This window comes from Pelophylax lessonae (genome assembly GCF_965119305.1).
Source record: "Pelophylax lessonae genome assembly, chromosome: 4".
NCBI classification, from domain to species: Eukaryota; Metazoa; Chordata; class Amphibia; order Anura; family Ranidae; genus Pelophylax; species Pelophylax lessonae.
The window spans coordinates 238,993,791-239,115,686 of record NC_138771.1 but is presented as its reverse complement, the minus strand read 5'-3'; the positions used below and the strand labels follow the sequence as shown (position 1 = coordinate 239,115,686).

Here is a 121,896-nt window from a genome sequence, read left to right as displayed (position 1 = left end):
GTACAGCTTGGCAGCACTTGTGGGAACTGTTGGGTTGCACTAATGATCAGTGCCCTGATTCTCAGTGTAGATATCCCCATTGTAGATTTGCCGGTTATTGACTCTACTCACGTGCTGTCAGCATGATGAGGACTGCCGATAACTGGCAAACCTGTTTACACTGATCAGCTGTGATTGGACACAGCTGGTCACATGGTAAAGGGCCACTCACGATTGGCTCTTTACCCCGATCTGTGATCAGCTGTGTCCGAAAGACACAGCAATCAAAGATCCCTGCTGATGTGCGCCGCAGAGGTGCGCAAGCAGCATCTTCCCGGCAATGCGAGCCTGTGCTGTAGCTGTCTTTCGGCTATAGCGTGGGCCGGAAGAGGTTAATTGACTGCAATATGTACAAAATTCTGCAGCCAGAATCCTCACTAGGTCTGGTACAAGGATCCTTGGAGTATTACCCGTATCCTGGAGTCCTTGCACTAGCTACCTGTCAGGTTTTGCATAGACTTTAAGATCCTCTTGCTCACATTTAGGGCTCTTCGTGGCTTGGCACCCAATTATCTGTCTGAACTTTTATTCGCTTACTTAGAGTCATCTTTTCTAAACTCATTTAAAGCAAATCTAAAACCTTTTATGTTTAGACAAGTTTTCACATAATTGTCCCTTTTTCTGTCCTGTGTATTTCTTGTGTTTTGGTTTCTTGTCTTTATTGAGCGCTTCGAGAAGCTACCTTTAAAGGTGCTATATAAAATAAAGTTTATTATTATTATAACTATTACAAGGTATGAAAATGTGATTCTTTTAACCACTTGAGCGCCAGAAGATTTTACCCTCTTCCTAACCAGGCCATTTTTTTGTTATTCGGCACCTCGCTAATTTAACTGGTAACTGTGCGGGCGGTCATGCAACGCTGTACTCAAACAAAAATGATATAATTTTTTCACACTTATAGAGCTTTTTTTTTGTGGTATTTGATCACCACTGTTTTTTTTTTTTTTTTTTTTTTTGCTCTCTCTCCCTCTTTATATATATATATAGACTAAAAATTTTGAAAAAAAAAAAAAAAAAAACAGTAATTCAAAACAAAACATACCTAATACAAAATGTAAAAGACAAAAAAAATAAAGAAAAAAAAAAAGAGAAATTTCTTTATAAATTTTGGACGAGTTGTATTCTGCTACATCTTTGATATATTGATTGGTTTGTGTCAAAGTTATAGCACCTACAAACTATGATGTATATAAACCCAGCAGTAGGCAGCGACGTACAGGAACGTCGCTTTGTCTGCACCAGCCACTCGACCACAGTATATTGTGGGTGGGCATTCGCCAAGTGCTTTAAACATGTGCAATTCAAAACACAACTAGAAAGAAAAACACAAACAACAAAACAAAAAGTAATTCTTAAAACAAACATACACACATAAAAATATAACTTTAAACAACGCGCGAGACGCATCTAGTAAAACATCTTGCATTTTATTTAACACATGGACAATATTTCATATTAAGAATATACACTGCCATAGAAATATGTCATTGGCAACCAGCAACAAAGCCAGGGCAAATCCTGTCAATAAAAGTTGAAGATTTATTCCATTGTATTACTGTTAGTTGTGAATTTAAAGTGGTATTAAACCCAAAAACACTAAAAAAAAAAAAATTGGTGATCCTGCCATTAGGTCTGTTATTTTCCAATTCCCTTTTTAACAGACCGACCTGTCCAGCAAAATAGTCAGAGGGTTGAGACACATCATTTAATACTGACAAAGGAGCTTAGAATGGTCAGCTTTTATTCATTCATAAAAATAATCCAAAAAAGGAAAAAAAATTGTTGCTGTAACAGCTTGAAAAGTGTTAGCTGGGGTTTGGCTTTCATTTTTTGTTAAGTCCATTCTAACACTACCCTCTGCCCAGATTGGCCATGATGCTGATAAAAGGTGTCTCGTGATCTCTTTCATCCAAAGTGGAGACACCTTAAAGTGTTACTAAACCCAGGAGCCTGCATTCACTATATCTGGTCTCCCACAGTACACAGAACATAGAGATGCAATTATTTTAGTAAATATAAACTGCTAAATACCTTTTCTCATCAGCAGCATATATCATAGTCTTGTGACTTCTATCAGTGTCTGGTTAAAGCTTGTAGGAGGAGTTTTCATTCCCCTCTGACTGTCCTATGAGGCTGCAGGACCCCTGACACACCAACCTGAGCATGTGCAGAGTGCCCCCAAGGCTCTGTACTGTCAGGAGATGAATTGGGGACCGTGGAAGGGGAGGATCAGAGAAGACAGGACCAAACAGCCCTTTTACACAATGCACATGATTAACCGCTTAGGTTCCACAGGGAGTACAATAAGCATGCTTTACTGCATATACAGACTGATTTTACTCTTGTGGGTTTAGTAATATGTTACTACCCAGATCAACAGGTGAAAATAAGAGGGAAAAAAGCCTAAAAAAGAAGACTAATGCTGCCACGACATTGAAAGATTGGTTAACTGAAATATATTACATTTTCCTTTTGGGTTTAATACCACTTAAAGGGAAGCATATACATCGGGTGAACAGATTATTGGGTGGGAGGCTGGGGAAGACCCAGCTGTCATGGTACACGTGGGTACCAATGACATAGGCAGAGGAAGATGGAGAGTCCTAAACGATTTCAGGGACTTAGGCGCTAAGTTGAGGACTAGGACCTCCAAGGTAGTATTTTCGGAAATACTACCTGTACCTCGAGCCACACCAGAGAGGCAGCGGGACATAAGGGAAGTTAACGAGTGGCTGAGGAGCTGGTGTAGTAAGGAGGGTTTCGGGTTCCTGGAGAACTGGGCCGACTTCTCAGTCGGCCACCGGCTCTTTGATAGGGACGGATTGCACCTAAATGGGGAGGGTGCAGCCGTACTGGGTGCGAGGATGGCCAAAAAGTTAGAGGGGCTTTTAAACTAGGTGACGGGGGGAGGGTACAGATGTAGAATTAGCCAGTGGAAAGCAAGTTTCAGAGGGCAGAAATGGGGGCATTAGCGGTAGGGTGTTCGGAGCTCCTATACCCAGGGTGGGTATGGGGAAAAAATCAAGAGAGCAGCCTAAAAACATCAAATGAGGATATATGTAAGCGATCAAAATTAAGAGGTTTGTATACCAATGCCAGAAGCCTGGCCAACAAGATGGGAGTGCTGGAGCTGCTGATGTTTGAGGAGGACTTAGATTTTGTGGGGATAACTGAGACTTGGTTTGACAGCTCTCATGACTGGATGGCGGCCATTCAGGGGTATTCCCTTTATCGCAGAGATAGAGAAGGTAAAAAAGGGGGAGGGGTATGTCTGTATATTAAGAACAGTATACAGGTAAATATGAGGGATGATATTAATAATGGAGCTAAGGACGAGGCAGAATCCCTATTGGTAGAGCTTCAAAGGGAAGGCACGGTGGGGAAGGTAATATTGGGCGTATGCTATAGGCCCCCCAACCAGAGGGAGGAGGGTGAGGCGGACCTCATGTTGCAGATAGGATTGGCAGCAAGGATGGGAAATGTCATTATAATGGGGGACTTTAATTATCCTGATATAGACTGGGCAGAAGGAACCGCGCACTCAGCCAAGGCTAGGCAGTTCCTAAATATTTTGCAGGACAATTTCATGGGTCAGATGGTGAATGCACCGACAAGAAACAATGCGGTACTTGACCTACTGATTACCAACAATACAGACCTGCTCACGGATATAGAAATACGGGACAACTTAGGAAACAGTGACCATAGGTCAATAAGTTTCAGTATTAATTACAGTTATAGGAAACACAAGGGTAATATAAGGACACTGAATTTCAAAAGAGCCAATTTCCCTAAACTGCGCTCTCTGCTAGAAAATATCAAATGGGATAGAACCCTGGGAACAAAGAACACGGAGGAAAAATGGGAGTGCTTCAAGAGCATACTTAACAGGGGGATTGGCCAGTGCATTCCAAACGGAAATAAAATTTAAAAGAGCAAAACTAAACCCTGGGTGGCTAAACTCCAACATAAAAATGTATATTAGTGCTAAAGAAAAGGCCTTCAAAAAATACAAGACTGAGGGGTCATTGGCAGCATTTAAGCATTACAAAGAGTGTAATAAGAAATGTAAAAACAAAATCAGGGCGGCTAAAATAGAACACGAGAGACATATAGCGGAGGAGAGTAAAAAAAACCCCAAGAAGTTCTTTAAGTATATAAACAGTAGGAAAGCGAGGCCAGAACACATTGGCCCCATAAAAGATGATAAAGGAAATATGGCCACTGAGGACAGAGAAAAGGCGGAAGTGTTAAATCATTTCTTCTCTTCAGTCTTCACAAAAGAATCGGGGGGCTACACTAACCCAGCTTGTAAGGCCGAACTAAATAATACACCCCAGGAAGTGCCGCCATGGCTAACAGAAGATAGACTTAGAGCAAAATTAGAGAAACTTAACATAAATAAATCCCCGGGACCGGATGGCTTGCACCCGAGGGTTCTTAATGAGCTCAGCCAGGTGATTGCCAGACCATTATTCTTGATCTTTAAGGATAGTTTACAGACGGGTATGGTGCCAGCTGATTGGAAAAAAGCCAACGTGGTACCAATATTTAAAAAGGGGCCGAGATATATCCCGGGTAACTATAGGCCGGTCAGCCTAACTTCAGTAGTATGCAAAATTTTGGTGGAGGGGATGTTAAGGGACCACATACAAGACTTTAGTAATGAAAATGATATTATTAGTAGTAATCAGCATGGATTCATGAAAAATCGTTCTTGCCAAACCAATCTATTAACCTTCTACGACGAAGTAAGCTGCCATCTAGATAAAGGTAAGCCTGTGGATGTGGTGTATCTGGACTTTGCAAAGGCCTTTGACACTGTTCCCCACAAACGCTTACTGTACAAACTAAGGAAGGTAGGTATGGACCATAAGGTGAGTACCTGGATAGAGAACTGGCTCCAGGGGAGAGTACAGAGGGTGGTGATTAATGGGGAGTACTCGGAATCGGGCGGGGGTGGAAAGTGGGGTCCCCCAGGGTTCTGTCCTGGGACCAATCCTGTTTAATTTATTCATAAATGATCTAGAGGAGGGGATATCTAGTACAATCTCAGTATTTGTGGACGATACTAAACTAAGCATGCCAAGATCTTCTATGCAGGATGTGGAAACCTTACAAGCGGACCTGAACAAAATAACGGGGTGGGCAACTACATGGCAGATGAGGTTTAATGTTGAAAAATGTAAAGTAATGCACTTGGGCGTCAGAAACACGAAAGCAAGCTACTCACTAGGGGGGGAACCTCTGGGTGAGTCTAGGATGGAAAAGGACTTGGGGGTACTGGTAGACAACAGGCTTGGCAGTGGCATGCAATGCCAAGCCGCTGCAAGCAAAGCCAACAGAATACTGGGATGTATAAAAAAGGGGATTCACTCCAGAAATAAAGAGATTATTCTTCCACTCTACAAGACTCTGGTCCGGCCACATCTGGAGTATGCTGTCCAGTTCTGGGCACCGGTCCTCAGGAAGGATGTGCTGGAACTGGAGAAAGTCCAGAGAAGGGCAACAAAAATAATTAGGGGAATGGAGGACATCAGCTATGAGGAAAGACTACAAGCACTGAACTTATTCTCTCTGGAGAAGAGACGATTGAGGGGGGATATGATATCAATGTACAAATACTGTACTGGTGACCCTAGCATAAGGAACAAACTATTCAGAGAAAGGAGATACAATAAGACACGTGGCCACTCACTAAAACTAGAGGAAAGGCGTTCTTCACTGTAAGAGCGGTAAGGATGTGGAATTCTCTTCCACAAGCAGTCGTATCAGCAGGGAGCATTGATAGTTTCAAAAAACTATTAGATGGACACCTTAAAGACCACAACATACAGGGGTATACAATGTACGGTTAAAAGCGGACACACATACACATCATAGGTTGAACTGGATGGACTGATGTCTTTTTTCAACCTCACTATGTAACTATATGGTGATTGTCACACAGTGAGCAGCAGATGGTGATCCCTCCTGTCTACAGCTACCTTCAAAGGGAGAACCCAGCTGATAGATTTCCAGGAAAACTGATAACAATGCTGGAAAATGTGAGATTTGATTGATTTTTGTCTTCCCCAATGTAAGTTAGTACTGGAGGTATCTGTTTTTTTTTATTTTTGTACCCCTTCTGTTTCACTAGGCATCAACAAACACGCTCATGTGATCTCAGAGCTCATATGAACACAATAGTTAGTGGGGAAAACAGACCTTTCTCATAGGTTTAAAAAGTCTAACTCCGTGTTTAATGCTCCTTTCAATAGCTCATTGGGGCCAAAATGGCCAAAACAAATTATTAAATGCACAAAGAGGTGTGCGTGTTTGAGCACCTCCGCTACATACAGTATACAGCACTGTGTCTTGCAGTGGGACGAGAACTTCCAGTTTCACTCCAAGAACAAAATAGAGTCAGACGGAAGGGTGCTTAGCTCTTCATGGGAAGCTTTGTATTCTAGGAATGAATACAAAGCTTCCTCTGATTGGTTGAGGCAGAGAGGCAGGTGGATGATGTCACAAACTCTGCTTCAGCCAATCAGAAGAAGCTTTAAATTCATTAGGATACAAAGCTCCCTGTGAATGGCAGGAGCGGGACAGCAATGGATATTAAATGGCTTTTTTTTTTTTTTTTTTAATTCTTTATTTAACTACTTGCCTTCTGTGCACTTAAACACCCTTCCCATCCAGGCCAATTTTCAGCTTTCAGCGCTCTTACACTTTGACTGACAATTGCGCGGTCATGCTACACTGTACCCATATGAAATTTTTATCATTTTTTTCACACAAACAGAGCTTTCTTTTGGTGGTATGTAATCACCTCTGGGTTTTTTATTTTTTACAAAAAAAAGAATAAAGACAGAAAATTAAAAAAAAAAAAAAAAAAGTTTTTCTTATTTTCTGCGAGTAAATTTTGAAAATAAAATTTTCTCCTTCACTGATGTGCGCTGATGAGGCGGCACTGATGGGCACTGATAGGCTGCACTGATGGGCACTAATGAGATGGCACTTATGGGCACTGATGAGGTGGCACTTATGGGCACTGATGAGGAGGTACTAATATGCCGCACTGATGAGCACTGATAGGCGGCACTGATGAGCACTGATAGGCGGCACTGATGAGCACTGAGAGGTGGCACTGCTGGGCACTGACAGGTGGCACTGCTGGGCACTGACAGGTGGCACTGCTGGGCACTGAGAGGCGGCACTGAGAGGCGGCACTGACGGGAGGCACTGATAGGCGGCACTGGACACTGATGGGTGGCACTGATGGGCAGCACCATCAGTGCCCACACTCAGTGCCCATAGTGCTGCCAGTCAGTGCTCATCAGTGCCTAGATGAGCAGGCACTGACTAGCTGCACTATGGGCACTGATTGTGGGCATTGATGGGGGGCACTGATGGCGGGCACTGATGGGGGGGCACTGTGTGTGTATTTTTACCTTTAGTAATCAGGGCACTGGTGATCGGTGCCCTGATTACATTCTCCTGTGTCCCCGGCGCTGTGAGGCTCCCCCTCCTTCCTCACACTGCAGGCTCCGTGTGAGGAAGGAGCGCCGGCGATGAGAGATGATCTCATATGTTTACATATGAGATCATCGCTCATTGGATGGCCCGATCACGTGGTGAATGGCCGCTGTGATTGGCCATTCACCACGATTTGTGATCGGCCGTGTCCAAGGGACACGGCCGACACAGATTTTCCCCACAGCGCGCTCGCGGGAGCGCGCTGGGGGCGTGTCAATGGGAGGCCGTTTAAAAACAGCCTCCCGAAAATTCAAGTCCGCGCTGCAGCCGTATATAGGCTGTAGCGCGGATGGGGGGTGGTTAAAAGGTATGCCATGAAAAATAAGGAACAACCATACTACAAACAGTCGTAAGATAGCGACAGAAATTCTGACTACATAGTACAGGTAACAACCTGGTGTAAGACAGACGATCACAAAGCATAGACATATAGTGTAACCTGGGCTCGTATGTCGTCTTGTCTTCAATACTTAGTCATTCATGTGCAGTATTGTTGTAAACAAGAGTTTGTGTGGAAGGTAGTCCAGCGCCACCCACCCAAGTGGAGAGGGATAGGAATCCCCGCCGGCATCTACCACTTGGCCGGCAAGGGGGCCCACCAAATCCCCCACCCGAAGTGGGGAATTAAATGGCTTTAAGGGTTCCGCCTGCTTGTGAAAAGCTTAGCAAGCAATATAATCCTCTGTTGATAACGGTTTCAACTGAAGTCGAAGAATTCCAAATAAAGCAACCCTCAACCAGGAATGAAATCTCCGGCTCACAAGTAACCATCAAATGGGCCAAACAGCTTGATAAACCAAGAAAATAGCATTTACACCATAGGAAATGAAGCTTAATATGGTTCCTTTATTTTTTTCCCACATATCAGTGAAACAGTCAGACCAAGAAAGTCATAATTGTTTCTTACAAACTGAACCAGAAAATAATACAGGGTAAAATTTGGAGAAAAAAAGCTGACAATTATTGGGATACATGGTTTGGTGGCAAATTTATAAAACACAGTACATAATTTGAGAGAATCTGAAATAAACACTTTGCCAAAAATACCTAAAGCTGAACTCCGGGCAAACAGCCAAAAAAAAGTGATATACAGTACATTTTTTTACAGTATGTGCCATATGAATTATGAATTATATTTCTGTCTATCTGAGCCTGACATTTATAGCGATTTACCCCACAGCACAGCCTTGTCAAGCAGGAAGGGGACCTGATGTTTTCTGCTGCAGTTTCACTTTTACTTGCCCTCTCTACTTATACCCTGTGACTGGACAACAAAAGGAGAAGCAGCAAATGAATTGGCTCATCTTTCTGCCCTTTCTTACTTCCCTGCAGTGGAGCATACCCAATTAGTTCCTCTTACTGCTTCTCCCTCTCGGAGCTCTGCTGTATAGACTACAGTAGACTGCAAGAAGCTAAGGCAAATTCAAATTAAGGTTCTAACACTGCTTGCATTACAATAACAATGTAATAATGTATTGATTGTTAGCTTCATTATTTAGTGTCCTACATCTGCCTGGAGTTCAGTATTCTAAAAGTTGGGTCTGAACAGATATGTGTGCTGCTCCTGGCAGCCAAAACAAAAAAAAAAAAGTTTTCTGTAAATAGAATTTTTTTTTCAACAGTTCAGGGCTGACACCTATTGGGGTGGGACTTGAGCCTGGCGTGGGGCTTTTAAAGCAAATCTCTGAGCCATTTTAAACCTTAAAAAAAAAAAAAAACACCTTTATTAGCCAAGTAATTTCTTTACTATCTGAAACTATTTCCTCTAAAACGGTCTTCCCTTTGTTACAAAGGGTTTGAGTTCCCCAACTGCTAGGCTAAACATCCCAAGTGAAGCCACACTCAACCACCACCCTTTGTCCAGTTAGAGCACTTCAGCGGATAGTAAAGATGCCTGGTAGCATCTATTTTAAGCAGGATCTTTATATTTATGTCTGGCAGGTTTATATAAACTGTTCTGCTATCTAAAATTACTGCCAATGATACCTGTACCTTGTGACACTGTGGTGTGTCGGCTTAGTCAATACTGGGTTGCTTTAGAAAGAACATTTATCAAAATATATATTAAAAGTTATAACAGGAAATTAGGCAGGCTAGTTTCTAGGAATAGATAATATTTTACAAGTTCAACATCCACAATCATTACCTTAGGAAGACTAGCACACGTGTATGTTAGGAGTCGCAGTCTTTGGATTATTCATCAAAACAAAGGATATATAGCACAAAAATATCATTTTAATTTTAGACAATAGTCTAGTTTATTAACTATATAGTTGGGCAGTGAAATACAGGGATATTTGTTTCTCCAGTACACGGAGAGATTGCAAAATTCATCAAAAGAAAATGTTATTACCTATAATTTTCCTAACAAAAAAAAAAAAATCAAAAGGGCACTTAGGTAACTTAATTATTTTAGTACTTAAAGTAGAATTCTAGGATAAAGCCAACTAATCTTTAAAATGCTCCCTCCTAACATCTATTCTGACTAACATGTGCATGAAAGATCTGTATATTTCCCTATTTTCTGGCCCCTCTAGTCCGGGTCAAGTGATCTCCCTTGTTGGCTTCAGGGAAGAGGAGAGAGCGCTTGACAACGGCTGGCAACAAAACCCATAGGCTTACTATTGCGCATCTATTGTTGGCACTCCCTGCTCTCTTCTGCAGTTCCTGCTAGCCAACACAGGGGGAGCTGTATTACATGACTTGAGCAGGCTGAAAATAGGCAAGGATACAGATCTTTCTTATACAGGTTAGTCAGCATAACTATTGGAGGGGGAGGTAGTATTTTTTAGGATTAGTTAGGTTTAGCCTTGAATTCTACATTAAAGGTGAAAACATAGCACTACTTGGCAAAAAAAAAAAAAAGCCATCTCATCTATAGTAAATATAGTAGTGTGCATTAAAGTGATTACAACTTTTTTTTTTTTTTAAATAACAAACATGCTATACTTACCTGCCCTGATCCTTCTCTTATGGGGTCCCCCGCTGGCGCTCCTCCTCTTCTCTGTGTGCCACCATGGTGACACACTTGTGGGCTCGATCTCAAGCCATGCTGCCTGTATCCATAGACAAAGACAGCATGGATTGGCTCAGACCCCTGTTTCTATGTCACAAAATTTGACTGTGAGAGCTGGGAGAGACGCTACAAATGGGCACAGTGCTGGATTGAGTGAGGGCTCAGGTAAGTATAGGGGGGATGAGGGGGGGGGGGGTGATGTTACCACCTAGACATTTTTTACCTTAATAAAGGGTAAAAAGTGTTTAAGCTTTATAACCACTTTAACTTGAACCTTTGCAGCTGGATTTTATCAAAATTTAACACACATTCAATTTTCAAGGTAAAACTGTATAAAAATGCTGCCCTACCACCTGTCAAAGCCTTTTTTACTAGAAAGAGGCAGGTTTATTTAAAAGGCGAATATACAATGCATTAAGAGCTGTATTCCGCATCAACTACTCAGATTTTATCTGTCAGTAATCTGTCTGCGTTATTGCATGCAGATTTTTTTTTTTTTTTTTGGAGGGGTGGAACGAGGGGTTACTATGTTCCTGCAGATACCTCGGGTCAATACTCTCATCCAGGAAGCCAAGAACAAATGTAGATACACCTCCCACAAAATCTGTTCATGTGCTTCCACATGCTGTCTTGAAACATCAGCAAGCAGTAGATTTTAAAAAACAGTTTGAGCGTACATAGAAAATATGCATTGGTATATAAACAAAGCATTACAATGTCCAGTGGTTTACATAAGTGCCAGCTATTTCCCTAAGCAGACTATAGGTGGCAGAAACTTTCTGATGGGTAGACTGGATGCCTTCCCAAACCCCCCCCCCCCCCCCCCTTGTAAATTTCTAATTCAGACTGATTAACAAAAGGAATGATCTGGAAATGAAGCTGCATTTTATACAACATTTTGTATAATAAAAAAAAACAACGGTTCTTTTTAGTAGGTGAAAAGTCTGTATTAGGATGGAGTCTTCAATGCTTCTTTCCCCACTTTGGGCTCAGAAAAGTAGTACTAAAAGTGAGGACGGAAATTCCAAGAATATGCCGTGCTGGGTAATTATTCACAACACACATAAAGGGAATCAATAACAGGTTTTCAATAAATAATCATGTATTAAGCTGCATGAGTCCAATGAATCAATAAAAATATAATAAAAGTCAGCTAGTCAGTATTTACAATTTATACACCTATTTTCTCTGAAATAGTGTCCACCAATGGAAAATGTGCTTTAAATGAAGTAATGATATCCTGTCTTTACCTTCCAATTATATCTAGACATCAGTCAATATAGTATTCTGCTCAGTGATCCCTTTACCTTCTGGCTAACAGAGATTATGTAAACAGCACCCTGATAATATGGTATATATATTACAGCCCCCATCAGTTGGTGCTGTTAAGCATGGATAGGAAACTAGAGATCAGCTCTTGGAAAACATCTTTGTTATGGATGAAGGTTTACAGTTTAGAAAAGAGTGGCAGGCCTTCATACATGACTGATTTTAATTTAGCCCAGTCACAAATATACTGAAATGTTGTTCTTTCTTGTTTCAGCACCTTGGCAGCTTTTTTAAGTTTCTCTTCATTGCGATCTAGATATAGCTGGCTGTCTGACTGTAGTTGGTTAAGCTTTTCCTTGCGATTTTCGTCCAGTGGTACGTCTTCATTCATAACTGGGTTGAAACGGAAGTAGGTGTCTGGTGGCAGCAGAGCATCCAGCATTTTGTGAACCTCTGTGTTTATTGAGAAACAAAATATTAACATCAGAATGAGTTCTTACACTTATCATTTAGAATACATAACTCAGAAATAGGCAACATTCAAGAACATTGTACAGTGAACAGACACAACCCAGTAAATCACAGGTAGCTGCCATTTTACTGTCACAGGTCAGAAAAAAGAAGAAAACACCTCACTATGAACAAAAATATATATTCCTCCAGTTCTTTTAATACACAGAGCCCAATAAGGACCAATTAAATATTAAAGTAAACCCTCCTATCGCTTCTGCTAAGGAAGCTGCCTTCTTGGCCTCTGGTTAATCTTCAACTACCATGATGCTGCACATGTGATCAGTTATGACACCAGCCATTGGATGGTTTGACAGTTTGGTTGAGAGCACAACCAATGTGATAGTTACATTCCTGGCATGTGCCGGAAATTTAACAGTTTTTTTAACTGTTAAATCAAAGGGTTTACTTCCGATTTGATGCCAATAAACCACGACCTAATTTTATCACAGAGTTACATAGCAGGTAAGGTTGAATAAAGACAATAGCCCATCCAGTTCAACCTGTGTAGGTGTATTTTTGTCAGTGTCAATAATTATTTCCCATATCCCTTTATGTTATGTTCTTTAAAGTGGAGTTCCACATAAAACAAAAAAAAAATACATAAAAATACCCCCGGGACAGTCAGGGCTAGTGCATTCCACAATGGATAGCCTCTTAACTGTCCCGGGTTGCACTTACCTGTAAGAAGAAATACTTGCCTTGAAAATGTATTGTCCAGCGCTGCCATCTCAGGTGTGGGCAGCTTGAAGCCAGCGCGATTCTCTTCTGTGTCCTCTTCGGTCCCACGATGCACTGCACCGGCCCCGCCGTCACTTCCAGGGCTGCAGCGTCATCCCTGCACAGCTTCTGGGCATGCCCAGATGTTTAGCAAGGTATGACGGCGCCTGCACCGGAACTGACGTCCGGGCCGTTTAAGGCACATTGATTCCTGGGAGCGATGACGTTCAGCTCCCAGGAATCATTGCAAGCTAGGAAGTGATGACTCGCCGTGGCCGCCGAGGGAGGAAGAGGAAGTAAGGTAAGTATACTATCTTCTAAAACAAGGTAAGTAAAAAAAAAAAAAATGCGATAATCCATTTGTTTTTCAGGTGACCCGGAGCAAGAAGATGGACGGAAGTTACATTTTAGGGTGGAACTCCACTTTAAGATGCATGTCAAAGGAGTCTTCAAAATATCAATTGCTTAAAAAAATTTGGCGAAGGCGCCTAGCCCTAATAAAAAGATATTAAAACCTGCTGCCCTTTTAATTGTTAAAAACAATAAATAGGTATAGATGATTGGTAAAAAGGCACCGGTGATCTTTTTGTGATGTTAAAGAATATTAAAAATTATTTTCCATACAAAACATAAATAGTGTATATATAAATAATCAATAGTAAAGTGCCGGTGCTATCCTCTACTTATGTAGAAAAATTAAATTATTCAAGTGCTTGCTAGTGTATTCACATAATACATTAATATACCATAATAGTGCATATAAAATCAATAAATCCGATTAGTAAAGTGCAAGTGCACACAAGCAAAGGATAGCACTTGCACTTTACTAATCGGATTTATTGATTTTATATGCACTATTATGGTATATTAATGTATTATGTGAATACACTAGCAAGCACTTGAATAATTTAATTTTTCTACATAAGTAGAGGATAGCACCGGCACTTTACTATTGATTATTTATATATACACTATTTATGTTTTGTATGGAAAATAATTTTTAATATTCTTTAACATCACAAAAAGATCACCAGCGCCTTTTTACCAATCATCTATACCTATTCAAAATATCAATACTCCCTGCTGACAGCACCAATTGTGGAAGAGAGTTCCATATCCTTATCGCCCTGATAGTGAAAACCCCCCTGCACAGCTTAAGGTTAAACCGCTTCTCCTCCAATCTCATTGTGTGGTCCCGTGTCCTCTTACACTCTCTGGGACTGAAACGTTTTTTCTACGCTGGGATTACCATTGAGGTATTGGCCATTATGTCCCCCCTCAAGCTTCTGTTCTCCAGCGAGAAAAAAAATGTAGCGCTTGTAGTCGTTCCTCGTACTTAAGGTTCTCTAGTCCGCTTATTAATTTCTCTTTGTTCATTGAGAGACACAGCTCCTAATGTTCTTATCTCTTGGGTTATACTGCCCTCTACAGGAGTAGGACACTAGGCAGAAAAAAAGCTTGACTACGCCCATGGGCAGTCCTGGGGGGTATACTCCCACTCTCAGCTATAGGCACTCAGTTTTTTTCTGCCTAGTCAGGAGTAAGGACATAGTTCCTTGCTGGGATCTTGGTCCTGGCAATTTTTTCCTTTTCTAATCAGATTTTTTTTTTATTTTTCCTGTGAGAATTTACAATCAAGTCCCGGACTGGGCGACGGGCTGGATATTTTTAAAAAAGTGGTCACCCCAGTCTGGCCAGCGCACGCAGACCAGAGCTCCGTTACAGGCTCCATCCTGGACTGGGGTGGCCAGCGAGCTAGACACCTTGTGGGGACACATATGACCGGGTGCCGATAGTCAGTGTTACCCTGGCCGACAGACGCCCCCCCCCCCCCCCAATTTGGTGGCGAGGAGGTTCTATCTTGGGAGTGTTACCCGCACGCACACTGGACTAGTAAGTAGATGGCCTCCTTCCCGGATAGTGAGTGGGGCGCGGGTACTCCCTGGGGTGGTCGGTCCCTCCGGTGTTCACCTCCAACCCCCCCCCCATGTGGGGGCTCATGGGCTGGCATTCTACATGCCCTGTGTCCCATCTGGCAGGTGCGCTGTTCCCCCTCTACTCTCGGGGGTTGTTTGTACTGGGGGGTCTCCCTTGGGCTGTATGTAAGGCCAGGGGAGCGGGTGATCGGACTTCCACGTAGTCGGACCTGCTGGTAATTTAGGCAGTGGCTTTGCGGCCTACTGGTCGGATGCTTTGTGGGGCAGCTTTGGTGAGGGCAGCTGAAGCCCCTGCTCTCTGCTCAGGCACCCGTCCTCCCCTCCACTGCCTCGGTTGGTCCTGGTTCCTTTGGAGCCACACACTGGCAGCTAGATGGCTAAAAATTTGGGCTGCGGCTTACTAGCCGAGAGCTCCGTGGGGCAGGTCTAGTGCGAGCGGCTGAACCTCCCGCTTTCAGTCCAGGCATCCACCCTCCCCTCCGCTACCTCGGCCCATCCCTTCTTTCCTTCGGATCCACGCACTTGCGGCCGGGCGTCCAAAAATTTGGATGGGCATCGCTATGGCGGTGGTCCTGGTCTCTGCAAGTAAGCGCCGCCATTATTCTACCGTTCCCAGTGGTACTGTTGGGCCCTAGGGGATTTTCTGCTTGTGGGACTACTTGCATCAGTGAGGCGATGGGTCCTCTGTGGGCCTTGGAGGGGGCATAAGCGGTTGGTGCCCCCTATGCGGGGCCTTAGTCGGTGCTTTTCTGTGTGGGGCCTCAATAGCACCCACTCGGGGTCTTTTTTGTGTTTCCCGGTAGCGCCCTTGTATCCTCCCCTGCCTCATCAATTGCCAGACCTGGATTCTGGCTCCATCGCAGCAGACGTGCCCACCCTGTGGGGTTAGTCCATGTCTCTGACCTGTCTGATAGTGAGGATATTCCCTCCTCAGCTGTAGCTGTACTCGAGAGGCACTGGTTGAGCACGGATTGCAATCCGTGTGGGAGACTTTGCAGATGGAGGGTGTAGCTGAGGCGGCTGCGTAGGTTGTCGTTCCCCTTTTTTGACATTCACTAGCCATCTCGCACGGCAACAGTGTTGCCTTCTCCCTCCTATTTTGACGAAAATGCCCAGATTGAATGGGAGCGTCCAAAACGTTCCCTTGTGGTTCCTAAACACCTTCCTCTGAGGTACCCCTTGCGGAGTCGCTACTCCAGAAATGTACTTTTCTACCAGTGGTGGACTCCCCTGTCCCCAGGTTGGATAGGGCAACCATGATTCGTGTAGAGGAATCTCTGATCTTAAGGATGCGGCTGACAGGAAGGCGGAGGCTGTGGCTGCAATATATTCTCTATTGCTGACTCAGCGCACAGGCCAGTACTGGCCATTGCCCTGGTGTTACAAACACTGACTGACTGACTGACGTTTGCACTATGACCTAGAGGGTAAGCAGGTTTCCCTGCCTTGGCTGAGTTGGCGGACCAGTTGGTCCAGGGACGGCAGCTTGTCTGCAGACCAGCCTCCTAAGAAGCTCTGACTGCCTTCCTCCTTCAACGAATTGGGATTGCCCTGGGTGAATGAAAATAGCTCCTCATAGCAGACGTGGTCCTGCTTTTACGGAGTTTTAAGTCCTCCTTGGGAGGTACCAAGCGGCCCTGGCCTGGCTTGCCGAGAGCAGGTTTTTTTTTTTTTTCACTAGACCTGCAGACAAGGCATCTTTAGCCTGGAGGTGTGCCTTCACCCGTGCCTGGGGTGGGGGGGACGGGGAAGTTTTCGCTGGTTTCTGGGCCCGTGGACCTTCTTGGTGAACATCCAATGGGTCCACACAGTGCTACTGTCCGATTACAATTCAGAGTTTTCGTTCTTGCCCTACGAAAGGGAGGGCTTGGTTTGTCCAATTCTGGACCTTAGGGCTCTGAGCCGCTTTATGCGGGTACGGAAGTTCAGAATGGAGTCCATTTGCACGAGATGCCATCCCTTCCTTAGATGGACTTCCTTGCTTGTATCAGCATCGAGGATGCTTCCATGCACATTCCAATGGGTGCCCGACTCTAGCGCTTCCTCCGTTTTGCTGCGGAGAGGAGTATTACCAATTGTGGCGTTGCCCTTGGGTCTCGCCTCCGCCCCCTGGGTCTTTGCAAATGTGTTGGCCCCAATGCTGGTATTGTTACGTCAGTGGGGGATTGTAGTACTGGGCTATTTGGACGACCTTCTTCTTCCCCTACGGCTCTGGTGGACAACTTAGAGATCACTATACGAATTCTGAGGGAGTTCAGCTGGATTCTGAATTTTCTGCGCTGGTTCCTTCCCCAAAACTGGACGATCTGGGTCTTACTTTTGTTCCTCCAGTGCAGTCCTCATTGCCACCTTTGGACCTCAATTTGGTGTGGTCAGTCCTTCAGAAACCTCCCTTTGAAAATCTTAGGGAGATTCCCCTGATTCCGCTGTCCCTGGAAGTGGCCCTTTTTGGTGGCAATCACTTCTGCATGCAGAGTATCGGAACTGGCGGCGTTGTTTTGTCGTTCACCTTCCTTGGTGCTTCACAGTAAAAAGGTGGTTCTTCGCCCCTGTCTGTCGTTCCTTCCAAAGGTCATCTCTGACTTCCATTTGAATGAAGACATTGTATTGCCTTCCCTGTGTTTCTCCTTTCCCTGTTAAGATGTTCTCTCCTCGGGCACTTAGTGCCTCCTAGGCTTTCCGTCATCAGTTGTCAGTGCCGCAGGTTTGCAAGGCGGCTAGTGTAACCCCAGAGTCTCACCACCCGAGCTGGAAAGTGCCAAAATGATCTGCCACAGAGCTGGAAAGCGGAAGAGGAAATGCTGATCTGACACTACAGGCCCCCAAAGCCTTCAGCATTGTCTCAGACTATAGGAAAATGGCCGCCAATGCAAGTTTATGGGGAAACAAAAAACACAGCCGCTGAACTGCAGAAACATGGCCGCCGAACCGGGAATCACAGAGACCACAGAAAAATGACAGCACCATGTGACACTGCACAGACCCTGGACCCCAGGGAAGAAATTACAGACCCCAGGAGGGGACTCTCTAGGGACCCCCCACAGCACTCAGGTACGGGCACCCCTAACAGGGACCGACAGGGACATCACCCACCGCTCCTCCAGCCCAGCACCATGTAGCCCCCTCTACCCAGTGTTACTCCTGCCCCCAAACATGGGCCAGATGAGGGCATCCAAATTTAGGGGGAACCCCGCAGGGAGGAGGGGGGAAGCACAAGGGGGGGAGGAAGGACACAGGTGGGCCTACCATCCCCAGAGGGAATTCAGCAGGAAAGGAGGGGGCACACTACTCACCACACCACGGTCACCAGGTGGGTGCCACTCCCAGAAGTCCACCGCACCATCTTGGAATGGGGGTGCTGCGGCCTGAGGTATGCTGCGACTCTGGTCATGACCAGGGCTATGTGACCTCAAGAGGTGTTTCACTCGCCTGTCAGCCCCGTCCAGTGGGGCTAAGTCGCAGCCAACTTAGCGCGGAGCTAGTAGTTGGGTCGCACTCGTAGGCCAGACTGGGAAGACTGTAAGGATCTAGAATATCCAGCGTGTCGCCTAGTCCGGCTGTTGATTGCAGTTCTCACAAGAACAAATATAATAAAGAAAAAGTATAAAATTCCATTTGAATAGGAAAAAATGCCAGGACCGCAGATCCAGCAGAGAGCCAGGTCCTTACTCTTGACTAGGCAAAAAAAAAACCTGGAAGTCCTACAGCAGGAAATGATGGTATACCCTCTGGGACTGCCCCAGGGGCGTAACCAAAAAGGTTTCTGCCTAGTCCTACTCCTGAAGAGTGACAGTATGATACCCAATGGTCTGAAGAATTGAAGCTCTGTCTGTCAGTGAACGAAAGAGAAAATGGGATTTTTGACTTACCATAAAAATCTATTTCTCTGATGTTCATTGACGGACACAGCACCCTCCCCAGTTGGATTTCTTCTGACACTGCTTGTAACAAAACTGAGTGCCTATAGCTGAGAGTGGGAGTATACCCCCTGGGATTGCCCATAGGTGTAGTCAGGCTTTTTTCTACCTACTGTCCTACTCCTGTAGGGGGCAGTATAGCCCAATGGTTAAGAAGATCAGGAGATGTGTCCAATAATGAACATCAGAGAAATAGATTTTACGGTAAATCAAAAATCCCATTTTTGTTGCCCTTCTTTGGACTCTCTCCAGCACATCCCTTCTGAGGACTGGTGACCAGAACTAGATGGAATACTCCAGATATGGCCTGACCAGAGTGGCAGGATTATAGTTTCATCCCTGGAGTATATCCCCTTTTTTAGGCATGCTAAAATTCTGCCGGCTTTGGTACCTGCAGCTTGACATTGCATGATATTGCTCAGTCAGTACTAGATCCTTGATTCCCCAAGAGGTTCTCCCCCTAGTGAGTAGTTTGCGTTTATGTTTTAGCCCCCAAGAGCATTACCTTACATTTCTGCACATTAAACCTCATTTGCCATGTAGTTGCCCACCCCATTTTTATGTTCAGGCCTTTCTGTAAAATTTGTCCGGATGTGAAGTTATTGCTCTGCATATTTTGGTGTCGTCTGCCAAAACTGAGATTGAGCTATTAGTCCCATCCTCTATATCATTTATGAACAAATTAAACCCCCACTTACCACTCAAGACCAATCAATCAGAGTACACATTATTTATCACCACCCTTTTGGACACACCCCTGTAAACAGTTTTCTATCCAAGAACAAACCTTATGGTCCATATCCCAGATTACTTATGTGATCTATGAATGGAAGGGGAAGACCTTTCAATCATCTGCCCCTCCTCCATTCACAGATCATATTTCATTCACAGAAACTGTAGCATGGCTTCTATGAATGGGGGAGCTGAAAGGAAAGAGTAGGCATAGTTGGGCACTTTCGATGAGCACCTATCCCGGCTTCGCCAGTTCCATTAACCACTGGGGTGGTAACCGAAGAAAAAAGATTGCTACTAAAGGAGTAGACAGCAGCACACGGAGTATCGATCATAAATAAATGTCCCTTGCGCAGATTTGTTTTGGAGTAAACTTAGGCTTTAACATACACTTTAAATAAATCACACCGCACTCCTGAAGAACACATGTGAAAAATGCAGGTTTTACCTTTAAGCATTTAAAGTATAACTAAAGGCAAACTTTTTTTTTTTTTTTGTTCTGGATGGAAGGGAAATGGATTAGAACACTTTTCAGTTTTTATTGCAGGCAATGTTCCTGTTGTGGAGATACGCCCTCTCTATTAGCCCTGTTTACCATTATCGTTAAAAGTGAAAGTATATCCCAGATTTTGGGTTGTTCCCAGAAAAGTAATAGAGGGGAAATCTTCCAATGGGGACACAAGTTTTGGTGCCCTGAGGGTCCCCAAGAGATTCCTCTAATTTGCAGGGATTTCCTCTAAATTCCTGTTTTGGGACAAGAAGTAAAGTTAAGTCTTCCCGATGGGACAATGATGGCAAAATAAACCTTACAGAGGTTATAGCCCTCCCTTACTCTATCAAAAGTGAAAATAAAAATTGCCTATAGGTCTACTTTAAAGTGATACGGAACACACACTGTTTTGTCCATTCTATTTTTGTATGTGGATGACGGCACTGTAATTATTTTGATAAAAAAAAAAAAAAACACATCTAAGCACCATTTTCCTAATCAATATACTGCTATCTCATGACCCAGCTCATTCCCAGCCTGTCTGCAAGGAAACATGGGCAGGAGATGCTTCTAGTCCTCTGCTGCTGGACACATGTAAAAAAAAAAAAAAAAAAAAAAAAAAAAAAAACAGCCTTTGGAATAAGGAGTAAAAATAAATAAGATCAAAAAACAGTTTTAAATTGTTATACAAGTAAATATTTAATCAAAATATTTTAATATTTTTTTGGCAAGAACATGGTGTGGGCAGATTTCTGACAGGCTGTGTCACGCCCCTCCAGCCTGTGTCTTAGACTAAGATTAGAATAAGAGGGAGGTGAAGCTTCCATTAATCTACATGTAAGATCTGGCCCCCATTGTGTTTAGCTGGTTAGTGGGCATAAAGAAGGAGGGAGGGAGTGGGCTGTTATTTACCACTGTGTATACACCCACATGTGTAACTCTATAGTCACATGGGCTGCTCAGATGTGATAAGGAGGAAATGCTCAGCATAGATACTCACTGAAAACTGATCATGTGCAGAGCTGCCACCACAGCTGAAAAATCCCTAGCTGAATTGGGGACATGAACAGAAGGTGGCGATAGAGAGCAGCAGGATCAACCAGGAGTTTTTTCAGAATACAGAAAACAAATCTCATCAACAGCATGTAATAACGGAATTTTTGTAAAATCTTACCTGTAAAATTCCTTTCTCTGAGTCCTCCGACAGTCGCCGCCTCTTCATATTCGTCACATATGGGGTATTAGACTTTGCTCCGAAGGAGTAGCTAGGCAACAGAATATGTTAACAATAAAGCTTTAACATATCCCACCCTCAAGGGGTGGTCCCCTCAGTCAATACCCTCCTACTTCCTGCAACCATATCTCAGTTTTAGTGGAATAGCAGTAGAGTATACATTCAAACCCCAAAAGAGGGGCGGGGGCGGCGACTGTCGGAGGACTCAGAGAAAGGAATTTTACAGGTAAGATTTTACAAAAATTCCGTTTTCTCTTACGTCCTCCGACAGTCGCCGCCTCTTCATATTCGTCACATATGGGGACGTCCCAAAGCAGTGCAAACATGAGGGGTGGGAAACGCATCCGCGCCGAAAGGCAACGCAGTCTCCACATCAAAGAAAGGAACCTTACCAAAGGAAGGAAACCAGCTGGGCAACAGCAAAAATAAGTGCTCACCAGGAGCAACAACCCAGGAAAAGACAAAAAACCAGGGGATACAAAACTTATCCCAACAGCCAGGAGTCCCCAACAAGGGACCCTAGGGAACAGCCGCACTAAGAACCTTGCGGCCAAAGGAAGCATCCGCCGATGCCTGAACATCTACTTTTTAGAATTTTGTGAAAGTGTGTACGGTCGACCAAGTCGCCGCCTTACACACCTGGGCTACAGAAGCCCCATGACGACAGGCCCAAGACGTACTCAGAGATCTAGTAGAGTGCGCCTTCACAGGCACAGGGGGAACCTTCCCCTGCAAGGCATAGGCCTGTTCAATGGTCTGCCTGATCCATTTGGCAATGGTAGAGGCGGAAGCCGCCATGCCCTTCCGAGGACCCTCTGGAAGAACAAACAAGGAGTCCGTCTTTCGAAAAGACTCAGTCGATTTAAGGTAAACCCTAATCGCCCGAACAACATCCAGAGAATGCAATCTCACCTCCTTTGGATGTTTAGGCTTCGTGCACAACGAAGGCAAAACAATATCCTCGTTAAGATGGAATTCCGAAACTCGTTTCGGCAGAAAAGAAGGATTAGGTCGCAAGACCACCTTATCCAAATGAACAACCAGGTACGGAGACTTGCAGGACAAAGCCGCCAGTTCCGACACTCTGCGAGCCGAAGTGATCGCCACCAAAAAGGCGACCTTTTTGGACAACATAGACAACGAGATCTCCCTGATCTGTTCAAAAGGAGCACGTTGTAACACAGATAGGACTAGATTCAAGTCCCAAGGGGGCAAAGGATCCCTCCTAGGAGGAACCAGATGCCGCACACCCTGAATAAAAGTGCCAACTAAGGAGTTGGAAGCCACGGGACGTTGAAACAGAACGGCCAGCGCAGACACCTGACCCTTTATCGTAGCCAGCGCCAAACGCTGATCGACACCCGTCTGAAGGAAAGACAGCACACGGGAAACCGAGTACGTGCGGGGTGAAAACCCCCTGGACTCACACCAGGCAAAATAGGCCTTCCAAGTACGGTAATAAACCTTTCCCGAGGAAGACTTCCTCGCGTTGATCAAGGTATGAACAACCTCTGGAGAGAGACCCTTCTCCTTCAGGACCTCGGTCTCAACAGCCAGGCCGTCAAAGCCAGCGACTGTAAAGCAGGATGGTAAATCGGTCCTTGAGACAGTAGATCGTCCCGAAGAGGCAGACGCCAGGGGGCGTCGACCGCCAGATTCACGAGGTCTGCGTACCAGGACCGGCGAGGCCAGTCCGGTGCCACAAGAATCACCGTGCTGCGTTCCGAGTGTAACCTGCGAAGGAACCGGGACAGCAACTGAATCGGTGGAAACGCGTACATCAGCCTGTACTGATGCCACGGGGCCACTAACGCGTCCGACGCGTCTGCCCGAGGGTCGCGCATCCTTGCCACGAACCTCTTCACCTTGTAGTTGAGGCGAGACGCGAACAGGTCCACATCTGGAAGACCCCACTTCGCGCACAACATCTGGAAGACAGCCGGATGGAGAGACCATTCCCCCTGATCCAGGGTCTGGCGACTCAGATAGTCCGCCTGCCAGTTCTCCACTCCCGGAATGTGAACCGCCGTTATCGCCGGGACATGAGTCTCGGCCCAAGACAGAATGTCGGCCACTTCTCGAGCCGCTCGGGCACTCCTGGTGCCCCCTTGGTGGTTGATGTAGGCCACCGCCGTGGCATTGTCCGTCTGCACCCGAACCGGGCAGCCCTGCAGCCGGTCCGTCCAGCGATGAAGACAGAGCCTTATCGCACGCAATTCCAGAATGTTGATCGGGAGGGAAGACTCCCCCTCCGACCAGGTCCCCTGGGCGGACAGAACGCCCAGAACACCACCCCAGCCCGACAGGCTGGCATCCGTGGTGATTATCGTCCACGAGATCGGACGAAACGACTTGCCCCCGGACACCAACGGGGACTGGAGCCACCACAGAAGGTTTTCCCTGGTGCGATGACTCAACGAGATCTGAAGATCCAGAGATTGAGGTCGCCCGTCCCACTTGGACAAGATCTCCGCCTGGAGACCCCGCGTGTGAAACTGCGCGAAAGGAATCGCCTCGAAAGCCGAGACCATCAATCCCAGACATCTCATACACGTCCGCAGAGACGAGTTCGGAACGTCCCTGAGGGACCTGACTTCCTCCTGAAGAGTCCTGAGTTTGTCTTCCGGCAGGAAGACCTTCGCCTGCACCGAGTCCAGTATCATTCCCAGATAGGGAAGACGAACCGACGGACTCAGTGTCGACTTTGGAACATTTATCGTCCAACCGAACTCCTGCAGAGTTTGCATCGTGACAGACAGGTCCTTCTCCAGACCCTGACTGGTCGCAGACCGAATCAGAATGTCGTCCAGATACCCCAGGACAGAAATGCCCTGGGCCCTCAATAATGCCAGAACCGGTGCAAGCACCTTGGTGAAGACCCGCGGAGCCGAGGCGAGCCCAAAGGGCAACGCCACGAACTGGTAGTGATCCTCCGCAATGGCAAATCGAAGGTATCTCTGATGACCCTCGAATATGGGGATGTGAAGATACGCATCCTTCAAATCGATGGAGGCCATGAATTCCCCCGGAACCAGGGCAGCCACCACCGAGCGCAGGGATTCCATGCGGAACTTGCGAACCCGCACAGAGCGGTTCAGAGCTTTCAAGTCCAGAATTGGATGAACCTTGCCCTCCTTTCTGGGCACGGTGAACAGATTGGAATAAAACCCCCGAAATCTGTCCCGATGAGGCACCGGAACCACCACTCCCTGAGCCCTCAGGTCCCGCACCGCCAGGTGCAGATCCCGCAGGCGCTCTGGAGACAGTTGTAGATTTGAGGGAAAAAATCTGCTCGCTGGCCGAGAGAGAAACTCGATCTTGTAACCAGATCGAACGATTTCCAGAACCCATCTGTCCCGCACACGGGCCAACCAGGGCTGAAGAAAACCGAGCAAGCGTCCCCCCACCCCAAAACTGGGTGAGGGCGCCCCTTCAGGCCGAACTGTTATGGGCCGCAGGTCCGGATTGGCCGGACTTCTGTTTCCCAGACCAGGGTTTCTTCTGAGAGCCCTGGCCTTTGAACGGTTTGCCCTTGTAGTGCGGCCGAAAGGCACGAAAGGACCCCTGAGGGGGCCGAAAATTCGCATGCTTCTTCCCAGAAGCCCCCTTAGCCTTGGGGAAATGGGGCAAGAGAGTGCTCTTACCCCCGGTGATCCCCTTAATCAACACATCCAGGGACTCCCCAAAAAGGCGAGACCCATCATAAGGCAGATTGGCTAAGGTTTTACGTGAAGATTGGTCCACCGACCAACATTTCAACCAAACCAGGCGGCGAGACAACACCGCCACGCTATGCACACGTGCAGCCAACGGAGTCAGGTCCAGGTCCGCATCACACAGATACATGACACCCTGGTGGATCTGATCCACCATGTCCAGGGTCGCCGCCGAGGCCGAATCGGCCACTAGGACGCGCCTAAGCATCTGCGTCCAACTTGCGATCGCCTGGGCCGCCATGAGAGAAGCAAATAGAGCCTTAAGCATAGAACCCGTAACAGAATAAGTATGACGGGCAAGAGACTCCAGTCTCCTATCCGTGGCATCACGGAAAACAGGGGATCCCTCTGCAGGAATCGCAGTGGCTTTGTTCAAAACCGCAATTGCATGATCCACTGGTGGAGGCACACACCACCGTTCATCAGTGGCAGGGGAGAAAGGATAACGCAGCTTGAATTTACTTGGTACCGCAAAAGGTTTGCGCAGATCGCGCCATTGATCCTTTACAGCGCGCTGAAAATCAGCATTGCAGGGAAAAACCTGCGGCGTCCTGCGTTTTCTCTGCGTCCCATAAGCCGCCAAGGCAGCGGGGGGACACACTTCGTCCTGCAAACGTAGCGTCTGCTTAATGGAAGCAATCAACTCATCCATGATTGCAAGCTCTTCAGGCGAGCCAGGGGGAGAATTATCAACCCCCTCAACCTCAGCCTCTACCTCAGACCCCACTAGATCAAGAGAGGAGCGGGACCCCGATAGGGGGGTCCCTGCCAGAACAGCCCCATCACCTTCACCCTCAGAATCGGAGGACAGAGTAACTCTGGGCCGTTTAGTAGATTGAGCAGCCACCAGCATTTGCACCTGGGCAGCAAGGCCAGCCACAATAGTGGCTAAATCCCCCCCTGGGGGGGAAACAGCGGTCCCCTGGCTTTCCACCAATACTGTGGGAAACTTGCCCTCCTGAGAATCCATTGCCCCTGTACGCCAGACAACCAAGGGTTAACTGCCCCCTTTCAGCAAGCGCGGTAAGCGCAGCCCACCGCACACACTCAGGCACAATGAGACCCCCACAGGGAATATACAGACTGAATACAGGCAATGGACAACAGGAATAGAAGGATAAAACCTGAGGAGACCCCGCTGCTGCTGCTGCCTCGACCGGTGTTCCAGGAAAAAGGAAGTGATGCTGCCAGGGCGCTCTATGTAAGCCTATGGAGGCTACAAGAAAATGGCCGCCGTGCATGTAAACCATGCGGCCGGAGCGGGCGCCGGTAAAATGGCGTCGTTTGGCGCCGAAACCGCCGCTCCACAGTGCATAAAAACACACACAAATTCATCCCATTATATGGATACATGTTAGATCGCTGCAGCGATCGCTGTATATGCCCCAACATGCCATTAAAAACATGCCCCACAGCACACAGCTTCCCACACTGCCCAGCCTGACACACACAGTGTCATACAGCTCCCCCCCCCCCTTGCAGCCCACAGCATGCAGCCGAGAGATAGGGAGACAAGCAGTGTGATTTAAAGGCAGGTTACACAGTCCCAGACTGAGACCCCCCCCAGACAGACAGGTCCCCACATAGACACACTTACCTCATATGGCGTGGGGAACCCGCACAGGCGAACAAGCCGCTGCACATGAGGCAGGGAGAGTCGCAATTCAAGACGCACACAATGGCGGTTAAGAAACCGCACAGCGTCCGGTGAGGTAGCCACCTCACCAAACATCCCTGCACCGAACAGGGATGGGTCGTTCACCGTGCCAGGAGCGTTACCTGGCTGAACGCTCGATGGCAGACTGGGAAGCCACTGACCCACGACCTGCGATCAGGGGGATCAGCCCGAGACCCAGTCCGCATGATCCTCTTCGTCCGAAGAACTAACTAATGCTGACAAAAACAACAGCTAAGTAAAGGTAGAGAAAAAACTCAAATAAAATATTAAAAAGAAGAAAGAGTCTGGGACAAAAAGTCCCAGCACAGAGAGAGCCAGCCACTCCTGACAAGCTAGACATTAAAACTGAGATATGGTTGCAGGAAGTAGGAGGGTATTGACTGAGGGGACCACCCCTTGAGGGTGGGATATGTTAAAGCTTTATTGTTAACATATTCTGTTGCCTAGCTACTCCTTCGGAGCAAAGTCTAATACCCCATATGTGACGAATATGAAGAGGCGGCGACTGTCGGAGGACGTAAGAGAAACACAATTTATTGATTGTTTTTATGATGTGGGTTTAATGACACTTTAAAGGTTTTGTTCACCCAAAACTGCTCAGCTTGGCCTGAAACACTTGGCAGACTCTTTTCTGTCTGTCAGGTAGAGCTTTCACCTAGATTTCACCTTTCCACCCATCATCTGCCATTTGTTTTGTCTGATTTGGGTCCAGCCCACATTGAATTAAGAACATTTCAGTGCATCAATTATTACTTGTTTTCTGTTTGCACTTAATGCATAAAACATGTGCATTATTTATTCTATATGCTCCCCCGATGCTATGCTGTTTACAGCACAGACAATATTAAGAAAAAAAAAAAAAACCCCACTTATAATAGCCAATGTGCTGAGTCCTGAATCAGCTCTGCAATGCGTACTAGAGTAAGGTTTCAGACGAATTAAATATTGGCCATGCTCAGAACTGCAATCCACTCAACTTCTGAATATGCTGAGCCGGCAGGACAGGACAACATCAGCAGATTAAAAATAGCTTCAACATCACTCTTATTGTTAGCCTGAAACACTGAAACAGTCACAATGGAATCCACTGAAAAAAAACTATGCCTGGATATTAACATGCTCATTATATGACATCATTTAAATGTCAGGGATTTTCTGTACAAAATACAACACATTTTTCTATGTAAATCATGCGATTTGCTACACTGATATTACCTGATTTTTGGGGTGATAAAATATTATAGCAATATTAAAGTTGTATGTGCTTACAAAAAAAAAAAAGACATTTGATTGGTTCAAGGTTACTTTTCCTAAACAGAACATACATAATTATTGATCATAACATGCATCTCAATCTCAAATCTCAATGTGATAGGACAGGATACAAACGTATACTGGTTGCAGTCAGGATTCATTTAAATAGGGTTAGACAGTGTACCAATGACCCAAAGGTTATTAAAGGAGAGGCACAATCTAGATGTTAATCTTTACAGGACCATAACCAAAAAGTTAATATATGAATATTCAAATAACGGTCTCCCACATCCTGAGAGATTTAGGGGAGAATTTATGAAAGATTGGTGGCCAATTTACCAAACATTCACCCTAAAATTCTTCGGGCAACATTCCCCTTTCAAAGCACTAGAGCCCCGATGCGGACAGGTATTGGGATCTTTAGTATCCCTGATGCCCTGGAGGGAGTGCTGGCAGGTTAGATCTCTCAGCCCATATTTGGTACTAGTCCAAATATGGGCAATGCACTTGTCCATATTTGGACTGAGCCCCAATATTGCCACTGATGTCCAAGCAGTAACTCCAGGGAGATACTTCCTCATAGTTCCCTGCAGAGGTTAACACCAGGGAGTCTAAAATGTAAGGAGGTGGGACACACACTCCCCTTTTGGGAACCCAGTACTGAAGGAGACCTGCTGTGGGGCACTTTTCAACATTGCTGGAACTTGAAAAGTATATATCAATCACTTTTACATGAAGTCACAGGAAGTTACTTTTACATTTTTTAAAGACGTGTTGGTTTTCCATTAATTTATATTTCATACCGATTCAGAATGAACTGGTTAGGGGTACAAAGGGCCCCTTAAAAGAGAAGTATGGGTTGCTCACTGGAGCAATGGGCTGTGGAGGGGACTGGAGTAGCTGGCTCAGGCTCTCAACAGCTGGCTGAGAGGCTGACCTGGGTGCCAGTCCAGGCATGTGGGCTGATCCCAACTCCATTGTTGCGATCTTGCCTGAGCCTGGACCGGCTTTGTGACGTCAGCAGATAGACTTCAGCCCACTGTCTGCTGAAAATGGGTCACATGAGCGCAGAACGATCTGCACTCCTGCGATACACAGGAGCAGAACAGCCAAATTAGCTTTGGCTGTACTTCTCCTTTAAACCAGTTCACCAGGGAAAGGGAGACCATCTAATTGCCCTCAATGCAAGGGGCAACTAGATGACATAACTCCTTCCTGTTGTCAACACCCCTTCTTGTCCCTTGGAGTGCCGAAGAGCCTGGTGCCTCTTGTTTTTTGGGGGAATCCTTCTAACAGCAGCCTCCAATGCTGAAAAATATGAAATCTGGCACCAGCAGAGCAGGTGAACTGCATGCTTACTGCCCCCTTCCTACAGGGATACTTGCCCAAATGTCCACTTTCAGGATTATGGAGCACCCCAGTCTGCACTTTCACTAGCAGGCTTAAACGCGGTTTGATAGCTTACTGTACTTGTGTCATGGCTCCCCAGATCATCACTGACTGTGGAAACTTTACACTGGACCTCATGCAACTTGGGATTATGTGCCTCTTCCTCCAGACACTGGGACCGTGATTTCCAAATAAAATGCAAAATTTTCCACAGTCAGTGATGATTTGGGGAGCCATGTCATCTGTTGGTGTTGGTCCACTGTGTTTTACCAAGTCCAAAGTCAGCGCAGCCCTATATCAGGAAATTCTAGAGCACTTCATGCTTCCCTCTGCTGGCCAGCTTTATAGAGATGCGGATTTAATTTTCCAGCAGAACTTGGCACCTGCCCACACTGCCAAAAGTACCAATACCTGGTATCATGGAATCACTGTGCTTGATTGGCCAGCAAACTGGCCTGACCTAAACCCCTTAAAGAATCTGTGGGGTATTGTCAAGATGAAGATGAGAGACACCAGACCCAACAATGCAGACGAGCTGAAGGCCGCTATCAAAGCAACCTGGGCTTCCATAACACCTCAGCAGTGCCACAGGCTGATCGCCTTCCATGCCACACCGCATTGATGCAGTAGAGCCCAGACCAAGTATTGAGTGCATACTATACTGTAAATGGACATACTTTTCAGTAAGCCAACATTTCTGTATTTTTTTATTAAACTTATGTAATCTAATTTTCTGAGATATTGAATTTGGGATTTTCACTAGCTGAAAGCCATAATCATCAAAATTAAAAGAAAAAAAAATGCATCTATATAAAATGTATGAGTTTCACTTTTTGAATTAAATTACTGAAATAAGTTAACTTTTTGATGATATTCTAATTTTATGAGATGCATCTGTATATCATTGATGGTTGGCTTAAAAGACACAGTGCTCTTTAATGTGCTTGTGACTCACTTGTAAAAGAAGAGTGTCACATTTTTCCAGTGAGCCTTTTTTGCATACCATTGGTGGTTGGTTTAAAGACACACTACTTGGAATGTGGCTTTGGCTCACTTTCCTGTTAAACGGATAATATACATCTGGTTAGCTTTAGTAATATTCACATGAATTTAAAGTTTTGGATAATATTATGTGAGCAATAACCCCCCCCCCCATGTTGATGGGGACAAGGACCTCTTCCCCACAACCCTGGCTGGTGGTTGTGGGGGGGGGGGGGCTTATTGGAATCTGGAAGCCCCCCTTAACAAGGGGGCCCCCAGATCCCAACCCCAAGTAAATGAGTATGAATACGAATTTAAATTGTTCTGATACTTTGGAATTCATTAGAAAGTGAAGAAACCAAAGGAAAATCATCCAAATTGCATCAAAGTCGCATGGTAGTCACAATGGAAATCGCACGATTTTTAAGTTGCACAAGTGTGAACGGACACTTAAGGACAAGAGAAAGTGGAGTGGAAACCCCACATAAGATCCATTCAGGATGGAAGGAGGCAGCAGACATTAGATCAGGCATACTTGTTTCTTTAGAGAAAATGGTTTTTGGCCTACCTGCAATTAAGGGGTCAATATATTCTGGTAAGCCTCCAAGTTTTGGGGAAGATTTGGGGACTTTATTTCATTGAACTTGTGTTTCACAGGCAACACCAATGACTTTTAAATAATATGTATTTTGTATAAGTGTTTAATTATCACTTATGAAAGTTTATACTACATCACATTTATTGTAAATTTTATAGGGGCAGCTGGCTATATTAGTAGGTTTCGGGGATTCACAGTGTTATTTTTAATAGTAACATATATGTGAAACGGGAAGCATATAAAAGCAGTAAACGTATCAAAGAAAATCACTGGAGAGTGAATGCTCACCTTCTGTATCAGTGGCACTGCTGATCACATTGGTCAGTTTGGCTTTCAGACTTGTGTGCGTTGCTGTGCTCTTGCCCACACCTTCATAACGCCCTGTGCCAAGAGAGATCACACACTGGAGTGGCACGTCTGGCCACAAACACTTACATTCGTGAAGGGCAAGTGCACATGGATTGTTAATAAGCAATCCTCCATCCTATAACAAAATAATAAGAAATACTTTAGAAACCCAGACTGTACCATAAAAACTGAATACATGTGTTGAAATGACCACTTACTTATTTTTCATTTTAATCAGGTCTATGCTGGCAAAAGGCTGTAATAGCAAAACTTAAAGTGTATTTCCAAGTTTGTAGATTGGGAGAATACCTACTTTATATGTGTTAGGTGTTCCCAATCAGGAAGCACATGTTAAAAACAAAAATTGCAGTTTACTTTTTTGGATGCTCTTTTGAGAGACTTCCAGCAATAAAAAGACCACAGCGGGAGTCCGGCAGCAGGAGGAGCGGTGGCAATCGCCGCCGGCCTCCTGCAATCGTCACACAAAGACCGCCTACTGACAGAAGACCCGCCTGCTTATGAAAACAAAGCAAGCGGGTCTTCTGTCACACAGGCAGAGGGAGATCAGGAGTTTCAGCTAAGCTGAAACCCTGATCTCTCTGTGCCGGTCACAGAGCCCTCCCCCCCTACTGTCAGTAAGCATTATTAGGCATACATTAACCCCTTTGATCACCCCCAGTGTTAACCCTTCCCTGCCAGTGTCATTTATACAGTAATAGTGCATAATATTTAGCACTGATTACTCTATTAATGTCACTGGTCCCCAAAAAGTGTCAAAAATGTCAGTTAGGGGTCCGATCTGTCTGCCGCAATGTCGCAATCCCGCTAAAAATCCCTCATCACCGCCATTACTGATAAAAAAAAAATAAAAAGTCGAAAAATCTATCCCGCAGTTTGTAAACGCTATGACTTTTGTGCAAACCAATTAAAATATTTTTTTACCAAAAATATGTAGCAGAATACAAATTGGCCTAAACTGATAAAGAGAAATTATTTTTTCAATTTTTTTATTGGGAATATTTTATAGCAGAAAGTAAAAAACATTGTGTTTTTTTTTTCAAAATAGTCGCTCTTTTTTTGCTTAGAACGCAAAATCTAAAAACCGCAGAGGTGATCAAATACCACCAAAAGAAAGCTCTATTTGTAGGAAAAAAAAAGGACATCAATTGTATTTGGGTACAGCGTTGCACGACCGTGCAACTTTTCATCAAAGTAACGCAAAAAATGGCCTGGTCATTAAGGGGGTAAAACCTTCCCGAGCTGAAGTGGTTAAAGGTGTTTTGTGCACATATTCACTAAGCTGCATTTAGATGTTTATAAGGGTGATAACCTGAATTTATATTTGTATTAGCCAGCAACAGTATTCCTGCTTGCTGCCACACCAGTTCCAGTGTCCCCAAACAGGTGTAAGCCAGTACCAGTGTTCCTGATTGCTACTACACCAGTTCCAGTGTCACCAAAGCAAGTGCAGCCAGCAACAGTGTTCCAGATTGCCACAGCACCAGTCCCAGTGTCCCCAGACCATTGCAGCCAACAACTGGGCAGAACAGTGGCTAAGTTGTTAGCATCTCTGCCTGACTGCACTAAGGTCATCAATTTGAATTCCAACATCAGCACAAACTGCACTGGTTTGCATTTTTTCCCTGTGCCTGCGTGCCCTTGATCTCCACGGAAGAGTTCCAGTGTCACCAGGACAGTGCATCCAGCAACAGTGTCCCTGATCACTGCCACACCAGTTACAGTGTTACTAAACTAGTGCTGACAGCTACAGTGTTTCAGTGTCATCAGAGCAGTATAGTCAGCAACTGAGCAGCACAATGGCTAAGTGGTTAACAATTTTATCTGGCAGAACTAGGGTCATCAGTTGGAATCCCCAACCCTGCCACACCTGCGCAGAGTTTTCATGTTCTGGCTGTGCGGGTTTCCTCCTGGTACTCAGGTTGCCTCCCACATTCCATAGAAATATTGATCGATTAATTGGCTCCTGTCAAAATGTGCCTTAGTATGTATATGTATGAATGGGAGTTATGATGTAAATTATAAGTGCTATATAAATAATAAACTAGGTTTCTGATCGCTAGCCATGCTAGGTCAGTGTTTGTCAGCAACAGAGTTTCTAAGTACTATCAGACCAGTACAGCCATCAACAGTGTCCCTAATCACCACCACATCAGTACAGTGTCACTGAATTTAGAGCAGCTAGTAACAGTGTTCCTGATCACTACCACTCCTTTGCAATGTTACCTCTGCCTGCCACCTGAACTGACCCTGGTCTGTTTATTGACCACATTTCTGCCCACTGCCAGTTCTTTTCCTGTTTATGGACTACATCTCTTTCTGCAGCCTAAACCATCTGCATGTCCCACTGACTTCAATCTGATGAGACTAGTCCTAGCCATCCCCTGTGGACAACTACAATGACAGGGACTCCTTTTCACCCTTTGTTCAGCCTCCTCCAATAATATTGGGATAGGTAGTCAGGAAAATAGATGCATAATTTATGTCCCTTGAAAGCCCGAAGGTGCTTTATGGATTTTGGGTCCCTCTATGTAGTTATGCTCCATAAAAGTCTGACACGTGGTATCCTCATACTTAGGAGGAGTAGATGAAGGCTTTAGGGTGTAATTCTAAGTATGCCTATGCTGTGTGTGAGAAATATCTTATCAATTGACAGCTGTGTGTAAATAACAAAAAAAAAAATGTCTTCATTTTCCAAAAAGCTATGTTAAATGATCTTCAAAAGACTTACTACACCTCTAATTAAGAATTTTGGAAGGATCTACTTGGCAAAATGTGTTCATTTTGTGGGTGTTTCTCCTGTCCTGGCACTCCAGGCCTCAAGAAATGTCATAGGTAGTCAGTAAATCAGATGCATTATTTATGCATCTAGGCAGTGAAAGTCTCACACATGTGGTGGAATCTCCAGGTGGAGTAGAAGAATGTTTTGAAGGTGTAACTGTAAGTATGCCTATACCCTGAGTAAAGAATTAACTTGTTAAAAATGATAACTTTTTATTAAATGCCGGTTCACACTAACGCGGCACGACTTCGGCGCGACTTGCACGGACTTCATATAATGAATGTCTATGTAAGTCGCTCCAGGTCACCCCAAAGTAGTACAGGAACCTTTTTCTAAGTCGGAGCGACTTGTGTCGCTCCTATTAGAACGGTTCCTGTAGCACACAATGGACCGCGACTTGTCAGGCTGACAAGTCGCCTGACAAGTCGCGGTAGTGTGAATGGACACTTACTTTCTTCATTTTACAAAAATTTGTAGCAAAAAAAGCACACAGTCAAAAAAACTCGCCACACTTCTTACTAAATACACTGGAGTGTCCACTTTCCACAAATGGGTTGTTTTGGAGGAGTTTACACTGTCCTAGCATTTCAGGGCCTCAGAAAAGGAGATAGGCAGTCTGAACATCAGGGTTGGTGAATTTCAAATGTATATTTACCATAGCATGTAGACTCTATACCTTTCACAAAGACTACATAATGTACACAGGGGGTGAGGAAATCAGTGGAATAGCAGAGCTATTTCTTATAGTCAACAATAAGGCCTCCTCAATCATTTACAGAAAAAATGAAACAAGGGATCTGACTACACTAGCAAACTGCTTTCTGAAGTGTTTATATGTCAGTCAAGCGGTCACTGGTTTTAATAAACCTATTTCTTATTTAATAGATAAATTCAACAATTTAAATATGAACAAAAGACACATTTCTATGATCATTTTAATGTAACCAGTCCATTTTCCTCCTTGTTGAATACTATTAGTCGTCTGGGCTAATTTGTTATATTTCATACTTTTCAAATCATGTGTGACAATGAGCATTCTCCGTGCATAAATATGGCACCCTTTTGATCCTCCCCCATAGACCAGGTCCCCGCTTTTTATTTCTTTTGAAGAGAACCTTGAGAGAGCATCATAAATTATTAACCAGTGATTCATGCTGAGAAGTATCATTTGTACCACAGCAGTGATGGATACATAAGGGATGTTAAATTGGGCCAAGAAAAAAAAAAAGGATACTTAGCAAGTTTCTCTGTTTATCGAGGTACCTGGAAACTAGAGAGATTCTGAAAATTTAATTATTGCTAATGGCTGGAATAAATAGGCCAACATTTATGTAACAAGCCCTATTTACACAAAACATGATGGCTTCTATTCCCAATTTACCAAGCATCAAATGTTTTGAATCTCACAGCATGTGCTGTCTGAACAAACTACAGAAATGTGACGGGCAAATGATATTTTGTAGATGTGGTGAATGTTAAATAAGCCACAGCTGTTAATGTGTGTGCGTTTTGAATTTAAAACACATTATGTTAATAATCTCCCATTGTCACCAGCGACGAGGAACCTATAATCATGCTAAAAACCATATTTATTTTAAAAGATGCCAGCCTCTCAATGGACACTTCTTACATCACATGGGAGAGCGGCTTTTCAGCACAGCATGTATTTCTACACCCACGCCGCATATTATGACTAGAGGATACTGAGCAATCAATAATAAATAGCAAGAAGAGGACTGGAATGGTTTGTTTGTACATTAACTTGCCAAAAAACTGAAAAGCTTTTCCAATAAATAATGTGCTTGTAAATGGACACTTGACAGACTATAGAAAACTAAAGGAAATGTCTGCTAACTTTCCTACATAAGCAGAGAGTTCATTACTGACTGATAATGAGCCAGAAAGTCAGCCATATTATAGAAGGCACACTGGCTGAAAGGCCTGTAAAACAAATGATTTGATTGATTGAATGGATAATCAATCATTCTGCAAAAAGTGCATCCTGAAACAGCTGACAATTTTATTTTGTGACTAATGTATACCTCTTGACCCAAAAATAGGTTTTGTTACCTGACTCCCGGTCATATCTAAGGTTTGTTTTTATTGTGGAACATTTGTGAACTAAAATTACATGCATATCATTTCCTATGTTCACCAATGCTTTAATGCTCCTAAGGGGTCATTTCCATTATCCAGCACTGGATTATATCAAATTATGCTTAAGGCTCCATGTACACGGGACGCTGGAAATGGCCATTTAGGAGCAGTTGGGCGTTTTTTTCAGAAGCCCCTGAACCCATCTACATTTTATCTTATCTGTCCATGTACACCAGGTCGTTTACAGTCATTTGCAGGCAGTTGCGTTCAGGGACTGTTTTTCGAACGCAATTATTTGCGTTCGAACGTGTGTTTCCCGGCGTTTCAAACGCACAAACGCGTCCGAACGTGTCTGGACGCGTCCGAACGCATCTGAACGCGATGACCCGTGTTTAGCGTTCGCGTTTTTCCATTTTAAAGTGGAATAATTTTTTTGACCTCTAGGAACGCTTCTAAACGCAAACGCCCGCAAATGCTGCTAAACGCGGGTACAAACGCGACCGAACGGACGTTTCAAACGTCCTAAAAATTCCAGCATTCAAAGGGACTTTTAACAACGTCCCGTGTACATGGAGCCTAAATCTTTGTTTTCAAGAAGCAGTGGATATGTTCTCCTAAATCAGGGGTCTTCAAAACTTTCTAAACAAAGGGCCGGTCTACTGTCCTTCAGACTTTGGGGGGGGGGGGGGGGGAAGTGGCCAGAGGAAGTAAAAAAATTCCCCAGGGTCAGTGATAGTAAAAGAAAAAGTCAGTGCCTGTAGTCAGTAGGAGGAATAGTGGCCCATCATTGGTATAATAGTACCTAATAGTGCCTAATTGTTTATATCAGTGGGAGGAATTATGCCCCATTGTTGGTATCAGTGGGAGGAAAAGTGTCCCATCACTGGCGTCAAGGAAAAATGCCCTATTGTTGGTGTCAGTGAGAGGAGTTGTTACTCACTGATGGTGTCAGTGGAAGGAATGGTGACCCCTTGTTATTGTCACTGGGAGGAATAGTGCTCCAAAGGCTGGATTAAAGGCGAGCAAAGGGCCATATCTGGCCCCCAGGCCACAATTTGGAGACCACTGTCCTAAATCATTGATTGGATAGCTCTTGAAGCATTACCACTCACCATCTAAAGAGGACAACAATTTATGTTAAAGCGGTGGTCCAGCCTCCCCCTCCAAAAATTAAAAGTCAGCAGCTACACATACTGTAGCTGCTGACTTTTAATATTAGGACATTTACCTGTCCTGAAGTCCAGTGATGTCGGCACAGCAGTCGATGTTTCCATCGGCTGTCGGGTGCTGCTGCCGCCATTGCCGGTGAGGGAACCTGGCAGTGAAGCCTTACAGCTTCACAGGCGGGGCCCTAATGCGCATGCGCGAAGCGCATTGCGCATTCGGTTTGGCTCGGCGGCAGGGGCCAAACATCCGAGGGACGGCGCTGGAAGTGGGGAACAGGTACCTGTCAAAAACAGTAATCTTTACAGTAATCTATGACATCATGCACACACAGGCGTTTAGAAGCTGTAAGTGGCATAGGCGTTTTCAAGCTGCAAAAAAAAAAAAAAACCCCAGGGCCAGCACGTTCTGAGGACTGGCGTTACAGCTGTGAAAACATCTGATGCTGCTGAACGCTGGATACGGTGTTAAGCCACGTCAGGAGTTTTTTTTTGACATGTCAAAAATCAATGGTTCCCAATGAGAGCCCATTGGTTTGATTTGAAGCCGCATCCAAGTCGGATGATCCAACTTGTGCTCTGAGGATCTTGAAGGGAACCCCATGCCAAAAAACAAAAACTGCATAGGTCCTCCCTAAGATCCATACCAGATACCTTATCCGAGCATGCAGCCTGACAGGTGAGGAAAGGGGAGGGAACGAGCACCCCCCCCTTGGACCATACCAGACAACACGCCCTCAACATGGGGGTGAGTGGGTGCTTTGGGACGGGGGGCTCTGCACCCCCCCCACCCAAAGCACCGTGTTGATGGGGACAAGGGCTCTTCCTGACAACCCTGGGTGGTTGTTGCGCAGGTCCTCAGGCAGGGGGCTTATCGGAATCTCTGAGGGCCCCCTTTAATAACAAGGTGCCTCCCGATCCCAGCCCCCCCCATGTGAATGAGTACCCCTACCCATTCACCTCCCAAAAAAAACATAGTGTAGTGTAAATAAAGACAAGAGATGGTTTTGAGAAGTCCTTTGTTAAAAGTTTTCCTTCGATCTTCTCCCTCATGTTTTCTCCTTCCGGTCTTCCCTGCCGCTGACCCGGTCCTCCTCTGATGCGGTCTCCCGTGATTATGCCAGCTCTGCTCTATGAGGCTTCTTATATAACCATGGGGCATGGCCACCCAGGGACATCACCAGGAGACCCCACCCCTTGTGTCGTCACAATGGCCCGCCGACCTGATCCTCCTCTGATGCTGTCTCCTGTGATTATGCCAGCTCTGCTCTCTGCAGCTTCTTATATAGCCATGGGGCGTGGCCACCTGGTGGCATCACCAGGAGACCTCACCCCTTGTTTCATCACATGATGTCACAAGGGGCGGGGTCGCAGAGAACAGAGCTGGCATAATCACAGGAGATAGCATCAGAAGAGGATCGGGTCAGGGGGCCATTGTGATGTCCTGGTGATGTCACTGGATAGAAGCGGCAGAGCGCCGAGCTGGCATAATCACGGAAGACAGCATCAGAGGAGGACTGGGTTGGGGGCGGAGGAAGACAGCAGCGGTGGAGAAGACTGGAGGAAGAACACCTGAGAGAGAAGACCTGAGGGAGAAGACCTGAGGGAGAAGACCCGAGGGAGATTTTTAATAAAGGACTTCTAAAAACCATCTCTTGTATTTATTTACACTGCATTCCTTTTCTTTTTTTTTGGAAGAATGGGTAGGGATACCATTTACCCCATACTCATTTACATGGTGGGGGGGGGCCACAATTTATCGAAGGGGGACTTCCATATTCCAATAAGCCCCCTGCCCCACAGACCCCCACAACCACCACGGTTGTCGGGAAAAGGCCATTTTTGTTGTTTTTTTGCATGGGGGTTCCCTTCAAAATACACACCAGACGGAAGGGTCTGGTCTTGGGGGGGGGGGGGTTCCCCTCAAAATCCATACCAGACGGAAGGGTCTGGTATGGTCTTGCGGGGGGGGGGGCACTGTTTTTTTATTTTTTTTTTGGCGTGGGGTTCCCCTTCAAGATCCTCAGAGCACAAGTCGCACCACAAGTCGGATCATCATGACCTGGCTTGGATGCGACTTCTATTCAAATCAATAGGCTGAAAGTCGGATCAAAGACATCTCTCATAGGGGACTATGGATTTTGAACAGAGGCAGAGAAATGCTGCTAAAAGCTAATGCAGATAAACACACAATAACGCCAATGGAAAAAGCTACTAAAAGCGTTTTTTCCTGGCGTTGGTAGTGGCTTTGTAGCTCCTTTTTTTTTTTTTTTTAATGCCCTGTGTGCATGAGGTCTTAAAATAACTTTCCGTCCTCAAGGAATCCCTGGTAACAATTTCTAGATCTACAACTCATGATACATTAGTGTGATGGTGAGTGAGAAGAAAGTGAGAAGAAAGTTCCTTGTGGTCATTGCGAAGAATTAACCCCTTACAGATAGCTATAAAAAACAATGGTGTAAGTATGAACTTATCGGAGAGGCAGAATTTATCCAGAAACCCCCAACAACCTCTGGAGGAACCCTGCTTTAGCTAGTAAAAAAATATTTATACATATAAATATCACATATCTATATTTGCATTAGCTGTTTGTAATTTCCACAACAGCAGGATACAGACTAGAAAGGCCACCACCAGATCCGTTTCATTCAGGTTCTATTGCAATATTTAATAATCATGTTTACAGAAGAGCAAAGCACACTGATGTGTGTTGCTGCTTCAATTTGTCCAAACTACAAATCTAAAGACAGGAGGAAGTAAAGCATCTAGTAGCAAGGGGTACACTACAGTACCCCTTACTAGTAATACAGAAAATATTTTGACATTTACTACAGTTTACATGCATGTATCTTAAGCTTTAAATCACAAAAATAATCCATTGCCAAGAGCAACCTAGACTTAAAGTGGTTGTAAACCTCAGACATTAAATATGAACAAAGCATATCCCTCCATAGTGTGTGCTGGTCTCAATCCAGAACACAAAGTGTCATTTCTGTCTGCTGTTTTGTTCCTCTGCTATCTGCATAAGTTATTTTTGAAAAGTTTTCCTGAAACCAAAAAAAAAAAAAAAAAAAAAAAAGGCAACAGGGGAGGGAGCTCCAGCTAATTGGTAGCCTCAGTTCGATTTCTGTGGGTTATGTGAAGGGTGGTGTGTACCTTCCCTCTAATCAGCTCTCAGAGCTCTCCTCACTGAGCTCGGCAGAGTGTAACCCCCAGCTCTCCGCCCCTTTTTTTCTGAACACTTGGACAAACGTTTAAAATCCTGGACTTTGAACAGATGTAGAGAAAAGAAGACTGCAGATAAACAGATACAACTTATGCAAGGGTTTACCACCACTTTCACCTAAAAATGCATTAAACTGCACATTTTTTTTTTAAACCAGAGCAGCGGCAATTTCTTCTGAGGTCATTTGAAAGACCTTATTTGAAATACTGTATAGAATTTGGAAATTAAAAATGTAAAAAGTAAACATTTCAGCCACATCAAAAATACTTTACTAAAAGATCAGATAATACAAAATACTCAACAGTAAAATGTGCTGTTTTACATGTATCAGTGCACTGTGGTTTTGTTCTCCTCAGACTAGGATACAGTTAAACACAATGTAATGAGCAGCAGAATGCAGTATGCATTGAGAGATATAGGACTTGGCATATACAGCTGTAATATTTGGAAGCGAGGTCCTCTGACTCCATAGTAACCAGTTCACATCAATGCCTGGCAAGACATGTTTAGCATTGCTAGTTACCCTTGCTGCTACTTTCTTTGTTAGGAAAAAATAGGAAAATGAAAGACACAAAACCATTTTCTTCCTTACAGTAAACATTTAGCGTGTGGTCAAATTTGCATATAGATGAAATTTCCCAAAAATGTCTTTCCAACATAACGCAGCAAAAGCAACATCTTTTTAGTAGGCACTAATAACAAAAAGAGGTCAATACATTCTTTCTTTTTTTTAGCATATAGAGTAAAACTTTTTTTACTATGCTGAAAGTAAAGGGGTGTACTCATGTATAAGGGGCATGGTTGTAAACTAGTAAATGAGGACAGAGGTTCTCTGAGCTCCCAATTCCTCTTTCTATCCAGCAGTTTGTCCCATGATCGTTTGATACTTTGGAATGCTCTAGCCCAGGGGTCTTCAAACTATGGCCCTCCAGTTGTCCAGGAACTATAATTCCCATCATGCCTAGTCATGTCTGTGAATGTCAGAGTTTTACAATGCCTCATGGGATGTGTAGTTCCACAACAGCTGGAGGGCCGTAGTTTGAGGACCCCTGCTAGCCAATGTAGAAACATTTCTGATCTCTGGATCTACCCTTTAGGCTTTGTGGACGTACAAAGTGAATGGACAGCAATTTCATTTTAAGGGCTCCCTTATTGGGTACACCTTGCTAATACTGGGTTGAACCCCCTTTTGCCTTTAGAACTGCCTAAATCTTTGTGGCATATATTCAGCAAGGTGTAACATTCCTGAGTGATTTTGGTCCATACTGACATGATAGCATCACACAGTTGCTGCAGATTTGTTGGCTGCATATCCATGATGTGAAACTCCTATTCCACCACATTCCAAAGGTGCTCTATTGGATTGAGTTATGGTGACTGTGGAGGCCATTGGAGTATAGTGACCTCATTGTCATGTTCAAGAAACCAGTTTGAGGTGATTTGAGCTTTGTGACATGGTGCATTATCCTGCTGGAAGTAGCCATCAGAAGATGGGTACGTAAAGGGATCGACATGGTCAGCAACAATACTCAGATAGGCCATGGCGTTTTAATGATGCGCAATTGGTACCAAGGGACCCAAAGTGTGCCAAGAAAATATCCCCCACGCCATTACAGCACCACCAGCCTGAACTGTTGATACAAGGCAGGATGGATCCATGCTTTCATGTTGTTTACACCAACTTCTGACCCTACCATCTGAATTTTTTCAGCTAAAATCAAGGCTCATCAGACCAGGCGTTTTTTTTTAATCGTCTATTGTCCAATCTTGGTGCGCCTGTGCCAATTTTAGCCTCAGTTTGCGGTTCTTAGCTGATAGGAATGGCACCCGGTGTTTACCTTCTGCTTATGTAGCCCATCTGCTTCAACGTTTGATGTGTTGTGGATTCAGAGATGATATACTGCATACTTTGGTGGTAATGAGTGGTTATTTGAATTACTGTTCTATCATCTCAAACCAGTCTGCCCATTCTCCTCTGACCTTGGACGTCAACAAGGCATTTTTGTCCACACAACTGTCACTCACTGGATATTTTCTCTATTCTCTGTAAACCCTAGAGATGGATGTGCATGAAAATATGAGCAGATCAGCAGTTTTTGAAATACTCAGGCCAGCTTGCCTGGCGCCAACAACCATGCCACAATCAAATCCCCACTCTTTCCTATTCTGAAGCTCAGTTTGAACTTCAGCAAGTTGTCTTCACCAGGTCTAGATCCCTAAATGCATTGAGCTGCTGCCATGTGATTGGCTGATTAGCAATTTGTGTTACCAAACAATTGAACAGGTGTACCTAATTAAGTGGCTGGGAAGTGTATATCCTGACCCAAGGGAACTTTGTGAAAATTAGTGCTGAGTTTTGAATCCTTCATAGTTGGGCTCACAGATATTTTTGCAACTATAACAAGTCTCCTATATCTATTATCTTTTGTAGAGCTTATATATGATGAACAGAAAAGATTCCCCATTTGTTCTTAAAATGTTCTGCTGCTCGGAGTCATACATTCTGGGTTTCAGGGAAATATAATACAATTTTTTAAAAAGACTCCATAATTCTAAGCATGAGAGTTGACTTCCCTTGGAAGAAACCAGTTGTCCCTCAACTAAATGCCCAACTTTGCCTGATCACTCAGGCTAATCCCCCGTTAACTGAAAAAGCTAAAGGCGAGATTGCTTTGCATAGTGTGGAGTTGAAGGTGATGCAGGTCATAGGCCTTTTTTGCCAATTATTGTAAAACCAAATGAGAAATATCTTGAGAAAACTGCCTACTCTCGTGTTTGGCGAATTCCTCTGTAGGCTTATGCACTGGTAAATTCTGATGCAGAAGTGACTGATGTTTACATAAGGATGGCTATGTACAGCCATTCACTTATATTGGCGGAAGTACGCAGCACCCCTTATGCCAGAAGACTTGTCAGTGCGTAAATGTCATGAGCATGAGGCCTGAAACCTCCAGAAGGGGTTGTTATTTATACATTATCCTCACCTCTCTCCAGTATGATCAGTATAAACACCCATTTATGATGGGCTCAGGCGTGTTCATATCGTACCCACCAGGAAGCCATCACTGCACACCACCAATCATAGGCAGCATGTGTGCATCTGTGGACTGGGAAATACCTCGCTGCCTATGATTGGCAGTGACGGCTTCCTGGAGGGTACGATTCAAACATGCCTGAGCCCATCCCTAACATTCATTATTAAATTGTATGTATAAAGTGATATTAAAGCTTTGTTTCTTTTTTTTTTTTTTAAATAACAAACAGGTCATACTTACCGGCTCTGTGCAATGGTTTTGCACAGAGCAGCCCCCATCCTCTTCTTCTCGGGTCCACCACCGGCACTCCTGGCTCCTCCCCTTGACAAGTGCCCTCAATAGCAAGCCACTTGCTATGGGAGCACTGGTACATGCTCAATCCCGAGTCCTGCTCTATCTGTCCATAACACACATGGAGCTGTGGCTCGGCACCACCCATGGGTCTCTCCTCATTGGCTCACTGGCTATGATTTACAGCAGTGGGAGCCAATGGCCAATGAGGAGAGAGACTAGGGACAGCTGAGGCTCCCATGCACATAATTGGATCGAGAGGGGGCTCCGGTGAGTATTGGGGGGGGGGGCAGCACACAGAAGGCTTCTTTCCCTTATGCAAAGAAAGAACCCTTAGCCTTTACAATCACTTTTAGTAAAATTATTATCTTGTATGTGTTGTATGATGTCTCAGATATATGCTAGGCTTTAAAAAGAGTTTAAAGCCCATGTGACAAATACAATAAAGGCTCACAAGCTAGAGATGAAATATGATGGATATGCAAATGCCTTTGTTCTTTTGACTAAGTCTTATGCCTAGCTACTCCTGCGGAGCGGAAGTCAATACCCAATAGTGATGACTTAGAGGAGGCGGCGACTGTCGGAGGACGTAAGAGAAATGATGGTTTGTCAGTACTTGAACACAGAAAGGACTTCCTTTAAGGATCCCCACTTGGCTTGACAGACATCTACTTGCAAGGAGGGTTTTTGTTCCACGTACTAGCAATTCAGAGATGTAGGCAACCACCAGCTACATTTCACTTCAAAATGTAAAACATCTACTGCAAGGAGGTAGATTTACCAAGAGCTTAACCGGTCACTGGAAAAAGCACAAGGTTTAGTAATATACTAGTGTAGACCGATAAATGCACACTGGGTTAGAACTTGTAGTTTATATGTACACAAAATGTTTCAGGTCAAGTTTTTTGTCAAGTGGAACCAGAAATGCGCCTTCCTTTTTCTATATTGGTATACTGCATATGTGAAGGTGATCTGGCATCAGTGAACAGGAGCCTCAAGACCTTTTTTTTTTTTAGGGTGGTATCAACTGAATTTGATTTGGTGTAAAAATTAATGGACTTTTGTTAGCCGCAGCAATCGTGCCAAAATACTAAATAATTTGCAGCATAGTAATTGTATCTTAAAATGGCTTTAAACTTTGCAATTTATTATAAAACTTAGATATCGGTCCATTAAATATAATAATATAAATAAGCATGATATAGGATTTCCTAAATAAAACTGAATTAAATGTTAATATAAAATATATTTAGAACTTTATAAAGGAATGAGTTAAAATATTGTGAGCCAATTCTTTGCTCCCATAAAATTTTGGAGTGCATAGCAAACGAAATTGCAAGAATTCCAAACAAAGCTCTGTACGTTGCCAAGCAGTTATCTTTTATTTAGCCTGCATGTTATTTTCATGTAAAAGTTGATCAGGCCTATTTAATAGGGCAAAGAAGGCAACATACAGCATACCAATCACCTTGGATTATTCTGAAAGCTCTAGACTTTATTTACTTCAATGAGTTTTTTTAAAGGATACGGTAAGTTTTACTTAAAAAAAAAAAAAAAGTGCATTTATTTATTTTTTTACACTAGAGCCTGTAAAGCACTGCACCCAGTATCAGCAGAAACCATATCATGCTTGCGTGTCTGTGATGAAAAAACACCCCCTCCTCCAAGTCATCACTATTGGGTATACTCCTGCGGAGCGGAAGTCAATACCCAATAGTGATGACTTAGAGGAGGCGGCGACTGTCGGAGGACGTAAGAGAACATAGGGCTGTTCTTACGGGTAAGGATGGTTGTGATGCACTAAAGAGAGCCAGGTGTTGCTCTATGAATGGGTAACACAGATCTCCTTTTTATGGAAACCCAAGCAAGTGAAGCCACAGGGCACAATATTCTGTTCTTCAGTAATGTATTTTATTAGTGCCAGGGCTCTAAAAGCGATATTAAAGCCTTGTTTTTATTTTCTTTTTTGTTATACTTACCTGCACTGTGTAGAGGTTTTGCACAGACCAGCCCCAATCCCCCTCTTCTCAGGTCCCATGCCGGATCTCCTAGCTCTTTTCTTCTTTAGGGTGCTCCCACAGCATGCAGGTTGTTGGCCCCACCCACTCTGTCTTCTCATTGGCTCACTGGCTATGACTGAGAGCAGAGGGAGTCAATGGCCCCCACTGTTGCCAAAAGCCAAACAGGAGTGGGAGTCCCTGGAGAGGCAAGGCTCTCGTGGACATCACTGGATCAAGAGGGGGCTCAAGTAAGCATTGGGGGGGCTGCACATAGAGGGTTTTTTACCTTCATGCATGAAGGTCAAGAAAAACCTTGGGCCTTTACAACCACTTTAAGCTGCAGTCGCATCATTCCAATTCAGATTTTTCTTTTATTTTATTGGATTGGGTCAACTTCAATCACAGACTTGAGAGAAATAATGTGTCAGGGCTGTGTCTGCCAAGATTATCCAACAACCTACCGGCACAAAGCTGTATTCAGTAAATTTTGCACACACAGACCTCTGTGACACAGTGGAAAGAACATCTTATGGTAACATTTACAATACAGAATACAATAGATAACCTGAATGGAAGTCACACTGACCTGATGCAGATCGTTTCCAAGCACATACTCCAGGAAGTACCCAGGTGCTGCTGAAGATGCTCTAATAGCTTGCCACAGATTATATTGACACCCTCCTAAGTAATGCGATTTAACACCCGGAAAATGATTGTAATTTCTGAACACAAATGCTTTTGGCGGTATTCCTGTATTAACGATGGTGCTCACAGCAGCAACCTATAAACAGAGAAACACAACATGTAATATGACAGCACTCTACAGAAGCTATAGGTCTCTTGTATAGAACAAATTTGTTAACATTTCTGCTCTGCTCTTAAACGCAGGCTTCTCAAAATGTCACAAATTAACAGCTTAATTAACTAAATTGGCAAAGATGCTGGAGGAAAAAATCAGTGATGGTTCAAAGTTTGATGTAAATCTCCAATTAAATATGTAGGAAGAGATATTTCTAAAATAGACCGTGCCACTTTATGCATACTTTATTATTGAGCAGTAGAAGATAGATTTCTTTAACATTTACACTAATATTTGAGTGATTTAGGTGCAGTGTACAGCAATCTGGTGATCACAGGCTGGCAGAACCAGCTCCTGGGCACCTAACAGCCAGGTGTTTAGTACTGTTCACTTAAAAAAAGGACGTCATACCTAGTTTAATGTACAAAGCCTAGAAGTAATGCCAGTAGAAAACAGATGGAAAAATCAGATGCTTTTTACCATGTGTCCTTAAACAAGGTCAAACTCTGTATTAATGTACAGAAATATGAAAATACACATATAAACATATCTAAACCCAAAAATATAATATTAGTGCAGCTTACCACTCCCTACATGCTGTATTAGTGTTAGTTTTCTTTTTCTCTTTGCTTTCAACTGGTATTCGTGCAAAGGGACACTTTGTCCCTTCATGTTTACACTTTTTTCTCCATTGTATCTATAGGGCAGCCATGGTTGCCACAAAGGCCTAATTTGAAACGTCTTCCTTTATTCATCCCTTTTACATGGTGGATTGATGGGACTAGTAGTTTACACAATAATCACAAGGTTCGCTGAGCTTTCTTAAAAGCCAACAAAAACTAAAATGAAAAATCCTTGAGTGCTTTACCAGAATTTAGTCAAAATACAAAAATGTCAAAAAAGTCAGAAACAACTTGTTATAAAGGACTTTAACTTTATTAGGCGATTACAGTGCCTTGGGAAAGTATTCGGCCCCCTTGAACTTTGCGACCTTTTGCCACATTTTAGGCTTCAAACATAAAGATATAAAACTGTAATTTTTTGTGAAGAATCAAAAAAAAGTGGGACACAATCATGAAGTGGAACGAAATTTATTGGATATTTCAAACTTTAACAAATAAAAAACTGAAAAATTGGGCGTGCAAAATTATTCAGCCCCCTTAAGTTAATACTTTGTAGCGCCACCTTTTGCTGCGATTACAGTTGTAAGTCGCTTGGGGTATGTCTCTATCAGTTTTGCACATCGAGAGACTGACATTTTTGCCCATTCCTCCTTGCAAAACAGCTCGAGCTCAGTGAGGTTGGATGGAGAGCGTTTGTGAACAGCAGTTTTCAGTTCTTTACACAGATTCTCGATTGGATTCAGGTCTGGACTTTGACTTGGCCATTCTAACCCCTGGATAGGTTTATTTGTGAACCATTCCATTGTAGATTTTGCTTTATGTTTTGGATCATTGTCTTGTTGGAAGACAAATCACCGTCCCAGTCTCAGGTCTGAATGGTCCTGTATTTGGCTCCATCCACCTTCCCATCAATTTTAACCATCTTCCCTGTCCCTGCTGAAGAAAAGCAGGCCCAAACCATGATGCTGCCAGCACCATGTTTGACAGTGGGGATGGTGTGTTCAGGGTGATGAGCTGTGTTGCTTTTACGTCAAACATAACGTTTTGCATTGTTGCCAAAAAGTTTGATTTTGGTTTCATCTGACCAGAGCACCTTCTTCTACATGTTTGGTTTGTATCCCAGGTGGCTTGTGGCAAACTTTAAACGACACTTTTTATGGATATCTTTAAGAAATGGCTTTCTTCTTGCCACTCTTCCATAAAGGCCAGATTTGTGCAGTATACGACTGATTGTTGTCCTATGGACAGAGTCTCCCACCTCAGCTGTAGATCTCTGCAGTTCATCCAGAGTGATCATGGGCCTCTTGGCTGCATCTCTGATCAGTCTTCTCCTTGTATGAGCTGAAAGTTTAGAGGGACAGCCAGGTCTTTGTAGATTTGCAGTGGACTGATACTCCTTCCATTTCAATATCGCTTGCACAGTGCTCCTTGGGATGTTTAAAGCTTGGGAAATCTTTTTGTATCCAAATCCGGCTTTAAACTTCTCCACAACAGTATCTCGGACCTGCCTGGTGTGTTCCTTGTTCTTCATGATGCTCTCTGCGCTTGAAAAGGACCTCTGAGACTATCACAGTGCAGGTGCATTTATACGGAGACTTGATTACACACAGGTGGATTCAATTTATCATCATTAGTCATTTAGGTCAACATTGGATCATTCAGAGATCCTCACTGAACTTCTTGAGAGAGTTTGCTGCACTGAAATTAAAGGGGCTGAATAATTTTGCACGCCAATTTTTCAGTTTTTTATTTGTGAACTTCATGATTGTGTCCCACTTGTTGTTGATTCTTCACAAAAAATTACAGTTTTATATCTTTATGTTTGAAGCCTGAAATGTGGCAAAAGGTCGCAAAGTTCAAGGGGGCCGAAGAATACTTTCGCAAGGCACTGTATTTCCAAGGGAAACATTTTTTAACCCCATGAGCATGTAAAAATGTTTAAAGTGAGGACTAAACAACATTAGCCATATACCAATTAGTTGCCAAGATCAGCTACATTCAGTATACAGCTTTATCACAAACTATAGGTAATGAAGGTGGACACATAAAAATGTGAAATTTATTTTGTAAATGTGTCTAAAAAGTTCTAATATCAGCTCACTTGAAAGTCACGCACATGGTGACAAAACATGTTGCTGGACACTGGCCTTGTTTTTAATTTTGTTGTAGTATGACACACAACCACAATCTACTAGTACTACTAAATATGCTCATTAAAGCGAAGTTCCACTCAAAAGTGGAACTTTCGCTTTAAGGCCTCCTAACCCCCTTACATGCCACATTTGACATGCCATTTTTTTAGGGGGAGGGGTACCTAGATTTGACAGGTACCCGCTCCCACTTCCGCTCGGGCCACCTAGGCGGCTTGAGCAGAAGTACTCTTCTCCTCCTCCCTCCCTGCAATCTTCTGGAATACGTCAGAGGTCCCAAAAGATTGTCCGTGCACTTAGGACACGCAGTGCGACTCGGGCATGCACAGCGCACACCAGGCTGTGAAGCCGCAAGCTGCCACAGCCTGGTGCCCACAGTAGTGATGGCGGCGCTGCTGGGAGCAGAGGGAGAGAACCGGGGCTCCCGCCGGCCGCATCGTGGGACAGGTGAATGTGTGTTTATTAAAAGTCAGCAGCTACACATTTTCTAACTGCTGAGTTTTAATAAACACAAAAACCAGTGGAACTCCTCTTTAGCTATAGGTTTTAACATAGGTTTTAAAAAGGTTAGTAAAGCTATAAAATTTGTTTATTTATATAAATACTACAAATGGTCTACTTTCTCGAAATTATATCTAAAGCAATTTTTTTGGGATAAAATGTGGAAGATTTTAAAGGTTCTTATTGCTGTCTGTTTCCCCACTGAAAAGATTTGCTCTCTACTTGTGCTAATGACTAGTTAAGGTTTGGGCAAAACCGATGGTTAACTGTCACACGATAGCAAGCAGCCAGCCCAATCAGCTACGGCCATGGAATTCCCCACCCCACAGTCTAACATTACAAAGGGAAGGGTATGCTGATGACATCAGTGACCTAATATGGCCACATTTGGTTCTGAACCAAATATGTCCATGTGGCCAAATTAGCTCAATGATATCACCAGCGTACCTTCCTCCTTGTGTTGTGAGACTGTGGGATAGGAAATTCCCTGGCTGCAGCTGATTGGCCAAGCAGCCTGCTATCATGTGACAGCTTCCCACCAGTTCAGCCTAAGGAGCCAAGGGTTGTCCAACCTTTTGACCTTCATGGGCCACATTGGAAAAAGAGGATTTGTCTTGGGCCGTACATAAAATATACTTACAATAAGGATATCTGGCAAGTCACAAGTTAATGATCACTAATATAGATGATATATTGATCTGCTATTTTTTTATAGATATTTCTTGATATATTTTTTTTTTTTATTTATTTTGATAGATATTTTGTGATAAAATATTTTTTTTTATATTTTTTATTATAAAAAGTAAGAGGGCAACATAAAACTAATGTGATATTTGACAATGTTCTTGATAAACGAATGCATCAATATCTGGCTTGATGGATATAATAGCAACTCTCAATGAATTCTCTAGGTGTTCAGATATTTTGGTTCTAATTTTGCCCTTTGTGTGCTTCATCCTTGAAACCAGTTGCTCGCATATATAGGTGCTGCCGAAAACTGATGACATGAATAAAGCGTGATTGTGAAGAGTGGGATATTTTCTTTGGGAAGATAAAACATATAAGTCCAGTAAAGAGAAGCTGTCAAAAATTTCTTTGGCCGCATGTGTTTTCGAAGTGTAAATGCATTTTAACCAAGAATTCCCCCTCAAAATTCAACAAATTTACTTTTTTTGTGTTGGGCCGCATTTATAGCCGTCTTGAGCTACAGGTTAGACACCCCACCTTAGCTCATCATCACGGAGGGCCATTATTACTGGAGCTAGAAAAAGATGGGAAACCCAAATTTGCATTGTTGTCACCAGAACGGCAGGTTGACGGTTACTCTGGTGCTCTACTATGGTGACAACTGTGTAAGGAGGGGAATTTCCATTAACTTTGGAGGGATTTTTCATTAATTTTCTTTTGTATTTCTGAGAGAGGAAGTGAGGGTAATCCTCCCCAATGGGATAATGAACACAAAAAACCCTGGCATTTTCATCTTTTGATATCTCTTTCCTAATTTAAGACAATGCTTTGGCTTTAGATATCCTTTAAGGTGCTGGTAATGTATAGAGCTTTTGCTTTCATGTACAGTTTATATATATATATATATACATAATATATATGTACATGAGGACAGCCATATTGGCTCCTTGAATATACAAGCTGTCCTACCTTTTCATGCCTTGTTTTACCTCCTGTCTCATTGCATGTCTACCAGACAAGGTATGCACGACTGAAAAACAATAGGCCCTCAGCCGTCTCTAATGACACAATGACTTGGAACACCCACAATGCTTCTGCCAGCCAGGGACCATGTGATCTTTTATCCTAGGCTTTAGGTCATATAAAGTAACAAAGGAGAAGCATTTTTTTTACATCATGCCAATTTCCCACTAAAAATAATAATGTGATTTAAAGATTCTGACATGCTCTTTTGATTCCTTTAAAACATGAAATTTAATGATAGGTGCACTTCACGTAAATGATGGGTTGTTCACACCGCTGACCCTTTGCACTAACTGTACACAAAGACTCGGAAATGGGAATTCACATAATAAATCCAGCGTTTCCTGTAGGAAAGCTCCACTCAATATGGGATCTTCTGGAAAACAGTAGCAAGACTCATCAGGAACTTTTTTTTTCCAGTGGTAAACACAGTGTGGCTGACATTCAGAAAAACAGTATGTCTGGTGCCTCCGTCAATCGAATTACTATTTTGCAATGCAACATTTTATAAAGTGGCCTTTGTATTTTACAGAATCCTAGCAGCATTACATCAGCACTTGATAAAGCAGAACATAGCAGTGAATAAACTCCCCAGCCCACAGTTGTATTATGCTAACTGAATAATTGATCCACTTAAGGGTAAGTGATGCTTTTCAAAGCTGGAAAACAACCTTCTCTCACAAAAAGCCTTTTCTGAGGAAACTGCTAGCAGAAATATTCAGTTTTTATATTCTTCTAAATGACTAGAAAGAATAAAATCCTAGACATGATGCTGAGCTCCTGTATGCTCTGGCAAGAAATGTAACATATTTGTTATATTTACCAAGGCAATTTTGCATTGAAGAACTAGCATTAGTAGCTATACAGGGAATTAGCAATGCTTATCAATACTCTGAAGAACCTTGTGCCTTTCACAAGCCACATTACAAAAGTAACTATTCAATGAATTCAGCAGACATCCATTATTCATCAATATTTAATTGGTTAGCTATTGTCCTATATTAACAAATGGAAGAACATTTTTAAATGGCTAGTAAAAGGGTACAGAAATTGCATATTTTTGTACAAAATCTTATAAATGCCATAAAATAGGTTTCAAATTTGAAATACTTTGAATTAAGTATTAATCATATAATCATGATTGGAAAGGGCCAACGGCTCTTAACTATATCTGAATGAAATCAATACAACATCCACACAAAGACTGATAAATGCAATTACATGCAGCAAACTAAAATATTTATACACAATCAATAAACTCTAACAAGGCCATATACAACTGAACAGCCAAGTTTTTTAGAATTCAACAGCAAAGTATAACAACTGTAGACAACAACTATTTAAAAATATATAAAGCCGTGGAAAGAATATGGGTAACATATTGCTTTGAAATACCAAAAACAAAATCAATTCATTTTAAGATGATTTTTAATAAATAAATGTGAACACCTAATTGAGAACTCATACAAAGCTGGCAGATAGGTGGTCTGAATCCTAGGGCTGGAGTGAGTTACCTGTCCCCTGTGGCAGTGGTAAAAAAATGCTCTTCTACCGTGCATCCTTACTACATCCTTGAAATGCACATTAGAAAAGCAAATGCATGCCCACAGTATGATCAAGACATGCAACAGGCAGGACCAGGAGCTTCATTCTGATTAGATGCAGGACATGGAAGTAGAAGGCTTTAGCAGCTGCCCCTGAAGCCCCCTCCCCCCAATGACAGGACAGTGAGGGAACAGCAATGGACTGATAAGCTCATCCTTCTGCTCTTCTGCATACACATGTGCTTATCCTTGTGAGCACACTTGCTTGCAGGACACCAACCTGACTACCTCTACCAGTCTACATACTGCTGTACAGCAGAGCCTGATACTGAGTAAAAGTCAAGCATTTATATTTTGTTGCATTTAATAATGTGTGAAGGAAGAGTACTAATGGCAGGCTAATGCATGGCAAGTTGGTAATTGGTGAAAATGCTCTGGAAATCTAGAAGGCCTGTGATGCTTTAACAGTAAAATGATGTCCTGGAGGCACTTCTGTGCACAGACGAGCAGTAATGTAATAATACTAGGAAACCTGACTTTTTTAATTGAATGTAAAAAATATATAGTTCCTAAAGTCAGTTCTAAATAGGTAAAGGATAAGTTCACCTTTCAAAAAAGAAATAAATAATGGCACGTATGGCAAGGATCTTTGTGGGTAAAAAAAAAAAATGTGAAAGAGCTGGAGATCTATGGTCGGTGTTCTAACTTAAAGATTAACTTCAGTAAATGTGAGGCGATGGGAGTTGAGGTACGGTTACCGCTGTTGAACCACCTCTCCTCGTCTTTGCCGTTTCGGTGGACCTCGACAGCGATTACGTACTTGGGCACCCAGATTTCCCCGGATCTGTCTCGGATTTATAATCAGAACTCCCTCCCCCCCTTTTGGTTACTGTCCGTAAGCTCCTGGATTCCTGGAATGCGGGGTTGCGCTCCTGGTATGGGAGGTGTAACCTTTTTAAAATTACAGTTCTTCCCAAGATTTTGTACATCCTGCAAGCTCTCCCTATCAAAACCCCGTCAGCCTTCTTTACGCGCTTACATTCGCTTTTTATACGCTTCATATGGGGCAATGGGAGGCCTCGTCTCTCGCGTACCCACCAAACTCTCCCTAAACAATTTGGGGGTCTGGCCCTCCCGGATGTGGCGAAATACCATCAGGCGGAACATCTTAGCCGCTTATTGGATTGGCGCAGACACTCCTCGGGTAAGCTTTGGGTGCGACTCAAATTGACGCAGTCTGCCATTCCCCTTGGTGGGGCACCTTGGTGTGACGGTACTATGTTGCACTATATCCGCTCCCACCCCACGATAGGGATCACGTCAGCAAGCGTTCGCTCACTTCTATCTCATTCTGTGATCTCCACGCCTACCTCTCCACTTTACCCCATTCTGGCTTTTTCTCCGGGCACCTCGGATCTGGCCTTCCTCAGGCTGGAGGCTTGGGGTGTCTTCCAGGCCTCCCATTTTGTTCGGGCAGACCGGTGGCCATCTATGGAGACCTTGATGGCGGTGGATGACCCCTTCGCTTTGGGGTTTTGGCAGGTGGCCCAACTCGATCATTTTTTACATTCTTTACCATCGCCTGCCCTGTACACCCGGGCTCTTACGCCTTTCAATGACTACTGTGTCGGAGGAGGTTGTCTCCCCAGTCCTTTGTCCAAAACGTATAGCTTTCTGATCACTCCGGCGGATGGCTTTGCTCTGCCCTGTCTCGGGAAATGGGAACTGGAATTGCAATTGCAACTGACTCCTGCTCAGAGGTTGAAGGTTTGCACTCTGGCGCTAAAAATCCCAACCTGTACGAAATTGCAGGAAACCAACTACAAGATTCTTACTCGGTGGTATAGGGTTCCTTCTATCCTATGTAAATTCTAAATTCTATCCTTAAATGTCGGAGGCCTGTTGGCGATGTCAAAGGGAGGTGGGGACTATGCTACATATATTTTGGACGTGTCCTCGGCTTGGGAACTTCTGGCCTTTGCTCCGGGCACCTCGGATCTGGCCTTCCGCAGGCTGGAGGCTTGGGGCATCTTCCAGGCCTCCCATTTTGTTTGGGCAGACCGGTGGCCATCTATGGAGACCTTGATGGCGGTGGACGACGCCTTTGCTGTGGGGTTTTGGCAGGTGGCCCAACTCGATCATTCTTTACATTCTTTACCATCGGCCTGCCCTGTACGCACGGCTCTTACGCCTTTCAATGACTACTGTGTCGGAGGAGGTTGTCTCCCCAGTCCTTTGTCCAAAACGTATAGCTTTCTGATCACTCCGGCGGATGGCTTTGCTCTGCCCTGTCTCGGGAAATGGGAACTGGAATTGCAATTGCAACTGACTCCTGCTCAGAGGTTGAAGGTTTCCACTCTGGCGCTAAAAATCCCAACCTGTACGAAATTGCAGGAAACCAACTACAAGATTCTTACTCGGTGGTATAGGGTTCCTTCCCTCCTATGTAAATTCTAAATTCTATCCTTAAATGTCGGAGGCCTGTTGGCGATGTCAAAGGGAGGTGGGGACTATGCTACATATATTTTGGACGTGTCCTCGGCTTAGGGACTTCTGGAAGGATGTCCGCGCCCTCTTGGGTGAACTTACGGACCGCGCCATCCCGGACACTCCGGCCTTTTTCCTTCTTGTCCGACATGCCAATCTCCAAATGTAAAAAAATCAATCCTCCTGCATTTGCTCTGCATTCCGATGTTTTGGAAATTGACTCAGGCTATTAAAGATTGCATGCGCAAGGTGGAGGAAATCAACAGGATGGAAGACCTTACCCTTACAGCGCAGCATAGACGTGAGCACTATGAGAAGATCTGGGGTTTTTGGAATCTCTTCGTCCTCTCTGATAGGGAGAAGTCCCTGATGTGTGCCTAGAAACCTGCCCTATGTGGCACTTTTTGTCGCCCATTTCGTTGCCTCCTCCTGTCCCTCATCCTGCCCCCCCCTTTTTTTTTTCTCTCGCCATTCTATTCCTTCTCTCTTCGTCATTCCTCACTGCCTTCTTTCCTCTTGTGTCACTGACACCTTGAAAATTCCAGACAGTGACAGTTGGGAATGTCTTGTTGCCTTACTGATATTCCTATGGAAGTTTAGGTGCCTTATTATACTATGTTCTCTATGATGTCCTAGGGCTTTCTTCTGGGAACAGGGGATGGTTCTATTTTTTGCACTTATTTGGACTCTGTCTTGATTCTGCAATCTGCCTTGCCGGTGTTTGCATCTTGGGATTGTTGTATTTTTTCCTACTATGTATGCCTATGTTTACTTTTCCACTGTTCTGCCTTTCTAAATAAAATATTTGAAAAAAAAAAAAATGTGCATTTATTATTTTCTTTTTCTTAGGATCCTGTATAGCATTGAACCCGTGATCAGCAAATCACGGGTGCAAGGCCAGGATTCTGCAGACTCTCAGTCAGTTGTTTGCAGTTACTGAAGAGCAGGAAGAATTAATGAACTATGAGAGGGCTCACCAGCGCACTCGCAGTTCATTGAGAACTACAAGCTGTCTGTCGCAGTGGACGATGGTACTTGTAGTTAATTCATTTAGGCCTCATGCACACTGGACATTTTTACAGCTGCTGTTGTTGGCTTCAGACATTTTTTCCTGCAGCAAGTAAACTCCCCAGCACGTTATCCGATGTGTCTATGCACACATTGGCTGTTAGCTGTTTATTGGCAGGGGCATTTTCTGGTTAGAACAAAAAAAAAAGAACTAGTGAGTTTCCAGAGAAATTTTTTAGCTTTAAAAATGCCCTAACTCTGATAAAAGCTTAAAAACACTGAAAAATGCGGCTATTCTGCATTTATCAGTGTTTTTGAGCCATAGGCTTTTTTGGGAGTATAGTTTTGCTAAAAAAAAGCCAAAAAAAAAACGCAACCGCTAATAAATGATACTGCAAAAATGTTGCAAAACTCATTCTACAACTACAGCTAACACAACCGGCATTTTTAGAACATCCAGTATGCATGTATGAGACCTTTACAGGAAACTGTCAATGAATGATGCTGCTGTATGGGCAGAGCTCCGCACAGCTATGATGTTTTCAAAACGTTACGTAAAACGTAACCATATTAGTTACACCCTAAATATGGGTGTAAAATGCCCCTAAACTTATTCTTTAAAGAACACAACAACCTGTATACATATAATAAAAACAGAAATTAAACAAACTGTTTATACTGTGAAACTATGATGGCTTTAGGTCAAATGCTGCGGTTATTTTAACAACTATATGGATTAAAATTGTTTTAGGCCCCTTTCACACTTGTACGACCTGAAAGTCACACGACTTTGACCCAACTTGAAGCAATGCCTGTGTAATCTTGAGGTCTATGGACCTCAAGTCGCATCAAAGTCGGACCAAAGTATTGCGGGGACTACTTTGAAGTCACACAGATATGAATGGTACTCATTGGAGATTAAAGGGTATGACTTGTCATGCGCCTTTGCAGCCCTAAGTCGCACAAGTGTGAAAGGGGTCTTATTGCTGCTTTTACTACTTTCGCACAATCTTTGTTTTACAAATATATATCTAATACAAAGGATTTCCAGAATGCTATGGGCTAAGGCAGCACACCAAAAGACTTTTACTCAACTGCCTGATCGGATAAAAGCTGTCTGATCAGGGCCACAGGCAACAGGCTGCAGTGCCGATTTAACCACTTTACCGCTGAGTACCATAGTACTACTGCGGCAAAGTGGCTCTTGTAGGTCTGACGACGTAGACCTACGTCACCAGACTCCTCCCCCTGTAGGCGGCGCTCGCGTGCCGCCGGAGGCGCGCTCCCGCTGTTTTCATTCACAGCGGGAGTCGGGCCAGGGGAGGAGCAGCGGCGATCGCCACTGCTCTGCCCCGATCGTCGGGGAATCCAGTTTGGAGATCCACCCGCCTGTGTAAACAGAGCGGGCGGATCTCCTCAGTGACAGGGAGTGACAGATCGGACTGTTCAGCATAGCTGGACATCCGATCTGTCCTTGTCTCACACAGTCACCTCCCCCCCCACACGTCAGTAAGCACCAGGCATACATTAACCCCTCCCTCTCCAAAAAAATTAACCCCTTCCCTGCCAGTGTCATTTTTACAGTAACAGTGCATATTTATAGCATATATATTGGGTACCCCCAAAAGTGTCAAAAATGTCAGTCAAGGGTCCGATCTGTCTGCCGCAATGTCGCAGTCCCGCAAAAAAAAAAAATCGCAGATCGCCGCCATTACTCGTTAAAAAAAACAACACCAAAAATGATATAAATCTTTCCCTTAGTTAGTAAACGCAATAACTTTTGCGCAAACCAATCAAAATACGCTTATTGCAATTTTTTTTACCAAACATAGGTAGCAGAAAACAAATTGGCCAAAAATTTAAAAAAAATTAGATTTTTACATCTTTTTTGGGGGGAATCTCATATAAAAAAAATGTTAAAAATATTGTTATTTTTTCAAAACAAACGCTCTTTTTTTGTTTATAGCGCAAAAAGTAAAAAATCGCACAGGTGATCAAATACCACCAAAAGAAAGCTCTGTTTGTGGGAAAAAAAGGACGTAAATTTTGTTTGGGTACAGCGTCGCACGACCGCGCAATTGTCAGTTAAAGTCGCACAGTGCCGAATCGCAAAAAGTGGCCCAGACGTAAGACAGCAAAATGCTCTAGTGGTAAAGTGGTTAAGTATTCTGACAACGGGGAATTTCCCTGTCAGTGGGGAGAATTCCTGCTCATGCGTGGATGGAGAAATCAGGTCCGTTATTTTTTTTCAACCTGCTGGATAAATGACCAAAACTGGCCCATGTATGGCCAGAGCCTTACATACTCCATGTTTCAAGGACTGTTGCTTTCAGAACATACCTGGCCCTAGTATGTGCAGCAAGATTCAGAGAAAATGTAACCACTAATTTCTCGTGTTTGTCTTGACTGTAAGATTTATTGTGAAGGTGTACAGACATGCACAGACGAACGGACATACAAAAAAAAAACAAAAAAAAAACCTTGATGCATTTAGCACAGTGCTTAATCATAGGGAATGTATTTTCTTTACTTGTTCTTTGTCTTAGAAATAAAACAGTAAGGCAACCACATCTAGAGGCTGGTAAGCTGCAATATATTACATTTTTTATTCTTGGGTTTAGATGTTCTTTAAAAATTAGTGTACATGGGCTTCCAGCACAAACACAAGTCCGATTCATGAGCAGGGTTTGCATCTGTCATAATTTTGTGGTCAATTTAAGATAAGAATGGGTTGTATTTGAGATACCATCAGAATTTTTAGGCCTCATGCACACTGGATGTTTATACAGCGGCTGTTTTTGGCATCAGATGTTTTTTTCTACAGCCAGTAAACTCCCCAGCATGGTATCCTATGTGTCCATGCACACATAGGCTGTTATCAGCAGTTTTTGGCAGGGGGGTTTTCTGGCGGTAGAAGAAACCCAGAACTAGTGGGTTTTAAGAGGCGTTTTTCACTGTAAAAACGCTCTAACTCTGATAAAAGCTTTAAAACGCTGAAAAACACCAAAAAACGTGGCTATTCTGCATTTATCAACATTTTTGAGCCATAAGCTTTTGTGGGAGTATAGTTTTGCTAAAAAAAAAAGCTAAAAAATGCTGAAAAACGCTACTGCAAAAAAGCTGAAAAACTCCTTCTACAGCTACAGCTTTCTACTGACGTTTTGATAAGTTCCAGAGTGCATGAGACCTTATAGTGGTTGTGGAGAGTCAGCTTGGGAAAAAAATCAAGAGGGGATCAATTGTAGAGGGCCGGTACTTTCCTTACAGCCCTGCTTATTATCAAGGTGAACAGAGAGCGATAGAGGGGGGTTGTTGGTGTCCAGAGAAGAGATCTGTGTGCAGCCTGGATCCCACTTCAAAACTTACCTGGTTGGTGAGCCTGCCTTTTTTGCATGCTGGATACGTGCTGAATTGAAGCACATTTGTGCCTCTGTGCTCTGTGTGTATTGCGCTGATAAGAAGCTGCACCTATTTTTCTTTGAGCTAAAGCTGAAGAAAAAGCCTGTTTGTGTTTGCTGCCAAATAAAGAGGATTTCAAGTTTACGGAATCTGACGAATGCCTGTTTTCCCCTCTGATCCTGACGTGGTATAAAAGCAAAGAATACGAAATGCAACAATAAATGCAAGCGCCTATTGTTCTATCCCATTCAAAATTCAGACACCACATTTTACATTGGAAAAAAAATGCTTCACAAACTGATGTCAGAAGTAAAACACAAAATTGTACACTAAGCAATAACCCCCCAAAAAACAACGTGCTGCGTTTGCTGTGCATTTTATTCCCAAAAAAGGGTCTGATACAGTTCTGTGCATTGGAAGACCGACCAAACTAAAGGGGCAGCATAAATCCCCGTTCACACAGGCCGAATTTCAGGAGACATCTGCCTGTTCAATAAAAACAGGCCGACATGCAGCCCATGTGTATGTTGATCTGTCTGATAGAAGCCTTCTGTTAGACGAGCATGCTAGAAAACCAGCAGCCGACCAACTCCTGATCAGCGCTCTCAGCCAATGGCAGACAGCGCTGATCAGAGTGTTCTGGCAAGGGGAGCCGTGGCGGAGATTGCTGTACTAACTTCAGATTGTTAGTACAGCGACTCCGACCAGAGCTGACAGTTTGTTTTTTATTTAACCCGCTGGGTTGAACGAAGAAAAACTTCTAGTGTGCACCAGGCTTTAAAGTGGTTCTAAAGGCAGAAGTTTTTTTGATCTTAATGCATTCTACGCATTACCCACTTAAGGAAGGTTTTACCCCCTTAATGACCAGGCCACTTTTGGTAAAACGCCACTGCAATACTTCAACTGACAATTGCGCGGTCGTGCACCGCTGTACCCAAAAAAAAAGGATGACCTTTTTTTCCACAAATAGAGCTTTCTTTTGGTGGAATTTGATCACATCTGCGGTTTTTATTTTTTGCGCTATTAACAAAAAAAAAAAAAAAAAAAGGAGCAACAATTCTGAAAAAAAAAAAAAAAATTTTCACCTTTTGCTTAAAACCTATCCAATAAAAAAAATTAGAAAATTTTTTTCATCATGTTAGGCCAATATGTATTCTGCCACATATTTTTGGTAAAAAAAAAAAATCACAATAAGTGTATTTTGATTATTTCACACAAGAGTCATCACGTCTACAAACTAGGGGAAAGATTTATGTCCTTTTTATTTATTTAATTTTTTTACTAGTAATGGTGGCGATCTGCGATTTTTAGCGGGACTTTGACATTGCGGCGGAAAGATCGGACCCCTGACACTTTTGAGGGGACCAGTGACATTACTACAGTAATCGGTGCTAAAAATATTACCTCAACAGGTAACTGCTCTTCTCTCTCAGCAGGGAGCTGGGCAACCGCGGCCGCCGACCCCATGCATCGGCATCTGCGCTCGCCCCCCAGATCCACGCGTGCGACCGACGTAGGGCTACGTCGGTTCGCACAGGAGGGGCTTCCTGCCGCGGTAAATCTGCAGCGGGCAGTCTTAATGTGGTTAAACAGAACAAAAAAAAAATAGAATTTAGTATTACTTTAAAGCAATAGCCATGTGTTACTGCATCAGATTAGTGTAAACCTGGCCTAAGGGTAAATACATGTTCATTTGCATTCAGCAATCACTTACCAGGGTAAGTTCTTTATGAAAATGAAATGTAGTTTGAGCACCAATATTCAGGTATATATTATGAAACATACATTAGAAAGATCATTCAAAGTGATATCAACAGAGATAGGAGTTATAGGTTATATTTAGGTTATAATAAATTATCAATTTAACATCATAGCCTATAAATCTGATTTATATTAGGACTTATGAATTTTCTATACAAATTATGGGGGTGTTGCCAGGGATTTTTTGCTATAGGATACCATTTGTAGAAAAAGGGCCTCGATAGAATTGCAAGACCTTCTTCTAAAATTTGAAATTTTAACATGCTACAGATTTATTTATAAAAGAAAAAAAACAGCAATTCTATGACCCATGTTTGTCAAAGAGCATGAAATCTAAACTATCTGTGATACTCAAAGCAACCAATTATATTACTGTTCATTTTCCATGCTGCACTGGAAGAACGACTAGCGAATACGTTGCTGTGACAACACAAAACTCTTTGATAAATCAGGCTGTGGCATCAAAGGCTATGAACCTCTTTAATAAAAACATTCCACCAATAGCTGCACAAATATATTTTAGCATAGAGTGGAAGCAAATATTTTTAAAATAATATAAAAAAAAAAGAAGCTTTGTTCCGGATAGGAGAATATACAATAGAAAATAAAACAGAATAAATAGATGAACACAGCAAATCAACTGGGATGAAAACATCGGCAACATAAATACATACCTTGGGACACTGAGGATTTCTTGCAGTTTCAATCATTAGGTCCGAACCCATTCTTTCCCTTTCAAATAAAGATAAAAACATATATATCATTTTAAGTGTATAATACAATGTCAGTACTCAAGAAACAATGCAATACATATTGAGCTGTAAACCGGTCTGGAAGCCTGCATAAAGCATAACCCAATAAAGTTACCAGTATTCCCTGCATATGTTCCTCGGAGGCATAACAACATTCAGTGTCTAGGTAAGAATATCAGGGTTGGTTTCCTTCTACACTTTCAGAGGAAAATCCCACAAAACTGCAACCTCTGACACTGTACATCACATTTCTTCATACATCAATTGTCACGTGCATGTGTACACAGTAGAGCTGTACAATTAAGCCTTAAAAAAATTGCAATGTCCATTCAACCCCCCTCACGATCTAATTCCGGCATTTCCACAATTCATTTAACAGTGCAGAGCAGTTCCGTGCTTACAGTTGTCAAAGAAAAAAAAACAGTTGGCAAAGTTTATCACAACATTGCTCAGCGCTGAGAGATAAAAGGAAACATTGTATCATTGGGTTCTTTTAGATCAAAGGGATACATTTCAGTCTGCAAATGAGGTCAATTTAGCCACTTAAAGTGGACCTTGAGTAATTTTTTAATCTTTCCATCTACTAAATCATTTTCCCTTGTTGTTTAACATTTTTTTCTGCCAGTAAATACCTTATACAGCCCACTTTCTTGTCTGGTAATAAGCCTAGGCTAACGACATCATGCACGGCTCTGACTCTCTTGAGAGTTTACCAGCATGGGAGGGAGGGTGAGTCGGATGAGAGTCAATGAGAGCTGCAAAGCTGGAGGGGGCTGGATGATGGCGGAGATAACAGGAGACTGCAGAGATCCATGAGGAGAAATGGGTACTCAAGCAGTGGTGTGAGTGTCTGTCTGTATAGAGTGTGTGTGTGTCTGTCTATATGTATGTATGTATGTATGTATGTATGTATGTATGTATGTATGTATGTATGTATATATATAATATGTGTGTGTGTGTGTGTGTAAATCCAGGAAGTGAACAGTCAGCAGCTTCAGCTGCCCACAGTTAGCCAGACTTAGTGTAGCATATTTGGTAAGTACAGAATCACAGTATATATAAAATAATATGCAAAGTGGTTGGAGGGAAGCTTCAGAACGGCAAAGATGTTTTTATTACAAATTATGTGAGCAGACTGCAGTTCCTCTTTAAAGAATAAGTCTTTTTTTCTGACACTCGTTGCCTACAAGTTAAAATCAACATTTTTTGCTAGAACATTACATAGAACCCCCAAACATTACCAAACATTATATTATAATATATCTATCTATCTATATTTTTTTTAGCAGAGACCCTAGAGAATAAAATGGCAGACATTGCAATATTTTATGCCACACTGTATTTGCACAGCGGTCATTCAAACGCAAGGTTCACCTGTGAAGAGGTCACAAGTTTGGGAAGCCTGTGACCCAGAAAGCCGAAAACTGTAACAAATGTCCCCCCACTCTTAGAAATGATGGCGCCCCTTTATTGGGAACAGGACTTTGGAGAAGACTTGGTGGGCTGAAGCTTAGGCAGAGCGATTGAGTGCTCTGCGTTTTGAAGAGGTAGAGACTCCTGGGGAAGGGGAATTTGAATCTTGTGCTGTGAAAGTAGAACCTTCCTTTCTGTAACATCTTTAATGAATTTGTCAAGTGCCTCCCCAAAAATACATCCTCCTTCAAAGGGCATACGTGTAAGGTGTCTAACACGCAGCCTCTACTGTCAAGGGTTTGAGCCACAAGATTCTGCACAATTCTGGAAATTTGTTTCATTACTTTTTCTAGGGCATTCACACAAAAGAGCAAAGCAGAAGCTAAACTTATGTAAATTATTTAGCTAAACTACAGTCCTGGAATACAGGATCAGGGTTATTGTTCATAGCCCTAGTTCCTTTAAGTCCAGTTAGATGCAGTTTGACAGACACCTCAGTGGTATCTAGGGCAGGGCTAGGCCTGTAAGTGTAAAGAGAGCTTTTAACCTCCCTGGCGGTATGATTCTTTTGGATTTTAGGTGCTGAAAGCGGTACCATTATTTTGCATGTGATTCTTGTGAATGAGCAGCCCAAACCAACTGTATACATATATATATATATATATATATAAATGGATTTTTGTAAAATCTTACCGTAAAATCCTTTTCTCTTAGCTCATTGACAGACGTAGCCCTCGGTGATACACCACCTTCGGGTTATGTTGCCTCCACAGGAGCAGGACTAGACAGGAAATTAAAAAGCTCTGGCCACACCCTAGGGGCAGTCCCAGAGGGTATATCCTCTCTCTCTCTGCCTCAGCAAATCAGTTATGTGAAAAAGCAGTCTTTAGAGATTTTAACCCAACTCAAAAAAACAGAGGGGCGGGGACTACGTCTGTCAATGAGCTAAGAGAAAAGGATTTTACGGTAAGATTTTACAAAAATCCATTTTTCTCTAGCGCTCATTGACAGACGTAGTCCTCGGTGATACACCACCTTCGGGACGTCCCAGAGCAGTATCACAAACTGAGGGGTGGGAAAATGAAATCAAATCCCAATCTAGAAGGCCCAACCGGTGCCAACTAGAAGTTTACAATGCTCATCCTTAATGATGAGACTCAAAAGAGAGAAAAAATTTTTCTTTTTTTTTTTTTTTCAAACAGAAAAAAACCCTCGAGGTAGACCACCGGTCTCCTCAAATTGCGGCCTGCAAAACCTTGCGGCCAAATGAGGCATCCGCCGATGCCGTCACATCAATTTTATAGAATTTTGTAAAGGTATGTACCGACGACCAAGTGGCCGCCTTACATACCTGGACCACTGACGCCTGATGGCGAAAGGCCCAGGAAGTACTGAGCGCTCGAGTGGAGTGCGCCCTAACAGGGAACGGAGGACTCTGACCCTTAATAGAATAAGCCTGTACCACCGTTTGTCTAATCCATTTGGCAATGGTCGCGGCAGATGCAGGCAAACCCTTTCTGGGGCAATCCGTGATCACAAAAAGTGAATCCGTCTTACGGAATGATTCCGTAGCTTTCAGGTATACCCTGATTGCCCGAACCACATCTAAGGAATGCAACGCATGTTCCCGATGATGCTTGGGCTGAGGACACAAGGAAGGTAGTACAATATCTTCATTCAGATGAAAATCTGAAACCACCTTAGGAAGAAAAGATGGCTTAGGATGAAGTACTACCTTATCCCTATGAATCACTAGGTATGGGGACTGGCATGATAATGCAGCCAGTTCTGACACCCTGCGAGCAGAAGTAATAGCCACCAAGAAGGCCACCTTCTGGGATAAAGTAAGCAAGGGAATCTCCCTGATGTTTTCAAAGGGAGGTTTCTGTAGAACCGACAAAACCAAATTAAGATCCCAGGGCGGTAAGGGCGCGCGGACTGGAGGAGCCAGGTGCCGCACCCCCTGAATGAAATTCCGCACCAAGGATTTGGTAGCTAAAGGCTTCTGAAAGAAGATTGCTAATGCTGAAACTTGACCCTTGATGGTGCTCAAGGCTAGCTTCTGCTCAACCCCTTGTTGCAAAAAGGCCAATATTCGAGACACCGAATAGGTACGTGGAGGAAATCCTAAAGATTCGCACCACGCAATATAAGTCTTCCATGTGTGATAATAGACTTTGCTGGAAGTCGCTTTCCTTGCTTTAATAAGGGTAGGAATGACTGAAGTAGACAAACCTCTGTCCTTCAGTACTTGGGTCTCAATGGCCAGGCCATTAAAACCAGCGACTGTAAAGCACGAAGGTAAATTGGTCCTTGAGACCACAGACACTCCCTGAGACGAAGTTCCCACGGAACGTCTGCGACTAACATGTCCAAGTCGGCCAGGCCGGCTTGAGGAGGCCAGCCTAGAATTTCTAGGACCACTGGCGCTGATTGGATCTGAACCAGGCGTCCCTAGAGCTATCTGGCCCCGACCATCCGAGAAAGTCTGGTCGTTTTCTGTTTCCACACATTTATCAGATACCTGATAGTTATCAGGAAAGGTGATCTTTTCTGGTTGAACCTCAGGGACCGAAGTCACCCGACTAGAGGCTACTTGGCCTATCTGGTCAATCAGATCCGATTCCTGTGAGGTATCGGGACTAATCTTAGAAAAAGGTAAAGGAAAAGATCTATTCAGGGAACGGTAACTACCGCTTCCTGTAGTACTTAAATGTTGGAAGGGAAGAATCGCACCGGTAGTAGTGGTTGATGCTCGATCTAATGTCCTGAATACCGGTGAAAACGTCCCCCCACCCTGAAACCGGGTGGGGGCGCACCTTCAGGCTGTGTACTCCTTTACTTCGGGTTTGGCTGGGTTGGTCCTCTGCTTGTCCGACCAGCCCTTCTTGAACCCTCCTGGAGGAGTCTTGCCTTTCCCGGGAGTACCAGCCGGGCGCCCTTTATGGGCGGTAAAGAAAGGTCCTCGCTTGTTGCGAGGTCCCTTAGCTTTTGCAGCCTGTGGCAAAAAAGTGCTCTTGCCCCCAGTGGCATCCTTAATGATTTCATCTAGGTTGGCCCCAAATAGACGATTCCCCTGAAAGGGGAGATTGGTCAAGGTCTTTTTGGAACCTAGGTCAGCTGACCAGCATTTTAACCACAGCACACGTCTGAGGATCACTGCTAACTTAGATGCATGCCCTAACAAGGGAGTAGTGTCCAAGGCTGCGTCACAGATAAACCGTAGCCCTTGTATGATCTGTTCCATCAAATCAGATGTCTCCTGGGGAATATCTTTTCCCCTAAGATCTTGGCGTACCATTTTCGCCCATTCCGTAAGTGTCTGGGAAACTAGACCAATAACAATTACTGGTCTAAATGCTGACCCTATCAGAGAAAAGATAGTGCGGGACTCTGCTTCTATCTTTCGATCCACCGGATCCTTAAAGGACGAAGTGTCCTCCACTGGAATAACCGTGGCTTTATTCAGCCTGGAAATAGGCGGATCCACGACTGGTGGTACCGTCCATTTCTTAATGATGGATTCCTCAAACGGATAGCGTCTAGCAATACGCTTGGAAATAGTAAAGGTACGTTTAGAATGCTCCCATTCTCCTTTAATCTGATTACCAAAACATTTAGGTACAGGAAAAGCCTTCGCCGTCTTGATGGGCTTATTAGTCCCAAAAGGCCTTTCTGTTTCAGTTGCCTCTGCCGGTAAAGCCTCAAGTTTTAAGGTTTCTTGCACTGCCACAACTAGTGCGTCCACCAATGCTTCTTCCTGAATTATAGCAAGAGAAGAAGCGTCCTCCTCACTGTCTGAGGGGGCTTTACCTGGGATAACAGCCCTTGCAGAGGAACCTGCAACTGCCGTGACCATCTCTGAATCTGAGTCAGAGGTGTCAGATAGTATAGGGGTAGGCGGGGGTCGCTTCCTTGACCCCCGTCCCTGACAGGCCGCCTCCACCCGAGCCACCATAGACTCCAAAATTGCTGTAAATGACTCTATACTCTGTGCACCGGCGGGTCCCGAGGCCCCCTCGAGGGAAACAGGTGGGGGAATATGTGTGGCAGGGTCCATAATAACTCCAGTTACTTCCTGGATAATATAATTCAAAAGTAAAGAAAAAAGCTTTTTTTTTTTTTTTTTTTTTTTTTTTCTGACCCCCAGCGCCACAAAAAGCCCCTTAGTGTTACCTGCTAGGGATCCCTATCGATCGAGAGAGAGAGAGATAGACCCCCAGGCTCACCACTTGATGCTCAGAGTTAAACTGCAACAGCTTACAGCGCTGTCTTGACAAACAGGAAGTCTTTTGGCTGGCTGCTCAGGAAGAAAGGAGGCGGCTCCGCCCCTCTGCACGCCTTCCGGCGCCTCCCCCAAGCTCCACGAGGTGTAGGATCACCTAAAACATGGCCGCCCCCATGCTGGAGACACGAGGCTACGCCAAAATGGCGGCTCGTGCGATCCAGCAAAAAAAATGGCGGCGGCCTATACTGAATAGCGGTGTGCTGCAGGGCACACAACACTCTCTCTGCATGGGGATATGGCGTGGTTGGCGGTACCGGCCCTGGCGGACCGCATGGCCGTTCGGGAGGCCTGCTAATAGCTGGAGATCTGATTTGGAAGGCAGTCTACATGTCCGTGGCTTCTGACTGGTAGGTAGCTTATACTTAACCCATAAGATTCCCAGAATGCCACAGATTACATCTTTTAAACATGTATACAATAGATTGTTAGCTCCCAAACCAAGCCTCCTGGCTTTTGCACACATAAAATCACACTCAAAGTAGGAGGATCTGTGACATGTTATAGGATAGAAAGGACTCTTTCTTACCATACAGAGAGGGGCCCGCGTTCACCACAAAACCCGTCAGGGAAAAAGGGGGAACATACTACTCACCATACCGGAACCAGGCGGGCACCAACTCCTGACAGTACCCCTCTCCACCGGGGCGGGAGGGCTGTCGACCGATACGGACGCCGTGACTCATGGTCTTTGGCGTTTCAGCGAGACGTTTAACTCGCGGGTTCAGTCCTTTTAATGGGACTTTGTCGCGGCCGACCCAGCGCGGAGCTATGGCCTGCACGCGCTCGTAGGCTGAACTGGGGTGACCACCGGATCTCAACATCCAGCCCGTCGCCCAGTTCAGCTTTCTTGCTTGAAGATCTCACAGGAACACTGGAGAAAAAAAGCTGTCTAAAAATCCTTTAAGAAAAAAATTCTTGCCAGGACCTAAGATCCCAGCAAGGTATCTAGGTCCTTACTCCTAACTAGACAGAAAATAACTGATTTGCTGAGGCAGAGAGAGAGAGGATATACCCTCTGGGACTGCCCCTAGGGTGTGGCCAGAGCTTTTTAATTTCCTGTCTAGTCCTGCTCCTGTGGAGGCAACATAACCCGAAGGTGGTGTATCACCGAGGACTACGTCTGTCAATGAGCGCTAGAGAAATATATATATATATATATATATATATATATATATATATATATATATATATATGTGTATGTATTAGGGATGCACCGAAATTTCGGCCACCGATATTTTCGGCCGAAATTTCGGCCACCGATATTTTCGGCCGAAAATGAGACTATTCCATTTCGGCCGATAAGGGGTTAAATATGCCGAAAATGTATGGCCGCTGATCTGTGTAAAAAGCCATTAATTTCTCTGTCATTTGTGCTCTCCGCTACGATCCGATGCCGGGCGGGCGCTTCATTGTGATTTACAGTGACGTCCCGGGGGAGAGGGACCCAGAATGCACAGTGTAGGAGGATCTCATCCTCCTCCGTGCCAATCGCTGCATCACTCCACCCACCTCCTCCCTTCCCTGTTGTTCGCTGAGGAGGAAGGTAATGCCGATGTGTGCTGTAAGAAAAAAAAAAAAGTTTCTCTCCTTTTCTCCTGCATCCTGTGTCGGAAGTCAGAACGGATTAAATTTATAATCACAGCCTAGTGCTCAACCCCTTCTAACTGCAGCACGCGAGGCAGTCAGTGTCAGTGAGTCAGTGTCAGTCAGAGTCAGTCAGTCAGTCAGAGTCAGTCAGTCAGAGTCAGTCAGTCAGAGTCAGTGAGTAAGTGTCAGTGAGTGTCAGTGTCAGTGAGTGTCAGTGAGTGTCAGTGAGAGTCAGTCAGTGAGTGTCAGTGAGTGTCAGTGTGTCAGTGTCAGTCAGTGAGTCAGTCAGTGAGTGTCAGTGTCAGTGAGTAAGTGTCAGTGAGTCAGTGTCAGTCAGTGAGTGTCAGTGAGTCAGTGTCAGTCAGTGAGTGTCAGTGAGTAACAGTCAGTCAGTGAGTGTCAGTGTGTCAGTCAGTGTCAGTCAGTGAGTGAGTCAGTCAGTGACAGTGAATCAGTCAGTCAGTGTCAGTCAGTCAGTCAGTGAGTGTCAGTCAGTCAGTGAGTGTCAGTCAGTCAGTCAGTGAGTGTCAGTGAGTGAGTCAGTCAGTGACAGTGAATCAGTCAGTCAGTCAGTGAGTGTCAGTCAGTCAGTGAGTGTCAGTCAGTCAGTGAGTGTCAGTCAGTTAGTCAGTGAGTGTCAGTCAGTCAGTGTCAGTCAGTCAGTGTCAGTCAGTTAGTCAGTTAGTGTCAGTCAGTGTCAGTCAGTTAGTCAGTTAGTGTCAGTCAGTCAGTGTCAGTCAGTTAGTCAGTTAGTGTCAGTCAGTCAGTGTCAGTCAGTTAGTGTCAGTCAGTCAGTCAGTGAGTGTCAGTCAGTCAGTGAGTGAGTGTCAGTCAGTCAGTGAGTGAGTGTCAGTCAGTCAGTCAGTGAGTGTCAGTCAGTCAGTGAGTGTCAGTGTCAGTGAGTGTCAGTGAGAGTCAGTCAGTGAGTGTCAGTGAGAGTCAGTCAGTGAGTGTCAGTCAGTGAGTCAGTGTGTCAGTGTCAGTCAGTGAGTCAGTCAGTGAGTGTCAGTGTCAGTGAGTAAGTGTCAGTGAGTCAGTGTCAGTCAGTGAGTGTCAGTGAGTCAGTGTCAGTCAGTGAGTGTCAGTGAGTAACAGTCAGTCAGTGAGTGTCAGTGTGTCAGTCAGTGTCAGTCAGTGAGTGAGTCAGTCAGTGACAGTGAATCAGTCAGTCAGTGTCAGTCAGTCAGTCAGTGAGTGTCAGTCAGTCAGTCAGTGAGTGTCAGTCAGTCAGTCAGTGAGTGTCAGTCAGTCAGTCAGTGAGTGTCAGTGAGTGAGTCAGTCAGTGACAGTGAATCAGTCAGTCAGTCAGTGAGTGTCAGTCAGTCAGTGAGTGTCAGTCAGTCAGTGAGTGTCAGTCAGTTAGTCAGTGAGTGTCAGTCAGTCAGTGTCAGTCAGTTAGTCAGTTAGTGTCAGTCAGTTAGTCAGTTAGTGTCAGTCAGTCAGTGTCAGTCAGTTCGTCAGTTAGTGTCAGTCAGTCAGTGTCAGTCAGTTAGTCAGTTAGTGTCAGTCAGTCAGTGTCAGTCAGTCAGTGAGTGAGTGTCAGTCAGTCAGTGAGTGAGTGTCAGTCAGTCAGTGAGTGTCAGTCAGTCAGTGAGTGTCAGTCAGTCAGTCAGTGATATTGATAGAAAGAACTTATTTAAAATCATTTGGGGAAAAAAAAGTCATGTTTCGGTTTCGGTTTTCGGCCAAGGGCATCCTGAATTTTCGGTTTCGGTTTCGGCCCAAAATTTTCATTTCGGTGCATCCCTAGTATGTATACATAATATATGTATACATATAGTATATATATATATATATATATATATATATATATATATATATATATATATATATATATATATATATATTACATAAAAAGTACAGTAAAACTGCAGGAAAGGGCACTGGGGGGCAATGTAATGTGAATTTTTTTTTATTTTGAATGGTATCAGTGTGTTTGGTGTGTTTTTACATTTGAATTTACCGCCGGTTCCACCCCCCTGAGAACATCACGTCACCGGAGACGGAAGCCGGGGCTCGCAGACGATCGGGAGGAAGCTCCGCCGCCGCATACTGCCCGCATACTTCGCTGGAGCCCGGAGAAAAGGTAAGTAAAACCTCTACCAGGATCCAGCGATCTTCCTAGCGCTACCCCGAGAGTGACTCGGGGGTTACCGCTTTTGGCTCTAAAGTCTAACCCCGAGTCACGCTCGGGAATACTGCTAGGAAGGTTAAGAGCATCTCAAATGTCTCATATGCAGAATCTTTGAATGAAAGAACATCTTCAATTGATAGATTGAGATGTTTAAGACAGCAAGATCAACTACCAGAAAAGACCAATTTTTAGGGAACATTTTCCACATCTTTTCTGGATTGATCCAACCATCAAAGAATGACCATTGCATTTGTTCATGAACAGGGAATTTTTATGCTTATCAGATCTCTATGTACCCAAAGAGGAATGGCGACACAGATTAGGATCAAGTGCGAGATGCCAAGGTTTTGCTCAAAGCGGAAGTGTGCATATCCACGTTAGCAAGCATATTGCTGCAACTTCAGGTCTATAGCAGTCTGGGGTTGAAAATATTTTGCAACTGCCTATTGGTCCTCCTCATTTCCTTCTAGTCTAACTAGCAAAAGCCAGGCATATCAGGATCCAACTCAGGCAGAGACAGAGGAGCTGGAGAAGAGGTTCACCATTTTAGAACCCTGGCTGTATAAAAACCATTAGTTGTCAGAGAAATTGTGTCATAGCGGCAGAAAAAGTTGCCTTTTGTCAGTTAGGCTGCTTTCCATAAAATGGAACTAAAGTGTTGTGCGTGCCTTTAGCAAAACAAACGTTTTCTTGAGTTTTTGCTGTGCCTCACTTTCGCCTGGTTTTTACCATAGCTACAGGTGGAGGTGAGCCCCTATGGGGTACTCATGGAGTAGGGTGCGCAAAGGGAAAGCATGTCTGGAAGGAGTACACAGAAATCTGGGTGTAGACCATCTTGTAGCGAAGCCCTTGTGGCAAATGGGCAGGAGGAAGCACCAGAATACCCTATAAGATCTATAGGCGGAAGCAGCAGTAAAGTGTGCAACCAGCGATGAGGTGTAACACCTGGTCATCCACCTGAGGCGAAGCTCTAAGGCTTGGTTCATACTTCTGCGTGTGGCTGTAGGTATCGCAGCCATTCCCGCACCCGCAACCACCCACAGTGAAAAAGCACTGCTCTGTGGAAACGCACGGGGCTGCCATTCATTCTGAATGGCACCCCTACGCATGTAAAAATCGCAGTGCGTGTGCGGGAACCACAGGGAAACTACATGGTCAAAAAGACAATGCGATTTCCCTGTAGCCAGGTTTTCTAATAGGTGCATGCACCATTTTGCAGAAACGTAGACACGGCAGCCCGCAATCTCGGTCAGCAAAAACGCATAGGTATAAACCTAGCCTAATTGGTTGAGTTTTAGCGCCAAATTTGAAAAGTGTACACGGTGAAATTAATATATTCCCAACATAGCCCCAGTTATTACTGTAGTGGTCAGAGATACAGGGTGACCCTGTCTTACCTGGACCCTATATATATATATATATATATATATATATATAGTTAAGGCTTTGTCCGTTACAGTAGGCATAGCCCCGGAGGGTGTCTGCAGGGTCTGGGTATCCTATTGATGGACCGATTGCCATGTAAAGCATCCTTCAGCTGACTACTGAAAGTGGCAAGGTGAGCGCCTGTGCAGGATTCAGTGCCTGAAGCAACATTACAGCCTTTCCCCTGCTGCATGGGGTCTGAGTACGGTCAGGATGCAATGCTTTTATTGTGATAAGATTTAACTGAATTTTTTAAAAGATAAAATAATAAACTAGTTAAGCTAAGACTGATTTCTCTGTAAGGTAGAAGTTTATCACTTGAGAATATGAACAAAAAACGAGGACTTATAGATTGGGGTAGGGTTAAAGGGGATGTGCCCATGGGGTTGTGTTGTCAAAAGCTTTGTCAGTGTCAAATCACCTGAAAAGTACAAGTCTATAACCCAGGGTCAATCAATATCAAGCCTATGTCCTGTACTGTACAAATAAGATTAGTAAAATTACTAGATCAGCATAATACTTCTATAATACCACCAATATAACCCAGAAACCTGCGTTAAAAATTGATTAAATTCAATTTATTGCAAAAAACTCTGAATTGGAAATTTTAACTCCCAGAACACTTGATCCGTTATTATCCCTCTTGATAAATCAATGGTACAACACATAAGCCTAGTGCCCTTGGCCAGTGTCTCTGAGGAAAAGGGGGATATACAACTCTTCACAAACTGTAAAAGAGAATATTTAACAATCTCCACTACAGCCCAGTACAGAAGTAAAGAAGAATGTAGGAGAAGGTCTTGTAAACTGCTGGCGGAACAGACTTTCAGTGTTCACTCAGGCCACTGAGGTGGTTCTCTTTAACATTTAATTTATATTCCTCCCACCTGATGCCAGGTCAAGAGAGGACTCATGCACTGTGCCACGTTGAAAACCTACAGTGATGATATCTTCATGGACTTTGGGGATTTGAGTGGCATAAGACAGCTATTCACCACACTGACTTGACAAATTTACACAATAAGCTCCAATTTGTGTAGATTACAATTACTTTGAAATACACTTTTACCCACAACTTTTAAAGGAGATGTATGGGGTTATTAAAAAAAATATATACTCGCCTCTATGCTGCAGCATCACTGTGATGCTGCAGCTGTTCCCCTGCAGCTTTAAGCCCGAGAACTGAGCTTTGGCCATACTTCTCTTTTAAATACTAAAGCAATGCTATATTTTAGTCAAATAACCTCATTTCAAAAAATATTCAAAGCATTACATAAATCAGAAAAGCAATTTGTAATACAGTCAAAGAAAATATTGTATTGGAATAAAATAGTACAATAGGGAATTAGAAACTCAATTGTACCATTAAGGAAAAAGTGATTTACATACGCTTATGTCAATGTTGCATAATAAGTACAACCTTTTACAAGAGAATCTCATCGAGGGCAAAAAACAAAAAAAAGGGGGAAAGAAATCAAACATTACAAAAGATAAGTGTGCTGCCATATTTCAAGAATAATCAACTGAACAATTAATTGTATCCATATTGTAATAGATATATTGCAGAAAAGAGAGATGGGGAGATAAAAAAAAAAAGGAGGGGGGGTGTCAGGGACACCATCCCATTACTGAGACTAATCATAGGATTTCTGAAAGGGAATCTAATGCCCGGAAATGTTAAAAAATGAGTGGGAAGGATTAGATAAAAGTAGATGTAATTACATTACTGAGAAACCAAAGCACAAAAGTTGTCAGAATCACTAAAAGCCCTCAGACAGGTCCATGTGGAATGTACTCTCTCTTGGACCATGCTATCTTCTGCCACAAGGGTCTCCACTGCCATCATGTAATTGAGGATCCGGGCCCACTCACGGCTATGGGGGAGGAGCAAAAGCTTTCCAATGTCTAGTGATAGAAACACGTGCAGATAGCAGGCAGTGATGCAAGATTATTGACAGAGGGGCAGTTTCAGTAGAAGTCTGGGCAATGCTTAATTTAATAGTAGATTACATTTCCCAGCAATATTCTAGTAATGTATACAGATGGTAAATGTAGAAAACATGGCCGTATCGTCTTAAACACAGATGAGATTTGCATATCTCACTAACATCACAGATCCAAAAACTTAGGGATTTGTTCCTAATTTTAGGATAGCGGACAAAGCCATGAAAATAATTTCTCTATGCCCTTGTAGCTAGTTGTACATGGATCGCCTGACTAAAGCCTGGTACACACGATCAGATTAGCGGACGAATATTCGTCTGTTTTTGTTGCATGCTAGTTTTATATCGAAAGTTAAGAGGTTACTCAGCATACAAAAATTTTCATACAACATAATACAACTTCAGAAGTGATGTAATGTGTTGAATTGTTTTGTATGTATTCTTTCGTTTCCGAACATGTGTAGTCTTGCTCTTACTAATTTTTTAGGACGAAAATTCTTTAGGACGAAAACTGTACTAATCAAACAAAAATCAGACATTAGGTTCACATAGGTTACAAATTTTATAGCCTGCCCCTTCAGTTTTTGTCGTCCAAAAAGTCAGAATTGGCTGTCGTATGCACCATACTAACGATCAGAAAATCGGCAGATCATTCGTTGTACAAAAGTTTACTTCTGATTTTCTTATTGTGTGTACTCATAGTGTGTGGCCTTTAGCCGGTGTCTTCTGTCCCTGTTGTTGAGTATCTTTGCTCACAAATATTCTTGCCTGCATCAACCCTCTGCCTGGGCACTGTCTATTCTTGCCTGCCTCACCTCCACTGGAAAATTGCCCATTCTTGCCAGCTTCAACCTCTGTCCGAGCTTTGACCAGTCAAATTTCGTCTGCCCTGCCTCCTATTCATAGCCACTCCATTCCTGTTATCACCCGGTAGTTCAATACCAATTGTCATGACCTGCTGACATGTAGAAAAATAGCCCAGCGGCGACTAGGCTTACCAGCCCATCATCCCTTGGATGCTATGGTACAGACAAAGATTCCACTAAAGCCCCGTACACACGTACCGATATTCGGCCGACGACCGATCGGCCGATTTTAGGCTTGTTAGCATGATGCTTCCGACAGCTGACAGCACATTTTCGGCCGAACAGAATCTGTCGTGCAAGCATTAAAATTTTTGTTGGCCAACACCAGAACGGCCGATTGTTCGCCAGTCAGTACAGATTTCGGCCGACAGACAGCAGATTAGCAAGACTGGGCATGCTCAGAAAAGAAAAAATACAAGGAAAGTTAACCATCACATGACATCACTTCTGCAGTCGGCTGTTGTTGGCCGACAAAATTCGTGTGCAGTCTTTTGCAGTTTTCAACAGACACGACAGCCCTGGACAAAAGACGGCCGATCGTTCGGCCGACGATCAGTACGTGTGTACGGGGCTTTAGACACTGAGCCTGTGTCACCTGCCTGGGGTAAAGCCCGTAACAGCAAGTCACAGCCACAATGCAGACTACTAAAAAACAGTTCACAACTCAATGAATTTTAAAAACAGATCTCTGAAATTAAGATCTTGATACAAGAAGTTCAAAGAGGCTAATTCTAGTTTGAGGACCACACCCAGTCTTTGGGCAGCCCAATGGTCCCCACAGTTAGCTTCTCCAAAATGTCTGCCCCAGCTCTGTGTCTCATGTCAGAACCAAAGTTGCCTCTTTTGGATCATCACTCTGGAGACTGAAATTATTTCACAGTTCCTATCTGCTCTATTTCTCCTTGCAACCCGGACCGCTTTGTGGACAAACACAAGAGGGTACAATAATATCTCTTCAAGGTAAACCCCAAAACTGGGCTTTTTTGCTTATGGAGCAAGGGATGAGACCCTGACCGGTGTTTCTTCTATGCTTTAGCAAACTTCATGATGATCTCTGTCACTTAGCTACTCCTGAGCCAGCCCTTTGCAATCTCCAGCAAGCCTAGGGACCAGCTGAGAGGTATATCACTGCTATTCGTAGATACAGCATTGACACACAGTGGAAAGATGAATTATCGAAGGCCAGAAATCCTGATACTGAAAATGAGTACTGTAGATCAAGCTGGCTAATCAGCTACTAGAAGCACAAGCTGCAGAAGATGGGAGCCTTCCCATTCACCTTAGGCTCCTAGTGACCGGTCTTCCGTGACAGCTTTCTCTTTCACCAGCGTACCTTGATTCACCATGCAGTTGGCTTTATCTTGACCTATCCTGTCTCATGAAGAATGAAAGCTTCCCCGGCAGTCTAAACTCTGCCTTTGCTGTCGGGCTCTGGGCCATTTTTTTTTTTAACTGCCCAGTGAGTCACTTTGCACAAGGGCTCAATCTCTGCCTATTCGGATGAACGTTGGATCAGCCATTAAATCAGGGCCAACTACACAAAAGACTTTTCTACTACTCACAACCATTTCCCTGGGTCATCAAAAATGTTTGAGCTTTGATATCAAACAGTACATTCACCATCATTTCTAATCATCCTGGGTGCGCCCTAATTACAGGTCCATAAGCAAAATATCAACTGGTCCTCCAGAGAGATATCCTTTTTCCTCAGATTAAGGTCGCTGGTTTTGTTAGTCAACCGTGGGAGCCTTCTCTGTATGGAAATACAGAGAGATTATCTCACTATTTTACCACAACTATTTAGATGCATTCTACAAGGAGGCGATGAACTCTTCCTTTACACCAAATCAATGAAAGTCCAACTGAACTTTAACAGGGCGCCAAGATTACATTTGGGCAAATCTACCCTTTATCTGAATCTGAAATTGCTACTCTTAAGGACTATAATCGAAAGAATTTGAATTAATTTGTTTCCTCTACTGCTCCTACAGGCAAAGACATTATTTTTTAATTTTCAACTTGAAGAAACGTCAGTCTTTGCTGTCCCAAGCTCAAACTAGAGTTAGACAAGGAGACAGAAAGAGTTGGGGGATGGTCTTTCCTTTAAACCTGGAGTTGCGGCGTGGCTTTCTACCACCAACTTGAAATGATGGTGATGTTTTTGCTTCACGTAAACCTGTGTAACTTGTCAGGGGCTGATGCCCGTAACATTAACAGAGCCATTTATTTCAAATATCCTACAGTTGTTTTAGGCTAGTTGACCATTATCTGTACAAGGAACGGAAACATTTGGCTTATATGGAGTTAGGCTTATGTACCGGTACAACAAATCAGGCTATGATGGGCCAAAAGCAAGTAAAGTGAAATTAATCTGTGTTTACGTCAAACATTGAATTGTGTGCAGTTATTGCAAGAAAACTTTGACGTAACTAAGGGAGTGTCCATAATTGACAACTTTACTAATAGTTTACAGCTCTTCTGAGTGAGAGGATGCACTAAGGATGCTACTGTATATAAATGACTGCAAGGTCAGCATTAGTCCATTCTGTATTCCACAATTATTTTTAAACACAATTAAATACTAAGTGTAGGTAATGCCTAGTGTTTGTCTCTGTTAAGGCAAATGAATGAAAAAATACCCTGACCAAAATCCCTACGCGAGAATGTCCTTAAGTAAGCAATTTGCATACTTACTTCAGCAATTTTTCCCACATTTCGCTGTCATAATAGGCATGGCTCCAACCCATCTTCACTGTTCCCAAAATAACATTCTGTTTGAAGACATCGTTTCCCAGTTTACGATACATTTCTTCACAATCATCCAGTGGGATGTGAAATAAACCCAACATAAAGGCCAGGATTGCTCCTAGGAAGAAAGAAGCTACTTGTTAAAACACACCTAAAAGTGTATTGCTATGTCTGTAGAAATATCACATACATTCAAATTCACGCAAACTACAACACAGACATACCACCATTGCAGATAATCTGACATTCTAAGCAAATGCTTTGTTTATATACTCAAATGCTGCTCTGCCCACTGCATGCAACACCGTAGCTAAGTACATTATATTCCAGACGCCACCAGTGACTCTCTTATAGGGATTTATTAAGCTAAAACAATCATTATAGTATACGGATTAGAGAGGCGCACATGGGATTAATGAATTAAAACCCAAGAAAGGGATGCTGGCTTTTACAATATATACATTAAATAATACATATAATGGATCTGTGTTTTGTTTTTTTTTCACAATCTGAACACACACACACACACACACACACACATTAATATATATATATATATATATATATATATATATATATATATATATATATATATATATATGTGTGTATAAATATATATACACACACACATATTATATATATATATATATATATATATATATATATATATATATATATACACACATACACAAACAAATAAGATCAAATAAGATCTGTAGGTGGTTAGCAATATTTTGGTCATTATTTTTACACATTTAATGGATGGTTCAGTGTTAATAAACAGCAAATGTGTTTTTAACATTGCATAATATTGTTATGATTGCCTCCAAAGGGCATGTCAAAACCATTGGATATGCTTTTTTTCCACAAAATCCCTTCACCAAATACAGTATAATACCAGGCTGAAAGGTACTCTGCAAATATGTGCTACTACTGCCATCTAGTGTGTGTATCCTACAAGTCACAGAGGCCTAGTAAACGACGCATGTTTCAGCCACCTCCTATTTAATAATAAAAATGTCAGTGATAGATATATTCATTATTAGAGCATATATATTATTTTTCAAAAAGTCTACTGCTTGTTAAAAAGCAGGTTATTTTTGAAAATGAAGGGCTGTGGGAATTTGTAAATGTACGCCATTGAATTACTATCAGTTTCATTGCCCTGTGAGAGCAGAGGATGCTCTCACATCTATTAATGTTTACCAAATACCACCATAATGAATATTCTTGGGCTTACTATTACTTCATTATGCTGACAGCACATCTCATCTAGGAGCAGAGCTATACTACTACTACTACTATAAACTACAGATTATCACAATATGTTTTTTGAGAAAAAAAACAGCTTTTAGTGGTAGGTGTATGATAAAATACTATAGAATGGCTCAAGATAGCTGTAATGTGCTCTAAAATATGCAAATGACAAGCCCACCACACCTCTTTTGGCAACTTAATCCATATCTCAGGACTACAAAACTGAGATTTTAACCACTTAGGCCTCATGCACACTGGGCATCAGAAAAAATGAGCTGCAGAGCCACTTCTGACGCCGGGAAAAAGCAGCTGTAAAAACGTGCTTTTATTAGCTTTTTCCATTGGCGTTATTGCACGTTTGGCCACGTCGCTTTTAGCAGCGTTTTTTCTGCCTCCATTCAAAATCAATGGTTCCCTATTGATTTGAAAGGAAGGCGCACCGCAAGTTGGATCAGGATGATCCAACTTACGGTGCGACTTGCGCTGTGAGAATCTTGAGGGGAACTCCACGCCAAAATGGGAAAAAAACGGCGTGGGGTCCCCCCCAAAATCCATACCAAACCCTCATCTGAGCATGCAGCCCGACAGGCCAGGAAAGGGGAGGGGACGAAAGGGGAGGGGACGTTCTGCAGCTGCAAAAAAAAACGTCTGACGCTGCGAACAGCAGCTGCAAAAACGTCCTGTGTGCATGGGGCCTTACAGTGGCTTGAAAAAGTATTCATACCCCTTTAAATTTAACAAATTTTATCATGTCACAACCAAAGACGTAAATGTATCTTATTGGGATTTTATGTGATAGACCAACACAAAGTGGAACATAATTGTGAAGTGGAAGGAAACTGATAAATGGTTTCCTAGAGACATGCCTCATCCCTGATCACAGCAAGCTTCAAAACATGTGACCGGCTGTGATTGGACACAGCTGGTCACTTGGTAAAGAGCCATTTTTCATTGGCTCTTTACCCTGATCGGGGATGGGCTGTGTCCAAGGGATTAGGAAGAGGTCATATCAAAGCTGAGTTCCACCCAAAAATGGAACTTCCGCTTTAAGTAGTTCTAACACCCTGACATGCCCCATTTGGCATGTCATTTTTTTGGGGGGGGAGCGGGTACCTAGTTTTGACATGTACCCGCTCCTACTCCCGCTCGGAGCGCTGCGGCGCCCTGAGCAGAAGTTCTCCTCTCCCCCTCCCTCCCTGCAATCTTCTGGGACATGTCAGAGGTCCCAGAAGATTGCCGGCCAATCACGACGCGTAGCGCAACTCGCGCATGCGCAGTGAGTACCCGGCTGTGAATCCGCAAACTGTCACAGCCGGGTGCCCACACCAATGATGCCGGCGCCGCAGAGGAGAGAGGGAGAAGAGCGAGGCTTCGGGCGGGCCGCATCGCTGGACCGTTGGACAGGTGAGTGTGTTTAGGCTGGAACTCCGTTTTAAGCCTGCCCGGAGGCATGAGAGGTTCCTGCCAGTGTCATTCTGTAATACGCTGAGCGGGATTTGTTTAAAAGGAAGTCTTCATCTTCTTAAATTTTTTTATTTTTTTTGCATTACAGGTAGAAGATTGGCTGGATGTAAATCATATCAATGTGTTAATGTTTTAGAACCTTGTTAATGCATATAATCTAAAATATTTACAGTATAATTCTATTTGATGATTATATTTGCTTCCTGCTTGGCAGTTCTAAATAATAAGTATGTTTTACTACTCCTCATTGCAATAAAAGTCTTTACGTTGTCTGACTAAGAGATCATTCACACGTGTGTTGATTATGCAGATCGAAGCAATGCTGATTAATGCTTCTAGAGCATTTAGGATGTGTTTGTCGTGTGTTCATTGTACTTATAAAGCAATGAAATCACTTCAAGAATGCTTAAAAACATGTCCATGAAAGTGTTGCTTTTCTAGTGGTAAGTGCTTAACCACTGCAGTAGTGAGCACTTTCAGCCCCTACCCAGGCCAAATTTCAGCTTTAAATGCTGTCACAGTTTAAATGGCAATTGCACGGTCATGCAACACTGTACCCGTATGAAATTTTTATTTTTTTAAAAAGGCAGTCTGTACTATACAGATGTACCAACCCCCCCCCCCCCACCACACCATATATATTGGCGTGTCGGTGAATATATTAATCCCTCTACCGCCAAGCGGCATTCACCCTGTATATGATATGTACTATATACAGTCGGCAAGCGGTTATAGCGGACCTTTATCAATAAGAACTTGATAAAAAAATAATGTTCTTTAGCAAGGAACATACATTCCACTTTACTAAATATTAGGGATCCACCGAAATGAAAATTCTGGGCCGAAACCGAAAATGACTTTTTTCCCCCCAAATGATTTTAAAATTTTATTAATATTAGATTAATATTAAATATAATGTAAGTCGGAGGACACCGAGTACCATTCATTTTTAGAAGGAGGCATGAAAAAACACATACATATAAGCGCTAAAGTCCATCCAACATAAATAATGACTGAATGCTAGAAGAAGGAGGAAGGAGGGAGGAGGGGGGAGTGGAAAAGGGAAGGGCAGGAAAAAAAAAATCTAAAATAAATTGGTATACAAGTATGGAATGTCCATAAAAGTCCATTGAATAAGATATCCAACTGCACCAAGCAGCTCTTCTCATAAGTGAGGAAAACTCTGGAACAAATACAAAAAGCACAGAAAAGCGCTCTAAGTGCAGACAGATTTTATTGAAGTGTGTTAAAACAAATGTAGCAACTCACAAGAAAACACGGCATGAAAAGGCTGTTGTATCAATGATTGAGCAAGACTACTCTAGGTGGTGCCGTCCATCCACATGTAAAGTGTAAGGACAAAACCGAAGTAAGCCGTCCATCACAGGAGGAAGGGTGCCGGCTGTCTCCTGTGATAGTCCGGGTCCCAAGCGGAGTTGTGATGTGGAAGTGAAGATGAAAGAATATGGCAGCGTCACCCAGAAGCTGAGGAAAGAGCGCGCATGTCCGTTTGGGACTTGGCGCATTCTCAGAAACAAGGCTTCCGGGTGACGCTGCCGTATTCTTTCGGCTTCACTTCCGCATCACAGCTCCGCTTGGGACCAGGACTATCACAGGAGACAGCCGGCACCACTCCTCCTGTGAAGGATGGCTTACTTAGGTTTTGTCCTTACATGTGGATGGACGGCACCACCTAGAGGAATCTTGTTTCTTCTTGGTAGAGGCTGCCATTTTGCTGAAGTCCAGAGCCCCTGAATAGCAGTTAATCATAAAGCAGAACTGAACCCATCTATTTAATGTTTTTTTAGAAATGGTTTAGTTCCTTGAATGCCGGGATTGCGAACTGTCACATTTGCTTGTGTCCATAACCAAACTGTCAAACCATCAAATGGCCAGTGTTATAATTGATCCCATGTGCAGCACCATGGCAGTTGTAGATCAAACAGAAGCAGCTTCCTTGGCTGTCAGCCAGGATATGGGGGATTTAATTCCCCCTTAAGACTGTCAGATTGGCCTTTACAAATGCAGCAATGCCTAAAAATGGAAAGCAACTGAACATGTACAAAGACATTGTATTACTAAATTTTAAACAGTAAAGGGACTTATTTTTAATGTTTTACATAGCTATACCTGCAAAAAGGGGCCAGCCTGAAGTGATCTTGCAGGACTTACATTTTCTGACTAAAGTTCTACTTAAATGTTTTGTTCCAATAGTTTTTTTTTTTTTTTTACGAATTGAAAGCATCATACAGAGGTTTTATGCTTAAACAATTGTCAGAAAGTTATCAGAACAAGGATGCATTTCTCAATATGATCAGAGGCCCTGACCAGTTGACCATTAAAAAATATACTTCAAAAAAGTTTTAGGCCCAACAATTCGGCTCTACTCATTAGCATGACCATTCGTCTAAGGCTATGAGCCCATATGTCTTAGCAACTAGGAACCAAGAAACATCAACAGGTAATAATGGGTATCAAATAACAGTACAGTAAGCTGGTGATCTTCCATAGATCCAGAACATGGTGAGATATAAAAGCATTGTCAACTAGGACCGGTTCCGGTACCTCAAATCATGTGGTCTCGATCTCGAAAAAACAGAACAATTGGGGAGACTTTACGTCACCCTAGCAGCATGCTACCAAAAATTATTATTATGGTATAACAGAACCAATAAAGGGAAAAGTGATAAGTGAAAAAGAAAGAGAGAAGAAAGGATCAGAATAGAGTACAGTAGGTCCCCTCAGTCCTCACAAATTGGCACTGAGTTCAGGGACCCTGAAGATGAGAAATCCAGGGGTTCCAAACTTTTTCAATCCTAGCTTGCTTATCTCTTTGAATACTGGCCAGTTTTTCATTAATCATTATCCAGGATATTTTATGTTTCACCAACGTAACATTAATCACGGGTGATTTCCATGCATGCTGTATGGTTATTTTAGCTGCTAAAAGAATGAAAAATATGAGAGTCCTTAGATGCCAAAGGATCTCCTCTGGCAGGTCAGTAAACAGCACCGTTTTGGCGCCTCTGGGTACAGTCTGTCTCATCACTGAATAGATCAGGTTGAACATCCTGATCCAGAAACGTCAGACCACTTAAATTGTTAACATGACGTGACTTAATACAATGCTACCACTCTTGTGTGAACAACATTGTGTGGTACCATTACAATATTCATTGCAGGCATTGAAGGGTGGATAAAAAGGATTTAAAAATGCTGAATAAATGCAGCATAAACACAGGGTATTGGCACATGTGTGAACAAGCTCTAAAAGTGGATTAAGTGCAAAAAGATTTGCGGTCTCATAGGGAATATACAGTTACATTTTGTAAGTTTGTCCACTTACAAAGAAATGAAGAGTCTATCATTGTTATCATAGATGTATTTTAAATTATGCATTTAAAATAGTTGCAGTTCAGTGAGTAAAATAAGTATTTGATCCCCTAACAACCAACAATAATGCCTGCTCCCACAGACTGGCTACAGTATGTGCTTATGTGGTACACAGATTAGTACTGTCAATTTAAGAAGGTACTCCTAGCGACAACTCGTTATGTGTGTAAAAGACACCTGTCCACAGAATCGCTTTCTTCCATTCAAACCTCACCTCATGGGCAAGACCAAAAGCTGTCAAAGGGTGTCAAGGACAAGCTTGTAGACCTGCGCAAGACTGGAATGGGCTACAAGACCATCAGCAAGAAGCTTGGTGAGAAAGAGACAACTTGGATCAATTATTCCTAAAGAAGAAACTGCAAGATTTCGCTCATAGGGTGTAAAGATGATCAGGAGAAAAGTGAGGTATCAGCCCAGAACTACACGGGAGGAGCTTGTGAATGATCTCAAGGCAGTTGGGACCACAGTCACCAAACAAACCATTGGTAACACAATATGTCGCTAAGGATTGAAATTTTTTTTTGTATAAAAAGGTGGACATAGCCTTTAGGCTCCATTCACACCTGATTTCGGGCAGAATTGCCACAAATCAGGTGTGAATAGAGCCGCAAATTTCAATGTTTACTATATATTCTCTTTAAGGTTCCATTCAAACATGATCGTGGGCAGAATTGCCCTGATTCCACCCGCTATTCCAAACACTGCAGAACGTGGGACGGATTTACTTTTAATGGCAGCCCAATCGTGCCACAATTATCATGTGGTAAATAACAATCCGCAACACTGTTGCCCAAAAGAAGCTCATGTTCCTTTTTGCGGCATGATTGGGGTGCTATTAAGAACGGCATCTCAAAACGCATCTCGTATTTTGCAGCGATTTGGAATAGCGGGTGGAATCGCGGCGATTCCGCCCTCGATTATGTTTGAATAGAGCCTCAAAGCAAATATATAGTGGTTTACAAATCATTTATTTATGGCCAGAACTATAAAAAAAAAAAAACTGAATTTTTGTAAAATCTTACCTGTAAAATTACTTTCTCTGAGTCCTCCAACAGTCGCCGCCTCCTCTAAGTCATCACTATTGGGTATTGACTTCCGCTCCGCAGGAGTAGCTAGGCATAAGACTTAGTCAAAAAGAACAAAGGCATTTGCATATACACACCCATGGGGGCTGTCCCACTAGGTCAATACCCCCCTGCAGTGACCACTCCCAACTCAGTTTGGTAGCATAGCAGTAGGAAATAAGACAACAACCCCAAAAGAAGGGCGGGGGTGGCGACTGTCGGAGGACTCGGAGAAAGGAATTTTACAGGTAAAATTTTACAAAAATTTAGTTTCCTCTTACGTCCTCCGATAGTCGCCGCCTCCTCTAAGTCATCACTATTGGGATGTCCCAAAGCAGTGTAGACATGAGGGGTGGGAGACAACCCTAGAAAAGGCAACGCAGTACCCACATCAGAGAAAGGAACCTTACACGCACAGTAAGCGAACCTTCTGGGCAACAGAAAAACAAGGCTCAACAGGAGCAACAGCCCAGGAAAACAAATACCTTAGGGGATAAAACCCCAACAGCCCGGGACCCCCAAAAAAACAGAGGGGTCCTTCATGGCACTGCCGCACTGAGAACTTTGTGGCCAAAGGAGGCATCAGCTGATGCCAGAACATCTACCTTGTAGAATTTGGAAAAAGTGTGCACCGACGACCAAGTCGCAGCCTTGCACACCTGGGCCACGAGGCCCGATGCCAATAGGCCCATGACGCACTCACAGACCTGGTAGAGTGCGCCTTAACAGGGAAGGGTGGAACCCGTTCCTTCAAGGCATAAGCCTGTTCAATGGTCTGTCTGATCCATTTGGCAATAGTCGCTGCAGACGCAGCCATGCCCTTTCCGAGGTCCCTCAGGAAGGACAAAGAGGGAATCCGTCTTCCGAAAGGACTCCGTAGACGACAGGTAAACCCTGATCGCCCTGACAACATCCAAGGAATGCAGAGCAACCTCCTTAGGATGCTTTGGCTTCGTACAAAGCGAAGGCAGGACAATGTCCTCAAAGGTGGAACTCAGAGACCACCTTAGGAAGAAAGGAGGGATGTGGACGCAAGACCACCTTATCCTTGTGAATCACCAAGTACGGGGAACGGCAAGACAACGCCGCCAGTTCTGACACTCTGCGAGCCGAAGTAATCGCCACCAAAAAGGCCACCTTCTTAGACAGCAGAGGTAACGATATCTCCCGTCTGTTTTCAAAAATGAGTACGATGTAACGCGGACAGAACCAAGTTCAAGTCCCATGGAGTTAAGGGCTCCTTCCTGGGAGGAGCCAAAATGTCACACACCTTGAATGAAGGTGCGAACCAGGGAATGAGACGCCACAGGGCGTTGGAAAAGAATAGCCAGTGCGGACACCTGGCCCCTGATTGTGGCCAAGCGCCAGGCGCTGGTCCACCCCAGACTGGAGGAAGGCCAACACTCTCGACACCGAGTACGAGCGAGGGGAGAACCCCCTGGACTCACACCATGCGAAATAAGCCTTCCAGGTATGGTAATAGATTTTACCAGAGGAGGTTTTCCTAGCCTTGACAAGGGTAGGGATGACCTCAGGGGAGAGACCCCTGTCCCTCAGGACCTGGGTCTCAACAGCCAGGCCGTTAAAGCCAGCAACTGTAAAGCAGGATGGAAGATCGGAGCCTGAGACAGTAGATCTTCCCGCATTGGCAGCCGCCACGGAGGCGCCAATGCCAGGTGAACAACGTCGGCGTACCAGGACCAATGTGGCCAGTCCAGCGCCACCAGAATCACCAGGTGCGGTTCCGAGGCTAACCTGCGGAGGAACCTGGATAGCAACTCAATCGGAGGAAAGGCATACATGAGACGATACTGATGCCAAGGGGCCACCAGCGCATCCGAGGCGCCGGCCAGAGGATCACATGTTCTTGCCACGAACCTTTCCACCTTGCGGTTCATTTGAGACGCAAACAGATCCAGGTCCAGGGATCCCCACTTCGCACACAGCATTTGGAAGACCTCCGGGTGTAGGGACCATTCCCCCTGGTCCAGGGTTTGCGGCTCAGATAATCGGCCTGCCAATTCTCCACACCCGGAATGTGAACTGCTGAAATCGCCGGGACATGAGTCTCGGCCCAAGACAAAATGTCAGTCACCTCCCGGGCAGCCCGGGCACTCCTGGTACTCCCTTGGGGGTTGATGTAAGCCACCGCGGTAGCATTGTCCGTTTGTACCCGAACAGGACGGCCCCGAAGTCGGTCCGACCACTGGAAGAGACAGAGTTTTATCGCTCTCAATTCCAGCACATTGATCGGAGGGAGGACTCCTCCGACCAAGAGCTCTGGGCAGACAGGTTGCCCAGGACTCCACCCCCAGCCCAACAGGCTGGCATCCGTGGTAATCACCGTCCCAAACAACGGACGGAAGGACTTGCCTTCCGACACCGCCGGGGACTGGAGCCACCACAGAAGAGCCAATCTGGTCTGACGACTCAACGAGACACTCAGATCCAGGGACTGAGGTAGTCTGTCCCACCTGGCCAGGATCTCCGCCCGGAGAGCCCGCGTGTGAAACTGAGCAAAGGGTATCGCCTCGAAGGCCGAAACCCTCAACCCCAGGCCCCGCATACAGGTCCTGAGTGACGAGGACGGATTGTCCCTGAGAGACCTGATCTCGTCCTGCAAGGTCCGGCGCTTGTCCTCTGGCAAGAACACCTTTGCCTGAGCAGAGTCCAGAATCATTCCCAGATAGGGAAGAAGAACCGATGGAGACAACGTCGATTTCTGAACGTTGATGGTCCATCCGAACTCCTGTAGCGTCTGCACCGTGGTGGACAGATCGCGCAATAGGTCCTGGCTGACACTCGATCTCAGAAGGAGATTGTCCAGATACCCCAAGACCGTAATGCCCTGTGCCCTTAACAGGCCCAGAACCGGCGCCAGCACTTTGGTAAATACCCTTGGAGCCTAAGCGAGACCAAAAGGTAACGCCACAAACTGATAGTGGTCCTCTGTGATAGCAAACCGAATGTACCGCTGATGACCCTCGAAAATGGGGATGAGCAGGTACGCATCCTTCAGATCTATCGAGGCCAGGAATTCCCCTGGACTCAGGGGAGGCCACCACCGAGCGGAGAGACTCCATACGGAACTTCCAAACGCGCACAAAGCGGTTCAGCGCTTTCAGGTCCAGAATAGGACGTACTTTGCCCTCCTTCCTGGGCACAGTAAACAGATTTGAATAAAATCCCCGAAACCTGTCCCGATGAGGCACCGGGACAATCACCCCCTGAGCAAGAAGGTCCTGCACCGCTTGGTGCAGTTTCTGCAGACGCCCAGGAGGCAAATGAAGATTTGAGGGAAAAAATCTGTCCGCCGATCAAATGATTTCCTGAACCCATCTGTCCGAAATCCGGAGCAGCCAAGGTTGGAGGAAACCGCGCAAACGTCCCCCCACCCCTGAAACGGGTGAGGGCGCCCCTTCAGGCAGAGGCGGATTGACCCGCCGAGCCAGCATTGCCGGACTTCTGCTTGCCCGCCCAGGGCTTCTTCTGGCCACCCTGGCCCTTAAAGGGCTTGCCCTTGGTTTGGTTCCGAAAGGCACAAAAGGATCCCTGATCGAGACGTAGAACCCCTTTTGCCACGAAAGGACTTGTTCTTCGGGTTCTGGGGCAGCAAAGTGCTCTTGCCCCCTGTGACGCCTTTCACCAAGGTATCCAATGCCTCGCCAAAAAGGCGAGAACCAGCATAGGGAAAATCAGCCACTGTTTTCCACGAGGACTGGTCAGCCGACCAGCTCTTCAGCCAGATCAGTCGACGGTTAAGCGCCGAGACACTAGACAGGCGTGCAGCCAAAGGGGCCTAATTCAGGGCCGCATCACACAAATACATAACTCCTTGGTGAATTTGATCCACCATATCCAGTCGGGCAGGTGGAACAGCATCAGACACAAGGTTGCTCCTAAGCACCTTAGTCCAATCAGCCACCGCCTGAGCCACCAAAACGGACGCGAAAATGGGTTTGAGAAACGAGCCCGCCACCGTATAGGAATGGCGGGCTAGAGACTCCAACCGCCGGTACGTGGGATCCCGAAAAACCGGGGTCTCCTCTGTAGGAATCAAGGTAGCCTTGTTTAACACGGCCACAGTGTGATCCACCTGTGGAGGCACACACCATCCTGATTCCGTAGCCGGTGCAAAGGGATAAAGCAATTTGAACCGACTAGGTACCAGGAATGGGCGTTTTAAAGTGCGCCACAGTTCATTAACAGTGTAATGAAACTCAGCGGGGCAGGGAAAAACCTGCGCCGACTTGCGGGTCCTGCGAGTCCCAAAGGAGGACATAATGCCTGGAGGAGAGGGCTCATCCTCCAAGTGTAAAGTTTGCTTAACAGAAACTATCAATTCATCCATGGTCGCGTGCTCTTCAGGCAACCCCGGGGAGGAAGTATCAACCCCTCCACCTCCGCCTCCCCCTCAGACCCCAGCGGGTCTAAGGATGAGCGAGACCCTGAAAAGGGCACGCTCGCCGCAGCAGCCATATCACCATCTGAATCAGAAGAGAGACAATCTGGGCCTCTTCCTAGCAGCATGTTCAGCCATCAGCACCTCCATATTGGAATCCAAGGACGCCACTACAGTGGCTAAATCAGGTCTTAGAGGGGCCACAGGAGAACTGGGGTCCCCCACCAGAGCTGGGGGGAATTTGCTTTCCTGAGAATTCATTGCCCAAGATGAAACAACAGTACAATAAAATTGGTACTGCCCCTTTAAAACCGCTGCACAGTAACAAAAGACCCCACAGGAGAAGAAAACAGCCAGAAATGACAACACAGAAGGTTATGAGAGAGACAGTCTGCAGAGCCCCGCAGAGTGTTACCACCGAGGTCGCTTGCTTCAGAGGAAAGGAAGTGAGGTCAGAAAAGGCTGAACAATAAGCTGCAATGACTCAGGGAAAATGGCTGCCCATAGGACTGAATGGAAGGCTCCGGCAAGATGGCCGCCGAACATCTGGTCGGAACGATCGTTCTGCCACACGCAAGATGGCACCGGATGGCGCCAAAACAGCATGTATTATCACCCATAGTGAAGCCAGACATGCTTGCCCATACCTAAAATGGCGGACCGCGCGGTTTTACCCCGCTGCGGCCGCATAGTCTGTACCCCCACACACACCGAAGTGACACAGGGGAAGGGAACCCCAAAAACACACAGCACCGCAGCGCATGTACAAGCGATCCCCGCAGGGATCGCATCAGGGAGCCCCACACAGGCACAGACATGGGGAACACACAGCAACACAGGACTGTCACCCCAGGCAGAGGCCCCACACAGAAGTACTTACCTGTACCAGATGGCGTGGGGTGCCTCTCAGAACGGAAAGCCGCTGTCCTCATCTGACAGGGAATGCCGTTAGCCAGGGACATTACACTGCAGCACCGCAGGTGTGTCCAGTGAGGTAGCCACCTCACGGCTGCATCCCTGCTGCGAGCAGGGATGGGTCATTCATAATGCCAGGACGAACCACGGCTGAACGCTCGATGGCGGGCTGGGGGTCCATCTGACCCTCTGCCCTGGAGAACCAGGGCAGTCAGTCCGAATCCCAGCACCGCATGAATCCATCTTCTTCTGAAGAGACGACTAAAAACTAAAGCTGACAAATAAACAGCTAGTAAAGTAAGAAAAAAAAACTGTCATTTTCAAGGAAAATCAAATAAAAAAGATTAGATGGGCTGAGACTGTAGCCCCAGCACAGGGAAGCCTAACTACTCCTGACGCTAGGCAGAAAGAAACTGAGTTGGGAGTGGTCACTGCAGGGGGGTATTGACCTAGTGGGACAGCCCCCATGGGTGTGTATATGCAAATGCCTTTGTTCTTTTTGACTAAGTTTTATGACTAGCTACTCCTGCGGAGCGGAAGTCAATACCCAATAGTGATGACTTAGAGGAGGCGGCGACTGTCGGAGGATGTAAGAGAAATAAAACCTTTAGGCAACTTTCTCACAGAGCAGATCGGCTCGGCGGACTCGGCTAGCTCAGCGGTGATCAGCAGGCGGATGACAGATCCGTCTCTGCACAGTCCTGTCAGAGTCCCGCTCTCCTCTATAGGGAGATCGGATGAAAATGGACAGCCTGTCCATTTTCATCCAATCCAACCTGCTGGATGGGTGGCGAACCCATCACCATCTGTCTGTTTTCAGCGGATCTTGTCAGAACGAATGACAGACTGGTGTCAGAAGACACGTGTCTGTTGACATCCGCCTCCCCAAAGAGGAGAATGGGTGGCCCGATCCGGTTCACCAAAAACGGACAGGTGGACCTAATCGGTTGGACCATGTGAAAGGGGCCTTGCAAACGGTTTTTCTTCATTAAATTGTGTAAATAGTACATATTTTATTGTAATATTAAGTGGTATGCTATTCAGCTAGCAGGTTTACATACACCTTAATACTCATTTTCACTTTTTACAATTACAAACTGCTGTAATGTCTTTGGTTTAGAGGCATTTGTTGCGACACTGGTAGCTGGCATTTCCACACCCCTAGGTTTCTATCAGACAGAACATAGCCCTCGAAGCAGGCTGCTTAGCTGTGCTGTTTTAGCTAACCCATAGTGCTCCTTGTCATGTATTAAATAACTTTTACTGTATATATTATAATAAACAGGTTAAAAAACATATGAATAAAAAAAAATTGACAATACAATTGACGGCAAACCATTACAGTTTCCCTAAAGATTTTATAGAAAGTATACAAACCCTTATTATTTAGTAAATGGTACTCTATTGGTAATACCTTCAAACACGATGGTTAGCAGATCTAATGGTCTATCCGTGTACAGTACATCATTTTAATTCACACACATTTTGGGATGTGTTGTTTAAACAGAATGCTTCCCATCACACTTGAGAATCTTATTTGGACAGAGGACAGTACTCTGTCATATTACATGACCCAGCTTCTTGTGAAATTTAGGTCAGAGACAGATGCACTGACAGTCTGCTGTGGACTATCCTAAAAAAACTTGGAATATGTTGGTCCCGCAAATATTTCAAGTTATCTAGGTCCAAAAGGCAGAAAAGTAGCCCCACACAGATATTATAACATTTTATTGTGCTACCCTGCTCATATATCTATCTACAAACTCTGGTACCGAGATAATTAGGGTTAAAGAAGTTCTACTCCCCAGTGGCAGGGCAACTTCCAGTGTGGTGGACTCAAGAGTCCATTTATCCATACGGGACATACTAATTCAGATGTTTGTTGGCCAAATCCCCGTATTGACACCATCTGCCAATACATCCCCCTCCCTCCTTTGGGGATTTGAGAGGGCTGACCATCACTGGTTAGATCCCATTCTAGACATTTGCTGGGGCCACTGGGGGTCCCCTTGAAGGTTGAGACGTTGATTGCTCTGCTTTTATTATAGGCCGATAAAATGGTATTCACCATATTTTTCACAGAACTTGATCATGAAACAGGGATGATGCACTAAGAGACAATTCAGAGACGATGAAACTCTTGCATATGAGCACGACTGTAAAAAAAATAATACATGCAACTGCTTGGCAGCAATCTAAATTACACCAGGAAGATCACTTGATGGTGTCTAATGTACATGATGGTCAAGACAAGTCACCCACTCCAGCCCCTGAGGAAGCTTGTAAAATACGCCGGGCTTAACCACTTAAGCCCCGGAGGATTTGGCTGCTAAACGACCAGAGGGTATTTTGCGATTCGGCACTGCGTGACTTTAACGGACAATTGCGCGGTCGTGCGACGCTGTACCTAAACAAATTTGGCGTCCTTTTTTTCCCACAAACAGAGCTTTCTTTTGGCGGTATTTGATCACCTGTGCGATTTTTTGATCACGCGCTATAAACAAAAAAAGAGCGTAAATTTTGCAAAAATAGCAATATTTTTCCCTTTTTTTTTATATGAAATTCCCCCCAAAAAAAATTTAAAAATCAAAATTTTTTAATATTTTCGGCCAATTTGTTTTATGCTACCTATGTTTGGTAAAAAAAAAATCGCAAAAAGCGTATTTTGATTGGTTTGCGCAAAAGTTATTGCGTTTACTAACAAAGGGAAAGATTTTTGTCATTTTTGTTGTTTTTTTTTTTTAACGCGTAATGGCGGCGATCTGCGATTTTTTTTGCGGTACTGCGACATTGCGGCGGACAGATCGGACCCTTGACTGACATTTTTGACACTTTTGGGGTTACCAGTGACATTTCTACAGTAATCAGTGCTATATATATGCACTGTTACTGTAAAAATACACTGGTAGTGAAGGGGTTAACTTTATTTGAGAGGGAGGGGCTGTGTGTGTCCCTAGGGGCTTGATTCTAACTGTGATTGGCTGTGGCTTCAACTGTATGCAGAGTGATCAATGGATCTACATAGTAGATCCATGTGATCATCTCTCATACAGAGAGGAGAATGACAGGCAGCTTGTTTACACAAGCTGCCTGACTTTCTCCCTCTCCCCCGCCGATCGCAGAGTGGCCGGCGGCGATCGGGTCCGCCGGTCACACGCGCGGGGGGGGGGGGGGGTCCGTGACCACGCGGGAGCGGGAGCGCGCCTCCGGCGGCGCGCGCTCGCTCCCTAAACCCTCACAGGCGAGCGACGTAGACCTACGTCACTTTGCCTGTGAGGGGCTGACCACCGCCGTAGATAGTCGTGCGGCGGTCGGCAAGTGGTTAATCCCACATTTGTGACCATAGTAATCAATGTAGAAGTGATGTTATATCTACAATTACTATAGAGAGAAAATAGAGGGCTTGTTTGTAGCATGTGATATTAAAAAAGAATAGCGCACACATGCAAAAGAAATGACTATCAAATATGGAGACAATCCATAGCATGTGATAGGCTGCAGTGCTTGATCAGACGGTTTGTTTTAGGATACAGAAACATCTTTTAGGATCTTTGAAATAAACTTTTGGATTTTACAAATATTGGTTTTGAATTACACTGGTGCCTAAAAAGTCCCATTTGTTATTTTGCATTCCATTTAAAGAAGTCCCACTCCCCTGAACCCAAATTTTCTTTAAATATTTACTCCTCTATGAATTGGAAACGATAATGGTTATGTGTATGGAACTTCAGTCTCCTCTTTAGTGGCTCCATCTCCATGCGCAGATGTGCCAAATGGCTCACTCAGGACCCGAAGGCCTGTGAAATATCTATGCACGTGCAAGGGACTGGGAGACACAAACACTATTCTTGCCTAAAAACAAATTGTAATTGTGTGTGTGTGTGTGTGTGTGTGTGTGTGTGTGTGTGTGTGTGTGTGTATATATGTATATATATATATATATATATATATATATACACACACACACACACACACACATATTTTTTTTTTTTTTTAATGTTTTTATTTTTTTATTGCGAATATACAGTAAAAATTGATATTTATATTCCGTATATACATATATGTTATTATATAGTATTTACATAGAAACAGTTGCAGCTTTTGGCTTCATAATTAGTCTTAACAGATAGAGTAAACAGAGCGACACATCTATTACTGCAGATATGGCAGAAAACATAATAAAATTAACAGCCGTTACCTGTACTAACACCACAAATGTAATCAAAGAGAAGATGGATCGGTTTTCCGGTAAGTTCTTCTAACTTACGGAGAGTTTGTAGAGCTACTATGCCTCTGCAGAGATACAGAAAAAAAGATACCACTGTTACATTGCAAATGAAAACCTATCAAAAATACAAATGTTTAATATGTAATATTTCAAACACATGCCAACCGTCTAATGTACAGAAACGCCAGCTCTTTAAGTTGCTATACCAGGATGATGCCTGAAGCTACAGGCATTATCCCAGTAATGTTTTGTTTTTGCTTTTTTTGCAGCCAGCAATTCTCTTTTATGTAAAAGCCATCCCAGCAGCTAATTAGCCACTGGATTGCTTTTTTATTTTACAGATGGTGGAAGGGGTCATTACCACACCCCCACCACCAGTGCCCTCGGGCTCTACCATCCAACCGGCGAGCCCGGAATGAAGCCCGCTGTTCAACCAGCTTACCATAGTGTAGATCGTGGACCAGAATGTCCCTGATCAGCTCTAGGGTATTTAAAACCAGAACCGATGAATATTTAGTCACTTCCCATTTCAACTGTTTGTTTACTGGCCATTACCAGCACAAGAAAGCTTTGGATCGAACCGATTCAAGTTTGTTCTGAAGCTTTCAGGATAGAGGAGAAATCAGGAGTCTAACAGAACCCAGATCTATCAGTAAAGAGTACCTGTCATTGCCTATTGTTTAGGAGAGTGCTTCAAATCCCAGCTCGTTACCTGTACAGAGGACACCTGGTAGCCAGAAATTTTGCTGATTGATGTCAAATATTTATTTCACTCATTTAAATGCAAATCAATTTATAACTGTTTTGAAATGCGTTTTTCTGGATATTTTTGTTGTTATTCTGTCTCTCACTGTTAAAATAAGCCTATCATTAAAATTATAAAGGATAATTTCTTTGTCAGTGGGCAAACGTACAAAATCAGCAGGAAATCAAATACTTTTTTCCCTCGCTGTATATCCTTGCAAATTTCTCTAAGTTTTAAGAGACTATCTGATCTAATTTTCACGTATAGTTGGGTAAGAGATAGTTCTTACTTCTATATTGCTGGATATACAGTTGTGCTCATAAGTTTACATACCCTGGCAGAATTTTTGATTTCTTGGCCATTTTTCCAAGAATATGAATGATCACACAAAAACTGTTCTTTCACTCATGGTTAGTGTTTAGCTGAAGCCAATTATCATTAATCAACTGTGTTTAGACCAAAATTGAGCTTTTTGGCCACAACCATAAATCTACATATGGAGAGGAGTCAACAAGGCCTATGATGAAAGGTACACCATTCCTACTGTAAAACACGGAGGTGGATCACTGATGCTTTGGGGATGTGTGAGCTACAAAGACACAGGAAATTTGGTCAGAATTGATGGCAAGATGAATGCAGTATGTTATCAAAAAAATACTGGAGGAAAATTTGCATTCATCAGCCCAGAAGCTGCACATGGGACGTACTTGGACATTCCAACATGACAATGGCTACATGGCTACAGCAGAATAAAGTGAAGGTTCCGGAATAGCCATCTCAGTCTCCTGACTGCTGTGCAAATGGCATGCAATGTCTGTGCAATGCAAATTCAGCCATACAGACTGTATGCCTGAATTTGCATCGCATTCAGACCAAACTCGTGTAGGACTCTTTTTTCGTCCACACCAGAAGCGGAACACATGGCTGTTCACACCCACGCGATCCAATTCCTGTGCGAATTGACAGTTCGCACTGCGATATGTAAACTGATCTGGGGGTGTCATTGTAACGCTCCTGCGTTTTATGTATGGTGTGGATTTTCAGCTGCAGAAATATTCCACTTCAGTAGTCATGTAAGAGAAACGCTGAGATACCATTCCCAACCCTCAATGACTCATCATGTGTGGAAGGTCTCAATTCAGCAAATAAATACACACACTCAATAAGATGTTTCCTAGAGTGACTTATGTATATAGTAACACAGTGATGATAGACTGAAGAGACAGGTTGGGTGGAGATGGTAGATGACAGACACTTGAAGGTAAGATAGTAGCAGATGGATGCAGATAGGTTTAGCAATCATGTATGGTAGCAGATGACAGAGTAGCAGGTGGACATACAAGAGAGATCAACCCAGTGCAGGAATAGGTGGCAGTAGGCTCAAGAGCTAGCAATCTAGATATGCAGATGTGGTAACAGTCCTTACTATGCAGAGCTAGATAGTGTAAGCTTTAGTATAAAGTTTATAGAGGTCTCCCCTATGGGGTACTTATCACTAATAGCAATGTAGCCGAGGGGAGGTTCAGGAAGAGCGGATGATCCAGTAGCGGGATACAGGGATCAGGGCAGCGTGGTTCCAATAGCGAGGTATGCTTCAAGACAGGTTAGCAACAAGGCACAAGGCAGTTTGAACGAACACATGTGAGTGAGAGCCGGCGATCTAAATAGCCATCCAGTCCGGCGCTGAGTGATGACAGCATCAGTCTTAAAGGGAAACACACCTATATGTGTTTCATCTATCTAGGTAGATGGAAATCACCTGGAAATAATGTGATAGGAGGCACTGAGAGTGCCAGAACCTTACAGTCATTAACTTTGTATTGACACTCCCAGCGATTTGCATATGGCAGTGTGAACTGTTTGCAAGTCAGGTGCGATGTGGGAACCCGCAGTGGATTCGCAGGGTTCCCGCGTTGCACCAACGTGAACCGAGCCTTAAAGTGACACTGAACTGGTTTTAAAAAATTAAAGTACAGTATGTATTCTTTAAGTGGATGTAAATTTGGATTCATGAAATCTGACCTGGGCACATATATCTGTACTATTTACTTATCTTTCTCCAAAGCCCTAAGTGCCTTGTTTTTATGCTGCTCTGTTCTTCTGTTCTCAACATGATAACTTCTGGCAGGTTCTCAGAGAGGGGAGATAAAAGCAGCTGGAAATTTGTGTGGGGTTGGGTGCTATAAATAGATCAGCTCTGCACATTCCTTCCTTCCTTCCTCTGCCTATGTGGAGTGAGGGTGTGTGCCTTTCCTCCAATCAGCTGTCACACAGTGTATGCCAGGACTCCACTCCCACAGCTGAAACAGGAAGAAAGAAAATCGAAGTATACTTTCTAAAAAAACAGTATATAATTCTGAAGACAGCAGATATACAAATAAAACGTATGTAGGGAGATTTGTCTCAGCTCTGTGTATCATCTGAGGCTGTTCACTTCACTGGGTATAGGGGAGGGTTTACATCCACTTTAACTCAGAAAAATTACCTTCTATTGTTCTCAATATCCTACAAATCTGTAAAAATACAGAAAAAATGGAAGTGAAAGAGAAAAGGAGAGGTTTGGGAGCTCACAGAGAGCAAAACAAGAAGGCAAAAAAAAAACAAAAAAAACAAACACAGTAAGAAACAATTTTTCTGAAAAATATTTTACAGGGCCATTAAGTAGTGGATGTGTAAGAATGAGGCTATTGTTTAGTGTTGCTTTAAAGTGGTTTAAACCTTTCCATAGACCCAGTGAAGTGACTGGCCTCAGGCGGTACACATAGATGAAACAAATCCTCCTACATAAGTGGTACCTGTTTATCTGCAGTCTTCTCTTCTTTACATCCAAAGTTGATCATTTGTAAAGCTTGTTTGAGCTGTCAGATAAAAGGGGGCCGGGAGCTGAAGTTTTACTCTGCAGAGCTCAGTGAGAAGAGCTGACTGGAGTGAAGGGAAACACTCCCCTTCACACAGCACACAGGAAGAGTTGAGGCTATCAATCACAGGTTGTGTGCTGCAGATCCCTTCCCTGTCACCTATTTTCTCTTGGTTTCAGGAAAACTTATCAGAAGTGACTAAAGCAGATAGCAGAGGAATGAAGCAGCAGACAGAAATTACACTTAGAAAGGTACACAGTATAGAGGGATATGCTTTGTTCATATTTCATGTCTGAGGTTTACAACCACTTTAACTCTTCTAAATACAATTGTTTCTGTTTTTGGCGCATTGTCAAAACTAAACACATTTTAATGTCTTTGTAAACAAAATTTTTTTGAATGGTTTGTAAAATGAAATAAAACATGACATCATTTTTACCTAGTTCCTCCACCATCAATGGTGAGTACTCGAATTCCTCTGCCTTTAACCGGGTCATTATAACCAACCAAAGCTAAGGCTTCTCTTACAGCCGACTGGAGGGTTTCATCGTGTGCTTGTCGGAGCCGCAATAAATAAGGAATTGCTTTTTCCTGCAATTAATAAACAGTTCCATCACCAACCATACAGGGCATTTCAAAAAAGAAATCTCATACAGATGCACACAGCCATAAGCCAAGAAATATTTAGCATAATAACAAAGAGTTTTTCCATTCACAACAATTGCAATGCAATCATAGATACTACAACCTTGATTGTGAGCAGTAGAATTGTGCCAATGTATTCCCATGGTAGATTCTGACACAAGCATTTCTATTATAAAAGTCATGAGCAGAAAATTGTTGTGCCCGACAATCTGTGGAAATGTAGGACACGCTACGGACCTGATACTGTTTACATCTGTAGTTAATGAACAACTAAAAGCAACTGTTTTGAAGCAAGAAAAACCTATATGCGTTTTAATTCTTCAACATAAGGCCATCAAAATCCTTCATAACAAGAGAACACAAGGTAGATGTAGCTGGCACAAATAAACGTGGCTATATATTAATTTAGTAAATGTTTTTTTTTTTTAACCACGTTCCGCCTGCGCTGTAGCCGAAAGACGAATACCGTCGGCTATGGAGGCCGCTACTGGGTTGATGCCTCTAGCTGCAGGCATCATTCTGGTACAAGCCCTTTACGAAATAGGCAATAGTGCAATAGGCAAGCAGTTAAACTTAAACAGTGCAAGTAACCAAATCTGACTTGGTATCAGCCTTTTGTAATTCCATGTTAAAGTATCTGAACACCACTACCTGAAAACACTGTTTAATTAATTTTTAATATTCAAAGCAAATTCACCTATCCATCCATGTCTCTATGCTTTATTTTGTTCAGAAATCACTTTGGAAAAAAAAACCCTAATATTTCTAGCCATGGCCATCTTAAGTAAGGGCGGATGATTCATGTAGCAGGGATCCATCTGCCCTTAGCTCCGGCATGCCAGCAGGAGGGTGTGCTTAGTAGGGATCGACCGATTATCGGCAAAGCCGATATGAACTTTCCCTGATATATCTGAATCTGCCACCAAGATAGCCGATATTATTTCGGAAAGTGGTTGTACCGGAGTGATGCCTGCAGCTAGAGGCATCACCCCGGTACTGGCGTCCATAGCCGACAGTCGGCAGTCTTGTAATGACAACCGATGCGGCTAAATAGAGGGGACGTCCCCTCCCTCGGCTCGCCCGGGTCTCCAGTCCCACCAGGAGACCAGGACAACCCGCCTGCACGGCTGCCGAAGACCCTTTAAAAAAATTTTTTTTTTTTAAATGTACAAAAATATCGGCCGATACCGAAATGCGATGACCAAAATATCAGTAACAGTATCGGCAATGAAAAAACGATATTGGTCGATCCGTAGTGCTTAGCTGTGAAAACCACCCCTCAGCTGGGAGTTAGCCTTTAAAACAAACCTACGCCTTACTTACCCAAATATGATCAAACGTTTGTTGCATTTCAGGCACCATAAGCAACATGTACCACATTAGTGTTTCCTGAAAACCCCGCATAAGTTTCCACTTTTTGAAAGTTCAAACCCTTGAAAACGCTCAGCAAAATCTTCACCACTCTCATGAGACAATGCTTGAACCTGGCACCCGACTACTCAGGCATTAAGTGATGTTTTAGGTTGTTAGGATTAAGCCTAGTTTTAGCAGGTAGCTGCTTCTACTTCCACTCAAACAGCCTAGGTGATCACAACCTGCCCAGAAGGCCGCGGGACCTTTCACAAAATGCAGCGCAGCTCACGAATGCACAGTGGGAAGCCGGCTGTGAAGCGCAAGGTGTAAATATGGTGGCGAAGGGGACCCAAAGACCAGGGAAGAAGCTACAGTAATAATAGCTTCTGACATTATATTCTTTTTTTGTTAAGACTGAAGATACTCTTTAATGCTAAACCACACAGGCAATATTCCTCTCCTGCTAATGACGGATTTAACCAGTATCTTGCAAACAGGTTATTAGCAGGACATTCACTTCAGTGTACCGCCAATAATGTTTCAGTGGCAGTATTTACACTAGGGATAGACCGATTATCGGCAAGGCCGAAATATCAGGGGCTGATATGCACTTTCCCCGATATATCGGTATCGGCCCCGAAACTGGCCGATATTGCTGATATTTTTGTGACGTCATTCTGCCTGCTTAGGCCGCCTCCCTCGCCTTGGACAGCCTCGTCTGAAGTCGGGACTAGTCTTGCGGGAGTGTATCACAGCCATACACCCACCCACAGCAGCCCAGTGCCAGCCAGCAACCCACATCCACAGGCCCTGTACCAGCCAGCCAGCCACAGGCACTGTACGAGTGAGCCAGCCAGCCAGCCACAGGCACTGTACCAGTGAGCCAGCCAGCCACCCACAGGCACTGTACCAGCCAGCCACCCACAAGTCCTGTACCTGCCACCCACAGCCCCTGTGCCAGCCAGCTACATACAGGCCCTGTGCCAGCCAGCCCCCCACCACAGGGTGCCAGACAGCCAGCCACCCACCACAGGGTGCCAGACAGCCAGCCACCCATCACAGGGTGCCAGACAGCCAGCCACCCACCACAGGGTGCCAGACATCAAGCCACCCACAGGCCCTGTACCAGCCAGCCACAGGCACTGTACCAGCCAACCGCCCACAGGCCTTGTACCAGCCAGCCGCCCACCTACTACAGGATGCCAGCCAGCCACCACAGGGTGCCAGCCAGCCACCCACCACAGGATGCCAGACAGCCAGCCACCCACAGGGTGCCAGACAGCCAGCCACCCACCACAAGGGGCAAGACAGCCAGCCACCCACCACAGGGGGCAAGACAGCCAGCCACCCACCACAGGGGGCAAGACAGCCAGCCACCCACCACAGGGGGCAAGACAGCCAGCCAGCCACCCACCACAGGGTGCCAGACAGCCAGCCAGCCACCCACCACAGGGTGCCAGACAGCCAGCCAGCCACCCACCACAGGGTGCCAGACAGCCAGCCACCCACCACAGGGGGCCAGACAGCCAGCCACCCACCACAGGGGGCCAGACAGCCAGCCATTAAGCATTAAACAAAAATTAACATGTTCAGTACCAGATTTGTGTCAAAAATTGGCTTTATTTTTCAAAACTTTAAATGTACAAAATATCGGCCCATACAGATATGTTGTGACCAAAATATCGGTATTGGTATCGGCCCTGAAAAAAAACATAGCGGTCTATCCCTAATTTACACAGAATTAAATATAAATGGGCTTGGAGTTATTTGGCAAGTTTGGGATTACTTGAGAATTTTAAGAAAATATCAGAAAGAGTCATTTTCCATATGGTTTCTAAGAGGATTTTGACTTTAAATTTAGACTAACTTTGTTATATTGAGGAAACACTACCACAAAGCTTGACTTACCTTCACTGCGACACCTCTCGTTTCAGGAAACTCCAGAAGATGGCAGCTCAGCTCTTCAACGCGATTAATGCACAGTCTCCGGTCAGAGGCTCTTTTCAATGACTGAACCAGGGATCTTGTTCTATTATCCACACTCACCCGGGCAATAATCTGTTAAACCAAAAATACATCAGTACCTGAAAGTACATCTGAAACTCGAGTTATATTAGTCAGCAAGTGAACATGTTGTCCCTGAAATTGGAAAAAAAAAAAAAGGCAAGTGTATGGATTTGAGCTACCGTAATTAGACAAGGGCCAACTTGTAATGGCTAGATGACTGGGTTAGAGCATCTCCAAAACTCCAGCTCTTGTGGGATGTTCGCGATCTGCAGTGGTCAGGACCTACCAAAAGTGATTCAAGGAGCTGTAGTCTGCTCCAATAGAAGAGCTACAGTTGTTTTTGTGTTTATTAAAAGTCAGCAGTTACAAAAAGTGTAGCTGCTGACTTTTAATAAACACACACTCACCTGTTTCAGGATCCAGCGATGTGCTCACCCCAGCCGTCCCTTCCCTCCATCTTCTGTCCCTGGTGCCGGCATCTTATAACCACTTAAGCCCCGGAGGATTTGGCTGCTAAAAGACCAGGGGGTATTTTGCGATTCGGCACTGCGTGACTTTAACGGACAATTGCGCGGTCGTGCGACGCTGTACCTAAACAAATTTGACGTCCTTTTTTTCCCACAAACAGAGCTTTCTTTTGGTGGTATTTGATCACCTGTGCGATTTTTTGATCATGCGCTATAAACAAAAAAAAGCGTAAATTTTGCAAAAATAACAATATTTTTCACATTTTTTTTTTTTCTGGTTCAAACATTTTATTGGAGAACAAAGTAAACAGGTAACAACAATTTGGTAAACAGAGTGACAAGATAAATACAAGCCAGATGCGCGTAACAAAAGAACGGCTACAATAACCATGGGTCAAACTTAGGAGTAGGTGGAGAAGAGGCAACCAGGGGGGGCCGTGGTCAGGACCCTGCGACCAGCGTAGCCAACCCATAGGCACCCCATAAAGGGAACACTTTGTGCCCAGGTGGGAAGGCGCGGTCAAGCAGCAGACAAAGCAAGGGTGAACAAAGCCCAGTAGCACGTGAGAAGAAATAAATGGGTGCGATAATCCACATGGTAATGCAACTAGGCGGGGGAAACAGAGGATACAATAAGTAAAACCAGGAAAAGCAGGCCAAACCAGGGAGCCTGCGGGGTGCACTCTGTAGTTCATGACAGGCTCAAACAGGTGTGTTGTTGGTACCAGAACAAATCACGTAGGGAGGTGGAGTAGGAAGAAAAAAGGGGGGGGGGGAGAAAAAAAAAAGGGGGGGGGAAGGAATGTTCGCCGGGGGGGCAATGAACAGGAAGTAGTAACCAATAAGCCTCAGGTTAACATCAGGGCAGTAGGAGGGAGGTGTCGAAATTGGAGGGAAGAAAATGGTCAACCCAAGGTTGCCAAAGTTTACTGTACTTGTCTATTTTATCCATTAGAACCGCCTCAATTTTGGCGTGTATCATGGCGGTGGTGACCCGCTGCTTGACCTCAGGCAAGGAGAGGTGCGGTGACTTCCATGCTCTTGCAATGGTTTGTTTGGCTGCCGTGGTGACTTGGAGGAATAATTTGTGCTGAAATTTAGATACAGGGTCTGGCTTCACATTGAGTAACGCGAAGAGGGGGTCAGGTGCGATTGATTCAGCCATCAAGGTAGAGAGGACTTGGAAGACAGCTTGCCAGAAGGTTTTTACTAGCAGGCAAGTCCACCAGATGTGCATGTGCGTGCCTGCCTCCAGGCAGCCTCGGAAGCATGTGGAAGAGTGGGAGGGTAGGAATTTCACAATGCGTGAGGGTACCAAGTACCACCGCATCAGCACTTTGTAATTGGTTTCCAAGGCAATTATATTTTGGGAGGCTGCTTTTGTCACTTGCCAGATCTTAGCCCAGTCTTCAGTATCTAAGGAGGACCCCAGATCTTGTTCCCATTTAGCAGTATAAGTGGGAGGGGTGTTGTCAGGGGAGTCTGTGAGATTGGAGTACAGTTGGGAAATGAGGCCCCGGGTGTGCGGGTTACGATGGCAGGTATGTTCGAAGGCAGTCATGGTGGGCAGAGAAGAGTCAGTGCAGATGCAATTGGCGTAAAAGTGTTTTAGTTGGAGGTAGCGGAAAATCTCAGAGCTCCGTAGGTGGTGGGACTCACAAAGCGCAGAGAAAGGTTTGATGGTGTCGGATTCTATCAGAGTGTGTGCCCGAAGTAGACCAGCTGACGTCCAGTGTCGGAAGGACGAGGGGGATTCCCAGGCCGGGAGAAAGGATGGGTTGTGTAGAAAGGAAAGCAGCGGGTTATGTGGAGATTGTAGCTTGAATTTAAATTTTAGGGCGTCCCAGAGGCGTAGGGAGTGGCGCATGATGGGATTAGAGATGGACTTACGATCGGAGTGAGTAAGCCATAACAAGTTAGCTACAGAGAAGAGGTCGCATTCAACCGTTTCCAGGGATACCCAAAGAGGGACTTCACAGGTGGCATGCCACTTGGGCAGCTGGGCTGCCTGGTAATATTTGGTAAAGTTTGTGGAGAAAGAGTGTTCTGCGGGGTATTCTAGGTCTAGACTTGCCCCAGACGTATGTGAAGGTGCGTCTCTGAAGCTGGCGAAGGTAGTAAGAGGGGACATTAACCGGGAGCACCCGGAAGAGATACAGAATCTTAGGTAGAATGGCCATCTTAGCGACAGTGATGCGCCCCATCCAGGCTAGGGGTATGGAGGACCAAGATGCCATCAAGTTCGTGAGATGACGAAGCATGGGGGGGTAGTTAGCCGAAAACAGCTCCAGCGGGTCCGCCGTCAACTTAATCCCCAGGTAGGGTAGGGAGTGCTGTGCCCAGGAGAAGGGGAGCACCGCACGTAGTTGTGAAAGGAGAGAAGGGGGCAGAGAAACATTGAGAGCACGCGACTTACCGGGGTTAACAGTCAGGCCTGAAAGGTGTGCGAACTGGGACATGGTAGCGAGGAGGTTGGGTACGGAAATGAGAGGGGACGTAAGGAACAAGAGGATATCGTCCGCGAAGAGACACAGTTTGTGGTGGAAGCCCCCAAATTCAAGACCTTTTATGTCGGGGTTGGCGCGGATTTTGTGTGCTAGGGGCTCTATTGCTAGTGCGAAGAGAAGGGGTGATAAAGGGCAGCCTTGCCTAGTGCCAGACCGAATCGGGAAGAGGGATGAGCGGAAGCCTGCATAGCGGACAAACGCTGTTGGGGAAGAATAGAGCGACGATATCCAAGAGAGAAAGTGAGGGCCAAAACCCCATCTGTGTAATACGGTTTGTAAGTAGGACCAGGAGAGAGAGTCAAATGCTTTGCTAATGTCAAGGGAGACAAAGCAGGCAGGGATGTTACGACGACGTGCGAGATAGGTTAGGTGTATAGCCCTGCGTTGTCTCCGGCTTGCCGGCAGGGAATGAAACCGGTTTGGTCCTTATGGATTAGGGAGCCTATGATTGGGTTAAGGCGTGTAGACAGTATTTTGGCCATCACTTTGATGTCTATATTTAGAAGAGAGATTGGGCGATAATTGGACCAGGAGGAGTCATCTGTGTGTGGTTTGGGAATCATAGAAATGGCCGCTTCCAAGGAGTCTCGGCCAAACGTATGGCCTTTGAGTATTGAGTTGAAAGCATTGGAAAGCATGGGGGTCAAGAGTTCGGAGAAGCGTTTATAGTAGGAGGCGGTGAAACCGTCGGGACCAGGTCGTTTGTGGAGTTTAAGGGCTTTAACCGCCGCTTGAATTTCCAGATCTGAAATAGGCTGTTCCAAGGTTTCCCTGTGGGTATCAGACAGGACAGGTAAGGCAATATCGGAGAGAAACTCAGAGAGTTGGGAGTCCGTCGGGGTTTGGGAGGAGGAGTAAAGCTTGGAGAGCTGGCGTCGGAAAGTGTCAAGTATTTTGACGGGGTTGCTAGTGTGGGTTGTGGGGGAGGTTTTCAAACGAATCGGTTTGCGGGCAACGGCGACATTGCGTAGGGAGAGGGCGAGGAAAGTGTCTGGTTTATTCGCTTTGCAATAAAATTTATGACGAGTACGTCTGAGTTGTTTGTCAGCCGCGTCTGTAACGAAGAGATTCAATTCCAGTGTAGCCTTGTCAAAAATTAGCTTGTTTGCAGGGGTGGGGTGGGCCTGGAAGCTGCGGTGGGCTTGATTAAATGCAGAATCCAAGGCTTGATAGGTGAGGCGGCATTCCTTCTTGCGTCTGGATGCTAGGCTAATGAGAGTACCCCTGAGCACGGTCTTGTGCGCCTCCCAGATGGTGAGTGGGGAGACATCTGTGGTGGTGTTGTGAGCGATGTAGTCTTTGATCGCAGTTGCAATCTCAGATCTGTGAGAGGGATGGGCTAGCAAAGTATCATTCAAGACCCAGGAGAATGTGTGTTGTTTAGGGATCAGAGAATCAAAAGAGGAAACCACAGCAGCGTGGTCAGACCAGGGAATAGGTATGATCGTTGAGGCTAGGAGGGAGGGGGAGGTGGCCACTGGGACGAGGATATGGTCTATGCGTGAGAAGGTATTATGTGGGTGGGAGTAGAAAGTGTATTGCCTCTTGGACGGGTTATGTTCACGCCAAGTGTCAACAAGAGAGTGATTGTGGAGCAGTTGCTGGAAGGAGAGGCGGTGTGGGGATGGAGACGCTGTGGCGGGGGACTTGTCTAAGGACGGATATAAGACCTGGTTCGAGTCACCACATAGAATGGTCGTACCTTTTTTGTGTAGTTCCACGACTTGAAGAAAATGTGTAAGGAAGGAGCTGGAATTGGTGTTGGGTGCGTAGTATGAGGCTAGGGTCACTTCCGTGTCCAGCAAGGTGCCAATAAGGATAAGGTATCTACCTTCAGGGTCCGCTATAGACGAATGGAGCGCAAAAGGAGTGGTCCGGTGGAAGGCGATCATCACCCCTCTCTTCTTGACAGCAGCTGAGGCTGTGAAGAACTGAGGAAAAGAGGCAGTTAGGAAGTTAGGGGTATGGGAGGAGGAAAAATGAGTTTCCTGTAAGCAGGCGACATGCACATCTAGCGAAGCCAGTGAGCAAAAGGCCTTGCGGCGCTTTTGAGGAGAGTTAAGGCCTTGGACATTAAGTGATAGAACATTCAGGGTGGCCATGGGTCATTTGGGCGAAAGCAGCAAAACGGAGGAGGCAAGAGCATGAGTAGTGGAGCCCCCCGGCGAACAGGGAAAAGGGAGGGGGAAGACAGAGGTAGCAGAGAAGAGGGAGTACACAAAGGGGAGGAGGGAAACATAGACACTATAACAAATAAAGACATTTGTAGAAGTAAGAAAATTAAAGAAAAAAGAAAAAACCCTTCCGTTCGTGCAGGGGTTGACCCACTACACGGAGGGGAGGAAATCACCTCAGGAAGTCTCCAGGAGGGTTCCGGAGGAGAGTGGAGGCGGCAGTGGCAACTGACCAGCGACACGACCGCCTAAAAAAAAATAGTATGTAAGATGTATGGTGGTGACCAGGGGAGGAAACAGGTTCCATTAGCATGGAATGACAAAAAAAAAAAAAAAATTGAAAAATAATTATAGGAGCGTTCCAGATAGTCCAGAGTTCAACTAGGCGAGAGTTCATCGTGTGGTAAGGCTCCGACATCATAGTTGAGAATAGTGGAGAAGAAGAACAGGTGCTAGTGCCATGCAAACAGGATCCAAGTGTATAAGTAGTAGGCAGGGGGGAGACAGCAGAGTCTCACACGGAAAGACTGAAGAAGTAGACAGACCAAGGGGTCCAGGAGGTAATTGATAGGCACAGATTCAGTCCATTGAATCAACAGGGGGTGGTAGCGGAGATGAATGGCGACTTCTCTTCGGGGTGGTGGAAGTGGAGGAGGTCGGCTTCAAAGGGGATCCGGAAGCCGAGCGTCTGCGTTGCGGGGGGGGGGGTGCAGGACTGGATGGTGGGGAAAGCAAATGGAGATCTTGAAGGAGACGCTGGAGTTCTGATGTGGTCTTGCAGGTGTGTTTGCGGCCTTGGTGGGTAACGCGTACAGAGAATGGGAAACCCCAGGAATAAACAATATGGTGCTGTTGGAGGGTTTGCAGCAGGGGTTTAAATTCTCTGCGTTTAACGATGGTCGCTTTACAGAGATCTGTGAAGAGTTGGTAATCATAACCCTGAAAGTGGAGCGATTCCTTATGCCTGGCTGCCTGCAGGAGCTGCTCCTTGGTTCTGTAATAGTGTAATTTCGCTATTATGTCTCTGGGCGGGCCGTCAGGTTTGCGCGGGGCCAGAGCCCGGTGGACCCGGTCCATTTCAAGGCGTTCTAGGGGGATTGAGGGAGAAAGCTCCTGGAAAAGAGCAGTGACAGTGGATTGGAGGTCCACCACCGTCTCAGGTATCCCTCTAATCCTGATATTAGAGCGTCGGGCCCTATTTTCTTGGTCCTCCAGTTGGAGCTGCAGGGTCTGATTCTCCTCCCGGAGGGCTTCCAATTCCTCAGAGTGATTGGAAACATTCACCTCAAGGTCATCCGTTCTGAGTTCCAATTCGGCCGTGCGTTGGCCCAGTTCTCTGATCTCCCTGGTGAGCTTATCAGTTATTTGGTCAGACGTTTGCTTCAGGGCCTTTTGGAGGATAAGCTCAAAGTGTTGGAGGAGACTGGGATGTTGGGGATCATGTGGACCAACCCCTTGGGTGTGTGGTATATCTGAGTCCGATTCACCTTCGTCCGGGTGGAGCTGGGAGAACCGGGCGGTCTTGGAGGAGCCGGCGCGGGATACAAGTGGTGGCGCCATTTTGGAGGAGGCTCGTACTAGGACGTCCCGGATATTGCGGCTTTTAAGCTTAGATTTTGCACCTCCAGAGACCATGCTTAGACTATTGGTGTTTATGGGAATCGATGGGACAGGTGTGGGCAGGTTAGGATGCGGCTGGTCACCGATGCTAGCGGCGGGGTATCGCTGGTCAGAGCAGAGCTCAAACAGACATGTCCGTCCTGCAGAGTCCGCGCATGCGCACCCACGCGGTCACATATGTCATACTATTGTCCACAAATGCTTAAAGTGATAGATGGTCTGTTAGGGTAGCAGGTGTTCTCTCTCCTGTCAAGTAAAAGAAGACACTCCAAGCAGGCTATAATGTAGAGAAGTACAGATAGGAAGCGTGGTGGCACTGTGGGAGTTGGCAGCTTCACATGCAGAGCAGAGAGGTGTTTGTGGCTAGGGTCTGCAGAGTGTCAATAGTAATGGAGCAGTCTGTGCAGGGAGAGGAAGGGCTGACTGTGGATCGGGAGTAGTGAGTCACTGGGGGAGCTGGGAGCAAGCTGTGTGGAGAAAGGCTGGATCTAAAATGGCGACTGGCCGCAGTAGGCTCGAGCCAGGATGTAATCAAAAATGTAATTCCCTGGAGGCGTTGGGGTACAGTGGGGGACCCAGAGGGCCTAATCCGGCCAGATAGATGGCAGATGGCAAGCACAGTCAGTCAGGCAGGCTCTTACTAGGGCGTGGTGGCGGCGGTCCCCTTAGTAGGCCGCGGGTCTCGCCGCGGGTCAATCCGGCCTCCTGCTGAGGAAATGGTGGTAGTGCCAGGGGCCTCCAGGGGTGCCCAGTCGGGGGGGATGGTGTGGCCCTCAAATCAAGCCCTCAAGGGCGCGGATGGAGGCAGATGAGAGCTCCGGCGGTCCGGAGCGGTGGCGGCAGGCTCCGTGTAGGCCGCGGGTCAATCCGGCCTTCTACTGCGAAAATGGTGGCAGTGCTGGATGCCTCCAGGGGTGCCCAGTCAGGGGGGATGGTGTAGCCCCCAAATCAAGCCCTTAAGGGCGTGGATGGAGGCAGATGAGAGCTCCGGCGGTCCGGAGCGGTGGCGGCAGGCTCCGTGTAGGCCGCGGGTCTCGCCGCGGGTCAATCCGACCTTCTGCTGCCGAAATGATGGCAGTGCTGTATGCCTCCAGGGGTGCCCAGTCGGAGGGGATGTTTTATTCAATACGGCAAGCCCTCAGTATCGTGGATGGAGGCTGATGATATCTCCGGCGGTCCGGAGCTCCAGGGAGAGCGTCTAGCGCGGTCATTTTTCACATTTTTTTATATGAAATTCCCCACAAAAAAAAAAGTAAAAATCAAAATTTTTTAACATTTTTGGCCAATTTGTTTTATGCTACATATGTTTGGTAAAAAAAAAAAAAAAAATCGCAAAAAGCGTATTTTGATTGGTTTGCGCAAAAGTTATCGCGTTTACCAACAAAGGGAAAGATTTTTGTCATTTTTGGTGTTTTTTTTTTAACGCATAATGGCGGCGATCTGCGATTTTTTTTTGCGGTACTGCGACATTGCGGCGGACAGATCGGACCCTTGACTGACATTTTTGACACTTTTGGGGGTACCAGTGACATTTCTACAGTAATCAGTGCTATACATATGCAATGTTACTGTAAAATTACACTGGCAGTGAAGGGGTTAACTTTTTTGAGAGGGAGGGGCTATGTGTGTCCCTAGGGGCGTGATTCTAACTGTGATTGGCTGTGGCTTGAGATGTATGAACAGTGATCAACGGTTCTACATAGTAGAACCGTATGATCATCATTCATACACCGGGGAGAATGACAGGCGGCTTGTCTACATCAGCCGCCCGCCTTTCTCCCTCTCCCCCGACGATCGCCGAGTCACACGCGTGGGGGGGTCCGTGACCACTCGGGAGCGCGCCTCCGGCGGCGCGCGCTCGCTCCCTAGACCCTCACAGGCTAGCGACGTAGACCTACGTCACTCTGCCTGTGAGGGGCTGACCGCCGCAGTAAATAGTCGTGCAAGTGGTTAAATGTGGGCACCTGGCTGTAACAGCTTATGGGTCGCACTGTGCCTCCTGAATGGTCCAGCAGTATTCTGGGACCTGTGATGTGTCCCAGAAAGCTGCAGGGAGGGAGGGGGAGAGAAGAACTTCCACTCGGACGCCTAAGTAATCCGAGCGGAAGTGTAAACAGGTACCTGTCAAAATAAGGTATCCGCTCCCCCCCCCCCCCCCCAAAAAAAAAAAAAAAAATACCATGCCAAATGTGGCAGGGGAGCACTACTTAAAAGCAGAACTTCCTCTTTTGAGTGGCGCTCCACTTTAATGCTGTCTCCAACAGCAAAGTGTGAGAACACACAGTGTATCGCAGTTTGTGGCGTATGGGGCTGCATAGCTACAGACAGTCAGGGTGCCTATGCTGACCAATGTCCACAGCTAAAAGAACCTACAATGAGCACATAAGCATCAGAACAATGAAAGAAGGTAGCCTGGTCAGATGTATTGAAGACTGGTTAGAGGAACACAACAATGAATTTAAAGTGCTGACTAAGCATCCAAGTTCTCTAGATCTCAATACAATTGAGCATCTGCGGGATGTGGTGGAAAAACAAGTCTAATCCATTGAGCCCCCACCTCACAGCTTACAGGACCTAAAATATCTGCTACTGATGGCTTAGTGCCAGATACCACAGCATACCTTTAGAGGTCTAGTGGAGTTCATGACTTGATGGGTTATAGTGGAGGGTCATAATGTTATGACTGATCGGTGTGTGTGTGTGTGTGTGTGTGTGTGTGTGTGTGTGTGTGTGTGTGTATGTATATATATATATATATATATATATATATATATATATATATATATATATATATATATATATATATATATATATATATATAATTGATTGATGAGAAGACAAATCAATTGATAAAATATTGGGACTTTAAATGAAGCACTATCCAATTGGGGAAAAATGCTTCCATCCTTATTATTTGAGAAGAAAGGGGGGAGGGGAGTAAGGAAGATATATACAAATTCTATATAAACAACTGGCATGTGTATAACATAGGTACAACCATATAAATCAAAAAGTTACATATTAATATATTATTAAGCCAGCTGTTGCATAAAGATAAAACGGGGTATAGGGGGGGACGTTTGGGACTTTAGATGAGGTGTGCAGAGATAATGGTACATGAGCAGACAAATCGATAGAATAATTAAATTGCTTCTGTACGATTATGCTAGACCCGCCTTAAATTATTTTATCGATTTGTCTGCTCATGTACCATTATCTCTGCACACCTCATCTAAAGTCCCAAACGTCCCCCCCTATACCCCGTTTTATCTTTATGAAACAGCTGGCTTAATAATATATCAATATATAACTTTTTGATTTATATGGTTGTACCTATGTTATACACATGCCAGTTGTTATATAGAATTTGTATATATCTTCCTTACTCCCCTTCCCCCTTTCTTCCCATATATATATATATATATATATATATATATATATATATATATATATATATATATACACATACACACACACACACACAAGGGCATGATGCCTTGGTCCCACAGCTTAAGAGAATAGTCGTGTGAAAAACGAAGTAAAGTAAGTAAATTGTGACTTTAACTTATTTGAACAGGCAAACATTAGATCTTAATTCAAACACTGCCTGCCAATACGATACTTGAAGAAAGAGAGCGAGAGAGAGAGACCGAGAGAGCGAGAGAGAGAGACCGAGAGACCGAGAGAGCGAGAGAGCGAGAGAGAGAGAGAGAGAGAGAGAGAGAAAGAAAAAGAAAGAAAAAAAAAAAGAAGGAAAAGGAAAGAAAGAAAATAAAAAGAAAAAAGGAGAGATTTCTGCTAAATAGTGGATTGAAAAGGCAAATGTTCCTTGTGCATTTTTACAATTGTACCCCTTTATCTGTAGACACCATTCAACTGAAGATCTAATGTCTGCCTGCGTAAATATAATAAAAAAAGTGAACAATATCCAACGTACTTTCTTTTACGCACAACTGTACCTGAAAGTAAGGCATCCTGTAACATGCCATTATTTGAATCTGGTTGTCATAGACAGCGGAGGAAAATAAGGGATATGTGCCCTACCTCCAAAACAGACTCTTATTTATATTACACTTTATATTAGGAAAGTTTTTAAAATTCATCAGACATTTGGGCATATGCATACTGTGTGTTGTACCATGGCTCTGCAGGCAGTAGCTGTATAAGAGAAAGTTTGGCTCATAAATAAAAATTCTTTTAACAACCAACCCCATTGTCTTATATGTCCCTTCTAACTTCAGCCCATTACCCCCTGACTCAGAAGTTGGTCTAGACTCCTAGACTCACATTGTTGTGCACTTCACCAATACATAGGAATTTCTGAACACAAATATAGGGCCACTAGATATATTGCAAACACCACATTTGTGAAGATTCATCCGAGCAGCAGCATCATTAGGCAAAATGGATGGCAAAACAAGGGTAAATTCATGCACCTAAATCTGCAAACCATGGTACGGGGCAAAGAAAAGGAACAATCTGTGTATAAGTGTTTCACAAAGTATAGAATTGTGGGTAGTTAATGTGTTTAATAGGAATCCAAAGGGAGTGAAACTCCATCAGCGGATGCAGGGAATTCCAGGAACAATCTACAGATCATTTCATACTGAACTTACCTCCAGAGTTTTGTTTCTTTAACTATATGATGTAGACTCACCTTTTCCCTCTGTAGAGATAGTCTCTTGGCTTTATCATCTGCAGGCTTCTCTTTACTTATTTCCTGCTCATTTTTGCTCAGTGTATCCTCTACCTCTTGTTCTTTCCCTTTCTCCTCTATCATGTTCTTCTGTTTTGGAACAAGGCCTCCAAAGTAACTCCCCACAAAGGCATGGACATTAGTGGACTGATTAGACAGAAAGCTTGAAATGCTATTTTTGGTAGAAACGGACGCCTCTCCTGTTGTAGGTGAAAGATCTTCTTTATAACCATTTATTTCAATAATTTGGCTTTTTCCATCGAGTGAAGTTTTATTTTTCTCCATACTGGTCTCATGAGCAAAGTAGTTGTTTATATGATTGGCCAGGAAATTGTATGTTTCCCCAAAGTTGGTAGTGAGATAGCTAGGATGGAAGACGCTTGGCCAAGAGTCAGTGCTTTCGTGTGGAGAGTCCACAGGGAGGGCTTGGTTAAGATGAGAGGTAGTTTCTTTAGACGTAATTATGAGTGGTTCTTTACCATTGTCCTTGGTCTTATCTTCAGGAACGTCACCCTGTGTGGCACTGACTTCAGCTACCTGGACATTTTCCTCTTTGCCAACACTAGTTGGATTTGGCTTAGGGCGTACAATCCGTGAAATGAAATCACTGTGGGTGCTTGATACAGCTTTAGTGACAGAGTTTAAAGTATTCTTGATTCGTGACATAGACTTCTTTGCTATTGGTAATACCTTTGAAGAAGCAGTGCCAAATCTAAAATGTTTTAGGTATGCACTGGTTTGGGTATTAGTATGAATTAATCTCCTTTGTTCAGCTTTTCTGGGTAGCAGCTTGCATTGCTTTGTCTTAACACTTGTATAGCAGTTTCTTGGACAGAGGTAGTATATACGTTTTAAATCAGCTTTTCTCCATATACTTCTTCTGGAAGTCACTAAATAAAGATATGTATCCAATAACAGCAACACGGACATTACTCAGAGGTACATCTGTTTTGGCGCAGTAGGTTTACAATCATCTGAAATAAGAAATCAACAGGTTAAAGACCTGACTTCATTCTAATGTTCTACCCTAAAAATATTTTAGATGCTATCAGGCAGTCTATGTTCTTTCTGCATAACAACTATTTTTTTGCCATCATTTTCTTATCGGCAATTGGTTCCAATGGACTGTTATTCCTTTAAACACTTTGATAAATGTGTGATTCTGTATCATCTGAGGAATACAGCGTAACATTTAAATAATTTGGGGGGGGGGGGTGGATGGCAAACATGTTTTTGTGTTTTTTTTTTTTTTAAACACAAACTTCAAGATACTATCTAGATCCAGGGAGACGCAAGAGCTGCATACAGTCGCCCATTCAAGTGAATTGCTGTATGTTGCGGTACTCCTGCAAATGCTGATGCAGGGGCGTATGTAAAAGGGGTTGCAATTGCAACCTGGTGCCATGCTCCTGGGGGCCCGTGTGGCCCCTGTACACCTGGATTGGAGGGGTGGCATACAGAAGAACCAATCGCCTCCCTCTTTCCCCCTGCAGCCTTTCAGCGGCTCAAAGTGATTGTAAAGTCTCTTTTTTTCCAATTAAATGAAAAAACTACTTACCTGCTCCATGCAGTGGTTTTGCACAGGGCAGCCTGAATCCTCCTCTTCTCTCGCCCCTGGCGCGAGATCCTGGACCCTCCTTCCTGTTGATAGCCCCCCACAGCAAGCAGCTTGCTAGGGGGCACCTGAGTCAAGCTGCAGCTCCATGTATCCATTTAGACACAGAGCTGCTGTTTGGCCCTGCCCCGTCTCTCTTGATTGGCTAAAACTGAGTTTAATTGACTGCAGCGGGAGCCAATAGGGCCACTGCGGTGTCTCAGCCAATCAGAAGAGAGAGAGAGAGTCGGTGAGGGCTGAGGCACTAGTGGACATAGCTGGATAGGGGGCTAAAGGGAGCTGCTGCACACAGAAGGTTTTTTTATCTTAACTTCTTTACATCCGCGCTATAGCCGAAGTACGGCTACAGCGCGGACTTGAATTTCCGGGAGGCCGTCTTTAAACGGCCTCCCAGAGACAGGCTCCCCACGCGCTCCCGGGAGGGCGCAACAGGGAAAATCTGTGTGGGCCATGTCCCTTGGACACAGCCAATCACAGATCCTGGAAAATGGCCAATCACAGCGGCCATTTACCACGTCATCGGCCCATCCAATGAGAGATGATCTCATATGTAAACATATGAGATCATCTCTCATCGCCAGCGCTCCTTCCTCACACAGAGACTGCAGTGTGAGGAAGGAGGAGAGCCGATCAGCCGTCGGGGACACAGAGGAATGTAATCAGGGCACTGATCACCAGTGCCCTGATTACACAAGGTACATTAAACACACTAAGTGCCCACCATCAGTGCCCACAGTGCCCGCCATCAGTGCCCGCCATCAGTGCCCACAATCAGTGCCCACAATCAGTGCCCACAATCAGTGCCCACAATCAGTGCCCATAGTGCTGCCAGTCAGTGCCCATCAGTGCCTGCTCATCTAGGCACTGATGGGCACTGACTGGCAGCACTATGGGCACTGAGTGTGGGCACTGATGGTGCTGCCCATCAGTGCTCATCAGTGCCACCCGTCAGTGTCCATCAGTGCCACCCGCCAGTGCCCATCAGTGCCGCCCATCAGTGCCCAGCAGTGCCACCTCTCAGTGCCCAGCAGTGCCACCTCTCAGTGCCCAGCAGTGCGGCATATTAGTACCTCCTCATCAGTGCCACCCCATCAGTGCCCCTAAGTGCCACCTCATCAGTGCCCATCAGTGCAGCCTATCAGTGTCGCCTCATCAGCGCACATCAGTGAAGGAGAAAAATGTATTTATTTTCAAAATTTACTCGCAGAAAATAAGAAAAACTTTTTTTTTTTTCAAAATTTTCTGTCTTTTTTTCTTTTTTTTGTAAAAAATAAAAAACCCGGAGATGATTAAATACCACCAAAAGAAAGTTCTATTTGTGTGGAAAAAAAGGACGAAAAATTCATATGGGTACAGTGTTGCATGACCGCGCAATTGTCATTCAAAGTGTGAGAGCGCTGAAAGCTAAAAATTGGTCTGGATGGGAAGGGGGTTTAAGTGCACAGAAGGCAAGTGGTTAAGGTCATAGAATGTATTAGGATAAAAAAACCTTCTGCCTTTACAACTCCTTTAAGGAAGAAAACCTAGGGGATTTGTTCCTCTATATGCCACTCAGCTGCCCCTCTTTATCCACGCTCTGCTGTGTCCGGGCTCCTGTGTTCTCCCCTGGCCGTCCCTCATCTCAGCAGTGCTGCTGGGTTCCCTCCTCCCCTCTCCCACCAGTTGCTGCAGAGGGCAGTAAATGTGTCATTTACTGGCCCTTTCCTTGTCTTAATCAATACAGTCAGTGATCCATACTGATCACTGACTCTGTCTATTCATAACTTAGGCATAGTAAACTTTGTTTACTATGCATCAGTTTGTGAATGAACGGGAAACTCTATACAGAGCTATTCCTGTTTATTCATTCTGTGCTACTGAGATGGAGATTGAGGGCTGTGTCCCAAAGATGAAGCATCAAAGGTCTGTTTAGACACCTGATCTTTCAAAACAGCCCTCAAACAGGGCTCCTGAAAAATTGTAAAACATTAAAAAAAGAAAATTGTAAAAAAAAGTACAAAAATAATTGTAAAAAATACCAGTGGCGGAACTATTGAGTTCACAAATGGCACTTTTCCACTGCAAGTACCAGCTAGTACCGGCTCGGCTCTACTCGGCCCTGCTTGGCCCTGTTTGCTTTTCCACTGCGGTACCGCATGGTATAGTGTTGGAACGGTTCGGTACGGTACAGTATAGGTTTGCTTTTCCACTAAAGTAGTACTAAAGTTAAGTGGGTGGGATAACAATGGGGTGGGTGTGATTCTCTAACCAATCAGTGGCTAGTAGTGACTGCATGCAAAGGATTGTGGGATATGGTACCAGTTTGGTACCTGTTGGAACCACAATCGAGTAGGTACTGTTTTTTCAGAGCCGTACCGTACCGTACCGTTCGGTTCCATGCAGTGGAAAAGCAAACCTATACCGTACCGTACCGAACCGTTCCGACCCTATACCATGCGGTACCGCAGTGGAAAAGCACAAAAGCGTGCCGAACCGGTACGGTTCCATGCAGTGGAAAAGCGCCAAAAGGTCACAGTTGCGACCAGGCCTGGGTCTCTGCCACTGTGGGGGGGCCCTGACCGGGGGGGGGGGGTCAGAGGGCCCTTTATAGTTTCTTGCACCAGAGCCCTGAAGATTCTAATTACGCCTCTGCACTAATTGCTTTTTTCCCCTGAATGAGCCACTTTCGTGTTTTAGGGAAATATGCTATACTTGCAGAAGCCATTGGGGTTTACAAGTCTAACCACATACTGCTGAGCGTGGCACCTTCAGTTCCCCTAGTGCAAGAAAGTGCAAGGGATTTTATAACCAGATAACTTTGTGGCCCTTAGTCATCCCTGTACATGAGACCCTACAGTTACCCACCAGTAGGTAACCTTCATACAATGTACATGCTTCTCTTTATTGTTTGTAAGTGTCAATAATTTACAAGCTTTTAGAAGAGGCATTTTGTAAACTTTGGCCCATGGGCCGATATGGCCTGCTCCTGCATTTTTGTACATGGCTCACAGCTTAAAGCAGAGCTCCACCCAAAAGGGGAAGTTCCGCTTTAAGCACTTCTCCCCCCCCCCCCTCCCCAAATAGGCTACATTTGGCATGTCATTTTTTTTTTTTTGGGGGGGGGGGGGGGGGGGCAGGTACCAAGTTTTGACAGGCACCTGCTCTGACCTCCTCCCTCCCTCCCTCCTTGCAGTCTTCTAGGACACGTCACTGGTCCCAGAAGATTGCCCGACCAATGGGGAGGTGCTGCCTGGCTCGCGAATGCGCACCCACACTTGCAATGCCGGCGCCAAGGAGGGGGAGAGAGCTGAGGCTTCAGGCTGCCGCATCACTGGACCTTGAGTCCAGGTGAGTGTGTGTTTATTAAAAGTCAGCAGCTATAGTGGCAACCTGTGAAGCTCTGGTGAACTCCATGCCCAAGAGGGTTAAGGCAGTACAAAAAGCAAATGACTCCTGCGCTTGAGGGGTGGCCTTGAGGCTGGTATCCTAAAAATGTGATTCAGGTCTGGTTGAGGTGGTCCCAGCTGTGCTGCCATTCTCAACAAGTCGTGGTAACCCAAACAAATGCTAGAAAAGGAATAGACAGAGGGCGCACCAGCCTAGCGCATTATCTTTAAAACAATTTATTAAAATGAAAAAAGACATACACATTATACTCACAAAGCAAATGTAAACACACGCAAACATAGGCAATACAGGACTACCAAGGGTCTCCACTAAGCATCCTCTGCTGCCGCAGGCCGTGGAAGGATGTAGACCTCCAAAGAACCGCTTACGCGTTTCGGGGTGTTCCCCCTTCATCAGAGCTCTGATTCACATTTGCTTTGTTAGTACAATGTATGTCTTTTCATTTTAATAAATTGTTTTAAAGATAATGAGCTAGGCTGGTGTGCCCTCTGTCCATTCCATTTCTAGGGTTAAGGCAGTGCTGGAAAAATGGTGGGCACACAAAATATTGACACTTTGGGCCCAATTTGTACATTTTCACTTAGGGGTGTACACACTTTTGTTGCCAGCGGTTCAGACATTAAAGGCTGTGTGTTGAGTTATTTTGATTGGACAGCAAATTTACACCGTTAGGCCCCTTTCACACACTCCCTCCGTCGGACGGAGTCCTTTTTTCTCAGCGGGGGATCGATCCGCCGATCCCCCGCTGAGCAGGAGGATGACAGCTGTGTCTCTGTGCTGTGTGCAGAGACACAGCTGTCAGTTCCTCATGCATCTCTATAGGGGAAATCGGATGGGAACGGACCGTCGGTCCGTTCTCATCCGATCCGATCCGCTGGACGGATGGAAAATAGGGTTTCATTCCGTCCAGATTTGACGGATCGGATGTCAGCGGACATGTCTCCGCTGACATCCGATGCCCCATAGGGATGCATGGGGGGACCGTTCAGATCTGCCAAAAAAAAAAAAGGACAGGCGGATCTGAACGGTCCGCCTGTGTGAAAGAGCCCTTATCCAAGCTGTACAGTCACTCACTCACTACTTTAAATTGTAGCAAAGTGTCATTTCTTCAGAGCCGGTTTACACTGAGGCGATCCGACTTGCCGGGACGACCTGTGAAGTCATTGAAGTCAATGCAGGTCGCTCCAGGTCGCCCCAAAGTAGTACAGGACCCTTTTTCTAAGTCGGAGCGACTTGTGTCGCTCCTATTAGAATGGGTCCTGTGCTAATCTATGGCAGGCGACCCAAGTCGCCCCAGTGTGAACCGGCTCTCAGTGTTGTCACATGTAAAGATAGAATAAAATATTTACAAAAATGTGAGCGGTGTAATCACTTTTGTGAGATACTGTGTATGTATGTATGTATGTATGTATGTATGTATGTATGTATGTATGTATGTATATATATATATATATATATATTTTTTTTTTTTTTTTTATTTATATATATAAAAAATATGTTTGGGGGTTCCAAGTCTTTTTCTAGCACAAAATACTGAAATAAACTTGTAAACAAAAACAACAAATGTCAGAAAAGGGTCTGGTCAGCCTCACCAGCACAAAAAAAACAAAAAGCATTACATGATCATATTAAAAGGACATCAATACCAACAGCAGTGTTTGGAATATACCCCCCAGCCCCCCAACGCTTTACAACCATTAAGCTTTGAACAATACATGTTTGAAAATAGCATTAAAATAGTACAGAATGGATATTTTTTAACTATTAGGACTGCTGAGAAAAAGGATTATATTGTACATTAAACACGGTGGGATGGAATTTAGCAGCCTCATGTACATAGAATTGTTGGTAACTGGTCAGGTTTCATATCTCTGAAAGGAGCGTCCTTTTACGATCCACCAATCAGGACTGAGAACAAAGTGAACACCTCTAAGCTTCTTCAGTACAAGGCCGTGTTTCCAGAGCCGTGTAGCACATACTAGAGATCATTCAGCGTCTCA

The 121,896-nt window shown here is 44.5% G+C and overlaps 1 protein-coding gene across 1 annotated transcript; it reads right to left on the bottom strand.

Annotated features, from left to right (window-relative positions):
* Positions 1 to 11,479: 11,479 nt before the first annotated feature.
* PNPLA8 (patatin like domain 8, phospholipase A2) lies at positions 11,480 to 115,690 on the bottom strand (the record flags this gene model as incomplete). Its single annotated transcript, XM_082256839.1, is given in 10 exon segments — positions 11,480 to 12,298; positions 31,290 to 31,485; positions 46,548 to 46,742; positions 62,618 to 62,675; positions 79,046 to 79,217; positions 95,793 to 95,887; positions 99,865 to 100,016; positions 103,332 to 103,481; positions 114,856 to 115,671; positions 115,673 to 115,690. Coding segments are annotated over 10 exon segments (2,127 nt in total). The 3' UTR covers positions 11,480 to 12,023.
* Between the last annotated feature and the right edge of the window lie 6,206 nt (positions 115,691 to 121,896).